The sequence below is a fragment of the Crotalus tigris genome, unplaced genomic scaffold (assembly GCF_016545835.1).
Source record: "Crotalus tigris isolate CLP2741 ecotype Arizona unplaced genomic scaffold, ASM1654583v1 scf7180000019630.4133010339:1179603, whole genome shotgun sequence".
Classification (NCBI taxonomy): domain Eukaryota; kingdom Metazoa; phylum Chordata; class Lepidosauria; order Squamata; family Viperidae; genus Crotalus; species Crotalus tigris.
This window is the reverse complement of record NW_024097627.1, coordinates 45478-189656: the sequence shown is the minus strand read 5'-3', so window position 1 is coordinate 189656 and position 144179 is coordinate 45478. Positions and strand designations below refer to the sequence as shown.

General features: G+C 38.3%; 3 protein-coding genes and 1 long non-coding RNA gene across 8 annotated transcripts; 3 read left to right on the top strand and 1 right to left on the bottom strand.

Annotated features, from left to right (window-relative positions):
- Window positions 1-429: 429 nt before the first annotated feature.
- On the bottom strand, window positions 430-19315 carry TCP11L2 (t-complex 11 like 2). 4 transcript variants are annotated; one of them, XM_039363918.1, is made up of 14 exons: window positions 18995-19315; window positions 15816-15976; window positions 13832-13931; window positions 11283-11479; window positions 10333-10390; window positions 9574-9746; window positions 7473-7608; window positions 6884-7004; window positions 5170-5390; window positions 4016-4152; window positions 3399-3589; window positions 2106-2287; window positions 1834-2006; window positions 430-943 (listed from the first exon to the last, which is right to left on the bottom strand). In XM_039363918.1, exons 6-14 carry the CDS (start codon window positions 9710-9712, stop codon window positions 699-701), a joined length of 1545 nt encoding a protein of 514 aa, XP_039219852.1. In that variant the 5' UTR covers window positions 9713-9746; window positions 10333-10390; window positions 11283-11479; window positions 13832-13931; window positions 15816-15976; window positions 18995-19315; the 3' UTR covers window positions 430-698. The 4 variants fall into 4 exon arrangements, with proteins under 4 accessions (XP_039219852.1, XP_039219855.1, XP_039219854.1 ...); XM_039363921.1 differs by lacking the exon at window positions 11283-11479; XM_039363920.1 differs by lacking the exon at window positions 15816-15976.
- Window positions 19316-19387: 72 nt separating this feature from the next.
- On the top strand, window positions 19388-20614 carry LOC120317364. The gene is made up of 2 exons (XR_005559213.1): window positions 19388-19524; window positions 20060-20614. It is a non-coding gene; the product is annotated as an uncharacterized LOC120317364 (long non-coding RNA).
- Window positions 20615-27215: 6601 nt separating this feature from the next.
- On the top strand, window positions 27216-34235 carry CKAP4 (cytoskeleton associated protein 4). Its single transcript, XM_039363913.1, has 2 exons — window positions 27216-27900; window positions 31539-34235. The coding sequence occupies exons 1-2, from the start codon at window positions 27523-27525 to the stop codon at window positions 32862-32864; spliced, it is 1704 nt and encodes a 567-aa protein (XP_039219847.1). The 5' UTR covers window positions 27216-27522; the 3' UTR covers window positions 32865-34235.
- A 23207-nt stretch (window positions 34236-57442) lies between these two features.
- Window positions 57443-120991, top strand: NUAK1 (NUAK family kinase 1). Of its 2 annotated transcripts, XM_039363912.1 has the most exons (8): window positions 58047-58163; window positions 73456-73605; window positions 81869-81989; window positions 105085-105236; window positions 107422-107487; window positions 113537-113656; window positions 113988-114120; window positions 115912-120991. In XM_039363912.1, the coding sequence occupies exons 3-8, from the start codon at window positions 81917-81919 to the stop codon at window positions 117051-117053; spliced, it is 1686 nt and encodes a 561-aa protein (XP_039219846.1). In that variant the 5' UTR covers window positions 58047-58163; window positions 73456-73605; window positions 81869-81916; the 3' UTR covers window positions 117054-120991. The 2 variants fall into 2 exon arrangements, with proteins under 2 accessions (XP_039219845.1, XP_039219846.1); XM_039363911.1 differs by lacking the exon at window positions 73456-73605 and having other exon boundaries at window positions 57443-58163.
- Window positions 120992-144179: the final 23188 nt, after the last annotated feature.

Here is a 144179-nt window from a genome sequence, read left to right as displayed (position 1 = left end):
TTGCACCATAGTCACTCACATAAGCATATTAAGCATTTAAAAGATTCATATTACTGTGGGCATTTATACACATCTGAAATATTTGTGTAAGAAAAAGAAGTTACAGTAAATAAGTGCCATTGTTACAAACAATCCTTTCAAAAGTTACATTTTAAAAATTTAGTAATTGCTTTAATTTGGAGGGAACTTTTATTTATTTTGTATTAGGATAAAGAAAGAGGGAGAAATTAGATTTTACATTATAGCTATAGATATTCAAAGAAAGTAATGTTTAAATTTGCGTTTTTGGAGGGAGTTTATATAGAATGATGATTGTATTTAAATTTGTTTAGGTTTTAAAAGTGTTTTAAGTTTTTTTCTCAATTAAGCCTGTACTCAGCTCTGGGAAGTCTAGGGGAGGGTTTGGGAGGTTGGGGAGGAGGGGGGTGAGGTAGGGTTGGGGGGGGTATGGGAAGGGGATTTGTTTTTGTAAAAATTTAAAAATTTTCAATTAAAAAAAAAAAAAAATTTAGTAATTGCTTTAATTTGGAGGGAACTTTTATTTATTTGACTATAATCTGTATAATGTTAAAGACACATTTCTCTCTGTCTTCCATTAACAGTCATCACTGCAAGCTATGCATAGTCAAAAAAGAAGAATGCAGATCACAATATAAATATTGTGAAAAGGAGGGAACAAAAAAGAAGCTGTACATATTTCAGTTGGAAGAAGTCTCAAGTTCTGCTTTGTTTGTTTCGGTCTCATTGAACAGCAATTTTCGAAAAATATTTGCATAGAATGGTCCATAAACCTGTTTATTAAGGTTAACAATGCTAGCATACTGCGATCCAATAGTCTCTATCTCTTTCTGAATCACACCAAGACCTCCAGGAACTGTAGGCATAGATTTTTGAAAGCATGGAGAAGCAAGCAAGCTTTTCATGTACAAATGAATTCGTTTACCTGTAAAAAGGGAAAAAAACACATAGATGTACAATTAGACTTCCTGGCATTATTTAGGACAGCATTAATTTCTCATGATGAATGAAAACTGATCAACTAACATGCTGATTAACTGCAAAGCATTCACATATCAAAAAAGGCAGTATGGCTATAGAGATGGCACTCTGGTTGATACTGATGCTATAGAAGTTGACATCTATGAAAGATTGACATGTAGACTGCAAAATGCACTGGAAATCTATACCGAGGAAATCTTTCCTCTTTCAGGGAAGTCTACAAAGCAATCGTTTTCAGTGAGGACAATATGAGAGTTATGATTTAGTAATACTTAAAGAGCCATAGGTTTCCAATTCCTGCTCTCAAAACCTTAGCAAACTCCATGTCTGCCAAGATTCACATATCCTGAGTCATAATGTTGTTTGCTTGGTTTACAGCATTTTGTTAAGTGAATTTCAGCACTGATTTGTAAAATGTGTGATCAACCCAGTCAACTGGTTTATTCAACAGTTAACACTGTCACAGTCAGTCAGTGGGAAGATCCTTCTGCATAAACTATTGCAAGCTAATGACAGGGTTCATCCATGTTTTAAATAGAGACAAAGCTAGCTGCCTTCCTGAACTTGTGCTCCTTTCAAATAACAATCTGGCTAAAACCAGGCTAACCATTTAGGGAAGCTAGGATTTCTGGATTCTGCAACTGAAATCTAAATCTAACACTAGTAATGTACTATTAAATGTAAGAAGTGGGTGGACCCAATCTTTACAATGGGGACAAGGGGAGGATTTTTAAAAATACATGTATAAAACAGAGTGCTCGGGAATCATAGGCACATAGGTACATTTAAATTTACATTTCATAGTAAGAATATATCAAGTAATTCATCACTAACCAATTAAGGTGATGACAGCATTGTCTTCTTCAACAATATTGCAGAGCTGACCTACCAAATTTGCTTGAACTTCTTTATTTAATAATTGAAAGCCTCTCTCTGTGAATGATTCATTTACTGCGTTACATGTCTGAACACCTATTGTATTAAGAGCTTCTTTTAAATCAAAACTCCTGCAAGGAAGAGGGGAGGAGATTAGAAACAACATGCTATCACATAATGCTTTTGTCTATTAAAAAAACCATTATTCAGTCATTCATGTGTTTACTTACTCCTTATGCATTCCTTCAAGCAAAACAAAAGAAATTCTTTTTTGTTTCTCAACTAAGTCTGGAATATCTTCAATAACTGCAGGTAACATGTTGCTTGTTATTAGAGAAATACACCCTACAATCTTCAATTGGTTCAATTTCCTGGATAATTCTTGAAGGCGAGTTTCATCTGTCATTAGTGTCTGAAACAATTGGAACATTTAGGAATAATCCTCAAGCATCTGACCATATTTAACATCTAAGTATATCTTTGTGAGAATGTCAACTTTTTCCATCAGGTTCAGGATAAAAAAAATCCCCTGAGAACTACCACCATATTTTCATTATATTCAATACTGCTGGTAATACAAATGCTAAATGCCCATACTCCTTTCTTTATAAATATTATTTTATAAAAATTTAAATGAAAATTAGATTAATGAGCAAATGGAGCCCACATAGGTACTAGCTAAAGCCCAAGGCTCATCCCAGCTTTCTATATCACACATTAACCAATCAGATAAATTTAGGAAGCTCTCAAATGCGAATAGGAGGATCTATTCTTCTTCTGTTGTTGCTCCTCAATAATTGCTATTTAAAATAGTAAAATTTTAAGAACCTGAAGGTACTAAATGGCATTTAAGACTAGGTGTTATAGTCTTAACTGTCATGACTTTGTCCTGTCTCTTAAAATTATTAAAACAATGATTGTCATCAAATCTGATGGAAGCATAGTCTGTAGAGCACAGGTGTCAAACTCGCCACGTAACATGATGTGTCATGACATATTGCAACTTTTTTTGCATTGCCGGAGCTGGGGTGAACACGGCCTCCGTATGATATAACCGGCCCACGGGCTGGCAGTTTGACACCCCTGCTGTAGAGTTAGGTGTTCCCATTAATTTCTATAGGATAAAGTAAGTAGGTTACCACAGAGTCGGGCTTCATTAATAACCAATCACATCAAATACAAGGCAAAATATTATAATGAAAAGAAATGAATGACTGTCAAGCTATCGGCTCTCATAAAAGGGAGTCAGCTTTATCCAATCTTCTTGCAAAAATCTATCCATGACATTATGAATGGTAATAATTATTGAACAGCCTCTTGGCATAGATTCAGGCAACATGCTAACCTATAAAATGTTTTTGGATTAGTGTGTTGTGGTTCATTCCATAAATCATGGTTAAGCCAACCATGATTTAAGTATAAATTGCTATCCACTATGTATGTTACAGGAAAAAGGAGAATAAAGGTTTTATTCTATCTTATTTATATTCTATCTTAAAGTGCTAAGATAGAAAGCAAATTACCTCTGGAATTGTTTTTTTCTGATAATCCCACTCTAACAGTTTCAGGTAGCTGTTTGTTAACAGCACAGTTGGACTAAGGTTTGGTTTTGAGATCCCATTAGCACCAGGGGATGATGACATTTCACCAGAAATAGAAGATAATTCATCTTGTATTGATTCCCTTATCCATTCGGTTGTCAAGTCTAGGGCACCTGAACATTTGGAGACAGAGATAAGAAAGAGCAGACTTGTAATTTTTGTTTTACAAAGGCATGTACCCAGTTCAGTAAATAAGCTATGGGAATGAATAACTCCAGGACCTAATCACCAAAAGATAATAAAGGTGAATCTTGAAAACTAGAGTGTTTTTAAAAACTGACTAAGCTTACAACATGACAAAGTAACATAATCATGCATGAATATACAATGTAAGAAACATCCAAACAGTAAAACATGTAAGCCAGAACATTTTTGCAACTCAAGGTTTTTTACTGATCATAATCCTTAACAAGTTTTAGAATACTTCACTTCTCTCCCCAAATCTGTTGCAGGTTTTTGCTCAACTGCTTCAGATCTCTTATAATTGCCTTTGTTGCCACTGCGTTGTCTATTCCATTTTATGTAAACAAAGAACATACTTGGAGTTTCTTCAAGTATATCTTGGAATTTTGCTCTTTCATAATCTATCAAGTTGCGCTGAAGGTGAGGTCTAAGACTCTGAATGGTAAAATTAACCATATCCATTGTCATGAGATCCAGAACATGGAATATTTGCCTGAAAGAATAGAGAAATAACAAATCTGCAGTATGTTCAAGCACTGTACTTACATACTTTGTCGGTTGTCCTTTCTCACAATGTGAACATGATATATACTCTATATGCCTCCAGAAGCGGTGAATGCACCAACACTGGAAGTTTTTAAGAAGAAACTGGACAGTCATTTGTCCGAAATGGTATAGGGTTTCCTGCCTGAGCAGGGGGTTGGACTAGATAACCTCCAAGGTCCCTACCAACTTTATCATTATTATTATTATAACTAAACAAGAGTTTAGTTTTCATAAGAAACTACATCCTATCCAAGCTTCAAAGATAAGGCATGCAACTGTAAAGCTACTGAGCAGAATTTCAGCTGTTCTGCAATGTTCCTATAGTTACATCTTTATATAACCTATAGCTACTGCAAACACAGATCACAAGAAATGATAACACAAATCCTATCTATTCTGCTCCTACAGTGGCTTAACCAGATGCCTATGGGAAACTGGTAGTGCAAAAGTCACTTTTTAAACTCTTAAGCAACTAGCTTTAAAAAGCAAATAGCCATCAAGATAGACTTGATATCCATTGGGATTAAAACAACACTAAAAGCTGAGTTGAACCATAAGAAAATATAATGAAAGGATGCTTCTTTTACAAGAACAAAAATAACATGGAAGTGGATGGTTGCTTTTACAAAAGACGGGATAGGGAAAAAGCAGAAAACTAAAAAAAAAAAAGGCCAAAGATTCATAGTTTAAAGTCAGACTGAAGATGGTGATTGTACATAGAATGTTTTAGTCCAGGGTTTCTCAAATTTGGGTTGGTGGGCTTCAGCTCCTAGAATTCCTCAGTTAGCAATGCTTTAGTCAATGGTAAGTATTATTAATGTCTGACTATCAACAGTAAAATATGAATGGAAGGACTCCACAGCAATGCTAGTTGGGAATTCTAAATGGTATAAGACACCTAGAAATTTGGGGGAGATTGATTTGGATCATTCTTTTAATCACCACCTAGTGTTAACATACCAACCTCAACAATGTTACAATATTCCCAGTGGGCTTTAACTGGTTGATATCATTGTCTCTTACTGGAGCACACAGCTTCCCCATAGTGCTAATGACATAGTTTGCAAGACCTTGGATATCAACTGCATTGTGCTCAGCCTGCTGCCTTATAAGGTCTGTGTCGAGGACTTCACAAATTTGGTTGCGCATCCTGTTAGCCCCCGGATTCAAAAAAGAAAGAAGGATCTGCAAGATTAAAACCAGAAGTCAAGTAAGTTGTAATTAATGACCCATAATAGCAATGTGTGTTTCATGTGGTCAAACACACATGTAGAGAGAATCAGTCAATCCCACAAGTTAGGAGGAATTTCAGGAATTTGGCTTTATGTTGTATGTGCCAAATTTTCCTCTTCAAGAGCAATTATGAGTCCTGCCCATCTTGCCACTTGAAGTTACCCTCTGTACAGTTTTTCATTCAAATGATGTGAATGCCATATCTGGATGCAAAACAGGTACATGCTGTTCCACATCTAGATTATTTCACAAAAGTGTCATTTGGAGGAACTAAGTGGCCACAAAGCTAACAACAAAGTGATTTTGGTTCAGTTTGCTCCCCCCCCCAACTGCCTAATTTACGGGGCAAAAAAGTCAGGGAAAACCATGGAGGCAATTTTGAACTGCCTGGAAGCTCAAAAACCTTGTGAAAAATTAATAAGTACATCTGAGTTCTACTAACAACAAGAAAGTCAGTTTGGTGTAATGGCTAAGGCATCAGGCTTAGACCATGAGTTCTACTTCTCAGAGACAAAGTCAGCTGGGTAACCTTGGGCTGATCACTCTCTCCCAGCCCTAGGAAGGAGGCAGTGACAAACCACTTCTGAAACACCTTGCCAACAAAACTATAGAGAGTAGCCCAAGCGGTTGCCAGGAGGCAACACTAAGTCAAAGGTATGCATTCGTACAGACACACAGACATCCCATCCCCACCCACCGCAAAACCTTTAACAACTACAAAACAATGTTATGATGTTATATAATGTAATGTTGTAGTTGTATTAGCAGGACCCCATTGAGGCCCTGCTTAAATACTCAGCATGCAAATACTAATACACATAAATTTCAGGCAAAGCCTGCCAGGCACACACATTTTTAACTGGCTTTCAGTACTGACAGGATAAGCTGAGCAGTTATTGTGGTCACCTTGAACATATAACAATCTACATCAGAGTCTAACATCAATGTAGGGAAATATAGTAAGAGCTGGCCAAATCAGCATTTTTTCTCTCATAATCAGACTGTTGAAAATGCTGGTCCCTATCATACCCCCAGAAGCCTGTAAGTAAGAACAAGTATTAGAGGAGAGGTGCCACAATGAGTGATATCAAACATTATGCAGTTCTGCCCCTGGCAGCTATGCCATCATAAACAAAAAAAAGCATGCTATTTTGTATCTACATATAAATTTTCCTTATCATTTCTTTCTATCTGTTATAATACTTTTCAGCAGCCCTCCCCACCCTCATTGGCTCTCAGGTGTGCTCAAACTCAACTTTACCATTCTCCCAACCACGATGGCCAAGATACCTGAAAGACAGTCAGACTAGGGACATCTTGAGAGGCTGCAACTTTACATCTATAACTTTGATTTACAGAATGCCAATGTAAAGAACCTGCTTCATGGCTGCTTACCAACAAGACAAAAACAAACTTAGCTTGAGAGAGCAGGACCAAAGACCCACCTCTTTAATTTCCTCAAACAGTTTGATTGCGTGCCCATACTCAGGAGGGTCTTCATTCAAATCTTCTTCTAGGCCATCCCAGAATGCTTTATGTACAATTTGTTTAACCCTTCCAGGCAAGCTGTCAGGTGTGAGATGGGAAGACAGGACAGTATATACATTCAAAGGAAGCATAGTGTTAAAACTACAAAAGTCAAATCAAGTTCCTGCTTAGAGGACCTATCATTTCATTAACAGAAAGATCTTAGCCATGGCAGTTTATAAACCAAGGATCAGGGTTCAATTTATTTGTGAAATGGGCCATTACAGTTGTTACAGAGGTCACAATTTGTGTGATACCTTAACCGGTATTTATAGGAATATTGTATGCTCGGGGTCTTTTTTAAAGTAGCAATGTGTAAGTTTCATGGGCTTATTAGTTTGAATCACAAGAGTAACCTGAAAAAAACTTGCTTAGCTTTTTGAATACACATTCTGTACCAAAAGATGAACATTTGAAAGGACCCCTGAAACTGTGCAAACTATCTGTGAATGCTTGTTGATTTGTCAGAAAACTGGCTCCCTTTTCCATCCCTTTTTTAGAACCTACCTGTTGTGTGGGTGCTCTATGCGTTCCAAATGAAAATTCTCATTTACAGCAATTTCATGAGCCAGAGTCAGGTTTGAGAGATTCCTTGCAGCTGCCATCATTTCATCAAACGTAACCATTTTGGGAGGGCTTGTTGCTGGAATCAAGAAATAAAACACATGCCACATTGACTCAACATGAAAACAGATCAATATTTTTCATTTCTGGGTTCTTCATTTAGTGTTTTAAAAAACATTACTTTGAACTTGTATTTTCACAAAATATCTCCTTTTTTGGCAAATTCCAAACTGGAAGATTTTGTTACCTGGAATGCAATTCAAAAACTGCCAGTCTTTGTTCCCCTCTCGTTGTTCTTGTAACAGGATGTTAGTGTTTATTCCTGAAGCAATAGACTAGCTTAGAAATAAACTTAAGGACAAGTTAATTGAGCTTCCCCACCATTCTGTAACTGGGTTCACATACCATACTAAGTCAAACTGCACTTTGATTTGGCCTGCATGTTCCATCAGCATCCTACTGTAGCTGAAACCATGGTTTATGAAATCAGCCAACTGTTCCTTGCTCAGCAAGCCCTGATTAATATGTGCTGTCCCAGAGAATTCCTCCTTTGTACTTGACCCTCTATACCCGGGGTGTCAAACTGCCAGCCCGTGGGTTGGATGCATCATAGCGAAACCACACCCACCCCATTCCCGGCAATGGCAAAAAAGTTGCGATACATTGCGACACATCATGTGACATTGCAAGTTTGACACCCCTGCTCGATACAAACGCTAATCAAACTGGCACGTGTACTTTATTTTGACAGCAGAAATAAAACAGGAATTATAACTTTACTTGAAGGAGACAGATTAACATCAGAGATTCAAGATGTTTTTCACTGCACCAAGTTTCAGCCACAGTTGGCCCATTCTCTTTAGTGAAAAGGCCAACTCTAATCTCTGCACATCAGAAATTGCTTGCTCTTTGAAGTCAATTAATAAAATCTCTTTTAATAAAATCTCTTTAAAATATGTATCTAAATATATATGTTCGAAACAGAATGTTTTCCTTTTATTGGCATGCTATTGCTTCTATATATACAAAAATGTTATTATTTTCCCATTTTACTCAGGTGTAAGATATTTTAATAGAGAAATCCAACTAAGAATGTATTAATACAATCAGTGAGTAAATAAACACTAGACAGAAGTGAATTAAAATGAGGAAATACACATTCTATTCAAAGTAAAGTTTTTCAAGCATTATCTTAGTGAAATGTTTTTGCACAAAATTACATTTCCAGTATACCCATAAGTTATAGAATATTTTGGACATGTTCTAAGATGATCATTTAGTTCAGCTAGAGGACAACTCAAATGTTTTGTTATTTAATACTTTTTCAGCAAAATTTTAAAAGGTACTTAAGGATATGGCTGGCATTTCTCTGCAGACAGATAAGCTAAGACAGGGGTCCCAACCCCCAGTCCATAGACCAGTACCAGGCCACGGCATGCCAGAAACCAGTCCACACAAACAAGCAAATCCCCATCCGCAGGATGTAGGCAGCACACAAAATCACGCACCCTCTCTCCACGTAACCGGTCCCTGGTGCCCAAAAGGTTGGGGACCTCTGGGCTAATACATTTTAATGGCAATTATAAACATAATTCAGGGAAGTCCTTCATGACATCTTTACTAATGCCCAGCATCAATATATGGGCAACTGCTAGAACCCAAACCCATGCTGGTTATAGGTTAACAATAATCTCACATTCTGGCAATCTTTTTCACCCAGAAGACTTGGTATGATGTCATGGAAGATAGCTAAAAAAAACCCTTCTAAAATGTGGCCAGCCTCAACTCCCCTAGGAAACTGCTGAAATTTTCCACAATTTGGGAAATTATTTTGAATGTTCTGAGGACACAATCTAGAAGTGTCAGGGTCATTGCACTGTCCATCTTTGACACAAATCCTACAAATGTTCAAATTAGGCCAGAAGACAATAGTTCACCAACATTCTCCTCCAAATGGAGGAGGATCTGCATATCCAACCTGAACTTATCCCAGACCCTTTTGGCAATTCAAAGGCACATATCCCAGTATGTGCTTCTTACTTACAGGCTGGAGAACTGGGCTTGCTTGAAGAATCACTGGTAAAACTCTGCCTTGAGTATTCAGAGTCACTAGATGAAGAAGTTGCACTTTCTGAAGATCTTGAAGAATCACAGTCACTGCTCTGCTCATCAGTGAAAGGCATTTTGGATCACTTCTGTTGATCCAGTAAATAGAGCCTGCCAAATGTTTTAAAAGGGGTTTATTAAAATCTGTTTGATACAGCTATAAGAAAGTCTTTAAAACTGTTATCACTGGAGAACAATATTTAAAGTAGTGTTTATTCCAAATAATTTATCTTTAAAATGGAAGGATATCCCTAGATTCACTGAAAATATAGGAAGCAGGTGAGGGGTTTTTTCTCTAAGTTTCCTTTGAGGGATGGTGTCATCTTGCCTTTGGATAAATCTGATAAGCAGATATTACCTATCTTAAATACAACTTATCCATTTTACTGTACATTTAAAAATGAATCATGCAGTATTACTAAATATCTTTGGATTTTATACCAAACTGGCTTAAACTGTATGGTGTACAAGGTAGTGCTAAGAATCTTGGGAAAAATAATTAAAATAAGACACCAAACCTAGACTATTCATAATCACAGATTATGTTCTTTATATAATAGAATTTTCCATATTTGCAGCATTATATTTTATTACAGCTATTCCCAACTCAGATGTGGACATTGTCCTACTTGATGGTCATGACAATTAAACTATGGACAAGTAAATTACTGAATGTTAGTCAAAACTGTATACTAACCTGTGTAAGGAAGCACCAAATGAAATTATCACAATTGTCTAGAGGTAGATGCAGTCCTCTTGAAAATTAAAAAGACAGACGTTACTTAACACTTCAAAGGATTTTCCACATATATCATTTTATCTGTCTTTATAGGAATTGTATAAGACAGATTCATATTCTAATATAAAAACCTAGACTGGGCATTTAATGTCTAGTGTTAAATAATAAAAATCATTTTAGGCTATAATCTTACAGAATTTAAGGTAGCATTTTATGGACCACTGGATTCCTTGAAAATTGAGATGCTCTTCCTTATCAAAATGCTATTAACTAAACTTTGCATAACTGAATAAATTCCATTTTTCACTGGAATTTTAAATAGAGACAGTTCCCTTTTGGATATGGATTCTAGTACCTACTACTAGAATCAGACTAACAGAAGTTTTACATTTTCTAGGTCCAAATGATCCTTACTCTATTCTTGTTAATAAAGAGTTACTACAACAAAAAGAGAAGTAATGACTTTGAATTTCTTGGAATATTCAATAGTATTTAACCAGTTAAATAAGTGGCAATCATCCAACTGATAAACTTAGAATATTTGTCTAGTGGATTAAATAATGTGCCAATTTGTGCAATATGAAACCCAACACTGCAGTGTGATAAGAGATCTAAGAGATTTAAACCAGCCATTACTCAATTCATATACTTTATCCATTATTATGCTAATACCTACTCACTTTTGAAAAACCCATAACTGAAAATCCATTATTGACATATAACACCTCTTGCAGTGAACCATCAATAATCCTCATGATGCAATTAAATACTTCCTGTGCCAAGGAAAAGCAACCATTTATAGGGTTGGTCAGGTAGATAAATAATCCCACCTATCATATCTAGGCACGTGTGCAGGACAGGAAATAAACATGATATCATACAGTTTAAAAATTACAGTTGGAACTTACATAGTCATGCAATTATTAAACTGCTCTGGCAATGAGTCAACAAATACTTCATGCAAGCATGAATCTCCTGTTTACAACATGAACATTTTCCAGATGTTCCTTGGTTCCATAGGAATCTTCTTAATCAAAACTACCAATGAATTGACAGCCAATTAATTGTAGAGAAGGTGCCCTCTTTGTGGACTTGAGAATTAGTTCTACAAATGGTGAAGGAGAGGCAGATTAGTATGCCAGTCTTCATTTCTCTTCTTGGATGTAAACTTAATGAGTAAGCACAAAAACTACCGGTAAATTGAATGAAACCAGCTCTCCTAACTTGGTGTCCTCAAGATGTGTTAGCATATAGCAAGGAATTATGGAATCATTTTTTTTAACAGGATGACAGAATTTTGGGAAGAGGGATTAAAACATCATTGCATGTAACAGGCATCTTTTACTTTTTAATATCAAAAGGGTAAGCCACAACACAGCTGTCATTTGTTTTAATGGTTCCATTCACGGTCATTTAAAAATCTTTGTTATCAAATGTGCAAGATACTTTACAGCAGCAGCATAGTAGCAACCCACCCTTGATTTGCAAGTGAAGTTCCTTATGCCATAGCATAGCCTTGATGATCATGGTAACAAAGACTCTTAAAAACTCATTTTATTCTTGGGTAGTTACAGAAAAGCTCATATGACAAGGTAAAACAAAGGCATAGTCCCAAAAGCAGCAAATAAAAATTCTATATTTGAAGAGCAAGATAGACTATAAATTATGATTTATCAATGACAATGGCTGAGTTTACATAGCTCACTAAGCCAAAACCAAATAAATTACACTATTGTTTAGCTTGATGTGTGAATAAAATCACAATATGTAACGATACAGTCCAGAAACAATTTATCTAACTTACGAGTGTCAGACCCAATGAAGAAAACTGACATAATAATAACACAACTACATACTTTAGAGTTTTGTGCCTGTATGTCATATTGCATAAAATACACAAGAACATGAGTCACTGAGCCAGGTAATTAAATGAGACTGTCCCTCATTTGCAGAGAGCATGAAGACTCCAGAAAGAAATTTGAGATGCTTCCCTTCCAACTTCATAGTTTCTTTGTTTGGAATCCCATCTGTGATCTTTTTAAAATAGCTAATAGAAATAAACTTCCGAATATATTCTGCTCCTCAGATATTACCATACTGACATTTAGAAATGGATCTTCTTTCTGATTTTATATGTGATGTAGCAATCAGCAAAATGTACATTTTCCATTTTATAGAAAAGGTTTTTGGAAAATAATCATTTGTAATAATAAATCAGCTACAGAAAGTTGCAATTTAAAAATGCACATTTCAAAGATGTTTGTGCATACTATACAGAAACTCAGTGTAGAACCTGAATACCCTAATGACCAAATAATTACCTACTAATGTAGTAGAAAGAAGGATATGGTTATTTCTATGTGCTATATTATTATTCCCAGGATATATTCTGATTCTCAAGCTTAAAGGGATGATCTTCACATAGATCAAACCAAGCCACTTATCTAAATACTGGTTTTATATTTTATTCAGAAGTAAGGAAAGACAGAAGTTGCAAACAGTTTTCTTACCTACTTACTCAGAATATATATACAAAGCATCAAGAAAAATATTTTTAATTTATGCGTCAAGTTACATACATCAGAAATTTACTCAAGTCAGACTCATTCACTACTCTCTGTCCTCTACTCCTTCCACTGTTTAAATAAATAATGCATTCCTAAATTTTCACCCGCCCTAAATTGCAAATAGGAGGTATTTGGCTAATGTTAATTTGTCATTTTACATTATGAAATGAGTTTGCCCCACTGACTGTTAAAAGTTCACGTTTACAAGAAAACAACCCCTCTACTGATAAAGCAGACATTAAATGGGCATGCTGAAAAAAACCCAAATAATTAATAAGAAACTGAAAGGAATAAAATGAACTGCTGGTAGAAAGTTTCTGACGTTCAGATATTTGGGCTGCAAGGGTTTTTTTGTAACTTTTTGCTGTGAAAAACATGGAGATCTCAGAAAATTAATGACCATCAGTAGGTATGCAAAATATATATAGATGCCATCAACCAGAAATAGAGTGATAGAGTTCATGCATCACTGGAGTAGATAGGATTGTGGAGTGGATAACGTTGCAGTCTGCACATTTTATGCTATCTTGGGGAACTGGAAAGCTACTACTAATAGCGCTATAGAAAGCAATAAATAAAAGTAAATATGAAGACCTCTACATACTTCACTTACTCACCCTAAAAATGTACATGGTAGATCTAGCCTATCTGTCCTAAGTGCAACTATATAGGACATGTACACACAATAAATAAAAGCAGAACCTAAAACAGAAATTCACAGTCTTATTTTGGTTGGAAAATAAGCTTCATTACAAATTACATTGTATAAGAAAACTTGAGATAATATTTAAATGCTTAAAAGAATCTTATTTAAAAATAGAAATATATGCATATATATAATCTGTGTTTACTGCACTATTTTTAGACTGCCTACCCTGGTCAATCCTTACCTGTTCAAGAGTTGCTTCCTATGTGGGATTTGATGCAGTTCATTGGCAGTTACACGTTCAATATGTATATTGAAGATCATTTAAGAAGTATGTAGCAGATCTGCAGACCGAAACACAGAAAAGAAGAAATTTGAGTAAAACCAATATAATAGTATAGCTATAGCATGTTGTCAACTAAGTATAATGCCTATCTGGGACAGAAGATGAGATAAGATGGAATTTGCATAGTCGTTTATAGACTTTTCAGTCTCCATTACTGTTAACATTTACGTATTTGTGAAACACTTGCAATTTCATTTTTAAGCAATATTCATTTCTGCATGAATATCTTTACAAGCATATCAAATATTTAAGCTGATGGAGTGATTTTATTAAAATATAATTTTACATTTACATCATCACCTGTAGAGTGGCAAGGGCAAACATAACATTAACTCATGCACGAACTCGCCAAACTCCTAGTGAAAACCTGGGACTTCAAAACAGAGGGATTATGGAGAGTCATGCAATGTACCAGTTGCATAATTCTACTCACAAATATAGATCCTGTAGTGGCAGCTTTCATTTTTTTTAATTACTAAAAATGTTTCATTTTTCCCAGGCTGATGCTTCTAATAATTCTTAGCTTTTGCTGACAAACAATGTTACTTGAAAACTAACCCATCTACACTCCATGCTAAAACAAGGCTGGAGTATAAATAGTTCTTTGAAGAAGCAGAAAATTAAAATAGAAAAGTGGTTCATTTAGTATCTCATAATGGGAAAAAAATCATTTAAGGAATGTGCGACCTTTCTTCTTGCACACACCAGAATCAGTGCTGACCAACTTCAGTGATACCGTAGTACAATACGTGACTTAGAAATTCTTGGACTGTTTGTTTGTTGTTTCCCTTTTCAGAAGAGGAAAAGGATTCAAGAATATACTAATCTGAGTAAATAAGGCAACATGGCTCTTTATGGCTCTGTATGGCTTTAGCTTCAGTAGAAAATTTATGTTTTGTGTGTGCCTGTGCATGGTGAGGAATTAGCAGATATCATAAGCATATCTTTTTGAACTCAGAAACATAGCAACCCATATACAAAGGTATAGCAATAATCACCTTATCAATCTTCCAATGAATGGAAGCTGAGCAGCAACACTTATTATATTAATTATAGAGATGTAGATAATTAAGTGGGAAATAGGTTTCTTTAATGAAGTTTTGTTAACAGTAAATTCCATAATGTAACATCATTAGGTGAGAATTTAATTTTATCAGTGGTATTTCATTTAAGTAGATCTGTTTCTTGAGAAGACATTATATGTACATCCTAATTCAATCACCTTACTGATGTTTGTAAATCAGATTCTGAACATTTAGTTTTATGTATAACTCATTGCAAACATTAATCCAGAAGACAGAAATTCGTTTTTCTCCTGCTATGAGCTAAATTCAGTCGTTGGAGTAGCAACCTTTTTCTTCGTTTTCTCTCTGCACGCTAGTAAGAAAGGAATATACAACTCTCTCCTGAGATCTAAAATAAATACTTAGAGATATGTTCTACGTAGACTTTAGCATTAGCTAATAATTTAGATTGCATAATTTTTACCAAGAATTACAAGTGCTTTAGTGACCTTTCAACCTATTGTTCTTTCCTACCCTTGCATTTTTAGTAAATGCTTCAGCTGTCCTAGCATTTTCTTTAAGACTAAGATAAACATGACCTGGAAAATCTGTAAGTGGAGTCTCTTCTTCCCCCTCCTGCAGTATCTGTATTTCAGACCTAGATTATTCTTCATTTAAAAGGGCAAATCCTGATTTATGAAGTAGCAGCTCTGGAAGAAAGAAGGCTTGAACTCCTCCCTCCCCCCCCCCAGAATATTGCTTTCCACATTTAAGTTACTTCTTCAAAACTTAAGTGAATTCCCCCAAAGGGAAGAAAGTGCATCTTAGTTAAAATACAGTCCATTATTAAGAGGAAGAGACAAGAGACAAAGGCTTACAGAATTGATAGAACTCTTCAGAATGTAGAGTCTCTCTCCCTCCCTCAAGAAAATATTATTCATTTAATGATCCATATTTATTGCAGGTTTATTTCGTGCAAGTCTTCTGCCTGGAGTTTTTTTTTCTGGTATTGGACACTGTGTTGCAATCTTATGTACATCTATATAGAAAAAAAAACTTCAGAATATATATTAGTGAAAAAATATGGTTGCACCATAATGCTATCAGTCTTAGGATCTTTAAAATATTGCAAAATTGGAATTCACAGAATTCAAAGGGGTTAGTAATGAAAGATGGTGAGCATTCCTGACTTCCATCTCTGATTCACCTGCAATGAAGTGTCACAATACATATATATATATACTTTGTTTTCCTACTACAAATGCCCCTGGACTTTCAGATCTACTCTGCCATCTTTTAAAGTGAGTCATTCTTTATTAGTAAACATAATTTTCCTTTCCGTATCATGGTGCAAGGGCTATCGTTTCTGAGAATTTGTGGGAAATATTTCTCTTATACCTGTTATTATCACTTTTACGCACTTCCGTTGGATTTCAGTATCTGCTCAATCTATCAATCTATCTATCTGTCATCACCATTGTGGATGATTTTTGTATGTTCTCTGTATTGTGGCGTCCTTGGTGCTCTCTGAGCTTGGTTGCTTTCTTATGAGTAATTATATCTGCAAACAAACAGCCATGCTCAGAGAGCACTCAAGACTCTATAGTTCAACCCTGACAAATATTATTTTCTATTGTTTTCTTTATGATTATTTTCAGATTAATTTCTTCTTTTTGAATTTTATGAGTTACTGCTAGATAAAATTTAATGAAAGTAAGTTCTTTTTGTTTTTATAACAAGGGAGCCAAACATTACCAGTTTTGTGATATGATTTATCACTTGATGTTTCAGATAAACTATGTGTAAAAATCAAGAATATTCATGAGTATTCTTTTTTCAAATAGAAGTCTGTTGCATTATGTTCCAGATACTCAGATCTGTAGTTCTGATGTTTGGTTTTATGCAGAAATCTATGATCAGTGTTTTAACAATTATTTCAAATTGATCCAATGTAAAGGATACAGATTCATGCCTCGAATCCAAGTATCCAATCAATTGATAGGATCTATTGCGATAGTTCACTTTTATAGACAAAGGTGTTTTGTGACTTTAGAATGATGTCACGTGACTCCTTTAAAAGTGATGCAAAATCCAATTATCTCTCTCAAACTCAATTTTTGTGTCATGTTGGAGCCAAAAGTGGTGAGATCCATGATTGTTCAATTCTACGGACCTGACAGACATATTTATTTCTTGATGATTTCATGTAGGTTCCATGTAAGGATTAAATGAAATCAGGAAGATTCGGGCTTCAAATTATGTTTTAATATTGCAATGGAGGCAAAAGGTCCCATGACTAAGAAGCCTGGCAAATGTGTCCTGTGATTTGAGGTGGTTTCACATGATCTCATGGAAAAATCCTGAAAAATCAAGAGAATCTCTGCAGAAATGGAGAGATATGCAATTATTATGGTGTATTCTGTGCTAATAGACATAACTTATGATTCGGCAGTGATTTATTATTGTGTTTAAAGTACTTTTAGAAACATTTAATATTTAAGTAACTTTCTACAATTTGTCAAATTAGAAAAAAAACACCATTGTTAACTAAGATGATGATTTAAGTGCAAGAATGTTTATAAACATCTGAACCATGGGCTATTGGATCTGTTGCAGAAATCTAGACAGCTACTATATAGAAGTTTTGCTTTTTAATTTTAAATTGGAGTTATAAGGAATAATAATAATAATAAATAATTGCAACTCATATATACAGAACTCTTGTCCTTGGTTCCCAGGTAATGGTCACCCAGATTTTTGTGGTGGCCCCCTCCTGAGATTTTATTTCCATAACCCCAAATGCAATGGGCAGAGTAAGAGGATGTATAAGTAGTCCTCAACTTACAACAGTTCGTTTAGTGACCAAAGTTACAACAGCACTGAAAAAAAATGACTTTTTTTTTACTTACAACCGTTGCAGCAGCCCCTTGGTCACATGATCAATATTCAGACACTTGGCAACAGACTCATATCTATAATGGTTACAGTGTCCTGGAGTCATGTGATCCCCTTTTGCGAACTTCTGACAAGCAAAGTCAATGGGGAAGCCAGATTCACTCAACAACCATGATACTATCTTAACTGTAGCGATTCACTTAATAACTGTGGCAAGAAAGGTTGCAAAATGGGGCAAAATTCACTTAACAAATGTCTCACTTAGCAACATAAATTCTGGGCTCAATTATGATGGTATGTCGAGGGCCACCTGTACTAGCAAGTCAACATGAGAGCCGCGTCCTCCACCGCTCTATTGTACCGTACAAGACTAAGAACAGCAAATGAGTAACTCGACGCCCCTCCTAGAAGGCAAGAACAGCAGCTCCTCCTTGTCCTCCTCGGCTTGGCCGATCTCCTCCCCGCAGATGTATTTTTGGCGGCGGCTCAGAGGCGCAAGCGTCCTGGCACCCTCCGGTCCAAACAAAACCAGCGTTTCCAAGGAAAACCTCTAAGCAACAGGTCGCTTCTCGCCTTCGTTATCTGCTCTTTCTCTAAACGCTTCCGGATCTTTAACTGTACCCGAGGAGTTACGCTGAAGCAGGGGCATTAGAAAAGTGTTTCAAAAAGGACAAAATGATTAGGGTTGCCAACGGAGGGTTTTCCACCCCCACCCCCGGCCCCCGAAAGGGAATTATTGCTCTCTTTCCCCCACTCAGCTTTGCCCAACTGCAAAAAACGCGCTTTGCGGTTGATAGACGAGAGGAGTCACCTTGAGATCGAGCTCCCACCGCCCGCCTTATGTTTGTTTGTTTAACCAGGGGGCCAAACAAGCCAACACAAGCTGAATTGGACAAACAGCGTAAGCCATTAGCCATTGTTTACACATCAGAACCGCAGAGTCTGACACGGGCTGTGCTTCACATTAGGATCCAGCCAGAATGATTCCCCCACCACCACCCTCACCGCGCTCAGGGTTCTCCGCAAGGCAAGCGAGCCCTAGGGGCTCCCGAGACAATCCAGGGATCATCATCGATCTGATTCTCGGGCTTGGGGAGGACGTGGGCGTTCCTTTCTCAAGAGGAAGAGGAGGAAGAAAAAAGGCAAATCAAGACCCACTCACCGCAAGAGACCCTTCCAGGCAGAGAAGTCCTCGGTTGCCCCGGTTCTGCCCGGGCTGCTCCCAGCTGCTCTCACTCGGTCTTTAACTCTCCATCCGCCTCCCCCGTTTGGTTATACATAGTCTTTGGCCGTCTATTAGCAGCTGCCTGGACGCTCCCACTTCTCTATGAGGAGAGGGGGAAGCGTTTCATTCCGTATCTTAACCGACACGACAGGCAAGGGAAGCAACACGTTTTAGCCCGGACAGGTCGAAGCCGGCTGCGCAGTATTTTTCCCAAAAGGGAGGCAAATTCGTCCTTCTCTGAGATGGGTCCGCTCCCCTTCCCTGGGTAGGAATGCTCCTCTCCCGGCTGGAGGGGCGGGGCTAAGCGATGTTTACGGAAGCGAGCGGATGTCCCCAGTTCTCCCAGCTTGCTCGGCTCGGAGGTTTCCTCCTCCAGCGGCTCATTTCATGGCTGGTCGCCAGCGCTGGGACCAAAACACAGCTCTTTCCTGCCTTCTCAGGCGACCGCTTTACGTCGCTGTAGGAATGTAGGTTGCTCGATTCTGTCCTGTGTCATAATGCTTGCCTGTTTGAACTGGCCATCTGTATGCGATAAAATATCTTCTCGTTGATGGTGGAAAATAGGAGGTTTCGTAGAAGGGAAGCGAAAGAAGACAAGAGTCCAGATGTTTTCACTGTAAAGTTTTGGCCTCAGGGTGCTAAATTTAAATGCTTTGTACTGGGATTCACTCAGCCTTCCCGGAACTTCAGTTTTGGAAGTGTCCTCTCCAACACATCCACAGTAGCTAAAGAGATAGGGGCACAGTTGGATGGGACAAATCCACGAAAAGGTTTGCCTTAAAGCCGATTCCTTTGGCCAACATATTTGGTGGGTATCATCCATTGGGGCACTTTATCAACTTTGATAGCGAGGGGGAATTTCCATTTTCAAAGGCCACTGAAAAGCAAAGGAAAAAATTATGAAGGAATGTTGCCCTGTGATCTACTTGGTAGTTATTGGAGACACAATTGTTATGGAAAATAAGATGAACAATATATAGTTACATGTTAATTTTATTTTAGTACTACTGTTTTACTGTGACACACTGTGGAGCAAGCAGGAGAGTATTGGCGTTTTTGAACTTTGGTGTTGGAGAAAATTCCTGAGAATACTGTGGACAGCCAAGAAAATGGATCATCAAGCACATTAACACAATTTTCATTGGAGGCACAAATGACCAGGCTCAAATTATGCTACTTTCAACACATGAAGACTCAGATCTCTGGAAAAGGCTCTAATACTGGAAAGGTGGAAAGAAAGAGAAGAGAATGACAAACAGTAAGTTAGATGGACTTCGATGTGGTGATGAGTGCACCATGAGAAGACCTGAAGGATCAGATCAGGGACAGATTATCATGAAAAAAAAATCTACGTGGTCACTAGGAGTCAAACAAAACTTGATGGCAGATAATAAAAAAATCTATTTTAAGTTCTCCCCAAAACCAGTTTTTACAGTATCAAAACAATCTGTTTTGAAGTGGATCACAGATTTGTTTAGCCTCAAAAATTGGCTTGAAAAGATTAAATTTTTGAAAGTCAATGTTAAATTTAAATTAAAGCCAAGCTATTTCAAAATACATACTGCAGTTTCTTCCATTAATGCTTTAAATGTTAATAAATCTTGAAGAGACTAAGGTACATATTTGTATTTGCTGAACTGACTCACCCAATTTCTTGGGAGAACCAACTCTGAATCATATGGTTAGGACTCCACCTGTTAGGAGGCAGGATGTTAGACTGTTTCATTTTATAAAGTAACCAAGACACTCCCATGCTACAGTAGTGGCATTATTTTTTCTTCTTCCCCATGTCTATTGAAACACCCACCCACATATACAAAATCTGTTTGCCCAGTTCTCTCAGAAGCTGAAGAAATATCACTGCTCAGTCTAGAGTAAAAAGTCATTTTCCAATTAGAGAAAAATTGGCATATCTGCAAATATAATTAATATACTACAATAGACGGTTGCCAACTATTATGTAGTCTAATGTGAGGAATGCATGCTTGATGAAAGAAGTTAAGGGTGTGTGTGTAAGGTCATGTTTCTATTATAAAGAAGTGAAAGTTGGATATGGCAAAAAAATTAAATGCAGTGGAAATAGGATACATAGGTGTGAAATAAAACGGTCAAGAATGAATGGGTTGAATAAACGTATGACTGATTAATGGATTGATCAAATGCATGACTGAGCAGTGCAGAAGAAATACATTGAAGAATTTTACAGCGTTGGAAGGGACCTTATAGGTTGTCTAGTCCAACAACCCCACCCCCCCGAGCAGAAGACCCAATATCACTTCTGATAAGTGGTTGTCCATTTTTTTCTTGAAAGTCTCCAGTGATGAAGTACCCACAACTTCTGAAGGCAAGTTCATCCATTGGTTAATTGCTTTCACCATTACAAAATTTCTCCTTAGTTCTAGGTTGCTTCTCTCTTTGATTAGTTTCCATCCATTGCTTCTTGTTCTGCCTTCTGGTGCTTTGGAAAATAGGCTGGCCCCCTCCTCTCTGTGACAGCCCCTCAAATGTTGGAACACTGCTATCATGTCACCACTGGTCCTTCTCTTCACTAGACTAGCCATGCCCAGTTCTTGCAACTGTTCTTCATGTTTTAGCCTCCAGGCCCCTAATCATTTTTGTTGCTCTTCTCTGTTCTCTTTCTAGAGTTTCAACATCTTTTTTATAGTGGTGACCAAAACTGGATGCAGTATTCTAGGTGTGGCCTTATTAAGGCTTTATAGATCCTGAAAAAGTGATGAGAAGACTAAAGAATAAGATCAATATACAAAGTGAGACATGATCATGATAGGAGAAATTATGGCTTGCAAGGCAGAAAGATATAGTGAATAGATTTAACCTGGTTACTAAATGTGAAAGATGTGATGGGTATCTACTTATGTCAACTGTTTTTCTCCTGGCATGGTTTGGTACTTCTAACTCTGCATTTGCAGTCCTGTTTATCTACCGTATTAAAGCCAGCAGGATCAGGATCACCAGCAGTAATAGTAGTTGGCAACCCTAGTTACAGATCTACATTTATCCTTGTTTATCATATTTTATCATAGCAGCAATGACCAAAATGAGAAGGAAAAAGAAGCATATACAATTTCACTTTAATCACAAATTCATAGCTGATTTTTATTATCCAGAAAATGTTTTAAAATGAAGCTGACTGTAGAAGGCTGGAGTACATCAAGTTCTACTAACAATACAAAAGTATAGGACTTGTATAGTTCTATAAATACAAATAAAGTATTTATTGTTTTAAAATTATCCTACCAGCAGAGAACTGGAAGCATCTTTTGTCATCTGACAAAATTATCTCAGTATTCTTAGTTTTTTTCCAGCTTTGCCCAGTCTGTCTTCAAATGTTTTGGGCCTATTACTCTCACAATTGCCACAAACATGAACAATAGGTTGCCTGGGGATTCTGGGACATACTGTATAGGATGAACACTTGATTTAGGAATGCTGGTTTATTATACTTTTCATAGCCTTTATTTTTATAACTATCATCGGTCAAAATTTGAGATTGGGTTTGACTGCTGAGGTGGGCAAATACAATCTAAGTGCAATTGGTCAGTGAGCTGTTTATTTCCATTTCTTATTTGAATAAGTCAAGCTATATAGGATACATACATTTTTCTTTCATGTAGTTGACTTCTGGAGAGGAGATAGTAGTAGGGCATAATATCCAGAAGAAAAAAGCAGTATCGCTGAAGGAAGGCCCATAGGAAATGTCTGCCTCAGGTTGTTGAGAAAGTACTGTTTAGGCACAAAGACAAAGCAAGAAGGTTGCTGTTGACTTGCTCAAACATGTTCAGTCTATTCTCAAGTTCTTGGGTATTGTTAACATGGTTGTGGCACCCTAGAACATACAATACAGTAAATGGACTAGTTATAAAAATATGCCACAAGGAAATTCTTTTGCTTAAGAGAGTACATTTGGAAATTTGAGAGGAAGTTATTAGTGCGTTCATAAAACAACTGCAATGGTAGGTGTGGCCAGTAATCACATTTACAAAAAGAAAGAGGTGCCTTTGAGTCTTGTTGCTCCTTTAAGCCCCCTTTTACTTCTGCCAGAATGATACTTACTAATCCCAATTACATTTTTTCTAAGTTGATATTCTACCTGTGTGTATCTGATAAAGTTCATATGGAGTAAAACTTGTAAAGATTCAGATTGAAATTTTATAATATATAAACATTCAGCAACAATAATGTTAAACACATACTCCCTATCCAACTTAAACAGTACCGCTCAAAGATATTTGTTCAAAGGGAGAGATGTATAGGTAGTCCTAGGTTACAACCACAATTGAGCCCAAAGTTTCTTTGCTAATCAAGAAAGTTAAGTGAGTTTTGCCCTTTTATGATCTTTCTTGTCACAGTTGTTAAGTGAATCACTGCTTTTGTTAAGTTAGTAGCATGGTTATTAAATGAATCTGGCTTCCCCATTAACTTTGGTGATCATATGACCCAGGACATTGCGACCATCATGAGTCAGTTGCCAAGCATCCAAATTTTGATCACGTGACCATGGGGATGGTGCAACAACCTGTGAAAAATAGTCATAAATGACTTTTTTCGGTGCCGTTGTAACTTCAAATGGTCACTGAATGAACAGTTGTAAGTTGAGGACTGCCTGTAGATTTTGCTTTCAGTGGTACATTCATTCTATCTAGAGTCTCTCCTGGGTAATTACTCTTTTGCAGATGCATCCATGTAATGGTACATTAACAGCAAATGGGAAATTAGAATTTGAAACTTGAAGTCATAGTCCTTGCTCAAGATAAAACTCTGTAAATATTATCTAAGTAACAACATTTTTCACAGAAGTACTCCAAGTTTATGTTCATGTTTTTCTTTGAATTCTGCCCTTACCTTGGTCAATGGGGATAGGGATTAGGTTCATAGAGATTACCTGAATCTATTTCCAAATGTAAGCTGATGTCATGTCTTTTAATTGTCTAAAAACCTTATAAAATCTATTTAGTACATAAGGATTATAAAGATGGTGGTATTTACACTACGCAAACTTCCTCTCAGAAAAGCCTGAGAAGGTTGTAGAAGACAATTAGTCTAGACTAATCTAGAATCATTCTAAAATGTATTTTTTCCTCAAACAAAGGCTAAGGTTGCCATCTAGACTAAATCATTGGAAACTAAGGCTTCTAGTTCTACATACCTCCATCCGCCTGAAAATAAGTTTTATCAAACTCAGTGCAATTGGCTTCTCAATAAATAAATGAAGAATTGTTCAGAGGCTAATCTGTACTTAAGGCTACAAAGACATATTTTGGAACCACTGAGTTCTCACCTAGATGTTTTCAGTACAGGTTAGGTAACATTATGTCTTTCTCTCTTCAGTACTGGATAGAGCTTGTAATTTTGCATTTACAAAATTCATGATTCAAGACATCTGAATTGAGTATGTCATAGATCCCATTTTCTAATGCAGGTCAATCTATTTGGGCAAGGTAATTTAAAATTAATTATCTATGGCAGTGGAAACCATTACATGAATACAATAGTCTGAAAATAGGAAGCAAGTCCATGTTCAGAAATAAATTGATCAGCTGAGAAATGGCCAGAAGGGGAGGGAACTACCTGAGATGTTCACATTTTAGTAATGAAGACTCTTTTTTCATTGAACAGACTCAACATATTTTGTTTTTAGAGAAAAAGAAGTATTTAGAGAAACATCTATGTTCACTGTCCTAAACTATTGTGACAGCAGTCTGAAATAACTGCAACACTGCCCTTTTTTTCCTCTTGTAGAAAAGTTACCACTTAAAGAGTGCAAAGACAGTAGTATGTTATAGTTATACTTCCTCAATTTGCAGCTGGATCATGAATCAAATTCTTATCCCTCCTTAAAATTTTTTTTAAGAAATTGAAGAATGCTTATTTTTTCTACTTGAACAATTGCTGTATCACTCAGAATTTCACAGAACCCTCCTTCATTCTATACATTGTTTTTGACTGACATTACTAAAGACCCAATTGCTTCTGCATGAAAAACTCCTAGCACGACTGTAAAAAGCCATTGTGCAGCTATGTTAACTTTTCCGTCACTACAACTTTTTTCTATTCAGACAAAAGTGGAAGAAGCAGTAGTAAAACATTAGTGTACAAATGGAAAGAATCTGAAGGCATTATCAGATCAGCTTGAGTTTTGAGTGGGAAGTAGACTGAAGTTCCCAGTAATAAAATCAATTGCATCACTAGGCACTGCACAGATTCCAGTTACTTCCCGCTGGAATAGGAAAATTATGTATGAACAGAACCTTATCATCTTCTGTGTGCACAAAACTATGCCCTTGGTGCAGGAAGGTGTTTGAACTTAGCACTGGAAAGCACTCAACACTGGCATCAACCTGATTGGTGGGAGAGGCGTCAGTTTGCTTCTAGCATAGATCTACAGCCATTGGACCTTCTCTAAAATAATAAAGTTTTGCTGAAATCCTTATGAGTGACTATGATTTGGAACCTGGTACTTTCCCATTACACAGTATCATTATTCTGATGACCAAGAATATTTAAACTGCAGTCCTATGAAATAATGTTACATGCAGACATGCAAAGGCTACAGCTTCAGGAAGACAATTTGCTTGCACATATTCCATAAACTTTATGGCATAAAGGAACTTGTTATGTGCTCCTGGCTACTTTCCTTCGTGACCAGAGGCAAGCTCGCCTGACCAATAACCAGCCAAGACACAGTGAAGGCCTTTTGTTTCGTTTATTGCAATAAGCGGGGAGAGAAGCTTTCAAAGCTTGGTTCTCTCCAAAGTTTTAACCCAAAATATCTCCTTCTTTTATTCATCCCTATCACCGGCCGCTACAGCCCTCCTCTTTCCCCATTGGCTGAGGTAGTATGAGGTTACACTCTTTCCGTCCGCCTATACATATTTCCTGATAACATACTAAATCATATTCACATATACAATAAGAATAAGAAAAAATATTTTCTTATGGTTATTTTAAACTCAGATATATATCATTTTAAACAATAAGTTCTTTTCCTGTTCTCCATTCATTGTGCCTCTCTTCTTATCTTATTTGGCATGGTTTCCTGCTTTCCTATACTTCCTGGCTAGCCATTTCCTATATATTTTTATAGCTTTCTTCTTCCTTTCTCAAACCCAGCTATTTTTACCTCTATTGTTTATCTTACTTCCTTAATGTTATCTCTTTCTGACTCTCACCATCTGTAATTTTAACTGACTGAAGATTTATCATATTGATGTATATTTATCAAACTCTCTCCCCCTTCTACAAAGTGAGGCTTTTTCTTGAAAACCCATGAATTGGACTAGCAGAGCACACCACAGAAATTAACAAGATTCCTTTTCTAACTAAGAGTAGGTGCACCAGTTCAGCAAAGATCTCCATGTAAGAGACTATTTCTGTTGAGTAAGTCTTTTCCCCAAATTGCACCTGATCACAGCACAAAAAACAACACATTTTTTTAGTCCAGGCTCCTTGACATTACTTTTATTTTATCCCCAACCCACAAATGAGGGAGGCTCACGACATTCTTAGCTGTTCTGAAATTAAACTACTGTATCATTTTCTGCCTTATTCCAATATGGGCCAAGGACAATCTCACGGTTTGTAAGATCTGTTCGTCTTATCTGAGAAGGAAGAAAATGACTATCGGTTTATTTACGCCATGACTAGATAAGAATGGGAAAAGGCCTATAGTCTTCAATTCTGTTATTAATTATATGCATCTTATTTAATAGCCAAAAGAAAAAAATAAAAGCAATATGAAAACAAAGAACAAAAGAAGCAATCATTCGGCCCAATTTTTTTGAACACAGGATTAATCCCTGACTATACGAAATAATCCTTGTTAGTTCACTTCCCTCGCTGTCCTCGTGCTCACCCGCAACTTCCAAAACTCTCTCGGAACCACTTCTTTAGCTATAACTCAAGTTTAAAATTCTTAGATCTGAAGGGTTTTTCCCAAAATAAACGCCGAAGCGGTTGCACTCAAGGCTTTTAAGTCTAGAAAAAACAAGACATTTGTAACGCCAGAAACTTAGGTGAAGTTTTTATTCGGGGGGGGGAGGGGGAAACAAGAGATTCCACACCACTTTCCCCGTACTCGAAGGAAAGTTTTGCAAAAAATGCCAAGTGCAGGAAATACAGCTTCATCCCCTCCCTCTGCATTTCTCTCTGCGCTCCCAGTCCATCCTTTTCCTCCTCGATCGGTGTGCGTGGCAGTCACCCTTCCCACCCCTGCGTTATGGAACTTGGGAGGCGGCGCTCGCCGCTGGGCAGGGCGGAGATGAAACCCGCCTGAATTCCGTGCCTTCCCTCCCGTCTCTCCGTACCGAAATTGAATGGAGAAGCACCCCTTTCTCCCAGCTCCAGCCGTTTTTCTTCTCGCGGGGCCTCCAAGCACGCCTCAGTGAAGTCTCCACATCGCTCCATCGCCTTCAGAGTACAAAGACGGTCAAGGCGCTCAGCTTAGCATGTCGTCCTCTGCGGCCAAACAAAGGAGCAGCAAGAACAGCGGCAACCCCGCTTCTTCCGAAAAGGGGGCCCATTCCAACCAACTCGATGACGTGGCGAAGAAGCCGCCGCCGCCGCCTCCTCCTCCTCCCCAGGCCCACTCGAAAGGCAGCAAAGGGGGCTCTCCGCTTTCTGGCGGGGGCAAAGCTGCGTCGTCCTGCAGCTGCGGCGCCATCCTGAACTTTCTCCTGTCCGTGACTTTCTTGGCAGCCGCTGCGGCCTCGGGCTATTACGTCCACTACCTTTTGGGGGAAGTCAGTCAGATCAGCCAGAGGCAGGAAAGCTTCAACAAGCAGCGGGAAGAGCTGACCCGCTCCATGGAAGGCGCCGTGCAAAAGGTAGTTGGGGAGGATAATAAACAAACGTTTCCTCCCCGGGGAGCGTCGAGTGCAGCCTTTTCAAGGCTTCCGAGCGGGAGCCTGGGGGGGGGAGGGGAGCCGGAAGCCGCCCATCATTTGCCCCCGTTTTTTTATTTAATTGTTCGGAGCTATGCGGCGATGGTTCGCCTTGCTTGAAACGCCGCCAAATTTGCTCGCCTGAAGCAACCGCGCCGAAGAGGAAGACTTTGTAGCTCCAAGCGCATGGCGCTTGAATGTTGTCTTTACATGGAGTAAGGCGGAGAAGGCTGCTGATGGGCTTCCTCTGTTATTTGGGTGGACAGTGATGAAATTGGCTTTTGCCCGTTTAAAAAACAGGCTTTCCTTCAAGGAGCGGTTTTGGTTTTTTTTTGCAAGCCACGTTTTAGCACGTGGGATCCATGTGCCGCGAGCAATTTGCAGCGTGGCGTTGCAGAGAATAGCCAGGCAATAACGTTGAAGTCCTCGGGGAAAGAAAAACAACTATTAAGGAATAACATCTAATTGTTTTCTAAAAATTTAGAATGTCTTTTTAGTCTTCGCCAGCCACTATGCCCGAGAATGAGAGATAGTGGACTTCACAACCTCGCGTATTTGGAGGGCGCTGCATTTTCTAGTTTTTTCCTGCTTCCAGTAGGAAATCGGATAGTAAAAAAAACACACAAGTTTTCTCACACTCAGTCTCCATTGTGTTTAGTAGTATTTAGTCTTTGGGAATTGCCCTCAAGAGTTGCCTCCAAAGAAGTCTTGTGAACGTCTAATGCAAAGTGGCCTAAGTTTTTGTGAGCCATATAGCACATACTTGAATCTTGACTACAAAAGCTAACGTTGCAGTGTTTGTAATAAGTACTTTCACTTGGATTAGGATGCATTAATAAGATAATTGAATGCTTATTCCGCTTTTCTCAAAATGGTGCCCTTGGGAATTACAGGGAATTGAAATCCATTAATTCAGGAATGGCCCATTTTGTGTAAAATGGATTAGAATATGAATTCACTTTTAACTATATGGATATTTATTTTAATAAAATACACATCTGACTTTTTTTTAATACAGCAAGTCTCCAGGATTTCTATAAACAAATTGCAGATTGTGCAGCAAACCTATAGAGGAAGTTTGTGGTCACAGATTGCTCTGTTCAGTAAAGTTTCATCTTTAAGTGATCTGGATGTACAGTAATTGCTTCAAAGGCTACTGGGAATTGTAACTTTGAGATGAAGGAGGCCACAGCTTCACCATATAGTTGAGTGCAGTATTTTATGTAGTCATAGAATCTAGTAGTTACCTTCCAATCTGTTCTGTTTGCAACTATAAGAATTAGAAAATCAAGATTCCTAGAGTTTTTCAGACTGTTTTTTTAAAAGTTTTTAGATTCCATTATAGGTTCTGTGAGAATTTTTTTGAAAGTTCACTTGAACATAGCCAATTTTCTATCACTGATCATTATTGATGAGGAGTTCCAATAATTTTTTTTATTTGATGCTTCCATGGCTTGAAAACTCTCCTAAGTTCTGTTTAGTGCAGAGTTTCTTAACCTACTATGGACTTCAACTCCCAGAATTCCCTGGCCAGTCCATACTGTCCATATTAAAGCTGCTGAGATTGTGAAATTCACTGGTTTAGTGAATTTATGGCAGAATTAGATTTGAAGCAAGGTGCTCTGTGGTTAATTTGTGTGCAGTACTGTGTGACAGGGTTAAAGAATTCTGTGTCCAGATTTGTGGCATATGTACTAAATCAAGAGAAGCTCACATTTTTACTAATTCTAGACTTTCTTCATTTCAGTTGAATCTAGGACAAGGAAAGATTCATTCAGTTTATATTACTTTTTAGCAGGCAAGAGTCCAAAATTCACATAAGTCTTAAAATTCATCTAAGACAGTCTTCTCCAAATCATGTCAGTAGATGAATCAGTCAGATTTGTTACAAAACATAAATCTTTGCTATTGTATACTTTCCCATTTATCCTTTGTTTGTTTATAGAAAGCTGTCCCTTTCAGTTTAGTGATTCTGGGCAACTAATAGTGCACAAAAGAATGTCAGGCTAAGCTGACATCCTGGTCTCAGTGCTTGAGGGAAAACCAGGCCTCTTCAAGGCCTTCTGGAAGATTACCAGAATCAGGCCCATCCATATGTCATGGGCGGAGGGGGCTGCTTCATAGGACAGGAGCCACAAAAGGGAAGACATACAGGTGATTCTGTTTAACAGAGGGGACCCAGAGCATGCCTATCCTAGAAGATTGGATGAGCAAAAATCACAGGTGACAAGAGATCTTGCAAGTAATCTGGTCTTCTGCTTTACATCAGGGCTGGGATATAAATGCAAGTTTTCCTGGACTCACATATAAGATCCTGGGGAGATCTTGAAACCAGTCTTACTTTGGATCCTGGTTTAAGATAAATAAAGCAAATGTGAGGTTTTTCAGTAGCACCAAGGCATACCATCCTGCTTGTACCTCTGGTTGAAATTGCCCTTTGGGTTAGATTGTGAAAGTGTTTAGAATCTGCATGGTTAAAGGAAATGAAGTCTGTGTGGGGGTATACACCCCCTGACACACACAAGGTTTGACTGTACAGTGTAGAAATGGCCCAAATTTTCTGTACAGTATGGGTTTATATTGGCTGTGAAAGTTAAAGTAAATGTATTTACTTTCTGTATTTATCTCTTGCAAAGCAGTATGTTTATAATTGATATCAGCCATAATATTGAACTAATGTCTGATTAGAAGCCAGAAGTGTTAAAATATGGACGTCTATAGCATATCCCATTGCTCCATAATAAAGGAAAGACATTTCCCACAATACTACTGTATAAGCCATCTTGGTTGTTGGATGAACAGAAAGTCTGCATATAAATTCAGTGATAAATTAAAAACAAAAACTATGCTTTGCTATATACACAGGTATTGGAGAGTAGAGTGTTTAACTATAGAACATATATATAATTCAGTAGATTACTTTAGATACTTGATGGAAAATAAGATTGTGTGGTTTGCATAATAGTTATATTGTGCAACAGAAAAGCATCCTGAGTACATATACATGTAGCAATTTACTTGAAATTATAAATGCAATAGTTGCATAATTAAAGGGGAACCATATCTAATAATATGGACAAACAGCAAAAGTTAGTTTCCTGTGTCCCCTTGCTGCCATCCAGATCTGGTAATCTTAACATTGAAATACTTTCACTGTATTGTAACATGTGCCTTGCATGCAAATCCCATGTGAATTTGCAGCACAGAATCTAGCCATTGGTACAAAATCAGGTTATGAACATTTTAGACTCCGTTTTAAAAACTGCAAATTTTTTATTCTTGTATTGCTTTTTATTTCTATCAAAATCTTTGATGATGGAACCTGGTTAATATAAAATAATACAAGGCTGGTAAGAATACAAATAAATGTTTAGACTGTCACAACTAGAAAGCTCTTAGAGTTTTTAATCAGATCACTAAACCATGTTATATAATAAGTGTGAGTGTATATGTATTGTCATATTTATTTTGATATACCATGTTGTCTGATTCTTCTACTCTTAGTTACTGATCTTCATATATGGGACATAATTGATTTTGCTATGCCAACCTTTATTTATATGTTTCAATTTCATTTTTAGATACAGTCTATACACTCTGCTTGTGTTGGCTTTGAATTGGCATTGAAAAATGCTCAGCAAAAACAAGACATCACCGAGAAGATTGTTAAGCAAGGGGAGAGTGAGATCAGTCGCATTAGTGAAGTTCTCCAGAAATTACAAAATGAAATTCTTAAAGATTTGTCTGATGGTATTCATGTTGTAAAAGATGCCAGAGAAAGAGACTTCACATCACTAGAAAACACTGTGGAAGAAAGGCTGACAGAGCTAACAAGATCTATAAACGATAATATTGCTGAATTCACACTTATCCAGAAACAGAGCCAAGATGAAATCAATGAAGTTAAAAAAAAGATGGCTTCACTTGGTGAAACAGAAACATACAAACATGACTTTCAGGTCTTGAAAGACACAGTTGATGAGATGCAGAGGGCCTTGAAAGCCAAAGCGAAGACTATAGAAACTTTGCAGAGTACCATAGATTTAATGGAATCTGATGTTCTGTCTGAAGTTAAAGCACTTGTCAATCTCAAACAGGAACATGAGAAGTTTAAAGAAGTAGCTGATACAGAGCACCTTTCATTACAGACTTTAGAAGAGAAAGTTCTTAAAGCAGAAGAATCTCTTTCTCATCTTCCATTGGAGCTGAAGAAACTCAGTGATGATTTGATGCACATCAAGTCTTTCGGTGGTATTCAAGAAGGCTATGCGTTCTCCAAAGATGACATAGAAAGTCTGCAGAAGAGCAATAAAGAATTGGAATCCAGGCTTGGGCCCATAGAAGAGAATGTTGAAGCTTTGACATCATCATTTGCCCAGAACACTGAAGGAACAGAATCTTTCATTTTCAAATATGGCACTAAGCTAGCTGCATTAGAAGAAGGTCTAGGTTCTGTCCAGAGTACTATAGAAAATGATGTACGCTCATTGACCGATACTGTGAGGAGTCTTGGGGAAGCACAGCTCTCAATCTACAGTGATGTTGATGAACTAAGGAGAAGTCTGAATGATCTACCAAATAATGCTGATGCTCTTGGTCATATCCAGAAACAAGTTCTTGCTTTGCTGGGCCAAGAAAAGTCTTCAGTGAATGTAGGGCAGTCTGGAGATAATAAGGCAGAACTCTCTTCTGTTAAAGATTCTGTTCATGAAGTGAGATCTTCTCTTGGTCAGGTAGAATCTGACATAAAAATGCTTAGGACAGCAGTTGATAGTTTAGTTGCTTACTCAGTGAAAATTGAAACCAACGAGAACAATGTGCAGACAATGAAGGATTCCTTAGATGACATAAGGAATGACTTGGATAGGCTGTTTGTTAAAATGGAAAATATACATGAAATGGTTTGAGTATTGAGCATGTTTTAACATTACAAAAAAAAAAAAATGTTTTCCTAGTCCAAAGGAGTTTTGTTGTTTTGTTGTTGGGGAAGTTGGTAGAATGGAAAAGGAGCTATTGATATCTCTGGAAAAAAAATGTTAATCCAGTTAGGTAGATTCTGTTATTTCTACTATTTTAATTGCTAGGACAAATTAATTCGTTAATCTGTAGTGCACTGGGCGAGGGTGTGGACCCAAGAAGCAAATTATGATGGCCATTGTCCTCATCAATTTAACAAGCATGGGGGCTCCATCATACACAGAGGCTGTCCCACTCCTTTGAAAACAGACATACTTATGCATTATATTGCATATGTCAAACTTTTACCATTGAAATAAAGCAACCCATCAAAGAAGGTTCTATGTATATGCAAACGACTGTAATTATATATAATATATATACAGTATTCATATGAAAATTATCGTATGGAATAATCACATTTGAAATTGGATTCTTCCATATCCATGCTTGTCAATGTAGCCATTCCACAACAAAACCAAAGATGTTTTTGATGTGTCCAGGGGCAAAAACATTGGTAGCATTGGACAGAACTTTGCTGTTACAATAGTGCCTTCTCTTGGGACAGTTTACTGATATCAATTGAATTTGCATTTATCCTTTGTATCCTAATTCATTGGTGCAAAGATAAGAAAATAAAAACAGTGGAAAAAAAAAGATAAACATGGAACATCCCCCCCCCCAAGAAAAAAGGGCAATAAAAATACAATTGTTCACTGTATTTAACATTTTCCTTATGACATAACAAGATGCAACAGTGACATTCAGTGTTAAGTGCCTTATGTTCTTCCTATTATTGACTTGGATGAAATAAAATTAGACTTCAGATTGATTATCTAAAAAGTCCAATAAATTAAAAACTACCTTTGAATTTGAGTAATTCTTCAAAGAAGAAATATTCATAATGTCCATTTTACAGAACCACTGAGTTTTACAGTAAGGTAGATTCTTGTTTATTTTCTTAAGAAAATATTTTGACGTTGATTCTTCTGTTGATCTATACATAATTGTTGAGAAAGATAAACAGAAGAAGACTACAAAGAATGCTTGTAGCATCAAGTGGTAGAGGTAACAGGTAATCCTCAGGAAGAGAATCAAACAAGGTATGCAGTAGCCATGTGTAATATAAGCAGCGTATTCAGTAACTACTTCTGTAGAGATACAATGCCTTAAAAATCAGAGCTATGCCTTGTGTTAAGATCAAGTAATTATTTTTTGGGAGTGCTTTTATTGTCTTTTGTGAATCTGGAATGACTGTGTAGTAGGCTGTGAAATAACTTTCTTGGTATGTGTAATTTGAATAAATACTTATTCTGGTTGCAGTTTATCCATTTTTTTCTAGTTTTGAGGAAGATAGAGAAATTAAAGGGTAAAACAGACATAACAAGTTATATTATTAGTTTCTTTGAATCCTTACGTTTTGCTTACTAAATAGCTGCTACTATTGAAACTGTCATGGACTCGGTTAGTATTCATGCATCTATTGCTACTCACCATTTTTTTGTACACTGTTTGTCTGCAAAGCAGCATTACAGCTAGACCCAAAGTAGTAACATTTTTATAATCCAAGAATAGGTTGCATTCATCTTTTCTGCAGATTTGTTATTCTGAGAAAATAAATATAATACAATATTATATTAGAATACCAAATATTTTATATGTATAGTACATCTGTAGTTGTGGGATGGATTAGTTAGCTAGTAAAAGGGAAAATAAAATACAGAAAATTAATTCAAGGCAGTTCACACATTGAGTTAAACCATAATATATTTTTCAAAACTTCAATTTTATATGTTTGGCAAACAAATTATACATTTAAACTATAGTTTATGGCTCTGTTAAGTGTGAATGAGGCCTCCTTGGCTTGTTTAAATCTGATTAGAATAAAATCTGGCTTAATAAGAAATATGAATTAAGATGTTTAGCCATGGATACCAGCCACTCATAAAACAGCTTTAATTTAGCTAAAGGGGGGTGTTAATGTATTCTGCTTTCAGGTATTTAAAATACAAGTAATCCTCGACTTTATGCCCACAATTGAGCCCAAAATTTCTGTTGCTAAGTGAAACAGTTTTAAGTGAATGTTGTCCCATCTAACAACTTTTCTTGCCACAGTTGTTAAGTGAATCACTGCAGTTCTTAAGATAGTAACATGGTTGTTAAGTGAATTTGGCTTCCCCATTGATTTTGCTTGTCAGAAGGTCGCAAAAGGTGATCACATGACCCCGGGACACTGCAAACGTCATACATATGAACCATTTCCTTAACCTCTGAATTTAGGTTACATGACTGCGGGGATGCTGCAAATGGTCACTAAACAAACGGTTGTAAGTTGAGGACTACCTGTACACGTTTTGTAGTAACATCATCAGTGCATTAGCTACTTCAGTTGTGTGATGTTTGTATCACACTGGGAGAATATTACATGAGACTGTTATCCAGGCTACTTGAGCGCCACTTGGAAACGGTGTTAGTAAAACTAAAAATAAAAAGCTAAAAAATAATAGAAACGAAGGAGAGAGTAAGAAACTTCATCTATAAAAATGAGATCAATTAGCATAGTAAGCAATAATACAGTTTGCTTGATTCTGGATGAGCGTATTATACAGATTTAGCTATTGGTTTGAAACCATAATTTAATGTGTTAGCAATGAGTAAGATCAGCCTGTTGTGGCCTATTTAATAAACTATGGTTCAGTACAATGTGAAAAACATGGAAATATATTTCTTAAAATGATAAAAACTACAATCTTAACATAAGGTTTCTTGATTCTCCGACAGACTGAACTCACTAGCATTAGTCTTGGAGATGCATAGGATGGGGCGTTAAATCCTGAGTCAAGAGTGAGACACAACACAGAGGTGTATAGATTCAAACTCAATAAAGTTGGAAGGGGACTACTCAAGTCCCACTCCATGCAAGAATCCAGATTAAAGCATCATTGACAGATTGATGTCTAGTCTTGTTTTGAACACATCCTGTAAATACATTAAATTCCACCATTCTGGGTAATTGTAAATATTTATCTTCATATCCACATTAAAATTACATTTCATTATATGTGGTATGCATCCACACATCAATATGAGAGACAGTTTGGTCTAGTGCAGGGGTAGGCAACCTTGGCTCTTTTATGACTTGTGGACTTCAACTCCCAGAATTCCTGAGCCAGCCATGGGTGGCTCAGGAATTCTGGAAGTTGAAGTCCACGAGTCATAAAAGCCAAGGTTGCCTACCCCCCTGGTCTAGGGTTAAAGCAGGGCTTTTCAACCAGTGGTATGGGTACCACCTGTGGTACATTGGCACCTGGCAGGTGTTACACGACCATCCTAGAAAGGTGTAGCGGGGGAGGGGAATGAGCTGAACCAGTGGCAGCACCGCACAAGCCTGAGCGAGAGATGGCTGGAACTGCAGAGCTGTCGGCTCAGCGGAAGCACCAGGATCAGTGCTGCTTTCCAGCTGATCGGCGCTTCTTCGGGACTGTCAGGTCTCAGTGGAAGTGCCAGGATCAGTGCCAGGCTCCAGTTGGAGCTCGGCGCTGATCCTGGTGCTTCTGCTGAGCCCTGAAGAAGCACCAATCAGCTGGAAAGCAGCATTGATCCTGGCGCTTCTGCTGAGCCCAGAAGAAGCGCCGATCAGCTGGAATGTTGCAGCATCTCCAGGGTCTTGTGATTTACATTCAGATGTTTGGCAACTGATTAATATTTATGATGATCACAGTGTCCCAGGGTCATGTGAAGTGACCAAAACCTGCCGCAACCACCCAGCAGATGGGGGAAATAAAAATCAAACACCACCCCACCCCATCCCCACTGCCAATCCCCAACAGAAATTCTCACAACAATGGAAACCTCAGACAGGAGGAAGAGCGCCGCCGGGCAGGCAGGCAGGTGTCTTGCTCGGCTGTGGCTTGGGGGGGTACTTTTTTCAGTGCCATTGTAACTTCGAACAATCACTAAGCAAACTGTTATAAGTCGAGGACTACCTGTACTTTATCGCTTTTTTCCTTTTTATTTTTTGGGTCATCAAGTTTTTGACACCTTGCTAGGGGACTGGTGGTACTCGGATACTGCCATATTCTAAAAGTGGTACAATGGGTGAAAAGGTTGAAAAGCCCTGAGTTAAGGCACCAGGTAGAAACCAGGAGGCAGATCTAATCCTGCCTTAAGCATGAAAAACCAGCTGAATGACTTTGGGCCAGTCATGGTCTCAGCCCAACTCGCCTCTTAGGGTTATTGTGGGGAAAACAGGAGGAGGAGGAAGTATTAGGTACGTTTGCTGCCTTGAGTTATTTATAAAAAATAATAAAACGCAGGATAAAAATAAAGCACTTTCAAAATAGCCTGGTGATACACATCATATACATTAGTATCATATTGACTTATATTAACGCCTTTGAATTCCTAATTCCTCCTGTGAGTGGAAGAACATTAAACTTGCAAGGTTCTATTATCATAGCTTTACCATAAAGTATTGACGTATATATGAAATTGGTTTCCCAATCTGAAACAACCACAGTTTCAGTGCTACTGTGCTCCTCAATATCTTTTACTTTTGCTGCAAAAGGGAAAGTCTCCGTCCGCTTCAAGGATATCTTCAGAGATACTAGTTTCTTGGCTTTAATTAGTAAATCTCAGAAACCAAGTGATCCTGATCATCTGAGCTGTGAGTTTACAGAGAATTTAACACTGGAACAGTTCAACACTGCCATCTAGTGAGAATGTGTGGTAATACTACCTAGAATTGCTACGATCAGAGCTTGATCGTTAGTATTCCATAAAGAACATGATTTTCCTGTCAAGCATATACTCAAATTTATGATAGCATTAAACAGTGAGCAGGAGAAAGAAAACTGACCAGAGTTGAGGGGCTTGAAAAAATTATATTCAAACAGATTAGGAGTGAAGATATTTTTGTTTTACGATGCACTATTTTTAAGTGCAGGAAAGAAAACAGCATTCTACATGTGTCCGACTTCAGTTTTATATATTTATATATTGATAAATTGGTATATAATTACTATGGTCTGTGGATCTATTACATTTTCAATTGATTTCAGATGCAGAATTCTCCTTTACCAGACACTGAGTGAGCACTTTTGGTCAGTAATCCATGCAATTTCAAGATCCCTTGTTAGTCACTGCCAACTCAATCTCTACTGGTATGTGCACGAAGCTTGCATTTATGTTTGCTTCAGCATGCTCAGCTTCATACTTGCTGCCATTGAACTGTGTTTGCCATCTGAAAATCTGTTCATCCATTTTGGACACATCTTTTTGGACCCCTAGTTGACACTTGATTTTCAGTTTTACTCACCCAAATAATTTAGACTTTGCTGTCTCATTACCCACTTCCTATGTCAGTTATTAGCAACTTAAGTGTGGATAACTCAAGGTAGGGAAAGAAGGCAGAATGAGACTTCTGAATTTTTTTCCAATCCTTGTGTCAGCAATGGGCATTTACTGTAGGTGTCTATATTGTATTTTCTTTTGCACACAGATAATCCTCACTTAGCAACCATTTCACAGTTATGACAGTGATGAAAAAAATAACTTTATAACCAATCCTTGCGTTTATGACCTTTGCAGGTCTGTAAAGCCAAGGAAACCTGAAATAAGGTCCTAAGCACAGTTGCAATTGCTCTTACTGATCTGTCATGCCTCCCTGCGAGCCTGACCCTGAGGAAGACATGGAGTTCCCTTTTGAGGCCCAGGAGGGAGTGTCTGTGGCTTCGGAGGACTGTGGGGAGGAGCAGGCTGAGGCAGGCCCAGGCCCTTCAGGTTTGGAACAGGGAAGGCAGCGTTCAGGTGAGGAGCAAGGCCCCTCCCCACCTGATCCTAGAGCAAGGAGAGCAGAGAGGAGGAGGGAACAACGGAGGCAGGCTCACTTGCTCGGGAGGAGAGCGTCCCGCCCCACTCCACAAGGCACACCTGGGGAGTAGGATTTAAGGAGACGCTGTGGGGTAGGGCATTTGCCAGGAACAAACGTGAAATCTTGAGATAGTGTGCTCTTGTAACCTGGACACTTTGTATTCTGGACCAGTTTGCTTCCTGCTGATCTCTCCTTGCAGTCTGCAGTGTGCAGTTCGCAGTTCACAGGCAAGCTGGGAGTTAAAAGGATTATATGTTTGCTTGTTATCTGTCTTGCTTTAAGAACAATGTAAACTTCCCTGGCTGTTTTGTTTGAACTCGTGCCAGCATATGTGGGGGCTGTTGGATGAACATTGGCAGTGGTTAAAAAGACTATTGCTCTGGCCAACTGATTGCTTTCCTCCGTTCGGGGCACTAGGTCAGGGCTTTTCAACCAGTGGTACGGATACCACCTGTGGTACATTGGCACCTGGCAAGTGGTACACGACCATCCTAGAAAAGTGGTAGCGGGGGAGGAGAATGAGCTGAACTGGTGGCAGCACTGCGTAAGCCTGAGCGAGAGATGGCTGGAGCTGCAGGGCTGTCAGGGCTCAGCGGAAGCACCAGGATCAGCACCAGGCTCCAGCTGGAGTTCGGCGCTGATCCTGGTGCTTTTGCTGAGCCCAGAAGAAGCATCGATCACCTGGAATGTTGCAGCATCTCCAGGGTCTTTTGATTTACATTCAGATGCTTGGCAACTGATTCATATTTATGATGGTCGCAGTGTCCCAGGGTCATGTGAAGTGACCAAAACCTGCTGCAACCACCCAGCAGATGGGGGGAATGAAAACCAAACACCCCACCCCACCCCCGCTGCCAATCCTCAACAGAAATGCTGACAACAATGAAAACCTTAGACAGGAGGAAGAGCGCAGGCAGGCAGGCAGGCAGATGTCTTGCTCGGCTGTGCCTTGCGGGGCACTTTTTTCAGTGCCACTGTAATTTTGAACAGTTACTAAGTGAACTGTTGTAAGTCGAGGACTACCTGTACTTCATCACTTTTTTCCTTTTTGGGGGGGGGTCATCAACTTTTTGACGCCTTGCTAGGGGACTGGTGGTACTCGGATGTTGCCATATCCTAAAAGTGGGTACAATGAGTGAAAAGGTTGAAAAGCCCTGATCTACAGAACTGTATCTGCATCAGAAATCTGTAATGAAGGAACCTTACCCACAGAACACCATGGGAGAAAATGTTGAGTGACTCAGAAGAAAAGATAACTGGAGATAATAAGAGAAGTGGAATGGGAAAGGCTAACAAAGAGACATAGATTAATAAGAAAAGGATGGAGACAGCTCATTGTCTAGATATGTTATTTCTTGGTTCACAATAAAAAATCTTTTTATAGCACAGACATCAAACATTTTAAGGCAATTGTGATGAAGTACCAATATTTCCATTCCTCCTTAAGAACACTCATTACCTGGAAAAAAAAGTGAATGAAGATTGAGTGTATAAGATGAATACAGAAAGCAAACTAACTAATTGTTAGGTGAATAGAGATGAAGGAATCCTGAACTCTAGTAGTCCTTCCTGTGCAATTTTGGTGCAGGGTGTCTCATCTCCTTTTCTGATTTAATCTATTTGCCAAAGCCCTGTAGAAGAAAGCAGAAATGATCAAGTACCCTATTAGAATCTGATTTCAAGAAGGGAAAGTGGAAGAATGAAGGAATCAGTGACCAGTCATTGCAGGGTGCAAATATGGCTGACTGCCTTCGCAGCATTTATTGCCTTTTATACAAGTATTCAAATAGCATAAAGTAACATGGCATCAGCATAGCAACAGCATTTCTATTGGTAAAACCCCTTGCCAATCCTTAAGAATATACCAGCTAGGAGGCCCCAGCCAGGGTGCAGTTTTCTGCCACATCCTGTTGATGTAACCTAGCTTATATCATGTGAACCAGGTGATATCATGTACCAGCCTGGGTATTTCCCTACATCGCCATGATGATGTGAATGGATGAGATCATGTAGAGAGAAGAGGCATGCAGGCTTTGGAGGGGCAGTTTGTTGCTCACGACCTCTACCTGATCCCTATCTACAGAAGAACACTCGTAGCTGTAACTATTATTGCCTAGGCTTTTCAACAGAAGACATTAACATAGAAAGATTTTCATTTTAGTGTTGGAGTTATTGGATTATCTGGCCTGCTAGGCTGAGTCATCAGCTGCAGTAGGCCAAGGTATAAGGAAATCAGAAGTAAAAAAGGTTGGGAGAAACCCAAGAAGTGCCGTGCGGTGCAAAGGAAGGTGTTTGGTGCTTTGTTGGTGCCGGGCGTAACAGCTGTATAGGAGCGTGAGCAAAACAAAGCTGTAGCACGTGTAGTATGCTAATATGCTGTGTTATAACAAATGTAGTTGGTGTAAGGTGGTCACCAGGTGCATATAAACCCGCCTTCTGGTAACACAATAAAAGGGATGCTTCGGCTTTGTTCGAGGCTCCCATCCCGAGGAAACCACGTGTTCGTGTCTGTTCTTCTACACTCATGGGAGACCCGCTGGGCGCGTGAAAATCCACAACTGGTGACCCCGACGTGATTCATGTTTCTGAGCGCGTCTCTTGGTACCCTCTTACTCACTCGGCAGAAGAGCCTACTGCAACTCAGGGCCGGTCGTCAGGACTAGACGAAGCACCCTCCCAAAACATTACCGTGAGTATGGGGACAGGATTCTCTAAGCCTCAGGTTGTGCACCTCTCAGAACTTAGGGAATTGACCAAGTCATCAATAATTGTTTTGAAAAACAATGGGAAAAATTTGCCCCTTCCCACTAAAGGGGATTTGATCCTCCTCTTAAAATATGTATATCAAAATTGCCTTGTATATCCCGAAGGAGGATCCCTAAAAGTGTCGGTGTGGGTTAAATTGGGAAAGTATTTTCATGAATCTCCTTGAGCCCCTCCAAAAATTTTGTCTACATGGCGAATTGTAATTGAATGTCTCCAAATCCATGAAAATGCCATGAAAACAGAGAAGGGGAGGGTAGACCCCCCGCCTGCCTATAACTCTGAAAAGCCTGTAGACCTCCCGCCTGCTTATGACTCTGAAAAGCCTGATGATTTAAAAAAGGGACAGAGTGCAGAAGAAAAATCCTCCTTGGCAGTTTATCAAGTTGATGTGCCTTTTGAACCGTTCGCGCCAATGAAGGAGGGAGAAAAAGAAGAAAGGAGCACTAACGTGCTGCCTTCCCCTGCCAGCGCCATCTCTAGGGCACTGGCCGAAGCTCATGAAAAAGGGGAACTGCAACCTGAAGAATATCAATTTTGCGCTCCTGTTTTTATTGATCCAATCACAGGCAATCGCAGATATGAAACAATTCCCATGAAAACTATTAGAGAAATAAAACAAGCAGCATCAAGTTGTGGGATTTCTAGTCATTATACCTTGGGTCTGATAGGTCACATGGCTTCTACTTTTTATTTGTTGCCTGAAGATTGGAAAGGGCTATTCCATATGATTTTAACATCCTCACAATATGTGGTTTGGGAATTGGAATGGAGAAAAGAATGTCAAAAGATTGTTTTAGCTTGGCAGGGCTATAATCCACCAACAGTAGACCAGTTAACAGGGAATGGAAATTTTAGTTACCTGGGAGCTCAACAAGCCATGAATCCTTTGTTTTATTCTCATGCAGCCCTCGCAACAAAAGCTGCCCTAACTCGGGTTGATGATCCGCAGAGGGGAACAAAAGGCTCTTTTGTAAAGATTTTTCAAGGGTCTAATCAGCCCTATGGGGAATTTGTGGATCAGTTACAAAAGGCCATATCTAGGGAAATCACAAATGAAATAGCCCAAGAGGAATTGTTGAAAAAACTTGCCTTTGAAAATGCCAATGAGGACTGTAGACGGGTCCTGCAGCCCTTAATGAGCAAACCTGATGCAGGATTGGCAGACTATATTCAAGCCTGTAGAATTGTGAGGACCAATGCATTTAACATGGAAACTTTGGCTATGGCCTTACAAAAAGCAGGAAGTAATAATGGGCAACCTGCGGGTAAAGCTGGTAACTGTTTTAATTGCGGGAAACCTGGTCATTTTAAAAATCAGTGCCGGGCCACGGGGGGGGGGGCGCTAATAAAAGCAGGGAAGTGGGAGCCAGACCAAAAACCATTTGGCCGCGCTGTAAAAAGGGGTTTCACTGGGCAAACCAGTGTCGCTCCAACCCTATGCCCACTGATTCCCAAAAACCGGGAAACTAGAGCTGGGGCATTCAGCTAGCCCTGCCTCAAAGGCTGAATCTTATCATTTTGTCCTGGTGGCCTCTGAGACAATAACCACAGGCTTATCCGGGCTGTCATATTTTTTGCCAATCCGGCCGTCTGTCCCTTTTCCCCCTGATTGTGACACCCCTCTGTTAGTGTTTCCTCACCGTGACTTTATTATGCAGGGAGTAATGGCTATGCCATTTTTGAAAGACCCAGCTGACTTTACATCAGTCGCTTTGGCATTTACCCCTAACACTCCCATGACTGTGCTCGAGGGAACAGTAGTGGCAACTGCCGTCCCTGTGCCCCAACAACCACAAGTTTTGGCAATTGAGCAAGAAATTCAAAAGTTCCGCCCCTCTATGGCCTTTCAAGTCAATGGACGCTCCTTTTTTGGTATTCTAAATACTGGAGCTGACGTATCGGTCATAAGAGAGGAGGAGTGGCCCTCTGAGTGGCAGACCGGCAGCGCACCGTCGGTTCGGGGAGTGGGAGGAGTCCAGCACGCACGTGTGAGCAAACACTGGCTTTCTGTGATCTCGGAAGAAACATCAGTCACTGCCCACATTAAACCTGCCATTCTTCCGCTTCATATTAATCTGTGGGGTCGGGACTTGATGAGTCAGTTCAATGCAAAATTAATTTTGGATTAAGATGTCTCAATTAATAAAGTTAAACCTCTTGACTGACACCCCAGTTTGGGTGGATCAGTGGCCTTTAACCAAAGAAAAATTAACCGCTCTGGTGCAATTGGTAGATCAACAATTAGAGTTAAAACGCATTGAACCCTCATTGAGTACTTATAATACTCTGGTGTTTGTCATAAAGAAAAAATCTGGAAAATGGAGAATTTTAAACGATCTTAGAGTTATCAATAAGATCATTCGCCCCATGGGGGCGCTCCAATGCAGTTTACCTAATCCTAATTTGATACCAAAAGACTATGACCTTATGGTTATAGATCTAAAAGATGCATTTTTCTCTATTCCACTACACCCAGAGGACAAACACTTATTTGCCTTTACTGTGCCTGAAATGAATAACTCCAAGCCCACGGCCAGATATCAATGGACTGTCTTGCCTCAAGGGATGCTAAACAGTCCTACAATGTGTCAATATGTTGTCAATCAGGTTTTAAGACCATATCGGGACAAGTTTCCTCATTTTAAAATTTACCATTATATGGATGATATCTTAGTGGCAGCTCCAGGGCCCTCAGGTACAGTCTCAGCAACCTTGCCTGTTCTAACCTCCATTTTTCAAACAAATGGGTTTTTTATTTCAGCTGAAAAAATTCAGCTTAAACACCCCTTTCTGTACTTGGGCCACAAGCTTTTGGCCTCACACGCCGAGCCTCAGCTGTCTAAGTTGTGTCTTCCGCCATGCCCGACCTTAGTCCAACTTCAACAATATTTAGGATCAATTAATTGGGCCCGTCCCTATATGGGACTAACCACCTCTTAATTGGCTCCATTGTTCTCTGCTCTTACGCAGGGAAAAAATCCAGGAGATAAGATCGTGTTAACTCAACAACAACTTAAAACTTGTGACATATTCAGCATGCATTGTCAAAAGTATGGGTCGATTGTGTTCAGCCCGATATGCCCTTTTCTATGCTAATTTTTAACACCGTTGACCTTCCTACGGTAGCTTTGGCTCAGATCGTGTCTAATATAAAAATGATGATTGTAGAATGGATCCACTTATCTCACACCCCGAAGAACACCATTTCACAGAAACATACGTTCTTTGCTCAGCTTATAACAAAATCTCGCTTTAGGGCAAAGGCTTTAGGGGGTGTTGAACCGTCGTTTTTATATATCCCTTGTTCGCTAACGGCTTGGGAAAGTTTGTTGGCCAATTATGAATCTTTGCAGCAAGCACTTGCTGATTGGCCAGGAGAAGTGTCTTGTCATCCACCATCAGATCCTCGCATTTTTTTTATTAAAAACAGTCCCATTTAAATGGCAATCTCCTTGTGCTTCTTTCCCTTTAAAAGAAGCAATAACGGTGTTTGCCGACGGCAGCAAGACTCATGGAGCCTGTGCTTGGAAAGAGGAGGGGAAGTGGCGTACAAAAATCACCCCCCCACAGACGTCAGCTCAGCTCTCTGAGCTAGTAGCGGCCACCATGGCATTTTTTCATTTTAAAGATCAACCCTTTAATCTGATCCTGGACAGTTTATATGTTACCCAAATTGTCAAAACCATTTTTGACTCTTATTTGGCACCGAATGTCTCTATGGATCTGTTAACATTATTTTTGGACTTGCAACATCTCGTAAACGATAGGAAGCACCCATTTTTTGTTGCCCATATTCGTAGCCATCAGCCTTTTCCAGGCCCACTCCAAGAAGGCAATGATGTTGCCGATGCTGCCGCCTCACAAACACCTCTTAATATGCCACTCACCTTTTTAACTCCCTGGGAAAGTCATTCCTATTTCCATCAGAATAAGAAAGCATTAATCAAACAATTTAATCTTTCAGCTGCTGAAGCTGCTGCCATCGTTCAGCAATGTCCAACCTGTAGCAAGCAAGCACACTCAATACCATTTGGAGTAAATCCTCGTGGCTTGGAGAGCTGTCAAATTTGGCAACTGGATGTTACTCAATATCCTCCCTTTGCCCCGTGGAAACATCTTCATGTTTCTATTGATACATATTCTGGCTTCATTATGGCTTCCCCCCAGAGGGGTGAGGCCACTAAACATGTTATCAATCACTGTATTCGGTCATTTGCATTGTTGGGATGCCCCAAAGAACTTAAAACGGACAACGGACCTGCTTATATTAGCTCTGCTTTTGCAGAATTCTGTACAAAATGGTCCATTGTTCATAAGTTTGGCATTCCGTATAATAGCCAAGGTCAAGCCTTGGTTGAGCGAGCAAATCAAACACTAAAAACAGCTCTCAATCGATATTTAAATGAAAAGGGGAAAATCGCCCCTGGCCTCCCAGCAGTGCAAAACGTCCTTAACTTGTGCCTTTATACATTGAACTTTTTAAATCTGACGGGCGATCCATCATCAACAGCTGCCTCTCGTCATTTTTCAACAGTCCCTCCCCCTACGTCAAGACCTCCAGTTTACTATCGACGGCTTCCAGACCCCACGTGGAAAGGTCCTGCAGAGCTTATTACCTGGGGGAGAGGCTACGCTGCGGTAGATGATCATGGCAAAATCATTTGGACTGCAGCTCGCTGTGTTCGCCCTTATTTGGTTCAATCTCCACCATCCTAACCAGACATCAGACGACCATGGACCCTGGGCCCACAACTCTTTTATGAAAGATGTGCAGAATATTTCTCGCCTTTTGAACAAGACTGAGTGTTGGATGTGCATGCATATCCCAACCTTGGAGGAGGGGGGACTTTTTATGCATGCGGTGCCTTTTAATACAACTGGTTGGAAACAATTTCCCTGGTCTAGAGGGACCCTTTCCAATGCTATGGTGAATTATACGGTATACACAATAGGAAGCAGAATCCAGGAAAAGGCAGCGTTTTGTTGGGAATATAAGAACACCGCTAAAAACTCTGTTTTAGTAGGCAGATACCCATATTGTGACATCACATTTCAACTTTCAAACAACATGACTAGACCACATCCTTTTAAGAAAATTCCTCTTTTTGAATCCCTTGATGATTTTTCTGAATATATGTGTACCTATCAAATAACCGGATGCTCGCTATCAACAGGATGTCACCCCGGCAACACAGACATGATGTCCACACTCTTCCTTTGCAGTATTGTAAGAGCCATGGTTCGCCAAACTGCAAAGCTCCAGCATGACTACAAATATATTAAGTAACGTATGGATGCTTTGTGGCTGGTGGGCATATCAACGTATACCTCCACGGTGGTCCGGCCGTTGTACGTTGGGCTTTCTTGCCCCCCCCCCAGTTTTTGTGTCAGATCAGCCACCTTCAGGCCGTTTGCGCAATCGAAGAGATCTAGAAAATGGCCTGGGAGGACCCGGCAGTACAGGAACGCAAGTTGCACGATCTATATTTCCCTCTCTGGGGGTAGCCATGAATTACAGAGACATCTATGCATTAAATAACTGGACTAGACACATGTTCAACACTACCATTCAGACTACCAAATTGTTAAACAAAGAAGTGGCAGAAATACGAGAGATTGTTCTGCAAAATCGTTATGCTTTAGACATTATCCTTGCCTCGAAAGGAGGAGTATGTGCCTTAATCCATTCTCATTGTTGTGTTTATATCTCTGATTATAAAGCCAATATCACAGGTACCATTGAGCATATGGAAGACATGGTTCGTCATAATCCGTTACAATCCGACGGATCTGGCGCAATAAACATTTGGGATGCCCTATGGTCTTGGCTACCCGACGGAACCTGGCTGCGATCATTGGTTTCTGGTATTATAACTATTGTGGTTATTTTAGTTTTGATATGTTGTTGTATTCAATGTTTGCCCTCTTTGTTTATGATGTTTAAAAATTTTCCCTCAGGAACTGTCACCCATCAACAGGTCAATTTAGTAACTACACCTATCACTGCAGTTCAGCTACCCCTGCTAACCAAACCGGCCTTCACCTTGCCAAGCGACACTGAGGATGACTTCGTATAAAGCGCTCCCTCCTTATTTTTAAATAAAACAGAAAAGGAGGAGATGTTGGAGTTATTGGATTATCTGGCTTGCTAGGCTGAGTCATCAGCTGCAGTAGGCCAAGGTATAAGGAAGTCGGAAGTAAAAAAGGTTGGGAGAAACCCAAGAAGTGCCGGGCGGTGCAAAGGAAGGTGTTTGGTGCTTTGTTGGTGCCGGGTGTAACAGCTGTATAGGAGCGTGAGCAAAACAAAGCTGTAGCACGTGTAGTATGCTAATATGCTGTGTTATAACAAATGTGGTTGGTGTAAGGTGGTCACCAGGTGCATATAAACCCGCCTTCTGGTAACACAATAAAAGGGATGCTTCGGCTTTGTTCGAGGCTCCCATCCCGAGGAAACCACGTGTTCGTGTCTGTTCTTCTACACTCATGGGAGACCCGCTGGGCGCGTGAAAACCCACATTTTAGCAGCCTAAATGATTGGCAAAAGTATTCTGATTGAAGTCTTAGTCATCTGCACCCACTCTTACCATTCCATCATAATGACAAAAGGATGGTTATTCTAGCTAGGTCAGCAATAGAAGGCTTTTCTCACTGAGCCAGACATAAATATACAAAATTCCAGCCTTTCTTATCCAGACCACCTTGGTCTGCGATAGAATGAAAAACGTTATGAGACAAGGCGGAAAAATAATAAGCATAGTGCGATTAACAACTTCCTTGGAATTCATTTGTGAATTTAAAGTGAACTTGCTTTGCCATTTTGCTGTTAACATTCCATCTCTGCTCTACAGCCCTTTGCTAATTTGTGAAAAGAGCTACAGTATACCTATATATGTGGTTTTAAAAATTCTTATGCATTATTAGGAAAGTGGTCAGGTTGTTCGCTGTTTTTAATAGTGGGAGGAAGCTTGGCTTTTTTTGCCTTGTAAAACTTGATTGAAATACAGTTAGGGACAGGGTTGGGGTATTTGTGTGTGTTGGGGGGGGGTTATAAAAGATTAATGATGGGAGAAGCCTGTTGAATGTCTGCCTACCACAAAAATATTAACAGAACAGCAGCCAGGGTTATGTTACCTATAGTAGCATGATAAGTACATCACATATAATAATAATAATAGTAAAGTTGGAAGGGACCTTGGAGGTCATCTAGTCCAACCCCCTGCTCGGGCAGGAAACCCTACACCATTTCAGACAAATGGCTGTCCAGTCTCTTCTTAAAAACTATATATATATAAAAAATATATCTCATTAAAGACGTTGATATCTTCATTACAATATTCCCAGCTATTCATGCAAAAATGTATCATGACTGAGAAGAAAAAAATTGTCTTAAAGCAAGACCTATATCAGGGGCATACAATCTTGGCAACTTTAAGACTTGTGAACTTCAGGGAGTTGAAGTCTACAAATCTTAAAGTTGTCAAGATTGGACACACCTGTCCTACACAATGGCAGCTATTTTGTGGGAACACATCATACACCATCCCCAAGCTTTTGCCTGTCCCCAAATTACAGAGATCCATCTGAGATCAGAGGGTTACAGAATATAAAACAATTGGTTAAGCCACAGGTGTCAAACTCGGGACGTCACATGATGTGTTGCGACATATCGGGACTTTTTCCCCATTGCCGGCAATGGACTGGGTGTGGTTTTGGTGTGATGCATCTGGCCCATAGGCCAGCAGTTTGACACCCCTGGGTTAAGCCATTAATACGTGTTTTAATTTCAAAACATCTGCTTTTTACTCAATATCTTGACCTGAAAATCCTAGATAATGAATTGTTCTTCACGGAAACTATTGTTCTAATCAGAAACCTCAGTGGAACTGCATTTATTTGCTATAATATACCCTAATTTTCCTTAGGGCTTTTTTCCTTTGAACATACATAGTCTATACATGTGGTAAAAACTATTTGTCTTCTTTAAAATAGTGAATTTGCCACTTCTCTCATTACTTGCAGAAGCCTTTGTCTGATAGTCTCTAGACTTAGTCTGCAATTCCATCTGCATTATATTTTTCATGTAACAACCAGTTAAGACAAATATTCTCAGAAAATAGAATACTTTTTATTATAATAATTGAACATATAAATATGTTTATGAACATAGATTCAATATTTTTAGCTGAAAGATTGCATCTTGCAAATTCAAGATTTAATTAAAATAAGGATATTATTTTATTTTTGAAAAGCCATTTCTCCATCATGAGGTCTCCAGGAGCATGCAAGAAAAGGTATGTACAGCCAATTGGATCTTCTGACTTAATAATGTCATAATCAAAAACATAGCTTATTTGGTTTTTAAAACATATCAAATAGTTTTTGAAAAAACTATAAAAGGAAACAGGTACTCTGAGATGTATTTCTCATCTTCCTTTCTTAGTTCTGCATTAACTGATATTATTAATGTTACATTATATTTGGCTTTCTCTTTAATAATATTATTTTAATTTTTTTGAACTGGATAAAATTATGGCCATTTTATATGGAAAGTGGCTATGAGCCTCCAATATGTCAAAATATTGGTAAATTTTCTGTTTTGGAATACATTTGGCATAAAATAATAATGTTCACCACCTGGTGGAGCTACTGTTTGTAAAAAAATATAAAATTCTACAAAGTTTGATTTTTCTTGACTTATTTTCTGTGAAATAGTAGAGCAGTAAATATTTGCTACATAATTTGTATATTTCAGGCTAAGATGACATACCATAACAATCCAAATTGCTGTTTTTGTACAGGTACTAATGCAACTGAGATTCAAAGAGCTTCTCAACCTAGGTGTTTTAGAAATGTATTGTATTACAACTTTTATCATCCCCCAAATAGCTTAGTCTGTGGAATGATGGAGTAGCCAATAAATCTGGAAACCACAATGAAATGAGAAGGCAGGTGTTCAATATGAAAAACAGGAGGGCCTTTAGATACAATATCAGAACCATTATCCTGATTTTTTTGGTCATTTCTTATGAATAGCCCATTGAGAGTTTGTTTTTAGGTACTCTGAGTATAACCATGGAACATTCATGTTTGGTATTTCTATTTGGATAGAACACAACATGCCACTTTACAAGCCATGTAGGGGAATTCATGCCAACTTTCTGATTCAAAAAGTAGCTTTCCTTATATCACAACCATGATACAAGATGTAAGTTGGTTATCCTGCTTTTGGATCCTAAAGAGTAGGTTGTTTCTTCTCCTTCTCCTTCTCCTTCTCCTTCTCCTTCTCCTTCTCTTCCCCCCTCATTTCTCAACATTCAAAGTAAATGCTAGCCAGGGGAAGGCGACAAAGTATTTACAGAACAGGATTTATATCCTCTGATGCTCTACTACAGGGATGTCAAACTCAATTTCATTGAGGGCCACATCAGCATTGCGGTTGCCCTCGGGGGGCTGGGTGGGTGTGGCTTACTGGGTGGGTGTGGACAGTGGGTGTGGCCTATTGGGTGGGCATGGCCAGCTCTACATCATTCGCGTCAAGGGTGCCTGTGGGGGCCTGGGCAGGAGTGGGACAGATATGAGGGTCTCTGGCAGAAGGGGATGGGACCAGGGCAAGTGCCAAGTCATGGTCCACTGGAGGAGCCTCATCGTTCCTCTCAGGCCATGTGTGGGGGCTGGATGGTGGTGCAGGTTGCCCGAAGCCCTGGGCAGCAGAGATCAAATGCCCAACCTGGCCCTCAAGCACCCGCAGCACCGAGCCCAGCCCCGCTTTCCCAAGGGGGCGCCAAGCTGCACTTACCTCCTCCTCAAGGCTGCTGCCACTGTGCTTGCTCTCCTTAGCCAGGTTGCTCATGATGGGTACAAGGGCAAAGTCAGAGGGAGGCCCATTCCATCTCCATGGGAGGAGATCCGGCTTTGTATCCAAAGCTTCCTTAGCAATAGGATGGAAGACCCCCAGGATAGGCCAGGAGGAGGGGGCAAGGGGATGGTGAAAGGGCAGCAGGGCAGGACTAAGACTTCCCTCAGACCCTTGCTCTCCTTCTTTCTTTCCTTCCTTTCTTCTTTCCTAAGTACAGAGTGGTGGGAAAATATTTGAGATGAGGGAGGGAGAAAAACAGGCAAGAAATGCAGCTGGGGAGGTGTCACACTTCATGAGGAATGAAGAAATGCACCATTGCCTGGAAGTGGCCAGCACATGGCCCTCACCTGCTTCACATATCTGGCTTGGTGGGCTCTGGGGGAGGGGGTGCCATGAGCAGTGTGAGAGTCAACGTTACTTGCACAATGCTGCCCAGCCCCCAGCCTGCCCAGTTTCGGCAGGTAGCGAGGAGCTCTCCTCACACAGCTGAGAGGCTGAGCCAGGCGGCACAAATCTGAAAAGTGCGACGCCGCCCAGCCCCCAGCCTGCCCTGTCTCGGCAGGCAGCGGGGCACTCTCCTCACAGTGCCGAGAGGCTGAACCAGGTGGCGCAGATCCAAAAAGAAGCGCGATGCCGCCCAGCTCCCAGCCTGCCCTGTTTCAGCAGGCAGCAGGGCGCTCCTCACAGCACTGAGAGGTTGAGCCAGGAGGTGCGAAGCTCACCAGCTTTGCACCTTGCTGCCTGCTGAAACTGGGCAAGCTAGGGGCTAGGCAACATTGCACTTCTCATCAGTTTCATGCCACCCAGCTCTCGGCACTGTGGGAAGAGTGCCCCGCTGCCTGCCGAAACCCCTCCCCCGGAGCCCAAGCCGGATAGGTGAAGTAGGCGAGGGCCATTTGGTGGCCACTTCCAGGCGATGGTGCATTTCTTCATTCCTCACAAAGGGTGACACCTCACCAGCATGCACCCAGGGGGCGGGGCCGATGCGGCAGGGGCTGATTCCTTGCTGTTTCCAGATGGTCTTGTGGAGCTAAGACTAAATGCGTTTCAGCATAGATGGCCACCATAAAATTGTACATTGACTCCCAGCTGGCCTGGGCCTGGGCCAAGGCAGAGGGGGCCGTTCCCTCACTGTTTCCAGGATGGTTTCGCGGGCCACATGAAACCACTTCACGGGCTGCATCTGGCCCCCGGGCTTTGTGTTTGACATGTCTGCTCTACTATTCTTTATGTATTAGTTAAAGTTTTTAAACAACAGTTATTTGAACTTACCAGGTTAATAAATAGTTCAAATCTGAATCTGTTAGCTCTGTTTTGCCTTTCTTTGGTTCAGCATAATCTACAATGAATAAACTGAAGTAGTTTAGTTAGTTAAAAGAATAGCTTTGTCACATAAATAGCATGTAAATTATGAAAAAAGGTTTACATTTCAGCCTTGCACAAAAATAAAATCCCTAAAATGTAATCTATCATGTAACTATTTTCAGCCTCTTTCCAAGAAATGAATGCAAATTCTCTGCCCATTTCCATCTTTCTTCTATATCTATTTGTATGAATCATCCATCATAGAATATTTCCACTGCTGTTATCATATTTTATGGACAGTTTACTTAGAAGCTGCTTGCAGCTGCTTCTGGAAATTGGTGAAGGCATCTGACTTACAGAAAGAAGACTTTTCCTGACCTATAGCTGTACCATGAAATAAGGCTATTATTAGATGCTCTACTTCATGACATCCATTTGAAAGGTGACATTACCAGGCATATATATTCTTATTGATAATCAATATTATTGCTATTTCCATTGTGATGGCCTGTGGGATAAATTCTCCAGCTTTCGGGACTATCTAATATGGTTAAAAAATCTAATTTTTTTCTTAATCCTTTGATTAAAACCTTACTGCTGTAGCTATAGATATGCAGATCAATTTAAATCCCACCCAGTTTGTGAGACAGATTTCCATTCACACAGATTTGTTCCTGGGTTTTTAGTAAAAAAATCTTTGCACATAAAGATGTGGGTAAATCTGTAGGGCTGAAGGCTGTACTTTTGAAAAAGCACAAGAAAGCAAGTTTCTTGGCTTTTCCTTTTTGTCAGCAAAATGGCTCTGATTTCTGTAGCAATGCAACATTTTGATGGATATTCCTTGCAGCATCTTTTTGAGAATTCATGCAGTCACACAGAGCTCTGTCTTAGAAGCCAATTTCATGTAACTTCCTATCTTGAGATTAAATTTGTATGCAGCTCTCCCACATAATGTCTCTTTATATATAGAGAACTGGCTCAAAAATAGTTTATGTCATGGAAAATAGAATATGCTTGCTAAAGAAAATCAACTTTGCTCAAACTAAAATAATTAAAATACTGAGCTACATGTTACAGATAGAGTGCCTTTAGAGAAGCAACCCAGAGAAGCAACCTAGAACTAAGGAGAAACTTCCTGACAGTTAGAACAATTAACCAATGGAACAACCTGCCTCCAGAAGCAGTGAATGCGCCAACACTGGAAGTTTTTAAGAAGAGACTAGACAGCCATTTGTCTGAAATGGTATAGGGTTTCCTGCCTGAACAGGAGGTTGGATTCCCACCCTCCAAGCTCCCTTCCAACTTTATTATTATTATTATTATGGATCATCGCACAGTCAGCCAGATGTTCAGACTGGATTTGGCATTTTGTCTACCTATCGAGTCCTTACCCAGGTCCTGGGATAGGCAGATGTGGATGTTTGATGGTATTACAGATATCGTCGCAGGATGGAAGCAGTTCCTAATAAGGCCGCCTTTTACAATTGACTAATAGCGAATTTGTCAATGCCAATGGTGTTCAGGTGGTGCTCCAGTTGTTTTGGGATTGCACCCAAGGAGTGCTACTACCCTTGCTTGCTTTTACCACAGTCTTTCTATTTCTATTTGTAGGTCTTTGTATTTTGTTATCTTTTCCAATTCTTTCTCGTCTATTCTGCTGTCTCCAGGCACTGCCATGTCCACTATCCAGACTTTTTTGTCTTTCTTATCAACAATTGTTAAGTCTGGGGTGTTATGTTGCAGGTGCTTGTCTATTTGAATTCTGAAGTCCCAGAGCAGTTTTTATTATTATTATTATTATTATTATTATTATTATTATTATTATTAACATGAGGCATATTTGTTCATCTGGGAAGGTGGTTAAAGCAGAAAAAGAGACTGATGTATAGAGTGCAAAAGGAGTGCTGAAGAAAATGTGTATTTCCTGAAGATTTAGAGTATAGGTAAGAGTGAAAGCCTGATAGCTCTAACTCATAGCTAATGATGTGTGGGTGAGAAAAATATATGACTAAAGCAAATCAGGAGTAAAAAAGTAATGTTCCAAATCTGACAGCCTACTGATCTATATAGCTAACATTTGAAAGCTTAATGATCTGCTGGATTGTTTCTCATTTCTTATAACCTATTGTGAAATGAAAATAGATAGCAAAGAGAAGGGAGTATCTAATTTAATTTAAGAATTCTAAACAAGTCTCTTCTTAAACATATTTGATAGAAAAAGACTGTTAGGTTTTAATTCACAAAATCCTTCAAATGGTCTACTATCGGTAGGAACATAACTGACCAGAAAGGAAGATAGGGTGGGTGGATAGTGAAAGAAAGTACTGATGATTAAGTAGAAAAAAAAGCACCACAAGATGAGGGAGCAAACAGAGTCCATCCCATAGCATTCCTATTTGGAGATTGTAATATATGGTTGCATCAAGAAATAGAAAGTGAGAATGATAACACTGGGAAATCCATATTTTGATTTCTTAGAAAGTGATTTTTTGCCTATCAGTTAACCTAGTTTCCCTTCTATGCAAAACTAAACTAAATTAAAACAAATTGGGGAAAGTTTTTGTGCCAAATCTGTGCATCTCTTAAAAACTTCCAAACTTGGGAAGGCAGGGAGGGCTTCAAAACTGCAAGGGCAACTTCTTCCCACATTGACCTGTTTCTGAAGGTAAGGGGACTCTATGATGGCATCCTTGATTGTCCAGTTAGGTATAGGTAGGCTACCTATCCTAAATGAAAATCCACCCATTCAGTACGATAAGAGCACCTGTGGAAGCCTTACAGGTCCAATAATTAAAATATTTGAGAACTTTTCTTAGATCCATTTATTTATTTAGCAAACATACACATTTTCAACATAATAATAAATTAGATTAAGATAACATAAGATTCCAATGCAATGCAGTGCAATAATGCAACAGTTGGTATCATAGTGCTTCAGACAACATATCACTAATCTATTCCCCCAAAGCCTTCCAGAATAGCCAGGTTGAATCAATTTTTCAGAAAATCATGACGGAAAGGGGACATTCTCACATCTGGCATTAGCTGTTCCACTGGATCAGAGTTCCTACAGAGAATACCCACTTTTAAGTCCTTTCTGGAGATCCCTTTTGTTTTCCATAAATAAGAAGATTTTCAATTCTTATTTATGGAAGAGGAATCCAGTATGTTACACATTCAAGAAAGAACATTATTAAATGTCATCCTGCAAATGTGTGTGTGTCTCCTGAGTACAAGAGATGGTCCTGGCTGGACAATATTGGAGTGGAGCAAAATGATCCTTTTTGTGACACAAAGATGGAGGTAATCTTGTTTTCTTGCATGACAAATCTGAGGCAACATTATCAGAAGAAGCTAGACAGTCACTTGTCTGAGATGGTATAGGTTCTCCTGCTTGAGCAGGGGGCTGGACTAGAAGACCTCCAAGATCCCTTCTAATTCTATTCTATTCTATTCTATTCTATTCTATTCTATTCTATTCTATTCTATTCTATTCTATTCATGGACTACCCCATATATTACTGTAATATTACTATTCTACAATATGCAACAATTGTAGGATCCTACAAATAAAAGTGTTATATGATTTTATATTATTTATATGATATTATATTAATCATGTTATATGATTTTAATATTATCTCAGATTACCTTACCTAGTAATCTGTTATTAAAAATCATATGTGCCTGAACATAATGAAATATAAAATGTATGATTCCAAACATTTTGGACCCCATTTGAGTGCAAAGAAGGATCTGAAGTATAAATACTGATGCTGTAGTCCTTCTTTTTTTAAAAAAAATGGGAAGGAGAATATCCTTTTCTGGGCTTGCATGCACACTTGTGGTGTGGGGTATATTTTTTTGTACCGGGAGTCTTGCAAAATCTGTCATCAATCTGCCATCAAATGACTGCTTCCATCTGTTTTCTCCATAACCATCTACATCTCCAGGGCTGAGAGGCTTTCTTAGGTACCCCCTGCTTGCAGGCAACCACAAATTGGCCAGTCTCTTTTGAAACCTGTAAATTTTCCGTGTATTCGGGCGGAATAATGCAACATCCTTTGGCACAAAGGCCGGCTGGATCCTCCATCCCCGATTCGTCTCGCCTCCCCTCCTTCTTCGGGGGTTGCCCTAAAGAGCCCGCCCAGATCGGAGGCCAGGCTCGGAAGGGGAGGTCCCCGGCTCCCACCCGGCCCGTTAGTTTCCGAGAGTGATTTCTCTCCGCGCCACGCCCGGCTCATTCCCAGCCCAGGCACCGCGCGGGGCGGTCCTAACGGCTCGCCCGCCTCCGAGTCGCTGGCTGGGAGTCGCCGAGGCGTGGCGAGCTCTCTCAAGCGCCTCTCATAGCCAAATCAGCCGCCGCCTCGCTGACAGCACTGACGGGGAAAGGCGGCTCTGCGCTGCTTTATGTCGCCTCGGAAGCCTAACATCGCCGCCCCCGCCCACTGGCCCCGCCGCTGCCAAATTGCCCCTAAGAACGAGCGCCGGGGAAATTGGGCTTTTGCGAGACCGCAACCCGGACGCGCTTAGGCTTTGTCCCGCATCCCCTTTTAAGGCGGCTGCGGGCCGGAGGAAAGAGAAAGAAAGAAAGAAAGAAAGAAAGAAAGAAAGAAAGAAAGAAAGAAAGAAAGAAAGAAAGAAAGAAAGAAAAGGGAGGGGAAAGTAGAAAGGAAGAAAAAAGAAAGAAGAGGAAGGGGAAGGAAGGAAGGAAAAAAGGAAGAAAAGGAAGGAAGGAAAGAAAGAGAGAGAGAAAGAAAGAAAGAAAGAGAAAGAAAGAAAGAAAGAAAGAAAGAAAGAAAGAAAGACGAAGGAGGGGGGTATTGTTTTTTTCCCCTTTCCCTTCCCCACTGAAAAGCGTCTTCCGCCAAAGGACCGGGTGCAGCCGGGGCCCCTCCGGCCCGGCCGCTTTCACCGTCCCCAAATTTCCGCCTTAGTAATTGCTTTTTAGGTACCCCAGCAGGGAGTGAGAGGAGGGCGCTGCGGCCTCCGGTTTCTCGGCCTCTCTTCCCTCCCGCCCCGAAATATGAGGGCAGCCCTTGCGGAACCCGCCTGAAGGGAGGGGCCCCGAGGCTCCTCCCGCGCCGCTCCTAGTGCCTTCTCGGCGCACGCCTGCCCGAGCGGGAGATGGATAAGACTGCGCTGGATGGCAGCAGCACAGAAGCTCCCCAGCAATGCTGCCGGGAGGCTGCGCGGACTGTCGGTGAAGCGGCGGGAGCGGCTATGGAGGAGTCCGCAACCGAGGCTCATTCTTCAGGGGACTCGGCTGCTTCGGCCGGCAGCCCTGTCAGCGCTCCGCAACAGGAACTGAGGCAGCAGCAGCAGCAGCAAGGGGTCAAGAGGCACCATCACAAGCACAACCTGAAACATCGCTACGAGTTGCAAGAAACGCTGGGCAAGGGTACCTATGGCAAAGTCAAGAGGGCCATCGAGAGGTTCTCAGGCAGAATGGTAAGGACTGGTCCGGGAGGGGCTCCTGGACAAGAGTTGGTGGCATTATTGAAACATCTCAGGGCACTTTTTGAGTAGACCTTTTATTTATGGCTGCCTTCTCTAAGGTGATGCTCTGAGGAAATTTTGGGACAACTATTTTGCTCTGTATGTTGCTTCTGGAGCAAAGGGGTTTCAACATCTTAAAAATAAAAACTAAATAACATGAACTCGTATAATTCTCAGCCATTAACTACAAAACCTGATAGTCATGGGAGTTGTAGTTCTAACACACCTGGGAGGGTACCAACTTGGGGAAGAGTATTTTGTGATATACCTAAAAATTCGAAGCTTGAAGGTGACTGTAGTCCTGCTTTTGCTTTTGCTTTCTTTATCTCAAGCTGTAGCCTTCTCTTGGCCTTTAGGGAGGTTTTTTTATGTTCTTGCCTCCTCCTCTCTTTCTGAAATCCAAAAATTCACTGGAGGAGTGTTTATGAGTTCTCCTGATCATGAAATTTTATTTTGAGCCTTTCTCTCCAGATGTCAACTGAGCCCATTTATAGAAATCAGAGGTAGTTCCTTGAATAAGGAGAACTGACTCATTTGTAAATTGGCATTATTTGTCTCTTCCCTTCCAGCAATTGACGTTGCTCTGTTGTTCAAAGTGTGGACATAACACCCATTGAAACACATACCCTCGTTTTCTAACCAGAGATGGCTTTGAGATTAAAGAAATTTTAAAGGCTAATAGTGTGTTAGTGGGAGTGATGACATGGACTTTATTAACCTCTATAGCAAACACATTGATGCAATTGCTCCTATCAAAGCGAAGTTTAGAGTCCACTATTTTGCAAACTAATGTTGCAGTGTACTATAACTGTCCTCAGTCCAGCTTCGGTACTTTTTGTCACCTGAATTGTTGCCTGAATATCAGAAAATTTCAGGCATGTGTATTAAGTTTTCATATAATAGGCTAAAAGTACTGCTATTTTCTTTTGATGCTGTCTGGCTACATCTGATGGTTCTGCATTTAAATCAGGTACGTATGTGCTTTTTGCAAAATTATACAATTGTTTGATCAAGTACTTTGCAGCAGATTTGGTACAGGCTCCATGTTTTGTTTCTATTTTCAATTTTTCCTGTTGCTTGCTTAGTCAATATTTTGAACAAGAGACTCAAGTAAACAAATAAGCAAACAATAGAGTAGTAAAAAGCACCTTAGCTACATGTGGTGTGATTGTGTATGTGACAGCGTCCTCTATTTAAGAACATTTAAGCTTTTCCATGATGTGATATATAGTTAAAAACACTAAATCTTAGTGCAGTGGCCAAATAAATAATTAAATAATATCCCAGTGCTGTATAGCATAAAAAGAATCTTTAAACACCTGGTTCAGATAACTCTTAATGTTGTATTATGCTCTCTGTCATTTTACTAAATCATTAAGCTAGTTAATCAAAAGCAGAAGTGAGTGCTCATGTTCACTTTGGCTGCCTGCTTTTTTCTTTGAAAAAGAACATTGCCTGCAGTGTATCATATTACAGGGATTTAAAATTAGCAAAACATCTAGCTCAAAAAATGTACAAGCTGAAGAGTATCATTTCCAGATTGTATTAGTCTGCTCTTTTCAATAACTTCATGTTTATTCATTTTATGACAGGGCGGATAGTTTTTTAGATTTGAGTTTTAGAGCAATGCAACTTTTGCAGTTAAAGAGACAAAACCAAGGACAATGGAGAGAAGTCATCAAAATGCAGTAGCAGTGATATTTATAATATATTTACTTGCTTATGGATTCTTGGGTTTTAATTTGTTTCATGCCTCATGATAATGCTTAGTTGTGTTAAAATGGCAATGTACTTTACTGAAAAACATAAACATAACATCTGTCTGTTAATATGTGTAATATACCCTCTTCACACTTAAGAGTGTTATGAAAAGTATTTGGGCCAGAACTTAAACTGAGAATTCATTTAGCCTTCTCTTTCTTATCTGTGCTATCTTTCTTTCACCTTAGTCATAACTTATGGAGCTTTGATTAGGGTGGCTATGTATTGTAACCAGCAGAGGGAGTCCTTGGTACAATGTGACCAGCATAATTCTCCTCATGACCTCATGTAGAGAAAAGCTTAGGACTGTATTACAAATCTCAAGGTCATGTTCCCACCTATGTTATTTGTTTGCTGTCATATTAATAGGTGAGGTAGCATTTTCCTACAAACTAATATGTAAATATTTGGAAACATAGGGCAACATCTAGAAATATCCTTGGTAGCTTACTTCTCACCAGGTTACCTAAACAAAAACATTTCCATTAATATTTTATTAGTTGTAATTTTTGTTTGAAGCATACAGCTGTGGACTTTTTGTAGAAAAATAAGACATCACCAGATAGAACATGTTATGAAATCTGCAGGAAAATCTCTAAACATCCCCAAATGGGAGAAAAGATTATAGACTAAAAATATTAATCTATGTGCATTCTGTTCTTTTGCTTTCCTACATACCACACTCCTACAAGCTAGATATGGGCATCTAGGAATTTGATTATTTTTTATTCTGAAAAATGCTTATAAGTTTGACATTTGTTTTGAGAAATGTATAATACTTTCTCAGCGCTCATTTATGGGATGGCTGTTGAGCTGTGAGTTGGATTATAGATATGTATGTTAGATTTAGTTTGTTGTTAGCAGCAACTTGTTATTTATTCTTGTAATTGTAAACACTACATTGTAATAATGTAGTGGAGATTAGGTTGCATACTGAATGAAATGAAATGCAAGAATACAGCCTACTTATACTGAGGCAGCCTGCCTCCCAGCCAAACATTCACTGGGATTCTGAAGTTCAAGAATGATTTATATAAACATGTAACAGTAGTAATCTGTAAAGTAATCTGCATGGTAGGCTGGCATTTAAGGGTTTGCTGTGTGCCATGGATTTATAATTACATAGAATTATATGCAAGAAAGAAATATTTTTTGTTATGGGTTATAGAATCAAATCTGGCCACCTAATTTCTCCTTCTCTTTCATTGATAACTGCCTAGTCATGCCAGCTGTTGTGGTGCTTCTTTGCTCCTATCTTCCCAGTGAAGATAGTTAACTGTTTCTAAGTAAAAGCTGGCATAGGATTAATTTAAAAATACATTGTGCCTTGCTGCAATTCTGTCTGTTCTTAAATAGACAAATTCATTTTTGTGTGGGCACATTTTCGAGGCTACTATACTGGAAAAAGTGGACATTTTGTCAATTCACTCAGATACAGCACAACAGCATTTTATGCTTCATGCAAAATAAAGGGAGGAAGATACTGGGTATGTTTGCCACCTTCAGTTATTTGTAAAAATATTGAAGACTAGGTGCAAATGAATGAATAAATAAAAAAATAAATAAATTTGGATTCAAAGTAGGTTCATAAATCATGGATTATGAATCTAATAATGAACAGAATCTGTCTAAATCATTCTAGGGACATTGAGAATTTATATTTGATCCTGAATTCCATAAAACCATTTCTCTTTACAACTTTGAAGCTTGTCAAGGTGAAACATGACAGAATTGGAATTGCCATATATCCTTACAGCATAACAATAAGGAGGTGGGTTTTTTTTTTGCAATTTCCTCAATAGCACTTTAAATTGCAATTCAGGTAGTCCTTGCATACTGAGCACAGTTGGGACCAGCAACTTGATCATTAAGCGAAGCAGTTGCTAAGCAAATCTGTGATTGTGCTTATGATCTTATTCAGCTTTCATATATAAAGCTGAGCAGGTGGAATTGGAAGGGAGATTGTTAGGAAATCTCAGAGCTTTGTACTTGAGAGGAAAGTTAAAAAGCATCTCATAAGAGGGTCTTGGCAAATCATTCCTGCACTGTTGCCAGGAAACTACATGGACATATAATAATGATGATGATGATGATGATGATGATAATGATGGAAGGGACCTTGAAGGTAATCTAGTTCAATCCTTGCTCAGGCTGGAAATCTTGTACCATTTCAGACAAATGGCTCTCCAGTCTCTTCTTAAAGACTTTCAGTGTTGGAGCATTCACAGGTTGTTCCACTGATTAATTGTTCTAAGTGTCAGGAAATTTCTCCTTAGTTCTAGAGTGCTTCTCTCTTTGGTTAGTTTCCATCTGTTGCTTCTTGTCCTGCCTTCAGGTGCTTTGGAGAGTAGCTTGACTCCCTCTTCTTTGTGGCAACCCCTGAGATATCTATAAAGTTATCTGGAGTTGAACTCAACTTGAGATATACTTTATTATTTAAAGCTCTGACTAAGTATGCAATAAAATTGAAGGAGGAAAACCCCTCTCACACACCACTCACAATCACACACACACACAGAGTATTCTCATTGCGGTGATACTGGGAATTCTCTTTCTTTTCTCCCATTTTCTTTTCCAAGAATTCTGCACATCAGATTAGTGGTTTGCCAGTATAATATTTAATCTCTTTCTAGATACTTAGTATTGCATTCTACTTTCTATTCCATGTGAAAAACTATTTCCCTTATATGACATTTTTGTTCATTTACTCTAACCTCCATCCATCATCCTGAGAATATATTTGTCTTAAATACTGTACTTTTCAGTCAACTGTTAAGTGATGTTTGGTTTCAAGTATAGATGATTTTAAAAAAAGAAGAAAATGTTTTTTTTAAATTGATTGACAAATTAGATGAGAGAAATTCCAATTCAGTTTATTATTATCATCAACATGTCTAACTCTGCAGCTTTTCTGAAGACCCAGCTTGCTTGTAGCTGGCTTCACTTACAATTTCTATCAAAGAAAAGTCTGATTAAAAAAGAAAAATAAATGGTTTGTGAATGGGAGCTGCTAAAGGGATGGAAAATCTTCTAAGTATTTATTCAGAATAGATGAAAATACTACCTAACCTTTCTAAACCTGGTTTTCAAAGCTGTACTTTGTTGAGACCATGTTTAGTTTTCAGAAAAAGACTCAGACTTTATGGAAATCAATACCATTTGTGTTTTTAGCCATAGGAGAGGTAGGTTGCTATTTGTGAAGTGCAAAGGAATAGGCAATCTGCACAGATTTAGAAGCATGTTTATAATAGCTTTGCAATTAAGGAAAAAAAAACTCTAACTCCATTTGTGGACTGTAGTCAAAAGAATTCATATTATATCAATTTTATCTACCAATCAGAAGGGTAATGAACAAGTCTATTAATGCTGGCTGAGGAATTCTGGGAGTTGAAGTCCACAAGTCTTAAAGTTGGCAAGGTTGGAGGCCCTGATATTACATTATTCATCAATATTTCATGACTATGTCTTAAGATCCACAGGAATACATTCTTGACTCACTTGCAAGTATTGTTAAGGCAGGGGCATCAAGCAATGGCTAATGAACAAATAAGCAGAAACCCAATACTTTTAAAAAGAAAAATCTGAATTGAATAGCAATTACAGCACACCTACAGTGTATAAAAGCTTTAGTTCTAGCACAGTGTTTCTCAGCCTTGACAATTTTAAAGCATGTGGATTTCAGCTCCCAGAATTCCACAGCCAGCAATGCTGGCTGTGGAATTCTGGGAGTTGAAGTCCACATGCCTTAAAATTGTCAAGGTTGAGAAACACTGTAAATCATAAGTGAAAAATCTACATAAAGTGAGGATAATTTCTAAAGGGAAATCTAGCTGCCATAATACAGAATTATAATCATGCAAGGGTTAATAAAAAGATAACCACTCAGTTATTTTGTTTAAAGGAAAAAATAATTTTATTTATTTTTAAACCGAAGTCAGTCTAGTTAAGTTTTGACTTGGCATATGTGGAGAGATGGAGAGCCTCTTTCCATCCAGAGTGAAAAAGATTTCTGGGAATGCTGAGATACATATTTCTCAAATAACTCTTTGCGGACAATGTGTGACTGATTTCATGCTTCAGTGACAGGAAGTTAGTCATTTTATTCAATGGAATCTTTAAAAACTATTTTTTAAATTGGGAATCAGTTAAAATGCTGTAGTAATATAGGCACAAATGCATGAGGTAACTTTATCCCAAGAGGTCCCTCTTAAGATTGTAATATTAGAGTTTTTGGGACATTTACCATTATTGACGTCACTTGACATCTTAAAAAAGCATCCCTAAAGTTATTTCATTTATGAAAAATCAGTGAACATTTTCCCCCAAATTTAGCTGAATGAAATGAATGCACAGTAGAATTTACTTTCCAAGTAACTGTTAACTAAAAGCACTACTGCATTCTCATAAATGGTCACTAACAATTTTAAGACCACATTTGAGAAGAAAGATCATAATCATATTGATAAATAATGTAATTTGCAAGTGGGTTTCTTAATACAATTATATTTAAAGTTAAGAAAGTATCTGACATGGAGCAAATTTTATCTGAAAACATGTTCACTTGGAGTGAGCTACGTCAGGTGAGATAGGCAGCGATATAAATTTAACAAATAAGTAAAATGTCTGGAAAAATCTATTCAGAACAAGCAGTTCTTGCATGGCAGTATTTGTTCTTCACAAAATTCAAGTCACACATTCTTTAATTGACATACATCCTATGTAACAAATCTGGTAAAATTAAAAATGCATAGTTCTCTTGCCGAATATTTCCTTATGAAGGACAGTGAGATACATGCAATATTTGATGACTAGTTCATTAAAACCACAAGTGTGCTTAGGCTTTCATTTGTGTTTTGCTGCTATTGTTTCTTGGACTCAGCCTATGCAGTCAGGCATAGGATTCTCATTTGTCTTGCCCACATGAAAGTCCTCAACATCTGTAAGCTATAGTTTGTGAAGTACAGTTTCAAACAGCACATATGTATCACCATGTCTACACAGACAACACTATACATTTGAATAAATTAGGAGATTTCAGATGCAGAACATTGGGGGGCTGGGTGAGATATTGAATGGGAGTTGAATGGTTGCCCATCCTGATCAAATATCTTGGATTCATATCAGGAATTCCAGATGTTTAATGCATCCAAAATCCCCTCAGTAATGTTCAGTTTTAAATGAGAAGGAATGCCTGTGTTCACTAGTTAAATGTAAAGTTATTTGATATCCAAGCTGTAGCAGTAAAATATATGAAAGAAACCACATGTATACAAATGATTCATGTCTCCTTTACATTCAGCTATCTTAGGTAATAATTACAGTATATTTTGATTCACTTAAGGATGAAAATTGGTTACCGGGATCTACGTTTGATAAAATAAGTGATCTTAAAAAGTAAACTCGTGTAATATCGTAAAACTAGTGCACATATGCTTATTTAGATCTTATATGTTTGGGGGATATGAATAAAAATTGTTTGTGAGAAACTATTAATTTTTTAAAAAAATAGCTACGGGAAAAAACTTTCAGGATTAGAATGAAATGGGATCTGGTTATTGTCAAACAATATTTATATATTTATTGATATACTTTATTTTGTAAAACCTTTACTTTGTACAACTCAAAGCTGTAGCTGAGCTACTAGAACTAGTCCAACACCTTAGCCACTACACTAAGTAATGCTAGACATTGAGCTAATCTATAATTGTGATTTATTTAGTTTGGCTCAGTGGGGCTTAGCATATTGTGGGAACCAAATTAATTTTTAAAGTTGATCATGGTTTAATAAAGCTTGTTAATCTACATTAGATTGACCAACCTTTCAATAGTATGTCATCATTTTATGTATTTTAAAGTATTAGATTGTTCATACATACTCCCCAGCTGTGATCCCCACTTATAAAATAGAGACTTAGGTTAAGAAACAAAATCTGAATAGAATATAGCCTGAGCACCGAGGCTGGAATCAGAGGTAATGCTCTCTTCTTAGTTTATTAAGAGTGGAATCTTAATTTTGTGTTGTGTGAACCACTGGGAAGTGTGTGCAGCAAAGTGACTAAGGCATACTTCTGAACCCATTGGCCCATGTATTGAGCTTCTGAATTCATTTGAAGGTACCATAAGGTTTGGAAGGCCTCTATGTGAGGGCATCTATGTATGCAGAAATGTGCCACTTCACTAGGACTGCAGTGTTAAAGTATTATCTGCATATAGACACATGTACAGAAGATATGAGCAGACATTTTGAGCAGCAAATGGGCTTGGCTTCTGTTTTTACTTCTATTTATTAAGCGATAGAAATACCCTAGTGAGAGTAGGGGTTGTGAAAGTTTCTGTTAACTTGCTTCTATCAATAGCAGTATGCCAATTGTCTGGCCTGGACAGTCAAATTTTTTCTACTGCATCTAAAGTCCACTGAATGAAGATTTTACCATACAGAGATCCTGTGAAGTCTGTACTGAAAGATCAGAAGGGTCTACCAGTTGCCTACTGGTCACAATTTAAGATGTTGATACTGATCTTAAACTGAAATCATAACAGTACGTTTGATTTACTTTGACTATTGTTATGTTTGCAAATTCATTGGAGAAAGCAATGATGCTAGGAATGATTAGTAGACAAAGAAGGGGCAAGCAAAGAACACACTGGCTTGATAACATCAAACCTTATACAAAGTTGAACATGCAACAGTTGAAAGAAGCTGTGCTTGACAAGGTAGCATGGAGAGCACTTGCCTATAAAGTCATCAAGAGTCAGACTTGACTAGACTGAGTGGTTAAAAACAGATAACATTGATCTTTCAAACTCTAATTATCTTAAGATCTGACTACCTGAGGAATTTGTCTTTGGCTATAAATCTGGCTGGTTAGTTAAATGAGCAGAAGAGTCCTTTTGAAGATCTCCCCAGTGGCAGAATCTGGGCTAGTTGGTACATAGGAGAATGTCCGCTCTGAGCTGTATTTATATAAGTAAAATGATGGGGTATGCATTAAATGACAACATCACAGGTTTCCTAGAAAGTGATATTTATGATTATAACATGGCCACAACGCCATTAATTTGCAAGCATGGGCACAGTTAATTTAACAAAAAAAAAATTACCATTCTTTTACAGCCAGTCTTATGACCATCTAGCCTATTCAATTTGAAAATAGATATACCTTACTAAGATCATGCTATCCCAAGGAAGATAAAATAAATATCCCTAGCCAATCTGGAGGATGTTGCTGTTCAGATGTATAGAATGATTTAAAAATTGCCTAAGTAGCCCTAAAAATTGTATGATTTTTTTTTGAAGCCCAGTTTATGATGCTACTACAAAACTTTTCTGCCCAGCCTTCCTTGGGAAAATTTCTTGATTCCAAATTGCTCTGTCTCCGTCTGACTCCAAATTCAATTTAATATGTCCCAATACTATAATGATTAGTGGAAGCACATGAGTGTATTTCATAGTATTTGTGCAATCACTCTTTTAGAATTTTATTTTAAAATATTACTGTATAGTGTGTTTTTAAAATCTGATAGGAAAAATGATAATTGATTTGTAGCAAAAAATCATATTATTTAAAACATTTTTAATGTTCACATATATTGCATTTTTAACTTAAGCTTCTCCAGTGGGAATTTCAGTGTAGATATATTGTAGATTGAATGCTATATCTTTCTTGGCAACTAAATATTTACAGAAATCTGGAAACATGCAAATGATGATCATTAGCATGGTTTAAATGCCTATAATCAGCTCATAATTATACTGACAGTATATGGCTGTCAACCTGAACAAGATAATCCCTCCCTCCTTTAATTAAGTTTTTCAGTTCAGTCTTGCATGATCAAGCCCAGAAAATAATTTTAGAGCACTGCTTAAATCTGAACATATGATGATCTGGTATTTTTTTTTAAATAATTTTATTTTCATAGCACTGACCTTTTATAATGGAATGCCTTTGTTCAATGCATAAATACAGTTAGTTCAGATTGTTTTTTGTTACTGCTTTTTATCTCTCTTTCAGTCACTCTCTTTTTTCCAGCTGTTCCGCCTATGATCAAAAGTTTTAGTATGATTCAGGTTTATTTATTTATTTGATTTATACTGTAATACATTGTTAGAAGATTTTGCATACCTTTATGAGATTTCTAAGAAGTGAACAGTAATAAACTGTGCATTGTGATAGAAGTTCCTTATTGTAAATGCATCGTTTACACAATGTAAGTATGTAAGGACTAGTGTTTGTGTTGTGACATCAAAAGGAATGTTTTTATCATTTTAGTAAAATCTTAGCTTGCTGTGGACAGTGCTGGCAGGGAGTTGTGCTATCTCACATAAGCCCAATGGACCATTTTTGCCTGGGGCTCTTATGATTGGACACCCTCTTGGGAAAAAAACAGCTTCTGAGTCAGAGCTCTGTTCACCTGGATTCTGGTTATCATTTGTTAGTTTGTTGTTGCAATATTTATATGTTGTTCGTCCATCGATTTCGATGAAGACCTTGACATCTTGTGGGTTATAGGCCATCAACGATGTGTCCGTAGGTGGCTAATAAGACCGATGTTAGCACAGAATATTTATATACCACCTACATCACTAGCCAGTTTACAGTCCAGAACACAGGTCGGCAACCTGCGGCTCCGGAGCCGCATGCGGCTCTTTGAGCCTTCCCCTGTGGCTCCCAGCCTCCTCTGCCTTTGCAGAGAGAGAAAGAGACAGAGAGAGGCAATTGCGCTTCCCTGCTTCTTTCTCTCTCTCTCTCTCTCTCTCTCTCTCTCTCTCTCTCTCTCTCTCTCTCTGTGTGTGTGTGTGTGTGTCTGTATGTGTTTTATGTGTGTGTGTGTGTGTATGTGTAAAAGACAGTGCACTCACAGTGTTCTCCAAGGAGCCGAAAAGCTTACTGGGCGGAGCTCCTCCCTTTGCTGCGTCTCTGCAGGAAGCAGGAAGCAGGAAGGGCAGGAGAGAGCTAGCTAGCCCAGCTAGGCTGACTCAGGAATTCTGGGAGTTGAAGTCCATGAGTCATAAAAGAGACGAGGTTGCTTGTTGGACAACAGCTTGAAGCTTGCCAGGTGAGCAGCAGATAGGAGGGGGGGAGAAAGAGAGAGAGAGAGAGAGAGGGAGGGAGGGAGAGAGAGAAGAGAAAGAGAGAGAGAAAGAGAGTGGGGGAAGAGGAGTGGCAGACCAAGGGCAGATAGAGAGGGAGGGAGAGGAGAGAGAGAGACCCTTTTGACATCTAAAATGAAGATAACACTGCATATATCCTTTTTTTACCTTTGTGTGTATGTAATTTTATTCTCTTAAAGCATTCTCTTGGTGATCATTGTTTTAATAGTATGGATATTCCCAAGAGTCATATTTTTACTTTTATTTTTAATGTGTACATATACATATATATACACACACACACACACACACACACACACACACACACACACACCTATAATAAAGGTAAAAAAGGATATATGCAGTGTTATCTTCATTTTAGATATCAAAAGGGTTTTGCGGCTCCCGGTGTTTTGTTTTGGGTGGGAAACCAGTCCAAGTGGCTCTTTGAGTGTTTTGGGTTGCCTACCCCTGGTCCAGAAACATAAACCAGTGCTTTCTTTTCTGATATTTAAGTTAGTTTTGGTGTTGAATCCCTTAATATTACTGTATCATATAATAGGCTTAATTTTATTGTTACTGATTACTTTTTACCTGTCAGTTCTAATTGGATCTCTTCTTGTAGACCTCTCCAGTTTATGAATTTTCTTGACCTGCAAGGAGATTCTGTACAACTAGAATCAAGTTGCCAAGTCTTAAGAGTTTTACTTTGTGTATATTTATTCATATACATATTCAACTAATTTGTACATGTCTGCCATCTTGAAATCTTTATTTTATTGCTGAATTTTGAGATTCTTCTATGCATTGAATGGGAAACATTTGATGTCTTAACTGGTAGTGCATAGAGGAGTCTCAAAATTCATCCTGATCAGCTTTTTAAAAGATAAAATAAAATATCTTCAAGATTTTTGAAATGAAATCTGAGAAAATTGAATTTATTGCTATGTCCAGAAAAGAAAATATTCACCTAAGATACCCTGTGATGCAGGTTTTCCCACTTCAGTGAAATGAATCAATATATATCTAGGATTAAAATGAATATGAGGCGACTACCAGACAACGGAGAGATGAATTCAGATCATATAAATTCATATGTAAGTTTATTGGAACAGCTGTCACTGGGATTTTTAAAAAAGGTAAAGGTTTTCCATATCTAGTCATATCTGACTCTAGGAAGTAGTGCTCATCTCCATTGTCTCGCTGAGGAAGCCAGTGTTGTCTGAAGACCCTTCCATGGTTATGTGGCCAGTATGACTATAGGCCAGTGGTTCTCAACCTGTGGGTCCGGACCCCATTTGGGGTCGAACGACCATTTCACGGGGGTCGCCAAACAACGCAGTCCGCCATTTTTTCCTCCTTTTCCTTAGCTATGCTGCTCCCTTTTATTCTGTTGGCTTTTGAAAGCCAATAGAATAGACTCTCTTGAATAGAGTCTAATTCTATTGGCTTTCAAAAGCCAATAGGAATTGTCCAGGCTGTCTCTGCCCTGCTGAGCCCGCCAAAAGTCCCATTCTGCAAACGGTGTTTGCACCAGCTGAGTAGTCCTCAACTTACAACTGGTTGAGTAGTCCTCGACTTACGACTGGTTGGGGGTCGCAGCATTAAAAAGGTTGAGAACCACTGCTATGGGCCAAGGCTTATGGAATGCTGTTACTTCCCACTAAAGTGATACCTATTTGTCTACTTCGATTTGCATGCTTTCGAACTGCTAGGTTGGCAGGAACTGGGACTCCCCCTGTCATGCAGTACTTGGGTCTTGAACCTTCCAGTCAACAAGCCAAGTGTTTTAACTCCTAGGCCGCCCTACCCCTTGCCACTGGGTATCTGAGGATAAATTAAATCAGTCACTATGCAGTGTAACTTGTCTTCTTCCAGCCTCTGATAGTAAGAAAAGTAAATATTGCCACATACACTATGAATTCCCGAGATTCTTGGAATTATCAGGAAAAGAAAACAGGAAATTACATGGCTGTTGGTATCTCTTGTGTCTTCAGAACTGGGTCTTTTGCTTTAGAGGAAAGTATAACAGAGAAAGTATATTAAGGATGTATTTAAAACAGTCTGTGTTATTGTCTGTTGAGCTAAGTTTGTTCTTTATGAACTGGCTGATCATAAAGGCAGCATAAATCAAGTAAAAAATTCTTATTTGCTATTTCTGCTTTTTGCAGATGGAACTTATAGAGCAGAAATGCAGTCTGCTCCAGGATATTTTAGCTGAACTGTATGAGTCCATTAAATAAATGTAATGGGTTTTTGGAAAGACTTTACTATGCATTTGAAACCAGATGTTTTACACAGAGAACATCTGGGAGGTATGGGTGTTCGTGTGTATATACAGCACATTGGAAAATAGCTTTATTGAGCCCAGCTGGGTGGCTGCTTGGGATGTGGTTATAGAATATAACAATCCAGTTGTTATAAGAAATAATTTATTTGAAGTGTTGCCATCAAATGAATTTTTGGCACGGGAGCCAGCATCTTTGTTTCATTTTATGCACAAATTCTTCTCATTATCATTCCAGCAAAACTTGCTATGACATTTTATATCCTGTTATATAAGCTAATTCAATCACAAGCATGCTTTTAAGCTGGTATGAACATTATAGAGCACACTACAGAACAAAGTCAGTAATTTAAAAAAGGGGTTGCTAAGAATAGGCTATCAAATACAGTCACAGGATTTATGAAGAAATTGTACAAATTCACTTGTCCTATTGGAAGGTATTATTATTTATAACTTCATTCCTGCGTACTTGTTAGAGGAATAAAAAAGCCAATGCATGGGAATATATGTTTCATCAGAATCTAATGAAATAATATACTGTAGTATATTTTTATGTTTTCATATCATATTTTCATGTCATGTTTTCAAAGCGGTTTTCGTTTTAACAATTATTGAAATACAAAATTGATATTTGTAAAAAAGAGAGTTTAATTCTTGGTAAGATACTTGTTTTCATTTTGTGGTAAATTGGTTTTCCCACTTAACTTGATTTGCCAAGTATATGAAATATTTTTCTAGGTTTTGATGTAGTAGCATAATCATTTCATTTGGGATAACTTAAATAGAAAGTTTAAAGTCAGAAAGATTGGCTTAAATTGGCTGATTCCCATTGCGCAGTATAGGTAGTCACCAACTTTACACAATTGGGACCAGGCCATCTCTCACTAAGTGATGCAGTCATTAAGTGAATAGCACCTAATTTTATGATTTTTGCTGGGGTTAAGTGAATTATGTGGTTGTTAAGTGAATCAGGCTTTCCCTCATTGCTTGTCAAAAGCCCTCTGGGAAGATCACAGATAATGAACATGTGACCTTGGGATATTATAAATACCATGTTTTCCCAAAATTAAGACCTAGTGTTATATTTTTTTTGCCTCCAAAAGAGGCACTAGGTCTTAATTTCAGAGAATGTCTTACTTTAGGACCACCACAGCCAGGCCTCCCATACCCTGACACCTGTCACGCTGCTGCTTGAATTCTTCTGCGGCCGCTTGCCGCCACTTGCGGCCAGACACCATGTGGCGCATTGTGCTGTTGCTGCTCCTCCCGGCAGGATGCCGTGTGGTGCTTTGTGCCGTTTCTGCTGATTGTGGCAGGATGCCGCGTGGCTCTTTGGGCCGTTTCCACAGCTGAAATGGCCCAAAGTGGCATGTGGCCTCCTGCTGAAAGCAACAGAAACAGCCCAAAGACCATGTGGCATCCTGCCGGGAGGAGTGGCAACGGCACAATGTGCCACATGGCAGCCGGCCACAAGTGGTGGCAAGCGGCCGCAGAAGAAGTCAAGTAGTGCTGCGACAGGTGTTGGGGTGTGGAAGGCCTGGTTGTGGTGGTCTTACCAATAAGGTAAGCGGGTGCAGGGTGTGTGGGGTAGCTTCACCCCCCTACCCCCGCCCTAGCTTGATTTTTAGGGGTGTACCTTATCCCAAAACTAGGGCTTGGTTTTGGAGTAGATCTTACATTAGGCCCACCCCCAAATCAAGCTTGGGCTTATTATCGGGCTGAGTCTAACTTTTGAGGAAACATGGTATATGCCAATTGTCAAGTGCCCAAATTTTGATCATGTGACTGTGGGCATGGTACAACTGTTCTAAGTGTGAGGACCAGTTGTCACTTTTTTTCAGCACTGTTGTAACTTCAGATCAGACAGATATTAAACAAATGGCGTAAGTTGATGGCTACCTGTGCAACTTTTAAAAATAGTTCTCAACAGAATGGCATGATTTATAGTACTTGCTGAAATTAAATTCTAGATAATGAGATATTGTTCTATACGCTGTATGTGGTGGTATATCATGGTATATCATGTTTGTGATAAAGAAATTGATTTAACTTACAGAAGCCTTCGTTGCCATTGTAATTCTGGATATCTTTTTTTTTTTTTAAAGGAAGTAGATAAAACTTCTTCCCCTATCCTGACTTATACTGTGTACAATGTATGAAGCTGAGAGTGCTGAAACATCATGGATGAACCAGACTGCACCTTCAGAACTGAGTTTCTATGAGCAGAAGGCCAGGAATGAATAGTCCATTGAAAAGTAAAGTTTTATCCTGCATGTAGAATATGAATGAGAGTCCGCCTCTCCATGTGTAAAAGCAAGAGAGAAAGAGTTCTTGCTTATGTAAAAAAAACTATTCCCTTTTCATATGCATAGGAAGCAAAAAAAAAAATGATTGCACCAACCAGATAAAAGATTAAAATTAAGATAGGTATTCAGAAAAAAGGAGACACTTTTGTCTAGTCCTGCACAGGATGGATAAAAAGGACTTGCAGAGCATAGTAAGGTCAGGAAGCAGATTTCTACCGCTGATTTAGTTTATTATGAACACATGGTCAGGTTTTGGAAGTAGTCTGTCATTTCCAACCCATTTCTAAGAAATGCTAGCAATTGGTTTTTGTATCATTAAATGCTTGAATGTATAGTAACTACACATAACAGAATCTAAGTCTGATGCTGCATGTGGCCAAGTGAAAATGGAGACCAAAAATAAATAATAGTTTGACAATTTTGATACAAACTAAATATAACTGCAGTTTTAGTTTTTTTTTTGGTGGATTTGGCCAACACTGCTAAAGTCAAAATTATGGCTTCATGTTTACAGTTGTGGAGCAGTTTTCATTTTCATGCCAGTTGTGAACTTTCTGAGAATTACTCCACCCCTTTTTTGGATGGGATGTGAATTTGCTTTGAATGATACCCGGATTCCTTTTTATTCATGGCACTTCTTGTGGGAGAATTTTTGCTGCTTGTTTTCTAAAAAAGGATATGTCTTTGATATTTTGAGAGTTCCTCCTGATTTCTTTTCTTTATTTCAGGCTGCTTCTCTCCTTCCTGCCATAATCATAGATATTCTGTAGCTACAAAGAGTTTAAGTTATCTGCTATTTTTAAATCGTTTTATCTTTCATATTATCTTTTTCCTCTTTTTTTGAGTACAAAATTTAGGAAATATGTTAGCAGCATTAAATTTTTGTTCCTACTAACTAGACACCAAAATATGTGTTGCTTATAACATTTCTAAACATTCCACATACTATAATCATCACTGCTCTAAGAAAGAAAAGTAATTCAGGATTCCATTGCAGAACTTCTAAAGCCTTTTGCCTCTCTCACACACGCAGACGTGTATATAAGTATTAACATCATTAAATGTTGCTTCCTAGGAGAATCTTTTAAATCATTTAAACAAAGTCTGCTCTACCAGATTTACTCTGAATTAATTAAAATATGATGCATTATTATTTCTAAGTGCAAAAATTTAATTTTTCCAGAAACTTTTGCTGGATACAAGCCAAGCTGCATTTGCACTTTAAGATACAGCAAGTATGAAACAATGAAGGGATATCATTCTTTAGCATGCAGGGTTCAGGAAGTACGCATAAAAATCCTGTTATCACATGTGGGTAGGAAGGGAGTTGCAAATGTGCCTTCCACCCTTTGACTTAAGTAACTGTAGCATAAATCATTTAGGATATAATTACTTATTTTAATTACACAGTCTCTCTTGGAATCTGTGCATCATTGAGAGAATAATTATATTCTTCTAATGTTCTAATCTGCCTGTTGAAAGAATGTTTCTTCCAGTGAGAAAAAATGAAATTGTAATATATACATACATAAATTTAAAAGCATCTTGGTTATTGTACAAAGAATACATCAATTTATTAAAGTAACATATTGCATTGATATTTGATTTGTGATGCTTAAAGGAGAAGTATTTTTTCAAGCTGTAAAATATGAGCTGCAAAGCATCTTAAATTTTTAGACTTTTTTATATAGCTATATTGAGATCAAATATTATACCAAACTGTTAATTTTTTATGTGAATTCTCTAAAAGCATCACAATAAAATCATTTTAAAGTCAATGTGCAAAGAATGAAAATAAAGTCCAGGGTATTTCCATCTCTTATGCATAAATAATGCATAATTACTTCTTGATGCTATTCACAAGGAAAATGCAATAAAATAATTTAATTCTAAAATTTCCTCTTTTGCAGTTTATGTGTATTCTTTCTTGAATCTCTAGGCCTGACAGGCAGATGGCATCAAGATAAACAACTGCAGAAAAATAAAATATGTAAATTGTAAAGGAAAAGAATAGCAAATCCAAAACATCTGAGGCCATACTTATATTAGCTTGTGTTCAGTAACTTCACCTGATAATTAATCAGGTATGCTTGTTTGTCTTCCTAAGACCGCAAACTATCTTTAGTGGTGGATGGTGCTGCACTTCCCCAGACAGAGACAGTATGCAACTTGGGGGTCATCCTGGTCTCACAGTTCCTATTCAAGGAAGATGCCACACCTGTGGCCTGGAGGACCTTTGCACAGCTTCCTGTTGGGTACCAGTTCCCTTTCCTAGATCACAAGGTTCTGCACAAGTCATTTGTGCTTTAGTCACATCCTGAATGGACTATTGCAATGCACTCCACATGTTCTCTCTTTAAAGAACATCTAGAAGATATAGCTAGTATAGAATGGTGTAGACCAGTGTTTCCCAATTTTAAGGCATGTGGACTTCAACTGTCAAGTATGGGAAACACTGGTGTAGACACTTATGTGTACTCCTCAATCAGCACATGTTACTGCTCTGCAAGCTGCAAGTCTGGTTCTAGGTTCAATTCATGATCCTGACTGCAATTTTAAACCTTTCATGGCTTGGAACTGTGTACTTGAGGGACTGCCTCTAGCTCATTATTTCTGTCTGACCCATTAGGTCCAGCAGAAGAGGTATATTCTGTATATTCCATTTGCCAAAGAATGTTATCTAGTGAGGCTGAGGAAAAAACCCTTTTCTTTTCTGGCATTCACTCTTTGAAATATGATTCCCCCAGAGATCACGTTGACCTTTTCCCTCTTGGCCTTACATAAGGTCTTAAAGACTTGGTTATGTCACCAGACCAGGAGGTCAGGAAGTGGGGCTGAGTATGTCCATCAGTTCCATTAATTTATAATTGTTTTACTCCTGGTTACTGTTTTCACATGTATTGCTTTTTTCTTTTCTTGTTTTTTATGTTTCTATATTTTCTTTCAACATTGTTAATTGCCTAGTATCATGACTTGAGATGGCTGACCATATAAATTAAAATAAATAAATCCAAATTTTCTAGAGATAGCAATAGTACTTAGACTTGTATACTGCTTCACAGTGTTTTACAGCCCTCTCTAAGTGGTTTACAGTCAGCATATTGCCCCCAACAATCTGGGTCCTCATTTTACCAATCTCGGAAGGATGGAAAGACTGAATCAACCTTGAGCTGCTCAGAATTGAACTCCTGGAGTGAGCAGTGAGTTAGCCTGCAGTGCTGCATTCTAAGCAATGCGCTATCACGGCTCAGAAATCTGTCCATCTACCCTGTATCCTGTTTTTTTTTTTCAAAAACGATAAATTCAGGATTATTCTACTTTGTTCTCTCTAGTAATCTGACATACAGTATTTAAGAATGAAACAGACATGTTTTTCAGGTCTTAATTCACAGTAAAATAGACATTCAAAGAGAGCAAGAGGAATGGTCTACAGCAATAGACTCCTCCCTGTTTTTATTTGGATATATATAAACAGCCGGTAGATAGTTTACTATTATTATGTTTGCTTTCTACTTTCACATAATAAGGAAATAGCAATAATATCATATATATATATTTTTCTGAGGTTTTCGCGGGTGTTTGTATGTAGGTCTTTGGTTGTTCAGGTTTTCTCCCGCGTAAAATTGGAAGTGCAAATTGCTGCTCGAAGCACGAAGCTGAAAACACCAGCCTGAAGATGACGAATGGGACTTCGTCGAAACGTCGCCATGACACTTCCAATTTTACGCGGGAGAAAACCCGAACAACCAAAGACCTATATACAAATACCCGCGAAAACCTCAGAAAACATATATATATATATATATATATATATATATATATATATATATATATTTACCTTGAATGAACACCCTGTCAGCCCAGATATGGGAGAAAGAAATCTTCTTTCTTTTCTTTTCTTTTGCCTGTATCAGCTCAATCTAGAGCCATCCACAAGCAGCAGTCACTAACTGCGACATCATTTTTACATTTTTTAGGTTTGGCTGTAAACTTAGGTAGTAAGTTTGGCTGATGAGGGTTAAAGGAACCCGAAATAGCTATACCATTCTCTCTTTATTCTTTGTTAGCAAAAACCTAAAATATATATATATATATATATATATATATATATATATATATATATATATATATATATATATATATATATATATAAGCCCATCCATGAATAAGCCAACTCTTGAGAGAAAGGGACAGAAAAAGAGAGGAAACTTTGAAAGATAAGCTTTATTAAAGTTTATGGTCAAAATACAGAATATTTTTGAGATACCATTTTGACTCTCATTGAGTTATGAAACAACATCATTTGGATTTTCACCACTCTCTTATAATCTTGTACATATTGAGTGGTTATACACGGTGCCGCCCTTGAAGATTTCTCTCAAACTTCATTAGTTTGGGAGAAACGCATTTCACTGTCTCTTAAACCAGTAGCCAATAAGTTGTTTTTCTGAGCTTATTTCATTTAGGTAGTGCTTACCTTTGAAAAATCTAAATGACTTGATATTTAGCAATCCAAAGGATCGTTTTTTTTTCACTGAATCCCATCCAAAGATTGTGTTAATCATTTAAAGGAGAAAAAAATCCCCTCCTCTTCAGAGTTGGTACTTACATTTATCCGGTACTGGATGACTTTCAGCTTTGTATGTAGAAAGTCCCAATTTCAATCCCCGTCATCTCCAAAAAGGCTAGTGACATCCTCCTCATGACAACCTGGTTTGCAGTTGTCAATCAGTGCCTACAATAAAGGCCAGGAAGGAAAATCTTTTTACATTATAGCTTTTTATATTTGTGCTTATTTTGATTGATATTAATAACTAAAGCGATTTTAATGTTTTATAAATTGAACAGTAGCTCTTTAGCATTGTAACATATTGAAGTATGCTTCTGAAGAAAGAGTGTACAGGTAGTCCTTGACTTTTGACTATTTGTTCAGCGACTGTTCAGATTTATGACCAATGCCCAATGTTATGGCCGTTGTAGTGTCTCCATGGTCACACGATCAAAGTTTGGGGTACTTGGCAGCTTGCCCAATTTTATGACTGCAACAGCCTCCGCCTGCCTATCTCTGCCCCCAATCTGTGCCGTTTTGGTCCCCTGCTGCCCAGTGTTCTGCCACCCCAGCTGATCTTTGCTGTATTCTTGCTCCTGCTGCTGACAAGACATGCCCAGCCTGGCTCCTGGGTCAGGCTGGGGCTGACTTTGCATTGTGAAAAAGAAAAAAAAATGAAGGAAAAAGCCCCCAGACCTTTTGAAAGAGCGCCTGAGTGAGGCTGGGGCTGGCTTCATGGTGTGACAAAAAAAAAAAAAAAAGCCACAGGGTGCAGGGTAAGCTCTCAAGCAGCCCCAGAACAGTGCAGCTCTGGTGCAGCTCAGCATGCCTTGGGAAGCTACAGCTACTCCAGGTCAATCTTAGTCTCCCTTACCACCCTGCAGCATGAGCCCCCTGTTTTTTTTTTTTTGTTTGTTTTTTTTTGCTAGTTGCAAGGCAGGGTGCAAGGAAGCTATGTGACATCTTGCTTTATGACTGCATCACTTAGTGACAGAAATGCCAGTCCCAATTGTGGTTGTAAGTCAAGGACTACTTGTAAAGCAACTGTTTGTGAGATTTAGATCTGAATTAAAATAGGTGATTGGAAGGAACATTTATTAAGTTTTATACAATTCTAAAATTATACTCTGTTTTTCAGGCTTAGAGCTTTGTACTGTGTGCAATTTATGTTGCCCTCTCCTATTTATCATGTAAGCTGAGATCCCAAATATATTCCCTTCCCTATGTGGTATGATTGCTTCACTGACCCAAAATGGTGAAGAATTTATTTTTTTCTATGTTTGACAATAACATCATTTTAACATTCTTTCTGAGAACCAAATACAGAACTATTCTATACTATACATATTTTTAAATCAATGTCTATATTTATTTTTTTCCTTAGGAATGCATGTGTGGATCCAAAAGCCACCCACATGCTTTTTTTTCATGCTTAGCATATATGCACTTTCACAGCCTCTCCCACAGAACAGAATGAAAGAAAAAGAAAAACCAGACCTTTCTGAACACTTGAAGCTGCTTTCTGTCCCTCAGGAATTGCTCAAGGATTTGCTCCTCTCTCTCTTTTTAAAATACATATTTAAAATTACATTCAGCCTTACTAACAGTAGGACTGTTGAGCTCATTCCTCAGATTAAAGTCGTGATATAAAAAGAATATAGAAATATAATAAGTTCTATATTATATAGGGGAACATGATGATTACCCTTTTTTCTAGAAGAACAGAGATTTTATGCACAAAATCATTGCAGTCTTGTTTTTAAAAATGTGATGATGGACTTTACTGTTCAGGGGCAGGAACTAAAATAATTTGGCATTGCAGCCAGAGGATAGAAACATTTTGTTCATATTCTCCACCTGAATAAAATAAATTACTTATTTGAAAATAATATACAGTTCTATTCCTGAGTAAATCAAATAGTAAATCACATGGTCTCTAAACAAAACTGTTGTTTCATAGTATGTGAATAATAACTCCATAGTTATTCACAAAATATTTTGTATGGTTTGTGAAATAACATGCAGAATCAGCCTTTAAAAATAATAATGTATATTAAATTACATTTGATAGCATTTTCTGTACTTTCCTCTATCTTCTAGTAGCTGATAGTAAAAACTAAAATTACATAATGAAATTAATAGAAAGTTTCCTACATTTTAACTTAAAGATAAGACTTAATGATATATGTTTAAAAAGGACTATTATTCAATAATATTGTGGAATGAAAAGTCATATATTTTGAGCCAGATAATATTGATTATCAAGCAGACGGAAGCATTGACAAATAATTATATCATAAAAATCAAAATACTAAGCATTAAAATGATTCAGCTGTTGCATATCTATGCTTTCAAAACTCGCATCTTGTATTTTAAAGGAAATTATATGTATATAGAGGCAGAGGTTTATTCATTCTGAATATGGATGATTCATATGTCCGCATGTTGCCCAATTTGATCTTGGTAGCCTTTAAATTCTTGCCTCTGACATGTAATACATATTCCCATGACTGCCCAATTATGATAAAGGATTGGCTATTCTTTCCTCTGTTCCCATGGGGTTGGTTTTTTTTTTTTTGAAAGGTGTCTACTCAGATGATTAAGGAAGGATGCAGGAAGGGTATGGTTACTGAGTGATTACTAAGTGCTTTGGGAGATACGGAACTTCAGGATTCAGAGAGCAATATAGCAAGTAAGAGTTTATCAGCTTCTTCTGGAATCATAGCTGATGGAATATATCATGAATTCATGTCTTAGGTTTTAAAAAAATTGTTATACTGTAGTTTCTGTATGAAATTAGACAGTAACAACAACAATAATAATAAAAGAATTTTAGCCTAACCAGGAAACTTCCAATATTTAATTTTGAAGTGAAAATTTGCACAATTTAACTTAACTTTCATTTGATTTTTTATTATTTTTTCACGTGCATATATGCCTTGAAGAAACACAAGAAACCATGGTATCAGTACAATAATCAAGCATCTTATAAGTGTGTTTTACTGGTTGGGGCATATAATCATAAAGAAATAAATAACTAAAACAAGTCTGCTATTATTGCCTTTTCTACTGTGGATGATATTTGGCATAATGCAGTAGTGAAAAATGTCAGTATATATCAGTGATGGCGAAGTATATATCAGTGATGGCGAAGTGCCCAAACTGCAACCCAAAATCCACTTATGCATCATCGGGTGCCGGGTGGGTGTGGCCCATTGGCTGGGTGTGGCCTATTGGCTGGGTGTGGCCCATTGGGTGGGCGTGGCTGCGATGGTAATGGCAGAGTGGGTGGGACTAAAAAGTCCAATCAATCAATTCCAACTTTGCAAGATCTTTTTTTTCCCGTGAGAAGTTGAAATTGACAGATTGATTGAACCCTTTTTTTTTTGCACATGGCGGTGGAGGCCTAAAGCGAAAAGGTTTTATAAAACCCAGCTGAAGGTCTAGGGATGGTGCAACAGTGCGTGTGCCCACAGAGAGGGCTCTGAGTGCCACCTTTGGCACCCATGCCATAGGTTCACCACCACTGGTATATATTTTAAAAAAATATTTTGCTCATTCCGTGTTTTACCAGCATCAGCCATCTGTATTTATTTTCTGAACTCTCCTTATAGATTACTTTTATGTACTTTAAGTGTAATGATCAATTTCCTGAATTTATAGGTTGCAATAAAATCCATCCGTAAGGACAAAATTAAGGATGAACAAGATATGATTCACATCAGACGGGAGATTGAAATTATGTCATCTCTTAGCCATCCTCATATCATCACCATATATGAAGGTTAGTGACATCATCTATACCATTTAAGTTTTCTTAAAAGCAGTTTAAATACCAGCAGACTTTTCTGCAATAACTACTTTTCCAATGTATCTCTTTGGATGACATGGTTAAGGTATGTTAAGGTATGGAAGAAGTGTCATAGGTATTTGACATAGAGGCACTTTGTTAAAATATTTATACCTTTGGAGACTAATTTCTCAAGGAACATCAGGCCAAGAAACTACAACCAAATCTAGATGTCACTATGTATACTGTATATTCAAGTAACACTTTCCTTCTACATTCGTGCTTGAAAAAATAATTCATTTCCATTTCCATCAGTGTATCAAAGCCAGGTAACTACAATGTCACCACCATAGAAACCATATAGAATCCAGCCATTGCCTTTCTCAAGGGGTTCATTGACAGGTGTGCAGTCACTTCTACACTCTTCATATGTGTAGGAAAATCCAGTAGTACTGTGTCTTTGCTTCATGCTGAATGAATTTGGATGGTTCTCAGAACTGATAATCTGTAGAGCAAAGAATTCTGCAGACATAGGAAAAAATAAATGAAGGCCATAGATGAGGAAAGATTTTATTTAAAATACTTTTAATCTGAGTCCAGTTTGGATCAAACTTTCAGCTGTTATGACAATAGTATAAATATTATCATCCCAGAGTAGCTGGTTGGAACAAACCCATATGGATCTTTTAAATTGATCTGGGTTCTGCAGACATCTATTTAGCAGATGAGATTTAGAAAGTAGTCTCTTATAATAGTATATACTGTATTAATTCTCTCCAGATGCCTTGCTGAGTCTTTTTGTTTTCATATCTGCCTAGTAGTGTCCATTACTTTAGATAAAACATTTATTAAAATGTGTTCTTTTGGCAAGCAATTTTTTCCTAAGCTGCTGTCCATGTCATTCACATTTGTGATATAAAGCAAATTTTTAAGTCCAATATTGACAAGCCCACCAAGCTGCTTCCAGTTTATTTAATTTAATCTAGTGGTTCCATCTTGCAACCTGGGCAATGATGCTGTAGGTCAGTGATGGTGAACCTTTTAGAGACTCAGTGCCCAAACTGCAACCCAAAACCCTCTTATGCATCGTCGGGTGCCGGGTGGGTGTGGCCTTTGGGTGGGTGTGGCCTTTGGGTGGGTGTGGCCCATTGGGTAGGTGTGGCTGCGATGGTAATGGCAGACTGGGTGGGACTAAAAAGTTCAATCAATCAATTCCAACTTGTGAGATTTTTTTTTCCCCGCGAGAAGTTGAAATTGACTGATTGATTGAACCTTTTTTTTTTCACACGGCAGCAGAAGCCTAAAGCGAAAAGGTTTTATTAAACCCAGCTGAAGGACTAGGACTGGGGTGACAATGCAGGTGCCCACAGAGAAGGCTCTGCGTGCCGCCTCTGGCACCCGTGCCATAGGTTCGCCACCACTGCTGTAGGTGGTTGCTTACTACACTTGTAACTGGCATATGCCTGGTTAGACAACTTTGATAGGAATGCCAAACTCTCATTCAGTTTTTCACTCTTGCAAATTTTCAGTCATTTAATTATTTTTATTTTTTTGACATCTGATTGTGTCATATAAATAAGCCATATATGCCATGGGGCCTACATTGGTAACATGTGGCTTAAATACTTTGATGATCATGCTGTAGTCCAAATAAAGAAAGGCCATAAAGAGCTGGCTATTCTCCTAGGCCATGGGCTTTAGTGCCTAGCGCCCCCTCTGTTGAATGTTAGATGAAATGTTTTGTTGTATCTGTAAGATTCACCGTCTTGTTCTTTTTCTCTTTTTTTTGCTCTGATTTGAGTTTTTTTGGTTCTTGTTTTGTGTTATAAAATTTAGTGTATTGTGAAGCATCCAGAGTTGTTTGGAATTGGGTTGCACATAACCAAAACAAATAAATAGATGTGCATCTGATTCTTAGTTGCAAAGGCAGATATTGATTGTAATTATAAGTGTACATCTTACCTTTATATTCACAGATATTAAAGCAATTAAGGATAGAGGCATGTTCATGACTCACTAATTTGAAGAGTAGTTGTGAGTTCTTGATTTACATTGGGCTATATGTTTAACTGATTTGTGAAGTAAGATGGTTAGAGAGAGTTCCAGCCAAAATAACATGCTTAATCCACAGAGTTCGGTCTGCCAAGCTTCCCAAAGAACCAGAACACCAATAGTATAAGAGGTCACACACTGCAGGGACTACAAGTTGTTGGAAGCCATGGATCATGGCCTCACCTCTCTAGTACAGTATTTTAATTTCAGATTGTCAGTATAAGCAAATGCTGTTAATCATTGCAAAGACAAAATGGGATCTTTGAATGTAAAATAGAAAAATGACATTTCTTTTAACTTGATTCCAAACTGGGGAGAATCTTTTAATTTTCTTGTTATCCAGGGTAGTACAAAGAAGAGAAAAATGATATGTCTTGCAAATGCTTCCTTTTGACTCATTCTCATTGAGTTATGCAGAGGAACAGTTCATATTTCATTTTGGGATTGCAGGAACAGATAACATTGCCTTCACTGCCCCTTTTTCCATAGGAAGGCAATCTCCACCTGAGTTTTTGTCACCCCTTTAAGGTAGGGCAGGTCAGGAAACAGACATCACATGTACCATTGGAACTCTACTTTATTATTATATAGGATATAATACAAAATCCTGAAGGTCTAGTAAAGATTCTCTGTTTCTTCTTTTACTAAGTAGAATCGAGATAAACCAATCTTGACCCCCCCCCCCCTTATCCCTTGTCTCTATTTGGCTAAGCCAATATTTACAGTTCTTTTAAATATCTCCTTAATCCAAAATGGAATAGGGAAAAGAAAGCTGGTATATTTTGGAGACTCCAGAGAGGTGTTTCTTGTTATCTTATTCCCATTGAAAATTTGGGGAAGGAATTATATTTTAAACTACTGTTAAAACTTTAGTTGCTGATCTATCAATTGAATCAGTTAAAGCTCATGGGATTAATGGAAGTCCAATTCCAGTTGCTTGAATCACATACTGAAATATTTAAAAGGATTTTTGTTTTTTTGAAGATGACTTTTTTATTTAAGTAATTTTTTTTAACAGGCCTTAAAATAGAGAAAGGGAAGATTGCTGTGTCAGCATGAGGAAAACAAATGGAGCAAATAATCTCCCAAAATTTCAATTTAGTGCAAAACTGTATCTTGTTTAATACTATTCATTAAAATAATTACATTACACAATAGCCCTTTCTGATACAAACTTGAAGCTATGTTTCTGAGGTCTATCTATAGACTGAAAGATAAGTGAAAACAAAGAAACATTTGTAAGAAAATCCATCCATTAACAATTCCAGTATACTGTAGCAATATACTGCTTACACAGAGAATGTGTCTTACAATAGTATCACATTTTGAAAATAATCTTCAATTCTCATATTGAATTATCTTCTTTAAAATTCTTTAAAAAAGAAATAAATCAATCAGAAAATCAAAATTTATAACAGGAAATATTGTCGTATATATTATTGAATGGTTATTGTAAAGTGTTTTCAGATTTTCTATAAGGTGGTGCTACAGAAATAATGTAATAAATAAAAATATTAATAAAATAATTTAAATAATTAAGTGCCCTTTTTTCTTCTGTAAAACACTAAATATATGAATGGTGAATAAAGATGGTTGAGAAAAATAAAGTAGAAAAAAGAGAAAGAAATAAGAGAGAGGAAAAACTAACATCTGGCAAAACCGCCCCCTCCTGCCTCAAATAATAAAACCTATATTGGAGATGAAGGTTCTGCATCTGGAAAAAATGAAGACTACTAGCTAATGAATGCATTGAGTCTCCTTAGTATGAGCTGGAAGACCTTTAATATTATCAGGATTCCAAACATGTGCTTTCTTTAAACAGAATCCATGTTTTTGAATCTTTTAACCTTGTGTGGTTAAAGGTGATTCACTTCTGCATTTATCAATTTAGCATCAAGACAAACTAGCCATTTTCACTTGTTGCCAAATCCACATGTATATAAAAAGGATTTCTTGTTTCACAATTCTTTTTGGAACTTGATTAAAACAAATGTATATCTTGTATTATCGGTAAGAAGCAGACTCACCATTCATAATCAGAAGAAATTCCATCTTCTCTGCAGGATTATAATTGACAGCCTTTTGATGGCAGCTGGAAGGAAAGTACTTTCAAGTAATTTTTAAGGATTGGGTGGATTAAGTTGGCTTCTCCAGAAGTGTTTTGATTATCATGCAATACATTTCAACTTAAAAAGAAAAGCCCTTACTTTTCTTTTAACTTTACCCTCCCTTCCCTAAGTCCTGTATTCAATAACTGGATGAACAGAAACATCATGCTATGGAATAAAAAAATAGAAAAGTAACCCATCTGGCAATACTTCGTATACTTTTAGAATTTGAAGAAAAAATAATATATAGATACTTATTCATGTGGAACACAAAGGTAATATTAACTAAGCTGTTAGTAGATGGATGGTTTCAAAAACATCATTTATTTGTTCTTTCATTCATTTATTCGTTCAATAGTCATAGCCCACCTTTTATTTGGAATCTCAAAAGTGTTGTATATGGTGTACCCTCTTCTTTTGTTTCCCACAACAGTAACCCCCCCAAGATGGGTTGGGTTACACAAGTGCCTGGCACAAAGTGAATAAACTTCTTTTGTAAAAAAAAGTTTTATTATTATTTTTTAACAGAATTCAATAATAATTATTCAACAAAAACGTGTTGTCTGAGTATCTTATTCACTAATACAAATTAAATTCCTAATCCCTAAATCTTTTCTCTAACTATTGATAAAATAGGTCCCAAGTTTGAAAATATTCTGTTTCTTCTTTTTCTTTCAACCTTAAAGTAAGTCTGTCCATTTCCATACAGTTGAATATTTTTTGATTATTTCTTCTTCTGGTGGCATTTCTTCGTTATCATATGTAGAATCAAATATGTGCTTTGCTTATCAAGTTTTTCTGGCATTATACCTAGTAGAAAAAATGAATGAATTTCTATGGCTGAGTGTCAGTAAAGATTCCCGGTCATCCAAACAGAGTTGTCTGGAAGTTGCATCATGGCAACTTGACTTCTTGTTGGTTTGCTGCTTATCCAAGTAGCTTCTTCAGTATGAACAAGTTGGTTATGAGAACCCCATATACATCCTCAGGGGTGGTGGTGGTGGTTCATTTCTCACCTAATCTGGATAGGGTTATTAGGTGAGTAGGCAGAGTGTCATTGGGATATAAATGTTCTAACTCCTAAATCTTTTGCCCTAGGTGGGTTGTTAAATGTGGCTTCCCTGGTGAACCTGTGAATTGGTCTTAATCTTCCTGGGGACTGATGAAAGAGCAGCATAAAAAATGAGGGACAGGTTGTGTTTGAGGCCTCCACCTCTATTGAGGAAAGGGTTTTCCACTTTGGCATAAATAGATTCCTTCCCACTTCTCCCAAACCATAACTAAGATGTAGTTATGGGTCTTCCTGCTCCTAATCCAACATCTTAATCTTAGTCTTCTTAACATGTTTTCTGTGACAAGGAAAAAAATGATGGAAGACAATATAGAAAGGTTACAAATGAAAAATGATAACATCTAAGTACCTAATATTTCCATTGGCATGGGACAATCTATCACTAATATATAGATGATACCCCAATTATGCATGTTCACATTTGGCTGGGTAGTAAATACAGTATCTGGCAGCTCTTAGGGGTTAAGCGGGGAATAACAAGCTCAAACTGAGATGGAGTGACTATCCAAAGATCAACTGAATTTTAGAATAATCCTTCCTTAGCTCTTGAGAGTTGTTCTCTCTTGGACATAGATTGCAATTTAGGAGTCCTCCTGCTTGAGCAGAAGGCGGAATCTGTGGCCAAGATGCCCTTCCTTGGCACATATATTGCAACAACTGTGGCACTTTCTGGATGAGGAGGCATGGTACATGGTCATTCGGTTTCTTCATACTTTGTAACTAGATTGTTGTACTTTGCTCTATATGTGTCTGTCCTTGAACACCATCAAAGATTTCAGCAGTGACCCATGTAGTTATAGATGTCCCCTTATTTGTCTGTGAAACGTCACTACTATGGGAGTCTGATTCTGGTGCAATTCAAAATCATAATTAGCACAGTTCATGTCATCTGCTCCAGTCTGCCCATCCAGTTACAAGTAGGAGAGAAGACTCATTAAGGGTCTCATCATTGAGGGAATGGCATTTGTAGGAACCTCACATTCAGACTTTCTTATAAAGAAGAATAATATTGATGAAGCTTAGTATGAAGATAATAACTTTTATACAAACTCTGTTTCCAATATATCTTAAATTTATATAAAAAGGGGAAAAGTCCACTCAAAGTCTCCTCAAACAGCGAGATAGGTGGCAAATAAATTTGATAAATAAAATTAATAAATAAAAAGCAGTATATGCTAAATTATATAGCAAACAGAAATGTATACTTCCTAAAATGTGGTTTGAAGACACTTACTGTAGTGCAAAATCCTTACTGAATCAACAGGGACTCCCAGTGGCTACAGTGGGATATTGCCTAAGGCCCCTTTAAATTTAAGGGCTACATATATTTCAAAAATGATTTGGAAGACATGCATTTCACCTTATGTCAGTGAAGCATCTATCTGCTATTCATTCTTCATGTAATCATGAAAAATATGCCAATTCAAAGCAATGTTGCTGAAGCTGGTCTGTGGAAGTCAGCCAGGTAGACCATTGCAGATTCTGCAGGTTCATGAAACCCTACTAACTGCCTCAACACAACTGTAGTAAAACTGTAGCATTTATAATTAGGTGGTTAGAGCCCAGGTTACTATTTAGTGCCTGCATTTGCTGTCAGTCATCCAGTGACAGCCTACTTGTCACCTTAGCTGTTCCTCCTCTCTGCATATTCTGAGAACTGGTTGGTTGAAGCATAAAAGGAGAATTATGAGCAGAAATATTCAGAAATCTGACAATAGTGAATAATATTAAGTAGTTACCCAATGTAATTGAAAGATGACCCCCTAATCATCTTTGTTGCTCTTCTCTGTACTCTTTCTGGAGTTTCAACATTTTTTTTACATTGTGGTGACCAAAACTGGATGCAGTATTCCAAGTGTGGCCTTACCAAGGCGTTTTAAAGTGGTATTAACACTTCACGTGATCTTGATTCTATCCCTCTGCTAATGCAGCCTAGCACGGTGTTGGCTTTTTTGGCAGCTGCAGCACACTGCTGGCTCATATTTAAGTGATTGTCCACTAGGACTCCAATATCCCTCTCACAGTTACTACTATTGAGCAAGGTACCATCTATACAATACCTGTGCATTTGGTTTTTCTTGCCTAAATGTAGAACCTTACTTTTTCACCACTGAATTTCATTTTGTTAGATAGTGCCCCATGTGAACTGTGATCTTAGATACTACTAACCTCTCTCCCAGAAATGTAATAAATATGATAATATATATCTAAACATGGGATTTAATTGTGCTGGTGATGCATTAACTTCACCTCCTTACTATTCAGAGGTTTCTATTGAGAAATATTGCTGATCATCAAACATGTGCTACAGGCTGTTATTTTGGAATGTAATAAAATAATTCAAGTGATGAATGTAATGTATTGGTGTGAATTACTTGGAAATGTTGAAAAAACGGTCATAAGACTCTGTCAGTTAAGGGACAGACTTTCTGTCTACATGCTCATTAACTTGGATTAAAAGGGGGATCTAATACTTGAATCTTATTGGCCGCCGCCTAGTGGCTGAGTGTATAAATAGGGGTGGAGCGGCAGTTATCCAGGCTTCTGTTTAAAACCTAAATAAAGAGTTGTTGTTACACCTGCTACCTCGTCAATGCCTCACCGATCACCAAACATAACAATGAATATTTGATTTTGGATTGGGGTGGTAGTGTTAGTTTAAAAGCCTTTAAAAGCAGAGTGGATGTGAAAGTGTACTCCAATGCAATCATAAATCCTATGTCCTTAACACAGAATGTAATGAAGAGTTAAATTTCCCACATTTTCTGAATATTTATTTAGTGACTACAATAGCAGAAATTTTGAGAAAATGTTGGCTTTAAAGAGTCATTCTTTAAAGCAGTTGCATCCTTCTTTTAGACTCACTGAGAAAACAAAGCAGACCAGTTTAATGAACAGCAAGAAATCCAAAAAAGTACTTCTAAATAATGTCTAATTATGGAGATCTCTGATAGATATTGTGTTCAAATTGTGATGGAAAAAGTTGAACAATAAATTAATTGAATACATAAAATCATCGGGACATGTTTTCATAGTGGTTCTGATATATAACTAAGTTAACTGTTAAAAAAACTGGAAAAGTTGCTTTGTGAACAGAATGTATAGATTACATATACCAATAAAATCTGAACATGTTAATATGTGTAGAATTTCATTCCCAGTATTTCATTCTGGATTTTTTTTTAAAATAGCACATCTCAGATTTCATCTTAAATGTTTTAGTACCTATTAATTGAATATTCATTCATAAAAAAATCTTTATTAGATAAAACAGAAAAAAATCACTTCTGTGAATTCTATGAATGTGGTATGTTGGCCATTTAGTTTAGTTACTTTAAAAATAGTATTTAGCTATTAACTAATTCATTCCTTTTAGTTCAACTTTTGGCACTTCTATTTCTATTGTTTAAATATAGTAACACCCAAGATTGGTGTGTGTGTGTGTGTGTGTGTGTGTGTGTGTGTGTGCGTGCGCGCACACACAAAACCCAATGTTTGAGAATGAATTAATCTAATCTTAAAATCACATGCTCCACAGTACTTGACATCCTTGCAATATAATTTAACACCTAAAACTGCTTATTCAAAGAAATCCAGACTATCAACATTAAACAAAATTGTCAATTTGCCATATTTTCTAAAGTTAGCATAATTTATATCATACAGAGTAAGCCAATAGGGGCCAGCTTTGGCTTTCTCAGATCTGGACTCACTCACATCTTCATTCAATTCCTTTACTTTAGGACTTTTTGTAACCTAGTAGTAGGTAGAAAAAGCATCGTATCTAATGTCCTGATATATTTTATGGAAGTTTGTTATGATGGCAAAATAATTTGCCTGAAAATCTGAAAACTTGTTATGTGTTCATTGATGAAAGAAATACTGTATATTGCCCTTCAACCCCTAGAGGAAAAGTTGCTTATAAAACTGTGGTATAAATAATAAAATATTACAGTATTTTTTTTCTGGGAAATACTGGTGTAGGAAATTAGGCAAGCATTGTACTCTTTTTTTTAGAAGTCATGCTGTAGGAATGACTTTGCTGAAAGAACTAAGCTATTATGATATGCATACGAATGCCAACATTAGCTGATTCTCATACATATTTTACTATTGTAAGATCTTATCAAAAGTAGCATAAGAACCTCTAGAAAGAAATAATAATGTTACCAGTTATGATTATATTAAAAAGCTGATAAATGTTTAATTGTTAAATATAATTATAGTTATTAACTATGGCATCTTGATTTTGGAAAAGGTACACTTACGAAAAGGTACACTTAAAAGAGACACGAATATGTACGAATATGCCTGAGTTTCGGTATGAAACTCTAGAATTGATTGAAATCTAAGTCTTAGTAGAGTTTTTTTGTTAGGATTTTGGGCATCAACAAAATATTTCCAAATGTTATTTATTTTGTATTTATTGGTATTGTATTCAGTGTTCTGTATCTAGTCAATTCACAAAGAAAACAGTAGAAAATTCATTCTGGTCATGTGAACCCTAGAATAACAACACTGCTGCTCAAATAACCCCAAATTCAATAGAATAGAATTAAATCTTCACAGACAATACTTTTAAAAGCTTCCAATAAACTGGCATAAAATACTGTTACAAAAGTAAATATCTCAGCCTTCAGTGGTTAATGAGCGGTGCTATTGACAAATGCTTTATAACATTATATTTAACAGATGATGATGATGATTATAATAATGACAATGATGACTTGAATGGTACTTAATTAAATTGAGATTTGGGGGATACATATTTGTATTGATGTAATAATTTAAAACATGTTCTAGAGCAGTGATAGCTAACCTTTTAGAGACCGAGTGCCCCAAAACCACCCCTGCCTCCACTCTGCCTCCTGCCGTGCCTGCTCCGCCCCCGCCCGCCCCTGCTTTGCCCGCCCAAAGGGCCATGCACCGCCTCTATGGCCCGCCGCAGCAGATCGCCCAGGTAGCCCTGCAGCACCATGGCAGCCATGCCCTCCGCCCACGCCCCGCAGCATCATCTGCACACTATGGAACGTGAGGGTGGAGTCTTGTCCCTGCTGCCCGGCTATGTCTTTGGCTGCACTGCTCTGTATGGGCCATGCCCGGGGGCGACTCTCCTCCAGGGAGGCTGCTGGTTAGGAGAATGCCGTGGGGGGAAATGGGGCTGGGGCGACGGCACGCATGCCCACAGAGAGGGCTTCGAGTGCTGCCTCTGGCACGTGTGCCATAGGTTCGCTCACACTGTTCTAGAGCATTGGTAAAGTAATATTCTAGCAACATTAATTGTATTGGACTGAACAGATAAATTGTAATAGATTTTAGATAATATTTTTCCAAACTTTTAAATACATGTTAGAAAAGGGGCTTTTTTTTTTTTACTTGAATGAATTTTAGCTTTTGGTTAGTGAACAAGTTATACCACTATGTGTCTCTAAAATTAAGTTTACTTGCTGTTTTGATTTGACTGTCCTTTAATATGGGACCACTTCGTATCATTGCAAAGATACTTCTGTCTATTGCTATTTTGGGGGGGGGGGTAATAAAAACACCTCTTTATGGAAAGACACCAGATGGAAGGAATGTCAACACACTGAAACTAATTTAGGAGATTGTTCTGATATAGAGCAAAGGCATGAGGAGAATTTAGATGTCCAGTGTGAGGCGATTGACTGCCTCTCTTAAAATAACAAACCAAAATTCTTATCCTGAGGTTACATGTAAACAAAAAGCAATCAACTCTCAAGGTAGATGTCTGGTTTTTTTTGGGGGGGGGGAAGCATCTGCAGTTTTCTATTCCAAAATAGAAAAATAAATTCCCATCTTAGTTATAAAATAACACTCATAAAAAAGAAATCTACAAATCATGTAAGAATTAGGCAAAGTGGTCCATGTCTGTTCAAATTCAGTTTTGTTAAGATATGTCACTGTGCATATACTAATATACCTTTTTCACTTTAAAAACATACTGGCTTAATAATGAAGTCTCAGTTTTTCTTTTAATTACCAAGTATGCTTTAAAGAGGAATATGATGCCTCACTGGATGCAAAGAATTCAAAAACTTTGAATAAGCAGAAGTAGAGGGAAGTCTTTGTGCTAGCAAGGTTTTCTGCAAAGTTTATAGCTCTAAATAGAAGCTGAGCTCATCATTTCAGCATTCTAAATATAGTTAGACAAATTACATTCAGGAATTATTATGAATGCTAGAATAATGGGCTGATGAGAAACGCTGTGTTACAAAATGTACTTCGACTGAAACATATCTTTGGTAACGAGAATTACATTCTTTCCTTGTTTTACATTCCTTATGTTTTAGTAAAATCCAAAGCCAAAATATGTGTTTTCAATTAGCTGTTCAGAAACAAGGAATTAAAAAAATAATGCAGAGACAAAGATATCAAATAAACAAATTCCTTCTTAAAGTCTAAGGGCGGAAGTAAATATATTCGGTGTTTGAACATAAACACTTTAGACTAATTGCATAAAGACCTCCTGGAATAGTTTATGGAACTGAAAAAAAGCATATATACACATCCTATTGAGGTTTGTGCAGGTAGTCCTCAACTTACAAACATTCCTTTAGCAACTGTTCAAAAGTTATAATAAAACAGAAAAAAGTGATTTATGACCAGTTGTCACATTATGACCATTGCAGCATTCTCACAGTCCTGATCTCAATTCCGGTGCTTGGCAACTGGCATGTATTTATGATGGTTGCATCATCCTGGAGTCAGGTGATTGCCATTTACAATTTTCTCAAACAATTTCTGGCAAGCAGTCAATGGGGGGAGCTGGATTTGGTTAATGACTGTGAGATTCACTTAACAATTGCCTTGCTTAGCAACAGAAATTCTGATCCCAGTTGTGATTGTAAGTTGAGGACCACCTGTATCACATTTTAAGTTTTTCCTGCAGTGTTTATTTATTTTTACCTTTATTATTTTTACAAATAACTCAAGGCAGTGAGCATATCCTCCTCCTATTTTCCCAACCAACAACAATCCTGTGAATTGGGCTGAGATAAAGAGTTATTAGCCCAAAGTCACCCAGCCAGCATTCATGGCTAAGGCAAGACTTGAACTCATGCTCTCTCTTTTTCTAGCCTGGTGCCTTAACCACTAGACTGGCTCTCCCCCCACCCCCACCATGACTTCTATAGGGATGAAGTGAAATTCCATTTGCTGGATAAATAGCAATGAGGTAATATCTGAACAGGTAAATGTAGGAAATATTTAGCCAACCCTAAATTCTTCCAGGGCTGCATCAAAAAATCCAAGTTCTATTTTAGAGTAAAATATTTATTTACACAACAAGATTCTTATTTAATGAACTGTCTTTTTGGATAGGCTGTGGGTGGAGAGGGGGCAGATGAAGATGGAAAACATTTGAACATTGAAAGAAGATGATTAACATGACTTGTCAAGACTGAAATGTTAGAGAATAACCAAGAACCAGAGCCAAAGAATCCCACATAACCACAAAATTCATTGTTTCTCAAACAGAATCCCAACCCAAGTAGGATCTCTTTCTAGTTTTTCCATGCTATGGGCCCTGTAATAATCTTAGGTAGATGAGTTCAGTGTAGGGACTGAGAATACTTCCGTTTCTCAACCCTGGTAGCTTTAAGATATGTGAAGTGGAGTCTAAGATGTGAGGACTTCAACTCCACTCCACACATCTTAAAGCTACCAAGGTTGAGAAAGTTGCCAAGGTTCAGAAATATTGCTCTAGGGTGAGATTCAGATGGCTTGCTAAAAGGCAGCTGTGGACAGAAAGTAAATAGTATTTAGATATTCTTGGTTGGCAATTCTTATTATATTATATAAGTCCTATTCAAATCCTTCAAAAACACAACTGTGCTGCTTAGTTATTGTTTCTTATATCGGGATTCATTCATTCATTCATTCATTCAGAAAATGTATATGGCTATCCAACTCACTTTTGGTGACTCTGGGTGGCTTATAAAATCCCAGTATAAAGCCTTATGACTCCCAATATCCCTGGCCACGACAATCAGACCAGCCACTTGATGGGCTCCATATCATTCTAGGGTTCCCATGCCTGTAGGCAGAATCATGTGTTCAGGGCCTTGAAAAAAAGTATCAGAGTGTAGATCAATCTTATCTCTGCAGTAATGACATTCCACAGGGAGAGAGTCATCACAGAGAAGGCCCTTCTTCTTGGTCCCACTAGATGGACCTCCTTAGGAGGGGGGACTTTCCTAAGGGAAGGGAGGCAAGCAGAGAAAGTACTGAGCCCTGCTTAAAGTTTAAAGGTTTCTCCTGTCCAGTGGGACTAACTTAAGGGGGCAGTGCTCATCTCCAATTTTCAGCCAAGGGAGCCTGTGTTGTCTGAAAGATGTATCCATCATTATGTGGCCAATATGAAAATATGGAATGCAGTAACCTTCCCGCAGAAGCGGTACCTATTTATTTACTTGCATTTGCATGCTTTCAAATTGCTAGGTTGACAGGAGCTAGGGCAAGTAATGGGAGTTCACCCCATTGTGCAGTGCTTGGTCTTGAACTTGCACTGTCAACTTTCCGTCTGACAAGCTCAGTGTCATAACTGCTGAGCCATCATACACCCCCTCCTCCCATAAGCCTGCAGACCCCATGGATGAGGGCCAGACCTCTCACTTCCTATCAATACTGACTGAGATCAACCAAGAGGAAGGAAATGAACCAGAGCAACATAGTACCCACCATTCCCAACCCCCAAAGCCGCCCCAGAAAGATACCATGTGTTATGTCCCGAGCCTTGCAAACGGCTCGGGCGTTTGCAGGCAGTCCCGGGCAGGTGCAAAGCTGCCCGGGACCAGACAGGCTGTCGCCAGCGCCGTGCGCATGCGCGGGTGCTGGCGCGGGAAAAGTAACCCATTTACCCGGGAGTTGCCTATATAAGAGGCTGCGAGGCGTTTGGGCGAGGCTGAAGCCATCTTCCTGTAAGCTGAACGCTGAATAAAAGAAACTGAGAACTCCAGCTGCTTCTCGTGTCTATTTTCCCGCCACGGACTCAACACTGGCGACGAGGTTGGGATGCCTTGCACTACCTGGAAAGGAAAAAGTGTAAGCTTACCCAAGGAGTCCTGAGCGGCGGAAGAGGAATGGCGTCGACTCGGCAGCTGCCCGCCAATCCGGTGCGCATTCGGGGGTAGGCTGGCTGATAGACCCGTCTCCTGAAGATCCGAAGATGGCGAAAATCGGAAGGCTTTCGGAATTCGACGTCTCACATCCAAAGCGGTGGGAGTCCTACGTATCCAGAATGGAGAACTACTTCAAGGCAAACCAAGTGACGGAAGATAGCTTGAAGGCTGCCACCCTGCTTTGCGTTTGCGGCCAAGACGCCTTCGAAATCGCAGAAAACCTTGCAGCACCTGTCCCCGTAGAGTCTGTAAGCTACGCAGACCTGAAGAAGCTGCTGAAGGAGCACTTCCACCCCAAGGTGTCCGTTATCTCATGGCGCCACACCTTCGAACAGAGGGATCAACGGTCCGGTGAGTCAGCCAAGGAATACATCGCCGCGTTACGGAAGGCCGCCAAGCCCTGCGAGTTCAAGGACCTCGAGGAACGACTGAGGGACCGATTCGTGTGCGGGTTAAGGCATCGAGAGCTACAACAGAGACTTTTCGCTAAAGGAAGAATTATCCTTCCAAGACGCCTTAAGGGAAGTCACCGCAGAAGAAGCAGCAGGCGGCGCCGTCAAGAACATGCGGCCGATCAGAAGCAGTGCAGAGGGTGCGTCCGTGCACCAGGAAGACGTCCAACGAAACTCCGAGGAGGATCCGGACGAGGAAGTCGACCGTCTACACCCCGCGAAGGAAGGAAACCAGAAGGGAAGCTCTTCGGCTCCGCTCAAGTGCATCGGCTGTGGAGGTCGCCACAGGAGAACCGACTGCAAGTTCCGCTCCGCTACCTGCCGGGCATGCGGCAAACTAGGGCACATTGCAGCTGTGTGTCTGGGCCGACGAAAGGCACAACCCCAAGAAGAACGCCTGAAGGGTACCAGACTCCCCAGCCAGAATAGGGTAGGTTTTTGCGCTTCGCAAAGAAGCATCTGTAGGACAGGCACACACAAGCCCATGAAGAAAAAGCTGTCACTCAACGTGAAGCTACAAGGGGTTCCATTATCTATGGAACTAGACACAGGGTCTGCCCTTTCCATCATTTCATTGCATACATTTAGGAAGATTTGTTCCAGTAGTGGGACTAAGGCCAAGTTAAGGCCTTCTGATATTGTATTAACAGATTTTCAGAACTCAAGAGTGTGTGTTAAGGGGGAGGCCACCCTTAACGTGCAATACAAGAGTTTTGAAGGTCCACTAGACTTATTAGTAGTAGGGGGTGAACGAACGAGTCTCATAGGACTCGATTGGTTTGAGGCCCTGGGGATACACGTCACAGGACTCAACAGCTTACAAACACTCGACCTACAGGAAGTCTGCAAAGAATTTGCAGATGTTTTCAGCCCCCAGCTGGGCACATTCAAAGGACCACCTGTGTCCTTAAAGCTAGACCCCACTGTCACTCCCATTAGGATTAAAGCAAGAAGGGTCCCTTTTGCTTTAAAAAGTAAGATTGACACTGAATTAGACAAACTAATCCAACAGGGAATCCTAGAACCTGTTGATTCCAGCCCGTGGGAGACCCCCATTGTCACGCCTCTAAAGGCAAATGGGGACATTCGCATTTGTGCTGATTACAAATGCACACTCAATAAGGCATTGCAGCAACATGCCTATCCTGTTCCTGTGGTCAGTCACATCCTGGCCTCTCTCAAGGGGGGGCGTGTTTTTGCAAAGCTTGACCTAGCCCAAGCATATCAACAGCTGCCTGTTGATGATGATGCTGCTATAGCTCAGACCATTGTGACCCACAGGGGAGCCTTTAAGGTAAAAAGGCTACAGTTTGGAGTGAATGTCGCTCCTGGGATTTTCCAAAGCGTAATGGAAAACACACTACGAGGTATACCAGGGGTCTGCCCCTACTTTGACGATGTCTTGATTGCAGGAGACTCCACACACATTCTAGCTGAAAGGCTTAGGGCTGTCCTGTTAAGATTCAGGAAATCAGGCCTCAAGCTCAGGAAAGACAAATGCAAGATTGGGGTGCCTTCTACTGAATTTCTGGGATTCAAAATCGATGCTGCTGGGATTCATCCTGCTGAATCCAAACTAACTGCTATTTTAGAAGCACCCAGGCCAAAGTCTAAGGCCGAACTTCAGGCCTTCTTAGGCCTCCTGAATTTCTACAATTCTTTTCTTCCACATAAAGCTAGTGTAGCTGAGCCTCTTCACAGGCTACTAGACAAACAAGCTGTGTGGCTGTGGTCACAAGCACATGAGGCTTGCTTTAAAGAAGTCAAGGCCTTGCTCACTTCTAACAGTGTTCTTGCACATTTCAACGAGTCTCTTCCTGTGTGCATCGCTTGTGATGCGTCCCCCTACGGGGTTGGAGCTGTCCTGAGTCACCTCAGGTCTGATGGAACTCAGGTTCCTATTGCATACTACTCCAGAACACTGTCTTCTGCCGAGCGCAACTACGCTCAGATAGACAGGGAGGCTCTGGCTGTTGTTGCTGGAATTAAAAAATTCCACGATTTTCTATATGGCAGGCATTTCACGGTCTTCACTGACCATAAGCCTCTGCTGGGACTGTTTACCACACGTAAGCAGACTCCCCACATCATTTCCCCTCGAATGCTTAGGTGGTCTATTTTTTGTCTGCATATGATTTTTCATTACTCCACAAGCCTGGGAAAGAAATGGGCCATGCTGATGGCCTCAGTAGGTTGCCTCTGCCAGTAGTAGAAGCTGACCCCGCGCCAGCTGTCAACATTCTATCAATCCAAGCCTTGCCCGAGCTCCCTCTTAGTGCCAGGGATGTTACCGCTGAAACAGGTACAGATCACACACTTTCACGTGTCCGCTCCTGGGTCCTGTCCGGGTGGCCTGAGCACTGCCCTAGTCCTGAGTTTCAGAGTTTCTGGTCCAAAAGGAACGAACTGTCCCTTTCTCAGGGTTGTCTGCTTTGGGGAAACAGAGTTGTCATTCCCACCTCAATGAGGACTAGGGTCTTAGAATCCCTCCACGAGGGTCATCCTGGCATTGTTCGTATGAAGGCTCTTGCACGAAGCCACTTGTGGTGGCCTGGTTTAGATAAAGGATATTGAGGCTAAGGTACACGCATGCCACCTGTGCCAACGATCTCGCCCAGAGATGCCCCAAGCTCCTGTGCATAGATGGGAGGAAACACAGTCCCCATGGTCTAGGGTGCACATTGACTACGCTGGGCCCTTTCAGGGCCAGTTCTTCTTGGTCCTTGTTGACAGCCATTCAAAATGGCTTGAGGTTGTGCCTGTCTCATCCACCACCACTGCAAAGACTATTCAGGTACTGAGGGGGATTTTTGCTGCACACGGGCTGCCAGATGTCATTGTGTCCGACAACGGCCCTCAATTCACCTCCTCCGAATTCCAAGCTTTCTTACAGGCAAACCTGATTCGTCATGCCACGTCTGCGCCTTTTCACCCGTCCACCAACGGTATGGCTGAACGTATGGTGCGCATCGCAAAGGACGCCTTGAAGAGACTCACCTACGGGGACTGGCATCACAGGTTGGCTGACTTTCTCCTTTCTTATCGCACCACACCGTCCACTTCTACAGGGAGAAGTCCAGCTGAACTTCGTTGGGGGCGCCAACTTACTACTAGACTTGACCGGTTGCATCCGGACAGACTGCCTTCATCTACCTCACATCCTAGGGCACCTAGACAACTACTTGTGGGTGCCCCGGTTTGGGCTCGCAATTACGGGCCTGGTCATACATGGGTCCCCGCTTCTGTGTCCAGGATCACAGGTCCTCTCTCCTACGAGGTTGCCCTGGACAACGGTCGTGTCCTGCGTCGGCACATCGACCAACTTCGCCCTAGGCGAGACTTTTCTGCTGAGACTCCTGGGTCTTTTCCAGGGGGGGAGGGGGACCCTTTGGAGCAAAGGGAAGGGCAAGAGCTACTGCCCATCTCCACTGAGGGAGCCACAAACGGCCCATCCCAGGGTTCCGCAATTGCTCCGAAAAGAAAGTCATGGAGCTTACCCACACAACAGGCACTCACGCCTACTCCAGCCAGGGAGTCACCCCGGGGGCATACTCACTTTCCACACACATCACACAGCACTCCAGCAACGGAGGATACCCGGGGGCATCCCAACAAATCATTCCCCGCAAGAGAGCTGGCACACAATTCCCAAGGTTGGCCTGACCTTACCCCAAATCCTACAGGGGGTCAAACATACACAGAGCTAGTCGAGGAGCCAAGTCCCGACTACAACACCCCTAGCACAAATCAGGGAACACCTGAGTTTTGGGAAAGTACAGAAACCCACACGAGCCCGAGCACAGAATGGGGTTCAGGGAATGGACAGCCTCCTGACAGGTCTTGGACTGACCTAGGAGGTTCTACAGAGACGCCCAGCAGTGGCTATCACTTCAAGGGGCCTGAGGGTCTACAGCTAGGTAGGACAACCAGGTCACAAAGCAACAGAAGCCCTGGCCTGACGAGCCCGGTGGGCAAGCAAGCAGGCCAGGCATCGGGGCACAGTCCTTGGAAGACACCAGGGCACAATAGAGAGAACAGGCTCACGCCTCCCTCCAGTCAGGGAACTTATGCCAGTAACCCAGAGCTAAGAAGGTCACAGAGAGCAAAGAAATCTCCTAAGTACCTAGAAGATTACATAACATTGCCGGCAAGGCAAAAGCCAGTAAACAGTGGGAGCACTGGGGAGCAAATTGTCGTATAAAATAAATGTTGTATGTTGGTAGTAGTTTTAGCCCGGGGGAAAGGGGTGTTATGTCCCGAGCCTTGCAAACGGCTCGGGCGTTTGCAGGCAGTCCCGGGCAGGTGCAAAGCTGCCCGGGACCAGACAGGCTGTCGCCAGCGCCGTGCGCATGCGCGGGTGCTGGCGCGGGAAAAGTAACCCATTTACCCGGGAGTTGCCTATATAAGAGGCTGCGAGGCGTTTGGGCGAGGCTGAAGTCATCTTCCTGTAAGCTGAACGCTGAATAAAAGAAACTGAGAACTCCAGCTGCTTCTCGTGTCTATTTTCCCGCCACGGACTCAACACCATGGTTGATGGTATTGAAGGCTGCAGAGAGATCAAATACAGCAAAGATGCTACCCCATCCCGCTCCTGCCAGAGATCATCAAAAAGCATGACCAATGCCATTTCAAATAATATTATAAAAAAAGGTTTTTGTTTGACCAATTCCTCTAAAAAAAGGAACAAATGAACCCTTATGGTGAACAGATTCCCAATACCTATTTTAAATAATCTGTTTTGTATCATAGTTACTGATCCATATCTCTACAATATCTCATATCTGCAAGCAGACATTCCTCTTTAAAAAAAATTCTGTGAATTAGTTCGTGGTAGCAACAGAACAGAACCTATATAGAAGCTCTTTCAGATGTAGAATAATCTGCATTACAATGACAGGTCATAAATCAAATGGAGCAAAAACACAGTGAGCCAAACATTCCAAATAGTTATACCAGAATTGGTTATAGTATAACTAACACTATATGCAGCTTGAAGTTTAAATTTTAATAGGGAATAATATATATTTAATTCATTTTTATTTGTAATAAATAATATTACAGCTAAACACTGCACTTAGCAGTGTTACAAAATACAGTGTATTATAAGATGATCGCTTAAACATATCAATATCTCAGAAATTGATGGCATAAATGTTTACATGCTTAAAGTGTTTATTTAAAAAGCTTGCATGGACTTATCCAGGTTCTCTTATGAGCAATTAGCATTTGATAATTTTATTTTACTAAGACCTGATATCTACTAGGAATCTTGGAAAGCTGTTACCAGTCAAGATCCACAGAGCGAATGAATTCTAGAATGAAAGATATACATGCCACCTTAAAGGTACAAAACACAGCTTTAACTTCAATAGATGAACCTACAACTCAAAAAGCAACACAAGAAGAAGGAATTAATAACAAAGTGGATTTTAAAGAATATCGGCTACAATTTACTCAGAACTCCCACACCCAAACTTTGACCTCATTTAAAGACTCTACAACTACAACAGCAATAGAAACTGAAGAAAGCAATACTAAGATGGAACTTGCAGTGGACTTACATACACAATATACTGAGAATCTAGACAATCCAGATGACCCAAAAACAACTACAGTACTGAACACGACTTTGCATTTAAACCAGCTGAAACCAGAAGAAGAAGACCAGCCTAAACACATGACAAATATATTAAGTCCAATATGGAGATTTAAATTATTTGGCCAACAATTTACCGACTGTGAAGGGACTAGCGTCCTTGATAGGCTGGTGATTGGATGGTCTCTCTTGATTCAAATATATTCAGGAGTGAAGGGAGATTCACCTGAGAACCTAAAAGCTCTTTTATGGAAGTCGGTTTGGCACAAAAGGAAGGCCAAAGTTAGACTTAAAAAATGGTTTTCCTTATCTGACACTCAATGGAAGAGCTTCAAATTTCACGTAATGAGATAAAGAGATTTTAAAAGATATTATTTGATTTAATATTTAGGATTTATAGCTATAAGGGAAACAAATTAGTTAACTAAAATAATTGTTTTGAATTATAAAATAGAAGATGGATTTAGAGGACGAAGGTTATTTTATGAGTAAGTGATGATATTAGAATGAGAAGTAGAATATGATTGTGAAATAAACTAAGAACTTATTTGAATAAATAATAAGTGTATTTTAGATATGATAATTATTTTGTAATGAACTAAGGGAACCGAAGGTTATTCGAAACTTAAACATTATGGACATTAAGCTAACTAGAATATTGTAATTGAAATCAGATAAAAGTCAAAAACAGGATCTGGAGACATATAAGTCAAAAGTTGTTGATAAATGTTTTAAATGATTGAGTATAGCTAGCAATTTATTAATTTGAATTTGGCATAATAACTAAGGAAACAGAGAGGAAATTTTTGATGATGTAAACTGATATATGTATAGATAAGCGTGTTATTAGACTATGTATTACCCAACCACCATGTTGCTTCCTTAATACCCGAAGCTTTGTAAAAATGGAAAATTAATAAAACTTGTATTAAAAAAAAAGATCCATAGAATTTTAATATGATCTTAGTAAGTACAGGATGATTCTGCCGTAAACATGGAGGGAGTATGATAGATGCTCACTCTTCACTCTTGCTCAGTGGCAGCTGATATGCAAGCTAGGCTTCCCTTAATTGTGGATTTAGCAAACAGCCTTCCTAAGATTTATACCTACTTTCATTTCTTTTAAAATAACCTATATGGCCATCACTACGTGTGATAGTGAAACTCTACTCAATATATTGGTGTGGCTCTTTATAGACAGTATCTATTGAGCAATGTTGAGCTTCAGACACCAGTTTCCTGTCATTTCACAGGCAACTGTGGCTGGCATCTTCAGAGGCAAGGTGGTCTACGTGCTGCATAATCCCCATAGAGCTTTGGGATTATGCACCATACAGACCACCTTGCCCCTGAAGATACCAGGAACTGTGGTGCATAACCCCAAAGCTCTATGCACAGTTAAAGATTTCATTGGCCCTGAACATCCACACATTTAATTTTAATAGCGTACTCATTTTCCTTGACACAGGAATACACATTTATTCCATAGTGAAAATCTGGTTCTTGAAAACTGACAAGGCAAGCAGAGTGTGTAAAGCACTGGAGCATGTTTTTCTTATTTTGCAGCCTCCTATGAAAGCCAGATGTGGGTTCAGCTGAGCTCACTGGATATTGTGCTTTCTTTATGAAAAATTGCTCTAATTATTTTTGTAGAAGTGATTTATAGTTTATCCACAGCACACATTATTTTACATTTTACCTATTTACTCCTTTTCAAAAAAGCATCAACCAACAGTGTAGGTTTCATATTACATGTTGATGCTTATAGTAATCCATTCTTCTCTGTTAATGACAGCATGACCAAGAAAAAGGTGTAATTTCAGTTTCAGACTTCATTTGTGCTCCAAATGAGAAATTCAAATTTTTATTAGGCAAGGAAGGAAATGTATTAAATATTATATTGATAGTTTATTACATTCCTGAAGGAAATTCTGTAGCCCATATAAATTACTTAAGTGGTTGTCTGTGGTGATCAAAACTATTTATTAAACATTTCCCCCTATTCACAATATACCTCTCATTTTTTGCTTGTTCTTTCCTAATTAAAAACAGGTCTTCAGATAAAATGTCTTTATATTTTTGAAAGTAAAAAAACAATACAGTTGGAGCAATTTTTATGAAGTTACTAGAAGAACCTAGGGAAACATTAAAGAAAAATGATGTTACTGCATTTTTATTTGTATTTGCATTTTAACACTATTTGTTGATTAATAGGCAGATTGGAATTAATTTGCAGTATTTTAAGTCCTTTGGTTCAACCAAATCTTTTGGTTAAATCCTTTGGTTCCATATGGTTCAAAAATGTATCTCTTTATAAGGTATATGGTGTTTATAAGGTATCTACTCTATGATAAAATTTTACTTGAAATACCTATTTTAATAGGATATACAATATTCTTAGAATTGTATTTTGTGAAAAAATATTTCAAAGTAATATAAACTTTAAAAGTAATTAAAATTTTTAAAATAGGCCTAATATGTGTCTAAACTGCAAAAATGATAAATTAAGAAAGAATATGCACGAAACTGTTTTTAACTTGAAACTGAGTAATTTGTGCATCTGTACTTTGGAAGTTGCTAGCTATGATTGCTTATAACTGTATATGAGTATTTTGTATTTAATTCATCAATATAATGAAATAAAAGTGTTTGGTTTGGTTTTATCTCAGTATTTGAGAACAAAGATAAAATAGTGATCATCATGGAATATGCAAGTAAAGGGGAATTATATGATTACATCAGTGAGAGGCGAAGGCTAAATGAAAGAGAGACAAGACACTTCTTCCGGCAAATTGTTTCAGCAGTTCATTATTGTCATAAGGTGAGTAAAAAATATTTGAAGGTGTATAGTGATAATCTTTGCATTATATGCATTTTCTTTCATACCCAGTGGATTTTAGACTACGAAATGAAATTATGCCAGAGCAACTCAAACTAGGTTTCAGTTCAGTTTAGGCCTCTCTCTCAAACATGATGGCTTCTAGACCAGAGGTCTCCAACCTTTTGGGCACCAGGGACCCTTTCCATGGAGAAAGGTTTTTCCATGGACCAGAGGGTGCATGGTTTTGTGTGCTGCCTGCATCCCTTGGATGGGGCTTTGCTTGTTTGTGTGGACCAGTTGCTGGCATGCCACGGCCTGGTACCAGTCCACAGACCAGGTATTGGGGACTCCTGTTCTAGACAAATAGCAACTCCATCTTTTTAACATTCAATTTCAGTCTGTTTTGTTCCATTCCACTGTTTTCAATGCTTTCCCTGTCTAATAAAATGATATCTCATCCTGAACAGACCAATATAGCATAGTCTTTGCTTACCGACTGCTGAAAAAAGAGATTTATAACTTCAAACCTGCAGCCGTTGCTGCATCCCCATGGTCACTTGATCGCAGTTTGGGTGCTTGGCAATCAGTGTGCATTTAGAATAGTCACGGTCTCCTGTGGTCACAGGATCACCATTTGCAACCCCTCAAAGCCAGCTTTCAATAAACAGAGTCAATGGGGAAGCCTGCAGGAAGTTGCAAGTTATGGTCATGTGACATCACATTTAAGGACTGTAGGTGATTTGCTTCACAACTGCAGCAAGAAGTGATGTTAATTGGATTCAGTTATGTTTCATTTTATGACTGCATCACTTAGAGATGGAGTTGCCAGTTGTGATCAGTAAGGATTACCTGTATCTTCACCTAGTAGTTTCATGTAGATGTTATGAACTTTGGAGAAAGAACCAAGTTTCATTACCATCTATAGAAGATTGACAAGAGTTTGATTGCTCACTTCCCTTCCTCATTACCAATGATTGAAAATGTCCACTAAGTTGCTCCAAACCCCTGCACAATGGTGCCCCCTTCCAACTAATACTGAAAGTCCAAAAGAATACCATAGTCAATAGTATCAAACCCAGTCGAGAAATTCAGTAGGACTGTACTCTTTTATTCAAGTCTTAATTGAGATCATCCATAAGAGTGACCAGTTCAGTTTTAATCTCATGCCTAGGTCTGAAGCTCAACTGAAAGGGACCTTTTTCTAGCTTCTGTACAAGAAGAGAAGGTTGGAAACTGTGCAGGATTTATCCAACATGACTAGACAAAGAAGTGTCCACTGTGGAAGGAGTGTACCACAATCTTCAAGACAGGAAGTACAACCCCTGTCAAATTCAAATGCATTCACCCTATTTAGCTTCCTGAAGGAGCCTAGTGCAGCTTGGGGTCTACCCAGAGAGCTCATGCTGTCAAAAATCCTGCCCATATTTTCAGAGTTCAAAAGAATCCCTGCAAGTTGTTCTTGCATAATAATGACATACTAAGAGAACCTTTCAGGCTGATTATATTGTTACAAGATGGTTCCAATAGAATTAATTTACACAGTAGGGAACATAGCATATACAAGGTATGATAAACTTTCATTCTGAAATGGAATATTTCCTTAATTTTTCAATGATTCTTACATAACAAACCAAATTTGGCTTCTTAAAAATACCTCATAAAATACACAAAGCATTTTGAAGAGGAAAGGCAGACAGTTTTCCACCAAAAATGCAGATTATAGTTTTTAGTTTTATAATTTTAACATTAATGAATTTCAGGAAGTTATTAGATTTCAGTCTCAAGTTTAAGCGGCCTTTGGGGGATACAGTATAAGTCATCAGGCCTAGCTGCTAGAATTATTGGACCTTTTGTAAGTACTGTACTGACATACCTTTTTTCTAATGCCTGGGAAGAATATATTACTTTTACATAGTGAGGGGCAGATTGGGGTTGGGATTAAGTTCCGAAAAGAGTTCCCCTGCTGTTTTACAGGCTTGGTGGGAGGACAAATTCCAGTCATTCTTCTCCTAACCACACAGCAAGTGACTAATGCATCTCCTGTCACTAGTTACTAGTGTTATGACTGAAGTTTAAATGCAGAGACCACCCTGATGCTTTGCTTCTTTAATCCAGACAATATTAAACACCCCTCATAGAATCTCCTTTATATTCATCCTTATGTTTTCTTTATTTCTTCTTTCAGAATGGTGTCGTTCACAGGGATTTAAAACTGGAAAATATTCTTCTTGATGACAATTGTAACATCAAGGTAAACATCCTTCCTAATCTTTATATATATCACCTTAAATATTTTTATCAAAATTGCTACTTAGCATCTGTTTACAGAATATAGAGACTATCTTTGTGATGATTTTTAAATGAATTAAGACTTGTATTTACTTTAAAACTAAAATAGTAGTTTTCCTCCCTTTTAAAAAAACAATAACAGCAATCAATACAAGGCTCAGTGGGTCCCTTTCACAAGATAATGCATTTTACAGATGGCTTTTTTGCTGGCTGCCGGGACTATGCACAATTTTTTGGCTTATAAATTTCAAGTGCTTATTTCGCCCTCTGAACATTCCTTTGATTGCAGCTGAAAAATAAGCAAATCCACTTTCAAAATAAACTCAAGCAGAGCCCATGTCCTTCATTAGGAAGTGGCCTTAGAACTCCAGGCACAATGATAGCTTTCAGATTAGTTTTGGGTGATGTCATAACTATGTCAAAAATCTTTACTAAAAGCATGGGAATGACCTTTTCATTCTTCTTGGGGGAAAAAATGGCTAATATACAAGCTACGTGATGCTTTTATGGGAAACTATTCCTGTTTCCAAAATTCGCATTCCATTCTTTAAAATTCTAAGTATGCTTAATTATATAATGTTATAATTATATAATAAAGATTTTTCTTATATTGGATGAGGTTCCTTAAAGTATAGCATAAAAGCAGGATGGTATAAAACAGATCCCAATCTGGTCAATAACTACAATTGGTATACTATCTGAGAACCCCATTAGTGTTACTTGGAATATAAACAAATCCCTTTTCCTCAAATATATGTAATACTTAATGGGTGCTATTGGTCCATATCTAAGAAACACTCTTAGTTATAATTTTTTCCATACAATGGGGGTTCTAGTGATTCATGAAAGTCCAAGAAATGTATTATTACATATAACACACATTTATTTTATTTCATTGCAAAATTGCTATTTGGGTTGTCATGTTTGATTGCATATATTACTTTGCATAGGGATTGATCAATTTATCCAATATAAAGTGTGTAGGAAAAGAATAGAAGATGCATCTGATAAAGTGAACTGTAGTTCATGAAAGCTTATATCTTTTAATGAAATGTGATAATTTGAAAAAATGCTACCAGACTCCATGTGATCTAATATAAAGTGCATATGGATACTGACTGCATATATTACATTGGACTACAAGTAATTGTAAGGTTCTTCCCATGAAAGTCCCTTGAAGTTCTGAGTAATATTAGTGTTGCCCAGGCGGTTATTTGGTGGAAATAACACTGGAATCTGCCTCGGGACATGGGTGAGCAGGAGAGTAGATGGGCAAATTATAAAATTGCCTGATGTCATCATCTAAATGTAGCAATCTCTGTGATTGCATCAGAATTTGGGGCTCAAGCACAGAATGGTGGATTTTACATTGTGATATTACTATACACATCATCATTTTGGCTTCCTTGTAGTTTGATGTCAAGGGCTGTGCCTAGTATTTAATTCTTCTATTTGTGTTAGTATGAACAAAGAATTGCATAATGAAACAATGTATTCTACAAATTAAACAGTTGAACTAGAATTCATTAAAAGTTCTATCTTTTCTGTGAGTTTAAACAAAGACTAGTGTTTCTTATCTTCAGTACGTGAATGCTTCTGTCACAGCTAACCACTGCTTCAAGGTCATTGTAATTCTTGCTGGCTCATCTCTCCTTTTATATTTCTTCCTTTCTCTGTTTCTTTCCTCCCCCCCCCCATGCTGTACATACATACATATAATATATATATATATATATATATATATATATATATATGTAGGTCTTTGGTTGTTCGGGTTTTCTCCCGCGTAAAATTGGAAGTGTCTTGGCGACGTTTCGACGAAGTCCCATTCGTCATCTTCAGGCTGGTGCTTTCAGCTTCGTGCTCCTCGAAGCACGAAGCTAAAAGCACCAGCCTGAAGATGACGAATGGGACTTCGTCGAAACGTCGCCAAGACACTTCCAATTTTACGCGGGAGAAAACCCGAACAACCAAAGACCTACATACAAACACCCGCGAAAACCTCAGATATATATATATATATATATATATATATATATATATATATATATATATATATATATATATATATATATATGTATATATGTATGTACATATATTTAAAACACATTTTTTCAGTATTATACTACATGAATCCCACAACGTGGGCTGGGATCCTGTAAAAACATACATTATATGCATTTATATAGTTTTAAGATACCTTGGAGTGTATTTTTTTCCATAGAAAACTATATGGCTAGAAGATTACCCTTTTATGGGAAAACAATCATACAACCCTTATTAAAGTGTAATTTTAACATAATGTAAGCAGGTGCTTTTTATGTCAAGGATATATAGCTGATAATATTATATTATAATAAAACTGGCAGCCTTTGACTGTGCTCTGAGAGATAGATCAGCGTTTGGTTTTTGCACTATTGCCTAGAATTTTTTCCCTTGATGTTTGGGGTGAGATTTGTATTTTTTTATATACACCATGATTCCCCAAAATAATTTTGCAAAAAACAGAAATCTTCTTTCTAGACTAATCATGGAAATTGAATACAGCCTTGTTCCAAGATACCTTTTGTGGGATCTCACCATACCTGTTACTTCCTTGTAAAAAATATAGGATGGGAACCGTCCTCCTTCTGCTTCTATCTCTTTTTCTATTGTACAAGATGTGAGTAACTTTGATGGGTCTCAGCCAATATGCGTTGAATTTCCCTCCCAGTTTTTCTCTCTGTCTCTCTCCCCATCTGAAAGCGGACAATTTTGTTATGTCTGCTAGACAAGGAGTCACTTTCGGTTATGTGGCATCTCCCTTATAGCCTCTTCCATTTCTCCCTCCCATTATGTATTTTTCCTAATGTGAACTTCAAGAAGAAAAAATGAAACTTTGCTTAGCTTCTTCCCAATGGCCCAAATACCTGAACTAGGTATGAACCATAAAGTCTTTCCCAGTGACTTAAATGGTTAAGCCGGATTCACTTAACAACTGCAGTGATTCTCTTAACAATTTTACTTGCTGAGCAATTTACTCACTGAGTTTAAAGCATAAAGCTAGTGTGTCTCCAGTATTACAGTTTAGGTCAGGGGTGTCAAACTGCCAGCCCATGGGCCAGATGCATCATAGTGAAACCGTGCCCACCCCATTGCCGGCAATGGCAAAAAAGTCACAATACATCATGACACGTCACATGATGTTGCGAGTTTGACGCTCCTGGTTTAGGTTATGCCAAAATTGTTTCCTTAAAAATGTTTGTCTACACTACAAATACAATGAAATTTACTCATTGAGTGTAAAGCTTATGCTTCGTCCAATGTCTACACTACAAATACAATGAAATTTACTCATTGAGTGTAAAGCTTATGCTTCGTCCAATTTTGAGTTAATTCAGATTACCCTAAGCTCAAATATTGGAGAGGGTATAAGCATCATATTCAGTGAGTAAATTTCATCACATTTAATATAAGTAGTGGAAACAATCATTTCCTTGAGGGTAAGGGAATGCAACATCTGGTTTTTTAGCAACTCCTCCCTGCTTGGGAAACATTTGAATTCTTTGGCTCTGTTTAAGTGAGAAGAACTTGAAGGAATCTTGGCTACTATGGTTTTGTTCTCCACAGAGGGGGAGGGGAAATGGCAGTTTTAACTAGAAAATCTGATAAACTCGTGAATATAGGAGTTGGCTGAAATAGAAACACTTTTTCCTGAAGGTCAAAAATGAAATTGCTTTGGAGCCAGTTTGAGATCTAAACTTTACACACCCATTTGCATGTCAGTACCCATGTATTTTGTAGATTGTAGGACAATAAGAGCACAGATTGTCTTAATAAACTATACAATGAATGTCAGAAAAATATCTACAGTCTCTCTAAGTAAAGGAAACCTACTGAAACATGGAGTTGGGATTATTGGCTCAAGACAGATTTCCAGCAAACTCCTCAGTGTGATTTGATAAGAACTTAAGGAAATTAACTGCAAACTGAACTTTGAGAATTTGCAGACTGAAATTCTACACCAGCTTCTTCTAATGGGATTTGAGACATACAGTGAAGGCTTTATAGGGACCTTTTTTCTAGGATTTCTTTCTGCATGTAATTCCAATTGTAAGAAATGATAATTCACTAATATAGCTACTGTCATGTTTTGTAATGTCCTTGTAATGAAATATCAAAAAGCACAGCCTGGAAAATGTCTTATAGCCCACCTATGAGGTTTTCTTACTTCAGAGTAGGACTTTCCTCCATATTCAACCATCCTCCCCAGATTAGTTTAGTATACTCTCCATTATACTGTTCAAGAAGTAGATACTGAATTATCTCCTGCTGGGAATGCATGTTAAATTCACAGAACACTTTAATAAAACAAGCTCATTTGTCCACTTGTACAAATGAGCCTGTCAATTTACATGCAGTAGAAAAGGCAGCATTCCTATCTAGTTTGACAAATTAGAGCGGAGGATTGTAGAAACATCCCCAATAAATGTATATGCCAATATGAGGTAAAAAGTGTTCATATTTTATTAACCTGCAATATAGGTGTTCTGAAATTGAAAGAATCCCCTAGTTATATATTTTTTTCTCTACAGGGAACAGAGATTGCTGTAACTAAACACTAACTTTTGCTGTGTACTCAAAATCTCAATTACAGGGGGTGAGCAAGTTGATCCTTGCTCTGTTCGGGTGACCTCTTATTTGCTATTGAATAGAGTTTCCCCCAAACAAGCAGGAGTTTATTTATTTATTCTGAAATGGTATAAGGTCTCCTACTCAAGCAGGGGGTTGGACTAGAAGACCTCTAAGGTCCCTTCGAACTCTGTTAGTTCTTATTCATTAGATTTTTATCCCATCTTTATTATTTTTATAAAAAACTCAAGGCAGCCAACATACTTAATACTCCTTTCCCCTCCTAATTTCTCTACAACAATTATCCTGTGAGGTAGATTGGGCTGTGAGAGAATGACTTGCCCCAAAGTCACCCAGCTGGCTTTCATGCCTCAGGCAGAACTAGAATTCACAGTCTCCTGATTTCTAGCCCAACACCTTAACCACTACACCAAACAGGTTCTATTCTTTTTTAAGTTTTTTTAAAATTTATTTCAGAAGTTCAGGCAGGGAAATATGTTGTCTCACTTGCTACTGTAGTGAGGCTTTTGCAGCGTACAGTCAAATTTTTGTGAAAATAATTCCAGTAGATTTACAGTTTTACACCATGCTACTTTTTTTGTAATAGGCACGCTGGCTGCTCTAACCCTAACCTAACCCTAAAATTTCTTAGAATCCTTTGTCTGATGAATCCTGCTTCAGTATATCAGTGTTTCTCAACTTTGGCAACTTTTAATTCTGGGAGTTGAAATCCATCCATCTTAAAGTTATCAAGGTTGAGAAACACTGCAATATATTTTGGCCTCTGGTTAACCTTATGATAGGCTTCTGCCACAGAAGGGGTTCTCTGTGTGAACTCCCAGCTTTCATTTTGTCATTCATCCAAAATTTATTTAGCTATAATTTTGAGAAGTTTCTCATTCTTTCTCATTTCTAGGCACATATTTGGATCAACTAGACTTCCAAATTGCCTCATTCCAAGAAAGACCCGAAATATTAGAAATTCATTTTCATTCTAAATTTTTATTTTCCAATTTTTCAGAATACTGTTTAGCAATATTTTCCAGCCTTTAGCCAGTATTCTTACCCAATTAGTAGTATGATGTGTATGCAAACAATTTTTTTGCATAAAAATAGTCTTAGCATAAAATATGTGCTGTATGGTTCCAATGTTTATTTTATTCACAATATATCTGTACATTTGAGTTGTCCATGAAAGACACATAATGATTTCATGTTTACTAATACATGCTTTATGTAATTGAAATATAATATAGAATATAACTGAAATCCAGAATTAAAAGAAACATAACAGCTGTTATAAACTCCTCATGTTACTATTCTGAAACTACGAAAGGAACGGAATGGAAAAAAGCTTTTATTAATGTTACAGCCAATTATTTCTAAATTTGTCTTTATAGATTGCAGACTTTGGACTTTCAAATCTTTATCAAAAAGATAAATTTCTCCAGACTTTCTGTGGAAGTCCACTATATGCATCTCCTGAAATTGTTAATGGAAGACCTTACCGAGGACCAGAGGTAAACTAAATTCAGAGGAAAGAAATGTTTAAAAAATGGAATGAAAAATATAAATTTATTTATTGATTAATTCATTTTACATAGCTGATTTGTGTAAATATTCTGTATGTATGGAATTTGGTTAAATTAGTAATTATTTAAAATTAGTAATAATCTTTGCTTATAAGATGTTTTAAAGTCTTATTTTCATTGTTCATTGATTGTTGGATTTTCTACAGAATACTTATATGTTCTTTAATAATGATAGCTGGATATTTTGTTTCTTTAGTAATTTCAGAGTCTTCAGAAGTCACCTATTTTGTTCCTTATGTTTCTTATCTTTCTGCTTTAGGTTGACAGCTGGGCTCTTGGTGTTTTACTTTATACTCTGGTTTATGGAACAATGCCCTTTGATGGCTTTGATCACAAAAATCTGATCAGGCAGATCAGTAGTGGAGAATATCGTGAGCCAACACAGCCCTCAGGTATCAAAAGTGCATTGACGTAATAGAGTTTTATAATGGCTTGTTTTACATCCTTTCTGATGTTTGGTGTATGGAAGAGTTGGATGTATAAAACAGAAATACTGCAATACAAACTAAGGATTCTCAATTTGCATCAGCTATCTGGCTGCTTTTGATTTTCAAAAGGATATTGTGAGAAGTTTGAGGAAGGTCTGTCTAAAGCAACAAGTATTTCTGATGTATGATAGCTGGAAAGTATTATCAGCTGCCCTACAGGGGCAAGGAGAAGCCATAAATTATTTCTCAAGTCCATACTTGAGAATATGAATTCTGACACTGTATATGTCCACAGTCTTTCTCAGCAGGAAGAGACAAGCTTTTGGGAATAGTATAAGGAAATGTGTGGATTCTAGAAGGTTACAAGTACCATTAGTTAGGCCAGTGGTTCTCAACCTGTGGGTCGGGACCCCATTTGGGGTCGAACGACTATTTCACGGGGGTCGCCAAACAAGGCTGTCCGCCATTTTTTCCCCCTTTTCTTTGGCCATGCCCCTGGCACCCGGTGATGTATAAGTGGTTGGGGGTCACCACAACATGAGGAACTGTATTATGGGGTCGTGGCATTAGAAAGGTTGAAAACCACTGAGTTAGGCAGAGCTGCAAGCTAGGAGATGTAGAAATGTTTTTCAAGGAATTAAGGCACCAAAACCATGACAATACATAATCTATATTTTCCCCAGGCACTGAATCTGGAGAATTTGGTTCCCATCCTGTTTGTTGGGTAGAATTTTTGTTATTAGTTTTACTATATTTTATATGGAATTATTTTTGTTTTCTTCTTTTATTTGTTCAATCATTTTGAAAAGGTTACTACAGAAATAAATACACATATATTCAATTGCAATCCAATTGAATATTTGTCACAATTTGAAGACTCTGTTTGATATTTAATTTGTGGGTACTATAAGGAGTTCATTTTTTGTGATTCCTTCTCAATCAGTTTCCACCTCTTAATTACAAATAGAAGCCCTTATAAAGCAGGTTCTATTGAAAATTGTTCACCAATAAGTAGTTTGCCTGTTCTGTGACTCATTTTAATTTCTTTCTCACAGATTTGGCATACCTAGATTCTAATAATGACCATGAGTTATCCTGCTTCCTTGACTTGAAACTAAATTTCTAATTTTATATCTAATACTTACTGGCCAATCATTATTCAGTCCTGTATTTCTGTAAATGCAGAACTCCTATAATAAATAGTTTGAAGATAGATTGAACTGTGTTACAGCTTCCCTGTTAAAATGTTGGCTGCCAGGTAATTATTGCCATGGACTTTAGCATTAAACTTGTCTCTGTTGACAGGCTGAGATGTTGCTGCTGATCATAATGTCTAATGTCCTAAACATTGACTGAGAGATAGCAAATCTAAGTGACAATGACTTTTCAAATTTGTTTTAGCTAGGAGATACTTGTCTAACTTCATTAGAAGTTTGTGTGTCTGTGTGTGTGAATAGAAAAAAAAACAAACAAACGTTGGAGAACAAATCATTGGCTTAAAAATTTAGTCCTAGGTTGATCACCAACGAGTATTTCACAGTTTATTAAATATACAGAAGGAAGCCGATGACAGCAATTAACAAAAACTAGACTGAAAAATTAACTCATCGTTTGTTTTTCCCTCAGCTGCAATGCATTGCATATTATATATTTTTAAAAATCTCTGATATGTTCACATTTCTTTTCTTTAGCTTTAGCTGTTTAAGTCCTTTGAAATAGGCTCAAATGTCTTTAATGTATATTATTTGTTAACAGATGCTCGTGGTCTGATCAGATGGATGCTGATGGTGAATCCTGAGCGCAGAGCAACTATTGAAGACATTGCCAATCATTGGTGGGTTAACTGGGGCTATAAGAGTACTGTTTGTGATTGCGATGCCTTGCAAGACTCTGAGTCCCCTCTGCTATCTAGATTCATAGACTGGCATCATCGTTCCAATGGCCTCCAGCCAGAGACTGAGACCAAAATGAAGTGCCTTTCTAAACCAAAAGGATCTGAAGTCCATTTAGAGAGACAGAGATCCCTAAAAAAATCAAAGAAGGAAAACGACATTGCACAGTCTATCCAAGAAGGAGTTGAGAACTCCTGCAAATTAAATTCCAAGAGACCAAAGGGTATTTTGAAGAAGAGGAGCAACAGTGAACATCGGTCTCACAGTGCAGGATTCATAGAAGGAGTAGTCAATCCAGTATTACCCTCCGCTTTTAAAAAAGAACAAGAATTATGTAGAACAGGTGTACCAGTTAAGAGCGTTTTGGAGGGGGATATAATGGGTAAATGCAGCACTAAGCAGTCTTCTTTAATGCCAAAAAAGGGAATCCTCAAGAAGACCCAGCAAAGAGAATCTGGATATTACTCATCTCCAGAACGGAGTGAATCTTCAGAACTCCTGGATCATAATGAGGAGGCAGGAAACAGTGACACATCCCCAAATATCATTGAAACGTTAAGAATAGAGTCTTATAGTCATTCCTACAGACGGAAGGGTATTTTAAAACACAGTAGCAAGTATTCCACCACTACTGCACATTCAGCTTTGATCCACTCTGATAGACCAGTCACAAAAGGCATGGAGGAAGCAGGTTTGTCTGTAGATGGATTATCTCGAAGTTACAGTCGCCCTTCTAGTGTGATTAGCGATGACAGCTTTCTTTCCAGTGACTCTTTTGACTTGGTGGACTTGCAAGAGAGCAAACTTAGAATAAGAAGCTGTGTGTCAGCTGAGAACTTCCTCCAGATCCAAGATTTGCAAGGACTTCAAAAAAACCGCTCACGACCACAATACCTGAAGCGTTACCGAAGTCGGACAAGTGATAGTTTTTCTCTTCTTACAGACATGGATGATGTCACTCAGGTCTACAAGAAGGCTCTGGAAATCTGTAACAAACTTAATTAGCAGATGGGAAAAAGTAGGACTGGAGAGAAAGGATCTTGGGTACCTTTATGATGGAGTTGGCCCAATTGTCAATTAGCTGATAGTGACAACATAGTTCTAAGGAGAAGCCCTTCAAAATACCATCTCATGCTTATTATTCAAACTTGGAATTTATGCAATTAAAATACTACCTAATGTTCAAAGAAATTATGGTAATATATGAAGAAAACTCTCTGGCAGATAGAAAAAAATAAAATATTCCAGTGGTGTAAGTTGAAGTAAGATAAAATGTAAACTGGAAAAGGGTACTTTTAATTTTTGTTAGGGAAGGTAACTTAACTAATGGAAAAGCTATAATTTTAAGAGTAAAAAAAATCAACAGTTAAATATAATAAAATATTGGCAAATGGATTTATCATTATCCATACTGATGAATGAAAGTTCATTTAAGTTAACGAAATTTCCTGAATTTCAACCAAAGTAGATCCTAATTAAAAATATACATAAAAAGGACTGGGCTGCTTGCTAAAAACATTGTGGGCATACTTGCCCAGCCACTTATTGGAAGTGCTGGTTATAATAATTTTCTTTTGAAAAGCATTTAGCAATTTAAGTGGGAAATATTTCATTTTTGTAGAACTTCTGTTAGCAAGAAATAGTAATGTAGTAAAAATGATGAGTTGAGAGACAAAAAACATATTATTTTCCCATTAGCGGGGACTCTGGAAATCTGTGTGTCTGCAATTAAAAATAAATTGTTTGAGGTGCCAAGAACTTTTAACAAGTTTCTTTTCACCACTTGTGCATTTATGTAAGTTGTAGGAACCATAAAGTTTTTCTAAAGAACAATTTATGAGACCATAAGTATGTTATGAGAAATGATCTAATATTGATTTAATGAGCTGCAGAATTTAAGTTTTATTAAAGACTTTGAGTTTAGTTCTTGCAGACCGCAGGAATTTTAGGACAGATTTCCAGAGCCTTGTTAATAGGCACTGGTGTGAATGGCTAGAAGAAACAAAGTGATGAGGATGACTAGAAGGAATACATCCAAAGGCGCTTTTTCAAAAGGCAATTAGACTTTCTTGTTTTTGCTTTGAAGATGTTTCGCTTCTCATCCAAGAAGTTTCTTCAGTTCTGAAAGCCCAGTTGCCTTTTGAAAAAGCATCTTTGGGTCAACCATGACCTGGATGACTGAGAATCTCCACAGACATTTAGAAGGAGTATTGTTTACGAGTAAGAAAAAGATAATAGGGTAGTAGACTTCATGAGAAATTCAATTTAAGAATATATGTGTATTATAGATTATATTATTAGATCAGTTGAATCAAATTGGAGAAAACAAGACATAATTCATGGACGTAATTCTAAAATTGCAATTAAAGGTTTCAACTCCCATAAAGGTACCGCTTGGGTTTACTGGATTATATGAATGAATGTAAGCCTTTTTTAAAATAGGCACTATGTGGTTGATAAGCCTGGGCAATTGAGACTTCTGACTTACTTTAGGTCACACGTATCCCAGTAAGCAGTTCAGAGTTTCAGTACAGTAACAGTACAGTTTACAGAATTAAATGTTGTAACGCTTTGTTGAAAAAATAGGCCAACTCAAATCTAACTAGGCTGAGAGTACTTCCTTCATTTAAGCTATGCCAGCTTCATTACAAAGAACATAATTGGCCCGCTTTAATTTGAAGCTCTAAAATTACAGAAGCTAGTGTCAATTCCAAAGGATTTCAAAGTAAAGATATTAAAATATTAGAATTAGTGGACAGTGTGGTTGTATAGTTCTCATAATGTTGTTGAAATTATTTTGTGTTAAAACTGTCTAAACACAATTAAATCAGAGGTAGGAAATCTTTTTGAAAAAGCAGATGCACTTGGAATTTGGGGACTATGATGCTTTCGTGAAGCAGCTGGTATGAGGAGGGAACTTTAATGTTTCTAAAATGAATGCCATATGATCCTGTTCAATTACAAAACATGCTGTAACTAAAAGACTTCTGAAGCCTTCTCTAGCTTCTGTCCACAGAATGCTGTATACTTCAGCTTAATTTTGTATTATCTCTGGACAGATGTGCACATATCCAAACATTTTTATATTCTAAGAATGCCTTTGAAGCCTATAGCAGTTTGCTTTGTAACAGATCAGCTTCCCCTTTTAAAAATTAAAATACTGTCTTAAAAATTAAACAGAAGCAGCAGGGAACCTGATGGGCACCATGACAGGTATCTGTAGGCAGCATGTTGCTACCATTAAGATTAGTGAATTAATTAATTTCCTTTTCCTGAATAACAGAAAAATCATTGTATTCTTCCAAAACACATTGGACCAAATAATCCAAAATGGCACTAAACGCCTATAGTATACCTATAGTATTTTCCACCTGGACTTGTCATAGATATTAAATAGAAATGCTTCCAAAGGTATTCTAGTAATATAGTAATTGATTGTATCCACTTACCATATCCTTTATCTTCCAGTTCTTACACGCTTCATTCAACCTTGCCAAGCAATTCTTTTTTCTATTCCATCATCTATTTGTACCATATGCCTAAGTATGTACATTTTTGCTCGCTAATTATTGTCTCAAATGAGCAATCAGATTTTATTTGGGCTTGAACTGATTTACTGGTTCTTCCAGCAAGTCATGATATGTTTAAAAACCCCAAATCCATTGTTCAAAGTCATCTATCTTCTCATGGTCTCTTAGTATCCATTTTCACAGCTATCCATTGCCACTACAATTACAATTGTTTTAAATATTCTGAACTTTGTTGACATTGAGGTCTCTTTCATGATTTTTTTATATGTTTGTTACTGACTTCCTTCTTAATCAACCTATTCTTTAGATTGCATATAGTTTATCTTTATTTAGAGAGTTCAAAAAACTAAAAACATCTTCACATTAACACTTTGTCGTCTTAATATTTAACATTAACTTGAATGATCTCACTTTTTATTTTTACCTTCATAATGAGCTCGTCCAAGTCTTTTTGAGTTTTAATTCCAAGTGCTAAATATGCAGCCCAGAACTATTGTTTATTTAATCAGCCTCACTAGGTTGACTGGTTAAGGGCATTTATTAAGAGATTTCCGCCTTAGAAGGATACGTATGTTTCAACTAACAGCTAAAAAAAAAAAAAGGCATAGCTCAGTAATTTGGATAAATTTTGCTTTAAGATAAAGACCATGTTTTGATTCATGACTAAGCAAACCCTTTTCCTTTGAGAACTAAGGACTGGTCTCAGTTATCTTAGAGTAGAACACTGCTAACTTGTTACCTGTCTTCAGCAAGCCCAGTTTAACATGCAGTTGATAAATATTGAGAAGAAAATGGAACTCTCAACAGCTCCTGGGAAGAACTAAGAATTGCCCTCAAATTTAGTTCTATCTATGTTGTAGCCCAGGCCTGTCATCTTGTATACAAATGTGAATGACTGATTAACTCAGTGTTTCTCAATCTCCCAGGATTCTGCAAGTTGAAGTCCACATATCTTAAAAGTTATCAAGGTTGAGAAACACTGGTTTAACTGATTGCTGCCAAACTGGAAAATGTTCTGTAGGGACTTACTGGCATATTATCATTCCTAGAAGAACCAGAACTCTTGACTGCACATTATTATTACTAGTGCTGTGTAATTTTTTTCCCTTATTTAATTTGCAAAGATTTTTTTTGTCTTTAAAGTTGACTTTTTATTTGTTTTCTTTTAATTTATTGGTCTGAAAGCCATTTCAAAGGTATAATAATATATTTTGGTATAATTTAATTGGTTCTGCATTATTTTACAGCTTTAGCCAAAACATTACCTTAAAAAGATGTTTTGTTTTTCATTTTGCTTATTGGTTGGTTTAATTACTTTGAAGCAGAGGGAAACGCTGGATAATCACCCAAAGTGTTTGTATTTTTAATCTGATCCTGTCTTTTTTTATTAAATAAAAATTGATAAAATGTGAATGGCGTCCATTTCCCATCTTCAATATATACTCTGTATTGTACAGCTTTTCAGTAGTGTTTAATGGTTATTTTAAGGAATGTTGTGAAATGTCCGAGAAAATGCACTAGAGAGTTGATGTCATTTTGACAAACAGTTTGTGCAGTGCTCTAAAAATATGTTCGCATCTTTGTCATCTCACACCATTGTTTGGCAGCTCAATCTCTTAAGTTTCAGCTTCAGATGTAGAGCACCTGGAATCATACTGAAATTGATTTCCTAATAAACACAGAGGTTTGCAGAACATGAGAGTGGATGGTCTTCCCCTTGATGGGCAATCTTGCCTCACCCCATTTTCCAGTTGTTGAGTTTCACCAAGCCCCTTCTCACTCTTTCTGTTAAGAGATTCAGCTTCATTTCCTAAAAACCCTACCAATGTTTACCGAGGGATACATTTGTGTCCCTCTTTGTAACTTCCCAAACTTGGGTAAATCATTACAATAAATTAAGTTTGAAGGGGTTTCTGGTTTCTACTGAAAGTGCAGCTTACGTTTTTAGAAGAATATAGTATGTGGACTTTGCTAATATGTGATAAAAGAGCAGACGTTATACATTATATTAAAAGGAAAAAAGCTGTTCGTGTTTGTATAATACAAGTTCTAATTAGAAAAAAATGCTGGCTGTCATGATGTTCATTGACTGAAGGACAACAAAATTTGATTTTTAGAAACATTGCTTCCTGAGAAAATACCCTCCAAAAAATCCCCATCCCTACCAATCGACATTTTATTTATAGCATTCTTTTTGGCAGAGTAATATTTGTTTTGTTCGCATATATCCTTATTTGATTTTATTGCCATATTCTTCTTGATTTTAATTTTGGCACAGAAAGATCAGTTATTTTTTTTGTTAATGTTGACTCTATGTGCCGTGTGCCATGCCAGGTGAATATGGGGCCCATTTAGAACCTCCTTTTTATATTCCATCCCCTAGTACAGGATAAGCCACCCAGTATCCATGATAATGCCATTGCTCATGAATGCCACATTTCTTTTTTTACTTTTTTTACTTGTAACCTCTGAACTTCCTTTGCAGCATTTGACTAAATCATCCATAATTGTGTGTTGCTGACCCATAGAAATAGTCAGCTGCCTGATAGAGTGGCTGACTTGTTTAACTACATAATTCTTTAGAGTATTAGAGAGGGTTGTCACATATAGTATAGTTTCCATAAAAGTCTGAACAATTCAATTTGTGAGGCCACTGATATTCCAGAAATACAATTCCTGTGAATTTATGAGTGCATCCATAAAAGCTAAATTATTTCATGGGTAAGAATAACTTCTGCTTTCAGTGCACTGAAAAATGCTTGAAGGAAAGAACACTGAGTGCTTCATTTTTATTTTATTTTTGCAAGGAAGAGAATGAAATGATCTTGTTTTTTTTCACTATCATTATTAAATTGCTTTAACTGTAAGTTAACATCTTTGTAAGTAACAATCTTCAAGACTTAGTGTTCATTTAAGGTAACTTGGACTATAATTTGACTCAATTTTTGTCAGTCAAATAAATGACAACTGCTAGATACATTTCAGTAATTTCCACAAACCTTAAGGAATTAATTCAATAATTGAACTATCCTTTCTAAAATTGCAATAACAACATAAAAAAAAAATAGAAAGGGCCATAGTGATTTTTCAATTAGGTCATCTGTTGCAAAGGTCATGAAAAGCCTTAACCTTTCACCATAGAAATATCTCCAGCTGCATAGACATGCATATGAAATAGAAAGCTTTTTGTTCAGGCCCAGCAGAGCAGAAACAAACTATTGTTTAAAGGTCATCTCCATTTGCTTTGGTTGCTGAAGAGGGACAAATTGCAAAAAATAACACATTTTAAAGAAGTTATTGCAGATCTGGCCTGCAAAGATAGCAGAATGTTTATTTCCTAAGAAAAGTCTTTCTGGGGTCAGATGGTAGCATGGTCTTCTATGCATTCCTTGAGTATTTGTATCGGAGCTTTTTGTAATAAAGACAGGCATAGTTAAGTTAGTATCCCAACTAAATATCATGATTAAAGTATGCATCCTTTGTCTGAGAATGCAGGGTTCCAAACCTCCATTTCTTCCGGACTAGCATTCTAAAAATCTCACCTATTATGTTAGCCATACCAGCTTCTCCCTTCTTCAGTTCATATCTTCTCTCAGGACTGGTTGGTGAATTTTGCAGACTGTTCCCGTTCTATCATTTTTTTCTGGTCCATCAGTTCTAATGTGAAATCTGGCTGCTGCTGGGTGGCCTTCTTTGCTTTTCTCCTATTCCCTATCCCTACCTCCACCTCCCAACCCTCCCAGAAACACATGAACCACCCTATCATTGAGAAGGAAAGACATAGAGGTAGTTCTTGCTTAGCGTCCACTTGTTCAGCAAGCATTCAAAGTTACAACAGTGATGAACAAGGGGGACATGACATATTCCCATATTTGCAGCCATTGCAGCATCCCAGAGTCATATGATCACAATTCAGGAAATCAGCTGTCAGTTAGAACATTGCATTGTCCTGTGGTTTACCTGATTGTCACTTGTGACTTCCTGCCAGCCACCCATTTACTTTTTTTATCAGAAACTGGCAGTGAAGATTGGCTATCACATGACTGCAGGATCCTGCAAAGTCATAATAACTGAACTGTTTGTCAAACACCCAAATTTTGATCACATGGCCACAGATCAACAACCCTACGGAATTCACTGGGAGTGCTGGAACTGCTGTGGTAAATGGGTGCAGTCATGGGCCATTGCACCTTACACCAGGCATGTCAAACTCGTGACATCACGTGATGTCATGAGACATATCGCGACTTTTTCCCCATTGCCGGCAATGGGGTGGTCGCGGTTTTGGTGTGATGCATCCAGCCCACGGGCCGGCAGTTTGACATGCCTGCCTTACACCATTGTTAAGCAAGGACTACCTGTATTTGGTACTGGGGGGTTACATCCATGAATGTTTTTGGGGAGATCATAGTTTGATGCTTTAAACTGCATACTCACGTATATAAATACATGATATTTTAAGAGCATTTGGAAACTTTATATTTTATAATAAACAGAGATGCAACTATTTCTCAAGAATAGATCTTTAGTCAGTTACTTTGAATGCCTCCTCTAAATAATACTCTCTTTATAGAAGCCAAAAAAATTCATTCTCTCTTGCACTAATAGTTACATAGCCTGAAAATAAAATTTCTGCAAAAAAACACAAAGTGCCCAAACTCCAAGCTACAAATATTGATTGATTGATTGATTGATTGATTGGAATGGGCTGTTCAGTATATATATCAAAACTGCTGGAAAGGAATATTTTCACCAAGTTTTAGAAAGACACTAGGAAAAGATAGGCCTTCCTTAGGAATGTGATTACAAGTCTTAAGATTCATCAAAGAAAGATTTTATAAAAGTAGTTATCTAAGAAGGAACAATGACTCAGAAGCCCCCAGTGAATTTTATGGCTTGGCAGGGATTTTGAACCCAGGTTCAAATGTCTGTTGTGCTTTTTTGTTTCATGCTCTGAAATATCAAACACAAAAAATAGGGTTTTTTTTTACCTTTTGGTTCCCCCCCCCAGAAAAGATGCCAACTTAATTTGATCCAGTGATTGTAAATAATATTACAGCAATGTCAGGTTACATTGTTTTATCTTGAAGATGGCAATTGGAGGGTGATGCACTGAATCACATACCAGACCAATTTTGTTCTCCAAATAAAAGACTTAGGAATGTATTAAAGGAAATGAGGGCTTCTCTGCTAGTTTCCTCTTAGCAATGCTGATTTACAGTAAACCTATGTCTGAAAAAATGGCATTAAAAAAATAACGTGTCAACTTCAATCCAGTAGAGAGGAAACACTGGAAGTGTACGACCAACATAATAAGGTAGAAGTCATGCTTTCCCGTATAAAGTTTACTTCCGTTTAATGTTATATTTAAGAGGGGAATTCTGTAGACGTTTCCATTTTGTAAATAACTTTGTAAAGGAAGTAAAAATAGGGACTTGTCCAGACAGTAGTTTCCGCACTTGGGTTGGGAGTACACAGTGTTGTATTTTTTGGAAAAGAACATATATTGGAACTTAGGTCTGCAGAGGAATAATTGATTTTGATCTAAAAGTGCTTATCTAAATCCTGCTGTCTCTGGACTTTAGGAGTATATGTATTTACCATAGACAGGGTCTGGATAAAGTAGCAGAGGCAATCCTACCATTTTTCCTCAGCACCATAATTTTGCTCTGTAGGAGGACAAACTAGGCATCCTATAGTCCTGTCTTCTATACCTTAGATTACCTTGATCTCTTTAAATGTAGTCATGAATACCACCTTGTCCCAAAATTGTTAGATTCAGCCATCAGTTTAGTTGATAGCACTTAGCAATAGCACTTAGACTTATATATTGCTTCACAGTGTTTTACAGCCCTTTCTAAGTGGTTTACAGAGTCAGCATATTGTCCCCAACAATCAGTTCAGGCAATAATATTTCTTGTTGCCACCCTGCAGTTCATAGAATCATTTAAAGTATGTTTCTTCTAAGCTATATGTTTTTATTATAGGTAGGTCTCGTTTAGCAACTGCTTCATTCAGTGACTATTTGCAGTTACGACGGTGATGAAAAAATAATTTTTCAACCAATGCTTGCATTTATGATCTTCGCAAGTCTGTAAAAGGAAAGAAAGCTGAAGCAAGATCATAAACACAATTGCAGTTTCACTTAGCAACTGGTTCACTTAACGACTGAGTTATCAGTCCCAATTGTGTTCTGTAGGAGGGCAAACTATGCATCATACAGCCCAGCGACTGTGTTTTATGATCTAGCTTCAGCTTTCCTTCGCCTTTCATCCCCATCGTAACTCAAATAGCAACTAAACAAAGAACACTATAATTGTAATAAAAAGTAATCACACTTACTTTAGAGGTAAACCCTTATATTCGTGACTGTAGCTTTTGGACCCAAACAAAACACCAAGAAAGCAGAGGAATATTATGCATGATGAAACTTATCAAGGATGCCCCCCAAGTTTTAGGAAGCTGGCAAGAATGTTAAATTGGAGCTACCTGGATATTTTTAGGGTGCAGCTCCTTGTCTGCTTTGTGGAACTCAGTGGCAGATGGGCCTTTGCTGTGTCTAGAATCCCGCCCATTCTTGGATTTTAGGTCTGAAAAATAATATTCAGAAGGGAATAAGAAGCAAGGAAAGCGGAGCTAAAATGTGGTAGGAAAGCACAGTCAGAAAACAATTGTGTCACACCATGACACCTCACACTTATAAATGTGATAAATAAACAGCAAAATGCATAAAAGTCAAATAGATTGTTAAGGCTTATTTATTACTATAATTTACAAATCAATATGGCCATCCATCTCACACAAGGTCACTTGAGGCAGATTACGATGTCACAACTCCACATTAAAGTGTTTTAATTAAATAAATAATACACAATTGTTATATATAATTAGAATAAGTTAATATAAAATAAATAATAAATAAATTCTCCTCTGGTGGCAAAGCAAATGCAGCATCTAACATTTTATGGAGAGCACTACACCAGAGACAGAGTAAAGACTGTTCAATTTTTTAAAAAAATTAAAAGTTTAATTAATTTAATTAATCAGTCTCAGCCAAACCAGAAAACATTTTGCATTCTTTCTTGCCTTGAAATCTTTGAAGCTTTTATTCTGACAAAGGCTCTCCTGCAAAGAGCTGCAACAGATTTACTAAGAGCAGCAAAAGGAAAGGGTAATTTATTCTGAACTGAAGCTGTTGACCAGGAGTTCCTACAAAAGGATGCAAAGCCTTTCTCTTGTTCTTCACAGACAAAGGATAAATTCTCTTCTGATGACAAAGCAAATTCAACATCTAACATATTATGGAAAATAGTACACTGGAGACACAGTAAAGTCAATTTAATTTTTTCTTTAACAGCCGTAAGCATAACTTTACAATGCATTTCTCATCAGTTACCTCTGTTTTAGAGGAAGCATGAAAAATCTCTTTGAGGCTTTAGAAAAAAACCTGGTAAAATTACTTAATTTATGAGTCTATTTGGGAGTCTATCTGTTCCACAACTGAAAAACTACTCTTGTTAAAGAATTTGAGATTACTTTTACACAAGTTACTGGTTTAAGGAGAATGCTTTTGATTAATGGGATTTTTCTCGTTTAAAGAGGGACAGCAGTGGTGTAGTGGCTTAATGAAGCTGGAACTACTGGCCAGAAATGGTCCTCACTCCGGCTCCTTGAAATGGAGTGAGCTCCTGTCACTTGATCCCTAGCTCCTGCCCAACCAGCAGTTCAAAAGCATGCAATATTGCAAGTAGGTACCACTTCAGGGGAAAAAAATCTAGCTTTGTTCATATGTGCAGAGAGCAGATGTCTGCACTGGACCTGGGCAGACGTAAGACAACACAACCAAAGAGAGGTGAAGTGAGACTGGCAGAGAAGCCTGGAAGAGGCAGCAACTTGAGTGCTGCTAGTTAATTGGTGAAAATCTAGTTTACACTCTGCCCCCTGTGTCCAAGTGCAAAACAGAATGAATTAGCAACCTAGCTGTCCAAACTGCATTGTGTCTAGCATGTGTAGATTTCTCTGACATTGTATGCCATATACTAAATAAATGAATCACTTTGAAAACCATAGAATGACTGATAGGATAAATGCTATGTATTTCTGGAAGAGAAAAAAGCAGAGAAATAAGTATATAAAGAACTTATTTTATAGAAACATGTCTGATTGCTACATTTTACAGTTCTTTTATTACTTTACATCAGAGTGTCAAACTCGCAACGTCACACGATGTGTCGCGATGTATCACAACTTTTTTTCCATTGCAATGGGCAATGGGGTGGGCACAGTTTTGCATGACACATCCGGCCTGTGGACCGGCAGTTTGACACCCCTGCTTTACATTATAAATATGTGATACAGAGCATTATTTATATTTGTGGATCACAAGATAATGGTGATCATTTTTATTTTTATTTCCTTTGATCAGCAGAGAAACAGATACAAATGAGCTTTTCCTAAAAGAAGTTTATGATTTCTTTTTCTTTTTACGACCCTGTAATTCCTTTTCTTGGGGTGGAGTTGGGGCGACTGAATAGAGCTGAACTTTTACTTGCCAGATGCCCTTCCTGATGCCTATGTGGCGTTAGCAACAGATATCTTTTCTTTGCGCCCCAAGAGAGAAACATCTGTTGCTACCTAGGTTTGAACTCTCAACCTTCCAAGTGGGAGGCAAGCATCCTCACTTGTAGGCCACTGCACTGCTCCAAAGAAGTTTATAAAATTAATACTAATATTATTGTGAAACAATGGGAAAAGAAATGATATATGCCAACACACCATAGTTTGTTATTACTAATAATTAGTATAAAGCTCCTGACTCCAGGAAACAGACCCAAATACCTTCTAGGGTTCAGTTTATTCTATATAATTAACTCTCCAGATCCATTCCTCATGCAAATCAACATCTTGCACCAGATTTTTTTAAATGTTTTTTTCCCCTTTAATTTTCAAAACACACCAAGAAAGACACTGTTATGGCCATTAGGATTCCTGTTTTGATTAAAGTTTCAAGAATCATAAATATTGTTGTTTAAGTCTTCATATAAAAGAAATAAATTTGAAGTAAGAAACCAGAAGCAAAAGAGCATGCTGGTAGATTTCTGCAGAAATTGAATTCCCCTTCAGTCATAGACATCGGAATACTTAATTAATACCCTGGGCCATTTATATTCATTTGTTTTGTAGGGGAATAGGTAGTGATTTTGAATCTGAGTCTCCCTAGTTTAACATCTTAACCACTCTGTCACACTAGATTTTGACAGTTTTCCTCATGGTTTTATTAAATGTGGACACTGTTCCTATCTAAAGATATTTCCACATGACCCATTTCTTACCACCAGCCTCTGGAATGGCTACCATTGAAACTGTACAATGCAGGTGGCAAACGGGGAGCAGGCAGGACCAAAGCGGCAGGTGGCAGAAAAGGAGGCAGTGGCCACTGCCTGGCAGATGATCTGCGGACTTGGGTGGGGGAGTTGGGGACCGAAGAGAGCCCCTCCAGTGGCAGATACGTTGACAGAGGCCTTTCACCGTCACTCCCCCCCGGCTCCAAAATAGCAGAGGGGGACCATCTAAGGGAACTGAGCCTCCCCTGCCCATCCTTTGTAGCATGTCAGTCTGACTCAGGATGGGAGTAAAAGAGAAGAGGTGGGCGGGCAGCCGGGTCATTGAATGAGCAGGGGGAGGTTGCTGGCTGCAGGGGTATATGGGTGCAGGGTGTGTGGGGAAGTGCCACACCCCTGCCACCTGTCTTGCTTCACCTCATGGGACCGGCACAGGCACACTGTGTGGCCTCCCCCATTGTGGCTGTGAGCAACCAGATAGTGGGATGGAGTGGGTGGGTGGCCACGTGGCGCATCTGGCAGGGGCCGGCTCAGTGGTAGCAAGGTTCCCACTCATCTGCGCTACATGGGTGTCCCAGATTCAGAGTTCTGTGGCCAAGGGGCTGGTGGGCTGCAGCTGCTGCTGGACACCTTTGGCCCCCATGCATTCACTGCCTCCCATACATGGAAAAATAAAACATCCCCCCAAAATAAGCCTTAATGGGTCTTTTGCACCAAAAATAAATATAAGACCCAATCTTATTTTCAGGGAGACATGGGTAGTAATGCAGGTACTTTAAAAAGCTTGCAATGGATCGGCCAAACCTGTGAACTCACCCTGGCACATGCACTTATGAAGGGACAACATTATTATTGGTTAATGTTTCTGGTTATTTCATAGAGCTAGTTAAGAAGAAATTAAGAGATGGGAGAATTCCTGTATCATACAAAGAATATTTCCTATGTGTTTGGAGCATTGCCACTGTTTAAAAGAAAGTACATTTGGTGCCTTACCATCTGCAGCTGGATTATTTGACTATTCCTGGATTTCAGTCAAACCACAGTAGAATACCCTAGCCAGTGATTTACAGCCCAGGCTGCAATTGTAATGATTTTATTTTACTTGGATCTCTGTTTGCAGGCTCACTTGTCTTGGTGCAGTTAGAGTGTTAGAATAACAATGAGAGAATGATGAGGTCTCATTAGCAGCCATCCTGCATGGCTTGTAGTACTTTAGTTATAGAGCTCTGCTTAAGTACTCTACTAGTCTAGCTTTGTCTGCTTTTCATATCTAGGATGGGATGTGGGAGGTTGTAGTAAAAATGGGGGCTATCAGTTCTGTTTTATGCAAATAGAAAAACCTCATACAGGTAATCCCTGACTTACAGCAGTTCATTTAGTGACCATTCAAAATTACCACAGCACTGAAAAAAGTGACTTGTGACTGTTTTTCACACTTATGACCTTTGAAGCAGCCCCATGATCATGTGATCAAAGTTCAGATGCTTGGCAACTAGTTCATACAGTACTTTTGATTGTTGCTGTATCCTAAGGTCATGTGATCACCTTTTCTGACTTTCTGACAAGTAAAGTCAATGGGGAAGCAAGATTCATTTAAGAATCAGGATACTAACTTATCAACTGCAGTGATTCACTTAACAACTGTGGCAAGGAAGGTCGTAAAATGGGGCAAGACTCACTTAACAAATGTCTCACTTAACAACAGAAATTCTGGGCTCAGTTGTGGTTGTAAATTGAGGACTACCTGTATTTCTTGGATTACAAATTCTAATCAGTTGCTATGGCAAGGGTACAAGGTCGTTGTTTCCATTATCAGAGTAATGGAAGATGATGAGATGAGTTAAGATAAGATGACAGTGGGCAGATGCTGCTCTTGCAGAATCGCAGTTTTATTTTTTGAATAGCAATCCAGAATCCACCAACCATTACCAAAGCCTCAAAAGAACCATCTCCACTGGAAACCCTTTTATTTCTGAGATCCTTTTGATTCTGTTTTTGTTTAAAATGGATCAGGAGGCAAATGTTGTGCAGCATAGAACCTGCCAGGTCTTTAGCAAGATGGTAGAAGACATGAAGGCCTGGAGGAACATTGTCCATGGGGTCGCGATGGATCGGACATGACTTCACAACTAACAACAACAACAATGCTGCCTATCTATTCAAAGTGTTCTGATGTGGGTGAACTCAGCAGAGCTGAACATTTTATGTGTACCATCATGAAAACTGAAATTGTGAGAAAAGCAGTAGATGATGCTGATGTCTCAGAACATGGCTTCTTTGATTTTAAGTCTGTGTACAAGAGTGAAGTTTGCATTGCATAAGCCTTTTGGCCTCCAATGAAGTCTAGAAAGGGTTTTTTTTTTAGTTTACTCTCATTTGTGCTGCCTTTTGAAGTGCTTAAAATGCAATTGCATTCATGACTCCTGAGCTTGATAGGCATTTCACAACTTTTTTTTTTTTTAAAAAAAATTATCATTCACAATTGTTCCGTCCAAGTCTTACTATAACGGAAGGGGGCAAAGGGGTGAGCAGAGAACACTAAGAATGTACACCAAAGAATTATACTTCAGTAGGGTAATTCAAGGACTGCTGCCCAGCTGCCCAGCTAATCCAAGCAGGCACCTATATAGGACAATAGTGATATAGGGTGCTGGAGGCACATGATTACTTTAGTGACAATAAAAAAGACGTAATGGTAAACCACTCATATACTTTTACCAAGAAAACCACATGGATAGACAAACTGTTGTTGTTACAGTGCCAGATGTTGGCTTCTCAGGGCAAACGGCAATCAACATGCTATTAAGGAAGAACTGAGATTCTTTGTGAATTCTAATGGTGTTTACAGTGTGGCTACATTGAAACCATTAAAATATATAGTTGCTGATGTTGCAATGCAGGAGAAAAAAAAATCTGAGCCTGTAAAGATCTCATTAAAGTAATAAAAACAGCAGAAGAAGAATGGGAAAGCTCCACAATATGAAAAGTGAATAGAATTGACTACACATTGATATCTTGCACATCAGTGAATTTAAATGAAAAAACATACTACTTATTATTCAGGATATGAAAAATGATATTGCTTTCATAACAGTATATAACAATGACAGTACACTGGGTACATTGTGGTTAATGACTGATTTTAGATTTAGATTAGATAACCTTTATTGTCATTTTTTCCTGTGGGCACAGTGGCACACATTAAAAATGAAATTTAGTTGCTTCCTCTCAAAGTGTACACATACATAACACACATTTAAAACATACTATATACAACATATGCATAGACCTACACCCTTACATATAAGTAACATATAAATATTAATCACTGTCCATCTTGAATATATAACAAAAGGAGGAAGCTTTAGAGTTCACAAGGTTAATACTGTATGGAACAAAGCTGTGACTGAATATGGATGTTCTGCTTCAGATACCACCGAGCCTCCTCCCAGAAGGTAACAAGGAAAACAGGTCATGAAGAGGATGTGTAGTGTCCGAGACAATCTTACGGAACCTGCTCAAGCAATGCTTATGTGTTATATCCTGGACGGAAGGGAGGGAACTGTCAATGATCTTTTCAGCCATCCTCACCACTCTCTGTACTGCCTTCCTGTCTGAAGCAGTGATACTTCTAAACGAGACTGTGATGCTGTATGACAGAATGCTCTCGATGTCCCTCTGTAGAAAGTGGTAAGGACAGGGCAAGGAAGATGTGCTTTTCTCATGTGACACAGAAAAGGCAGGCACTACTGTGCCCGCTTCACCAGTGTCTGGCTGTTGAGCGATCAAGCCAGTCTACTTGTTAACTGCACACCCAGGAATTTGATGCTGGTAACCATCTCCACAGGTGAATCATTTTAATGCATAGAGAAATGTGGCTGTGCCTGCCTTTTCTGAAATTGATAATGATCTCTTTGGTTTTTCCAGTATTTAAAACTAGGCTGTTTTCCTTATACTAGTTCACCAAACTCTCAACCTCCTTGTGGTAAGCACCCTCACTGTCATCACAAATAAGGCCCATTACTGTTGTATCATCTGCGATGATGGTTGGTGGCAAACCAAGCACTACAGTCATGGGTCAACAGGGTGAACAGCAGCAATGAATAGAGGTAGTCCTCACTTAATGATTGCAACTGGGACCAGCCACTCTGTCATTAATTAATGAGGTTGTTGAGAGAGATATTGTGTGACCACACCTTATTTACAACAACAGTTCCATTGAGATTAATAAGCAAATCACCTGCATTTGTTAAACCTGGCATCATGTGACCATGACTTGTGACTTGCCGCAAGCTTTCCCATTGGCTTTACTTATTGGAAGCTGGCCATGAAGGTCACTAATGGCAATCACATTGCTGTGAGATGCTGGGCCAGTCATAAATATGCTGTGGTCGCCAAGAGCTAAAATCACAGTCACGTGACCACAGGGACGTTGCAATCATTATAAGTTTGAGAACCAGTTATAAACCTACTTTTCCAGTGCTATTGTAAGTTTAAATGGTTGCTAAACAAGACAGTCATTAACCAAGGACTATATGCAATATCAATCAGATTTCAGGGTCAACTGTATTATGACAGTTATAATAATTCATGTTCCTACCTATGATGGTGAAGAATACCATACATTACAGCAAGATGTTGGAGACCAAAATATCAAATGCCAAAGTTGGAAATAGTAAGAAACAAATAGTTGGGCTAAATGACCTAAGAAACAGTAATGAAAGAGGAGAAAAATTATAATTTCTACCAATCCAATTATTATTTGTTATTGCTTGTACATCATTTAAGAATCAAAACACTGATATCACCAGATATCATAGTAACTCTTATTTTTGGTACATGGAGGTAGAAGAGTTATAACAGCAAAGTCAGGGCCCGAACTGACTATGAAACAGACCACAAATTGCTCATATCCAGGTTCCAAATCAAGCTAAAGTGGAAGAACAAAGCCAACCCGTTTCTGCAATGTGATACTGAATATATATGCACTACTTACAGACAACATTAAGAATCTCTTTGAAGTTATGAAACTTATTGATAAAGAACTAGAAAAAAATTGGAATGTAATCAAAGAAGTTAAGGATAAATGTGAAAAGAAACTGCCAAAGGCCAAGAAACAAAAGAAACCAAACTGGTTATCAAAATAGATGTTGAAAGAGGAGGGGAAAAAAGCCAAAGCTGAAAAGGATAAGATCTCACAAAGGAACTTACTTAAGAATTTCAGAGAACTGTTAAAAGACAGAAGAAGCAGTATTACAATAACATCTGTAAAGAAGATGGAAACAGACACACACATACACACACACACAAAGTCAATTTGGCACAAACAAAGGATAGAAGCAGCTAAAATGGTAAAATCAGATAACTCAGTGTAAATTAACCAATAAATGAAACAAATCGTGTTTTATGGTGAAGCATTTCCAAATGTTAACTTACTTTATTGTAAGCATATAATGATATCAATGAGAATATTTTTTAAAAATGTATGAACATGGAGTATGATCAGGTTTCCAAAGGACTGGGAGATAGCCTGTAGTTAATAAAATTATCGTATGTAAATTATAGGTAGGCAGGTAAATAGATGATGGATAGATGATAGATAGATAGATAGATAGATAGATAGATAGATAGATAGATAGATAGATAGATAGATAGATGGATGGATGGATGTGTGTGAGAGAGATACAATATTTCAGTTATAATTTAATTATATTTCAACATGGTTTTATAAATAACAGAATAACCAAATTGGAAAGGGTCTTGGAAGTCTTCCCAGTCCAATCCCCTGCTCAGGCAGGAAAACCCTATACTATTTCAGACAAATGGCTGCCCAATCTCTTCTTCAAAACTTCCAGTGTTGGAGCATTTACAACTTCTGGAGGCAAATTGTTCCACTGATTATTTTTTTTTGTCAGGAAATTTCTCCTTAGTTCTAGGTTGCTTCTCTTCTTAATTAGTTTCTATCCATTGCTTCTTGTCTGCCTTCAGGTGCTTTGGAGAATAATTGACCCCCTCTTCTTTTTGGCAACCCCTGAGATATAGAAACACTGTTATCATGTCACCCCTAGCCATCTTTTCATTAAACTAGATATACCCAATTCCTGCAACCGTTCTTGATATGTTTTAGCCTCCAATCCCCTAATCATTTTTTTTGCTCTTCTCTGCACTCTTTTTAGAGCCTCAATATCTTTTTTACATTGTGGTGACCAAAACTGAATGCAATATTTCAAGTATGATCTTACCATTGTAGAGTGTAGTAACACTTCACATGATCTTGACTCTATCCCTCTGTCAATGCAGCCTAGGACTGCATTGGCTTTTTTGGCAGTTGCAGCACATTGCTGACTCATATTTAAGTGATTGTCCAAAAAGATCCTTCTTGCAGTTACTACTATTGAGTCAGGTACCACATATACTATATCTGTGCATTTGGTTTTTCTTGCCTAAATGTAGAATCTTACTTTTCTCACCATTGAATTTTATTTTGTTAAATAGGGCCCGTTGTTCAAATCTGTCAAAATCCTTCTGTATCTTAAGTCTAACTTCTGGAGTGTTGCCTATTCTTTCCAGCTTGGTGTCATCTGAAAATGTCATCTGAATTCCCCCTCTAGTCCCTCTTCTAAATCATTCATGAAGATATTGAAGAGTACTGACCCTAAGGCAGAGCCTTGGGGTACCCCCACTACATACTCCCTTTCATGGAGATGTAGTTCCATTAAGGGCTACAGGTTGAATGCATTTAGTCAGCCAGTTATGAATCCATCTAATGGTGATCCTGTCCAACCATTATAAAGATAGTTCTTCCTACCAGAAAAAAATGTTAGAAATGCTTCATAAAATCTGAATTTATTTCATGGATATTGAGCCTGAACACTTGCTAACCATTACATATAACATCAATGAGAGCTATTCATACAATCTTTACAGTTCTTTCACAATTACAGTATCTTTGAGGGAGGTTTCATTTGAGGATTAGGAATTTGCTCAAGGCCACCCAGTAAGCTTCACTGAGAATGAATGGCAGTTTTAATATGGATCTTTTCCTGCCAAATCCAATACACTAGCCATCATTCTATTTCCCCTATTGTAATGTAATCTAGCTACATTAACTCTGGGTCAGGAGGTGACAAAAAGACCACCCTATATATCTACACCTGTTCTCAAGCCTAGTAAAAAAGATTGCAGTGAAGTGGTGAGTGGATGAATCATTAAATCTGACCCTCCCTGATGCATTGTCTAATCCTGTTGAACTGTTGTGTGGGTGGTTAATTTACTAGCAATGGAATTTAATATCAGAGTAACAGAGATATATTGACTCAGAGGTGTATTTCTGAGAAACAACTGTTTGGATTCTAAACCTACTTTATGTGAGAAAAATCAAGGCTTCCCAACTCAGTTATTGGGTTGTTGTACACAGCCTTGTATATTTGAGAGATATGGGAAAATTAAAAGTTCTCAAAATACAAAAATCCATTTTTAAAAACCCCTGCTGTTCTAAATGTTTGCTCAGTTTAGATTAGCTCCAGGAAAAATGTCTTATAGAACAAGGAACTTTGACCACTTCTTGTGTATTAAGAAAATGTACAGCATGAAAGCTGTAAAGTCACCAAGTCTTGTAGGAGGAACACCATGTTAGTCTTTGGTATCCAAAAATTTGGACTTTTTAGACTACCAGATTTTATTAAAAAGCATAAGCTGTAGCTCTCAAAAACTTATGCCCATCACTAAATGTTGTAATTCTTCTATTTACAAGCTAGACTCAGGAATCTATAAAACACATTCTTCATATGCATTCCTGAATTTTGCTCCAGTTTGGATTTACTTTAGGTTAAAAGCTTCTTCTCTCAATTAATTATATAAATGTTGCAGCAGTGGTATCGTAAGAGAAAGAAGTGTCTAATTTTCAATTTCCCCCCACTCATCTCTGTATACTCCCTCCTCCCTTCTGGCTTTTGGTTATTCAGGCACAAAGACCCTGGAAAAGGCATTGCCCAGAGCATTTGATATTGGTGCAGACATGAGAACTATGCGGAAACTATGTTTCCCAAGGGTTCTCATAGTTACAGTATTACTGAAATAGTTTCCTGGTCAGGAAGGGGAAAAAAAATCTAATGGAGGAGAAAGGGAAGAGAAGGAGACAGAAAGAAAAGGAAAAGGTTTAGGAGAACGTTTATCTAATGTTAAATTATTTTTGAAAAAGTAAAATTTAAGAAAAGCAGGGGAAATTTAGTGGGAGCTTACAGGCTCCCATAAATTTGGCATCATTCCAAGCCATTCACTCCCAAATTAAAAAAAAAAATGTTAATAGCAGACTAAAGAATAAAATGATAGGCTTAAAATGTAATATTAGAATTTAGGTCAGCAAGTCAAATGCCTCTTGAACTAAAATAAGATGCTTATGAAGTTATGAAGTGCTGGAAGGCCTTTCTGGCCACAGCTGTCACCTCTCATGATCTAGGTATCCTAGTGGACCACCAACGGATGATCCAGGCACTCCTGGACTGCATCAACAGAGGGATAAGATCAAGAACATGAGAAGTGATAGCACCATTTCATGCTGCACTAGTGAAGCCCCACATGGAATATCATGTCCAATTCTGGTCACCACGATACAAAAATAAAAATACTGGTACCTAGAAAGAGTGCAGAGAAGGGCAACAAAGATGATAAGGGGTCTGGAGGCTAAACCATACAATGAATGATTGAGGGAACTAGATATGTCTAGCCTAAGAAAGAGAAGAATTAAGGGTGACCTGATAGCTTTCCACTTTTAGATGAGGTGCTTTCACAGAGAATAGGGGATTGACTTAATCTCTAAAGCACCTGAAGGTAGGACAAGAAGCAATTGGTGGAAGCTCTTTACAGGGAAATCTAACCTGGAACTAAAGAGAAGTTTCCTGACAGTGGGAATAATTAATCAATGGGCCAGTTTGCAGCCTGGAGCTGTGGGTGCTTTATCACTGGAGGTTTTTGAGGAAAGATTGGACAGCCATTTGTCTGGGATGTTGTAAGGTTTCCTGCTTTGTACAGGGGATTGGACTAGAAGATTCCAGGGTCCCTTCCAGCCTTATGATTCTAGTTCTGAGATGTGTTCTCTCTTTGAACAGCAGCGTGATTTAAGAAAACTTTAAATTGCACTTACTCTTGAAGTAGGAGGTGCAACCATTCAGGGACTAAAGATGGACCATCTCAGATCCAGGTATTCTAAATAGCTAATTTTTTTAATCAAAATCCTATGTAATATTACAGAGAAAATCCTGCTTCCTTATGTAACCCAATTCTCATAATGGAGTTATTTTAGCACTTTGCAAACAAGAAGACGTTTGATGACATCTTAAAGACTTGTGAAAAAAATGGCCATGACGTGCCATGAAGATGCTACTACTGATTTATATGGTACACGGTCATGGGGGAAAAAATTTTGGCTTGAATTTTTTGCATTTTTGTTCATCCTTACAGAACCCCTCTAAACTCTGATTGACTTCAAGTCTTCAAGCTTACGGGATGACTCAGAATTCGTTATTGTAGACGGTTGTACATGTGTGTAAGCATGATGTGTTTAACTATGTTTATGATTAAAGCACAATTTATACACCCATGCTAAACTGCAAATCATAGTTTAGAAATCAGAATTATTAGGCTTTATAAACACTCCACACCCAAACTAAAGAAGCCATATTATAAGTTTAATGTCAAATGTGAAATAGTTCTCAGTCTGATGGGAGGATACATATGTAAATGTAGGTCTGTCTGTATTGTATGGAACTCACTTTGGCAGATGTATAGAATACCAAAGTAATAACTCAATCTGAATTTCCATCCTTTATTGATGGAAACAGAAGTTTTGAGGTAATGTTTTCTTAAAGCAGTGGTTCTCAACCTTTCTAATGCCGTGACCCCATAATACATTCCCATGTTGTGGTGACCCCCCAAGTGGGTGTGGCCACCAATAAGAGGGAGTAGGACAGCTAGGGAAAAGGGAAAAAATGGCGGACAGCATGGTTTGGTGACCCCCGTGAAATGGTCGTTCTGACCCCAAATGGGGGTCCCGACCCACAGGTGAGACCCACTGGTTAAAGGATGAAGAAAATTATATTGTAAAAATAACATTTCCACCATTGCATATCCAAACTCACATAAGAACAAATAATTCTTCATTCATATACCCCCAAAAACCTTGCTCATTGACTAAAAATCATTGGACCCCAAAATGTTAGACTTTCTACTGATACTTTCTATCCTTTATTGAATGAAGGCACAAGGACTCTCCCACTAACAATTTCCATTCCTAATCAAATCAAGGCAAAGAGTTCTTTTCTTTTACTTCATAATCAGTCCAAGATTTTAAAACACATTTTTTCCAGTGCCGTTTACAAAAAACCACAGTTTAAGCCAGCAATTAAAAAGTATCGCGGAACACTTCATCCCTTTAAAAGTTAATTGCTTTTAAATGGGAAAGCGCTTTTTGTCTCACGTTTTGACGTACACGACCAAATCTTGTCGATGTGGGTCTTTCTAGGAATTGCCAAAGCAACAACTAATTGATGCAAAAGCCCAAGAATTGGCAATCAGTCATACTGTTTACACCTAGAATTTAATCCTCGGTAAAAATGTTACTTTTTTAACATAACAAGGTTCCATTTTCTTGCTATTTGAAACCCAGTGATCAGTGTGAAGTAAACCACTGGCTTCTTTCACAGTGTTGAGCTCTATTCTTTTGCAATTCAATTGGACATAATCTTGAAAAATTGTGGTTTATTTTTTCATTATCATAGTTTGTGTGCAGGAAAAGCTTAAAACAGTGTTTCTCAACCTTGACCATTTTAAGGGCAAGGACTTCAATCTCCAGAATTCCACAGCCAGCATTGCTGGCTGTGGAATTTCTGGGAGTGAAGTCACGTGCCTTCTTAAAACTGGTCAAGGTTGAGAAACACTGGCGAAAAAATGTTTTAAACGGTGTTTAGTGGGTTCACAGTTGTTACCTGAAGCATCCAATTATGAAGATGTTTCAAACCCAATGGCAAACTTTATGCATGTTTATATTGAAATAGCCACTATGTGTTCAACAGGATTTTCCTCATAAGGAAGCAGTTGGATAAGATTGCAGGTAGACTAACATTCAGGCCGGGACCTGGTCACCACCTTGTTTATATTAAATTTCATGCAAGATCTCATTGTTCTTACACAAGATCATTGAAACTTCACATGCCTCAATGGTTTGGCAATATTAACATTACTGTTATTTTATTCCTCTTGACTTTGAGACAGTGTTGTTGACACCTGACTTAAAAGGACAACCCAAACTGGGAGAAGAAGGGAAGAAAGTGTGTTCAACTTTGTGCATGCTGGACTATAATATGAAGATCACTGAGGTCCATGAAATTTATTGTCTAGCACATGGCTTATTTTCGGGAAGAGAAAAAACAAGTGAATGTGTTACATTTAATTTCTTTTCACTGTACTAATCAAATATACAAAATGTGATTTTGAAGACCTTCTTTTACAATATGATGCTGAGAATTGCACAGAGCTGCCAATATAGCCCCAGGGGATTGGACAAAAATGTGAGGAAATACTTTCTAGACCTGTATGAATGTTGATCATTTAATAATAGGGTATACTACTAACATGTATGGCGAACACATAGTGGTAAGCACCATGGAATCACCAAGTAAACTCCTTATATTTTAGACTTACAAACCAGGACACGTGTTTTTTAAATGATATTTCGGGAACCTTCAAATATAAATACCAAACCGTTTAGCTCTGTAGAAACAATAATTTACAATTGCACCAGAGCTATATAGTTATAGATACTGATTATGGTGGTCCAGCTTTTTATTTTGGCTGTTCAATTGTTGCATTTCCTCTTAAAAGAAGAATACTTTCTGTAGAAAATAACTGGTGAATGACTTCATTTGATCAGCCACTTCATTATTTTTCTTGTTTCAAACGGCCCATCCAGGCAAGATGAAATAACTATTGACTGTTTTAGAATTCCTTTTAAATATCTAAAATGGGTTGGTAATACATTTGTTAATTTATGGACCGGTTCATAAAGAACATACTGGGGAGAAATAAAACTTTCGTGAGAGTTTTCTTTGACTTATTTCCCTCCATTTGCTTCTCTCAAAATGCTTAGATGTTTTTCTTTAGAAGGAACCCACATTTCCTCTCAAATTGCACTGTAGTTATTTGAAAAAATCCAATTTTGATGCATCAAAGGCCCTTCAAAATAACACATAATAAAAATGTGTATACAATCAATGAGTCTCCTGAAATTCAAAAGATTAGCAGCAGAATACAATATAACCCATAATAACCATGTAGGACCTGTCAAGTGCCGAGGTCAACAAACCGTTTCATGCCACAGTTGCAAATATAATTTTTGGTGAGATGATAAAGCAACGGAATTTCTCAATATAGCCGTTAAGCCAACTCCAGGCCTTCCACCCAGCAGTTCCATTCTAGATCAGCTAGAAGAAGCTTCCATGTGCATACAGAGACTCAAGATGATGCAAACCACAAAAAAGCAGCTTCATTTTGTTTTTTAGCATAGGAGGGTGTTATGTTGCCCAGATTGGGACTTGGAAGTGAGTGTCAATTCCCTGCCTTTGCATGATTTAATCTGGCTTACAGGGCGGCATGTAAATGAAGCCTGTCAATGTAGATTAGAATCTTTATTGTAAACTAGAACAAACAGTTGCTTGACCCTTTCAACGGGTGTTGATTGCAGTTTCCCCTCTTATTCACCACAACAGTTTAAAATCTGTTGTCACTTCTTCCAACTTTCAATGGACTCCTTTATCCTGTGGGCTTGACTCAAGCTGTCCTGGTTTACTGAAAATACTGAACATTCTGTCCCACAAATCTTTGTGAGTTGGGCTTATCATTCATCAAGGTGGGGGGAGTATGTTTTGTGAAGTTCTTCAAAGGGATATTTCAACCAAACCTTTAGCATCCCTTCAGAATACAGCACAGTCCTACCAAAACCTAGGCTTTAACTGTGTTTTCTAAAGTCAAGATGGATTTGGAAAAAACATGTTGGGGGAAAAAACTATACAAAATGCTTACAATGATTCCTTGTAACCTAAGCTAAGCAAGTGATAAAAGAAACCACCCCCCCCCCCATGACAATCTGAAATCGACTAGAACTACAGGGGCTTTTATCTTAAAAAGTTGCATTGCAATATAAATGACTTCTTTTGAAGGATTGAAGAAGTTGTTAATGCATTTCTAGAGTCACAAGAACTCCAAAATCTGTTGTGGACGCTTCATGGCATGAACAGGCCTGAAATTCACTGAGTCTGCTATTATTCCTCTCAAACTTTTTTGGATCAAAGTTGGGAAAGTTTATACAAATGTAAAAAGTTGGTAAAATCAAAACAAATCTAGAAGTTTCTTTTTTTAAAAAAATGTAGGATTATATGTAATTTTGATGTATGCATGTAATTTTTTATCATGAAAATGGTTATAGATAATTTCCTTTCCAATGATGAGCGATAAATGAGGTAGATCATAAAGAGGGACACTTAGTAGTTAAAAATAAGAAATTGTAATATCTTCTGTCCCAGAGCAACTTCCAAACCTAGCACAATATTTGGCAGCTTCATTGCATATAATATACTACTATCCGCAAATGTATATATTATTCATATCATCATATCATCATCATCATCATTATTTTGGATCATTGCACAGTCAGCTAGATGTCAGAACGGATTTGGCATTTTGTCTACCTATCGAGTCCTTACCCAGGACCTGGATAGGCAGATGTGGATGTTTGAGTGGTTTACAGGTATCCGTGCAGGATGGAAAACAGTTCCTAGTAAGGCCGCCTTTTGCAATTGACTAATAGCAAATTTGGTCAATGCCAATGGTGTTTCAAATGGTGCTCCATGGTTTTGGGATTCACCAAGGTACATATCACTATTGTACTACCCTTGCTTGCTTTTGCCACAGTCTTTCTATTCTATTTGTAGGCTTTGTTCTTTTTGTGTATCTTCTCCAGTTCTTTCTCTTCTATCTGCTATCTACAGGCACTGCCACGTTACCCACGATCCAGACTTTTTTGTCTTTCTTATCGACCAATTGTTAAGTCTGGGGTATTTGTTGAGGTGATTGTCTGTTTGAACTGAAGTCCCAGGAGCAGTTTAATTTTATCATTTTCTATGACTTTCTCTATTTTATGATCCCACCAGTTTTGCTTACAGGCAAAATGATATTTTTTTCAGATCTTCCAAATGCACAATAGTTGCTAACTTTGTCATAGCCGTGCTTGTAATCAGTCTGTGCAATATTCTTGCAACAGCTTACCAAGTGGTCCACTGTTTCTTCAGATTTTTGATAGGCGGCACGTACTCCTGTTGCTGTCTTCTCAATTTGGACACTTTGACTGATTTGCTGTCCTTCCAGGTGACTTGGTCTTTGTCAGCCAGAATTTGTCCCTCGGTCTCGTTTCTTCAATTTTTCTGCTCTTAGCCATTGCCAGGTTTTTTATTATCTGCTTCCCAGCTATTTTTTTCATGTATTGGCCATGTAGTGCTTTGTCTTCCCATGCCTCTATTCTGTTCTTCATTTGGTCTTTGTGTAGGCCCGTTGGGTCTCTCCAGTAGTTAGTAAGCCTTCCGATATAACTAATTTCAGTGCATCTTCATCATTTGTTCTTCAGATATTCTTCCAAGTCATTTTTTCTTCTTCAACCATCTGATGCTACTTTTAGCATTCCACGCCCACCTATTTGCCTTGGGAGATAAAGTCTATCAATGTCACTCGTGGATGAAGGGCGGGATTCATGTCATTATTTTTTCTGGTCTGCCTATCCATTGCTTTTAGTTCTGCTTGAGTCCAGTCCACTATTAAGCTGTTGTACTAATGACTGGGATTGCTCAAGTGTTGATTGCCTTTATGGTATTCATCCACAGTGAGTTTGGATTTTAAGATCTTCTTCACTCTCTTGATGTATTCATCTCTAATCTTTTTTTCTTGACTTCAGTGTGCTGATGTTGTCAGCTTGAAGGATACCCAAGTATTTGTAGTATTCTTCCTCATCCAGACTCTTAATGTTATTTAGTGGGGCATCGATTCTCAGTTTTCATATTTTTCCTTTGTTGATAGTAAGTGTTGACAGTTGTCCAAGCAAACTCCATACAATATCTTGGCTATATATACGGACAGTGTTGAGCAGCGATTCTATTTCAGATGATGTTTTTCCATACAGCTTCGATCATCCATGTAAAGGAGGTGGGATAGTCTAGCAG

Coding starts and splice junctions, on each gene's coding strand:
- TCP11L2 (XM_039363918.1), bottom strand. CDS start 9,712: ATGCCTTTCACTGATGAGCAGAGCAGTGACTGTGATTCTTCAAGATCT. Junction 7,005..7,472: donor ATAGAGCACCCACACAACAG/GTAGGTTCTAAA, acceptor CACACCTGACAG/CTTGCCTGGAAGGGTTAAAC. Junction 2,007..2,105: donor CTTGAAGGAATGCATAAGGA/GTAAGTAAACAC, acceptor TCTTCCTTGCAG/GAGTTTTGATTTAAAAGAAG.
- CKAP4 (XM_039363913.1), top strand. CDS start 27,523: ATGTCGTCCTCTGCGGCCAAACAAAGGAGCAGCAAGAACAGCGGCAAC. Junction 27,901..31,538: donor TGGAAGGCGCCGTGCAAAAG/GTAGTTGGGGAG, acceptor TTTCATTTTTAG/ATACAGTCTATACACTCTGC.
- NUAK1 (XM_039363911.1), top strand. CDS start 57,840: ATGGATAAGACTGCGCTGGATGGCAGCAGCACAGAAGCTCCCCAGCAA. Junction 105,237..107,421: donor CAGTTCATTATTGTCATAAG/GTGAGTAAAAAA, acceptor TTCTTCTTTCAG/AATGGTGTCGTTCACAGGGA. Junction 107,488..113,536: donor ATGACAATTGTAACATCAAG/GTAAACATCCTT, acceptor TTGTCTTTATAG/ATTGCAGACTTTGGACTTTC.